Here is a 112,440-nt window from a genome sequence, read left to right as displayed (position 1 = left end):
GTAGACATGTGTACATGTACCCGACTATATGCAAGGCATAGGCAATTATTGGGAAATAGTTTTTGAGAAGGAACCTCTGCCAGTGATGTTCATGTCTTGTTCTCTGTATATTTCAGTGGTGTCTTGAACTTCTCCGATGCTATGAATGAACAAAGGTTTCCCTGCACCTTCCATTACCCCAGAAACGTGCAAAACACTGTGTTAAAAAGAGAATCGTCATTCTGAAGGAAAGACTTTGTAAAGAGTATTTGGTCTGTGATGAATTTGTTTCAGACTGTCCATCCAAGACAGCTTTCCTTCAACCTTGAGGTACTCCAAGATGCAGGCTCAAGTCAGATGTGCTATTATTTCTGGTTTAACCCAAATACTGTCAGTGTAGAAGTATGGTATAGTATAGAAAGGAAAATAATGTTCTTGAAGAAGTTGAAGAAACTTATGAAAGTGATACTTACGTTGTTCCACGTATGCAATATGCCGTCTGATTTAGCACAGTAGCTTACCTGTTCGTTCAGGAATTGTGCTATGTTGTAAATCCCGATGGCACTCACCTTTTGTAAGCTACCCGTTCCACCCCTGCCTCTTTTCCAAGGTGTTCTGCATAAATCTCTGTCAATGTTGTGATTTAACTTAGCTGTTCTGCATCTCCTCTAATAACATGCTGGATCCTATGGATGCAGATGCAAACAGACCTCTGACATAGCTGAAGTCTCACACATTTAAAAGAGGCTGGACATTTGAGCATGTTGTCATCACAGTGTTTGACAGTGTGTGTGTGTGTGTGTGTGTGTGTGTGTGTGTAGGTTTTTGCCTGAATGTTAGTCTCTGTCTAACTCAATGTTTGTTCCATGTGAGCAGGTGACCAATGTGGATCCCCGTCTGTTAGATTTGCTGTTTTTCCGCATGCCAAAAAAAGAATGAGGCTAATTTGCACTCACGTATTAAAAACATAATTTAAATAGTCTCATGTAAATAAATATGTTATGTTTCAGTTGTCCCTGTTCGGTCTTTGAAGCTATCAAAAACTTCAATAAAGTTTAGAAGCAGAACATTTTACATCTTGTCTTTGTCTTTCATTTTCAAATGGTGCCCCTTAAAGAAAAAGAAAATCACCACCATGGCCCTTAGGAGGCTCCGTAGAACGCATGTGGTTTCTTAGGCTGACAATACACCAGTATCAGCACTACTATCATCAAGTAGACACATCTAATTGAATTTTTCATACAACTACACATTACATTTCCTTTTCTCACGATGATGGAACATAATGACCCAGCCATCATTGCAACAGCCTCTTAAGAAGAGAGAGTCAAAGATTTTAGATAGATGGTGCAAGATACGTCATGGCAATGCAATGTCTATTGAAGCAAAAGGGAAAAGGTTCTGGTCTGCATAAAGGGGTGTGTCACAACCCAACATTTGAATTGTCGTTGGTAAAGATCGAATGAGTTGAAATATAAAAGTATATCCAGAGCTCATCTACAGATCAATAAAAGTACATTAAATATTTTCATAACATACATCTTTTTTTTTCTGACTGTATTACATAAATGTCATAGTCTTTTTAGCTTTTGATTCTGATAGACTGATGGAGCAAGATACTTCCAGGAACCCAGATTGCGAAGGGTGGGAGGGGAGCTGACAAAACTAAAGACCACAGAAAGCCACAGCTCATTCACGTCTATGGGCATATGTCAAAATATGAGTTCAACCCGCTACCAGATCCACTACTGACAATCCCTTTATTGCACTGCAACCCAGTGAAGAATCTGCATATCTCCCCCCTTTCAGTGCATGGCTGCCCTACTGAAGGACCACTCATGATAAGCTCCTTTAAAAACTTCAGCTTTGTGAAGAATGCATTATGGAGATGGAGAAAAGTGACAAAGCCGGTAGTTCCATGCCCACCACCCCAGCGAGGATCTCCACCGGCAGTGCTTCATCTGCCTGTCCATCCATGCTTCAAGGTCTTGGGAGCAGAGCCGGTATGTGGACTGTGTGCTGGTCTCCCTCTCCAAGTTAGGAGGGAGAAGGCTGTGCATTTCGATGGAAAAACGATCACTCAGCTACGCACTGGAGTCAGAAGCTCTATTGGAGCTAGGCAGTCCTTCTCCTGGGTCTGCACTGTCTCAGTGGGATCTACCAGAATTGGAGGATGACTATCCCTCTGTCCTGGAGCTGGCCGCAATTCTTTCAGAGGTGACGCTGCCCAAGTCTCCTCGCACAGCCAATGACAGACCCAGACCCAACGCCATCTTACTGAGCCACATTGATGGAGCGACACAGCAGTGATGGACACCACCCGCTCCATGCACATCGTGGCTGCCTGCACTGCCCTCAGTAGAACACCAGTGAGTCGGTGTATGTCCTTCCAGGTGGCTTCCTCCTCTCAACAGGCATGCAAGAGAGAAACCTCCGCCAGCTCATTACCGGTCAAGCAACTAATGTTTAGTGCTGCTGTACTTCGCGAGAACATTTTATCTGCCACTTTTGTCTCTTTCTCGCGCTTGGGCGGGAGGGGTCGCTGGAATCAAAGGGCGCAGTATCTACTGAGGCACACTTCTAATTAGTTCTCCTGGCCAGTCTGCAATGGTTGGCGCCTAGACCAGTACTTGCCCACTAACATCGTGGCTCTGGCCTTTCCTGTGTGGAATCCTGTGCGAAGGCTTCCCTTCCAGCTGCTCGCTTCGTGCCCTGCACAGCCATTGCAGACTGGCCCGAAGAACTCATCAGTGGTCTGCCTTCAGTAGATACTGTGCTCGTCATGCAGTTGAAGCTGGCGGACACGGCCCTTTGATTCCAGCGACCCCATTATCTGGATGGCTGGCTGCTCGTATCCAGCTCCCAAGCCAAGGTTATGTGTCAAGCACAAACTGTGATAAATTGGGAGAAGGTATGGTGGCCCCATTTACGGCGGCAGGCTACTTATGAATGATTCTAGATGCAGTATCGGGTCATGCATGTCTTGCTGACAAAACATGTGTTGACAGCCCAGCGGGTATTGACTATGACAATTATGCCTCTTCTAGGCATGATGACAGCAGTGCATGAGGTGGTGCCACAGAGTGGTTCCGTTGTTGAAGCTGGATCCACAGCGTCAGAAGATTTACATGGTTTACTGGTCTAGATGGATACTTTATTAATCCCAAGGGAAATTTGCAAATCTGCTTATTAGGGGTTCACAGATGCTTTGCTCAAGGGTCAGGGAAAGCTGGTAGGGGGCATGTGGGGACCTCAGCACATCAATGTCTTTTCAGGACCACCCGTGGGACCAAAGTGTGCTCAAGGCCACTCTGCTGTTTAGATGAAAGGGTGCTGAAGGGGACTCCGGCTCACCCCACATCTCTGGTGGATCGACATGTTCCAGGTGGTTAAACCAGGGAGCGAACATCATGTCATGAGAAGGCACCTGAGCAGGGGAATGGTGCCTACTCCCATGTGTCGCACAGCAGGCGTGTGGGTTTGGTTAGGACATCCTGTTGTGGATTTGTTTGCTTTGAAGAAGAATGCCCTGGGCCTTTTCTTATCTTCCATCATGGTAGAGGACAACACTCCTCAGGGCATGGACGCCCTGGCCCAGAGGTATGGCTAGGTCAGCCCTTAATGGCCTGGCTCCTTAAAGGCATCATTTAGAGGAACATGGTTGGTCTTTTCAAGGGGCCAGGGAGACCTCCACCATGTCTTCATATGCTGCATGTTGCTGTAGACAAGAAGCAGTAGTCGGTGGTTAGTCCACATTAAGTGAGTTATCAATGGCTCTAGTACGTTATCAGGAGGCAGCTGGGCATTCTCATCTGGTGCCACCTTAAGGAAATAGCCGAGCAGTTAGAGGGCTGACCCCATACGAAGTATAACGGTAGGCTACTACTGCTAGCAACTAACTCCAGTTATCATATTTGATATGATCTTGACACATTCACATAGACATACATTAAACAGTGGCCTCTCTGGTCTGTTTAAAGGGTGATTTGTGCACGCCCCCCACTCCCCTCGCCCCCACCTCACGATCTGGGTTTCAGGAAGTGGATCGTCATGAAGTATCTTGGTCATCCTATGTACAATTTTTGAGGAAGTCTTGTGTTTGCGGTCCACCAGAACGTCTTCTAAAGCGCTCAACGGGCTCCATCATGTGGTAACAAAATAGCATCTATAAACCTGTTTTGTAAAATCTCTCTTCCATCACACCGATGTGTTATAAGGGTATAGAAATGCAACTTGATCTTTCAATTCAAGCCTATCAACACATTCTTCGTGAATTTCTGACGTTGCACGGTTTTGTTTGGATACTAGGCTACAGCCGTCCTAGGTTTTTGCGAAAAAGCGATGTCATTGCTATTTATGCAATTAAAGATCAATTTGACCAAAAGACAGAGCGACGTAAGAATATAGGATTTCAAGCCTGCCTTTAGGTTTCTAGATAGGTAATAGGCATTTCCAGCATCCATTCCTCGCGCATTTGTCAATTAACTGAATTCCCAATGTTCTGCAAATACCTTATTGTTAATATATTTCACATGAATGAGGCATGGCAATGATTAGTTTTACATTAAACGCAGATAGTCGAAGTTCCTCTGAAATAGTCATTGACTGCTGATAAAGAAATGTGTTGATTTGTCTTCCGCATTTTGCCATCTGAACATTTGCAGGTCAATCTAACATGAATACCGCATCACTACAGTCTGACAGAAGGCAATGAAGTTCTGATGAATCAACCACATAGTCATTCTCCAATAGGAATCAGCTAATGTTGCTATACAGAAGCTTCTAACCCACCTGTCCATATTAAAAACAAACAAATAACACTGTGTTTTACTCCAAAACAGTCGCTAATATTAACAATTTAACGATTTTTTTTTTCCGCAAATCAATGCCAGTTATAAAGGGGCAATACCTTACACGGACATATCCCATTATTTAACTGTCTGTTAGTGTTGCTTTAAATTAATGAATCTACTAAAGAAGACCATTTTATTAATAGCATAATTATCCCCGTTACAGTAATGGTCGATGGCTTCCTTGAATGAAATTGATCTCATAATCTCCAGTGAAAGTCAAACGCTTTCGGTTTGGCAGCTAGATAGCCTACTGTACTTTTTAGGATTTGGCAGAATCTGATAGTGTTATAGCCTGTCGGTTCCTAGCCAATTAGATCTTACCCTGTTAGATGCGGGATTGGACATTTTTGTTTGTCCTTCCCCAATGACCCAACGATCATGTTAGATTACATTCCACCTCCCTACCCCCTCAGCCTACACCAACTTCACAGAAGCCGATGTTAGCGTTACTGTGCGGCTCTGCATGGAAGGCAGATGCAGAAACACTAATTAGGGTTAGTCTAGTTTTGCCCGTGGTATTGTACTAGTCGGATTTCAATCACATGAAATCTACTGGAATTTACACAGGCACCCATACAAGGCTTAGGTACACGAAAGACTTTCCAATCCAAATACCTGCAATTCTGCAGACTGAGTTACATCTGGAAATACTGGTGTCAAGAGGAAGTCAGCTAACGTTAGCTGCCTGTCTTAAATAGGAAGCAAGCTCACAGCCTAAACAGGTAGATGCACATTGACTGGGACAAGTCAGCAACGGATAGTAGGCAAGAAATCTAAACGGAGCTGGCCATATTTTGTGGGATTCTGGACAGCTGTTCAACCACAAATTGTGAGCTCTAGCTTGATTTGGTCTTTGATGAGGCGCTTCAGTAAGGCATATGATGCGTGGTCACCTACATATAGCTAGCTAGCAAGCAAGTAAATGGCAGTTATACTGTAAAGCGTTCGCTATATTAGCTAGCTAACAAGTTAGCTCAGCTGCATCACGTTACCGTCTCTAGGTTGGGGGTGCTGTGGGCTTTTGCAGAAGGCTGCCAGGAGTCAATCTAACCCAACCTTTTTACTCTGTTTTCAGTTTTTGCCAACACGTTTTTGGAAGCTTGCTCCCGGCTGTGTGTAGCAATGCGGAGGGTAACGATGCCGGGGGTTGGCTGGCTGGTGGTTGCAGTTTTGTCTCTCCTGATCGAGCTGTGTTGGACAGAAGGAGGGGGCCCAAGCCTTGCTGAACGGGTAATATGGGCTGTAAATGCCGGCGGGGAGGCTCACGCAGATGCGGATGGCATCCACTACAAGAAAGACCCCTTAGAAGGAAAGGTTGGAAAAGGTAAGTAGTTCGCGTCTGGTACCGAAGTAGGTTATCTTGTTGGAAATGTAAGGCAAGGGTGGCCGTCAACGTTGGCTAGTTTTATCTCCAGCCGGTAAAGCTAGCTAGCATGAGTGAAACCCAAACCAAAATAGGTAGCTATTATTAGCATGTGTAGCTGCTGAATGAATGAATGATTATCCTGTGAACTGTAAATTGGCTTTGGCTTTGTGCATAGTTGTTGATCATGTGCAGATATTGCTGTATTAGCTAGTTGAATTCCAGAATATCTAATGTGTAACGTGATGCAGCTTGACTACAACCCTTCGAACGAAATATCAACAACGTTTTCTGTCGTTAACCCTAGTCCAATCTGAAGAGGCAGAGTAAATAAGTGTCGAAGGTTCCTTTTTCATTGACCGTGGCCCTACATTTTAAAGTCGGTGCTTGAGTGCTTTGTAATTGAAGTTCTTGGTTTAGATAGGTAACTTAGCAAAGCTAGCTAAAAATACAGTGAGTTGGTTTAACTGGTTATTTTAAGTTCACATGCAAATATCAGCCCTTTGGAAAAGGTACAGCATGATAAATAAATTACTTCATCAAAAATCTATGTTATTCCCCGCCTCAGCCTGACCATAAAGCTACAGCGAACCAGTAAATTAGCTAGCTTAAATGGCAAAGGAAGTACACGTGTAACTGACAGCAAGGGCCTGTCACTTCCTCTCTGCGCTAGGTGATAACATGACTTAGGTCAACGCGTGCAAAAGTGAACGCTCTGATGAGTGCAGCTGTTCCCTTAGTGATACGTGTACATATTTTATAAGGTAGTTTGACTATATTGTCATTCATTTTTCCTTTTATGATGGTATAGAAATAGAATGCACAGTGGCACTAGTCCTTTTGCAAAAGTTGTAAGACTTCTTTGAGGTTTGTTGTTGTTCAGAGAGAGATACTGTGAGTGAGCCGTCTGCCTTCTCCTCCTCCCTCTTTTCAGCCTCCGATTATGGAGTGCGTCTCCCTATACTGCGCTCCAATCCAGACGACCAGATTCTTTACCAGACGGAAAGGTACAATGAGGACACATTTGGGTACGAGGTGCCCATTCGCGAGGAGGGAGAGTACATACTGGTGATGAAGTTTGCAGAGGTCTACTTTGCACAGTCACAACAGAAGGTAAGTTCTGAAGGTACTTTACAGTTCTCTCTTAAAGCTTTGCAATTGTGCTTTGTGTCACATTTTCACACACGAAAGAGGCTATGTAACCTCCTAGCCTGCATTCAGAGTCAAATACTTTTGGCCTAGTTGTCTTGTCATGTGACTAGCTCTGGCACTAACCTTCAGATTTGTCCCTGAGAAGAGAATAGAGTCGGCGTTATTAACATCTACTTAAATATAGTCTGAGTGCTACAGTAATTTGGAAATAAGTCAAAGCTGTCAGACATCATGTGTAGGCCTACTCCATATATATAACTTAACTCTGTATGCACAATTCAAGAAAAGGCTTTATTGTCATTGTATTTGCATACAATTAAATTTGAAGTGCTTCTCCTGTTGGTGTGACAAGGAACAACATATAACACAACAACATATAACAACAATATTACAACTTTCTAAAAACAGTACGACTAGCTTAAAAATATTTATATATATATTAAGAGTTCAACAAAGTGCGGTGGTCAAGATTAAAGTACTTCCCCGAGGAACAATACATACATCAACAGTACTTCCCTGAGGTGCTTTACAATACATTCTGAAACAGTTTTGTTTTTACACATACATACATGTCTAAGGTGACTGAGATGGTATGTGTGACTTGTAGTCAAAAAAGTGATTAGTGTTTAGTGTATGTCTGTATTTAGTGTTCTGATGGCCGTCAGGGGTAAAAACCGTTCATGTACATTGTCAGGCTTCCAGTTGTTGGAATGTCTGTTCTGTTCCAGCAGCAGTAATGTTAGTTATATTATTCTTTTTACCATCAGCTTGTTTAATGTAATTCCTGTTCTTCCTCCTTGTGTTCTTTCCTCAGGTGTTTGATGTGCGTCTGAATGGCCATACCGTGGTGAAGGACATGGATATATTTGAGCGTGTTGGGCACAGCACAGCACATGATGAAACTGTGGCCTTCTCCATAAAGAGGGGCAAGCTGAGTGTGCAGAGGGAAGTCTCGACCTTCAACGGCAAGCTCACTGTAGAATTTGTCAAGGTGAGGGAGGATGGCAGTACCTTGTATGCCAAATGTACCATCCTGTTTGTTTTTAATAGTACAAAATGTCAAAACTCACTTCCACTTCAGGTAGTGAGTTGTCAAGGAATGTATTTCTATTACAGTTGTTCACCCAACTTCTTGCACTGTTTTTCCGAACAAAAGTTCTGCTGTACCAAGCTATATTCTGCAGTGAAACTGAAAAGTAGCAGACAAGACAGTGTGATGGGACCTATGCGGACTAATGTTAACTTTTATATAGTGCTGTGAAAATGAACGATTAATCGCAGTTAATCACAGCAAATTGTGCGATTCATTCATTCATTTTTTTTAATCGATTGAAGGCACTTCTTTTGTGTATTTGTTTAGTTGATGATTGTATATAAAATAAGTGCTTTCTGTTAAATTAGTGGGAAGATTTTCTGCTGTCTTAAGATTGATGGATGAAATGATTAGTTAACTGTTCAAGATAAAACTATTCACTGTGCTACAGACCATGGTTATGAACCTAATTTTATTAACCTTCATTTAGCGACCTTTGTATCAAAGTTCATGATCATCATCATCTTCTGACTATTTTGACTGTACTTCTTTAGGGGTACTATGACAACCCAAAGGTGTGTGCACTATATGTGATGAAGGGGACACTAGAAGGTGAGTGAAAATAATTCCTGGTCCTGCATTACTGTGCATATGGTTGACCACATGGAAGATTGCAAAAGTATTGTGGCTTATTTCCTGTCTGATCAGGATTTTATGTATCTTGCTGTATGATGAAATGACTTGTGCAATATCTGTTTTTCATCATTTCATCACAGTTTTCATCTTCTGCTTGTATAAGGGGAACACAGAGTTGTAATTCCACTGAATCTGTTTCTTGTTGACCTTCTTTTTTGGGTTCATTTATGGATCTTTTAAGTTTTGGTGTTTTGCCCAAATGCAGCTTGCCGTTTTTCCTTAATTTTTCACATGTACCATCCTGTATTGTTTTTCTGCGTATTTTGGCACCCTCTTCGCATTGACACTTCCTCTCCTTACCCCTCAGATGTCCCAAAGCTGCAGCCTCACCCTGGCATGCTTGAGAAGAAGGAGACAGAAGAACCGGAAGAGGAAGACCCGGAACTGCCCGAGATCGACGACCCCAAGACCCCCTCTGCCGCCCCCAAAGCCCGCGTGCAGTCGGGCCCACGCACCCCGAACCCTTACGCAGCTGACAACAGCAGCCTCATGTTCCCCATCCTGGTGGCCTTCGGAGTCTTCATCCCCACCCTCTTCTGCCTCTGCCGGCTGTGAGAGAGCCATATACTGTGGGGGGAGGAGGAGAGGAGAGAAACGGGCGGGGCGGGGCAGGGAGTCAGCAGGTGATAGACAGGAGCCTGTGAAGGAGGTAGTGGGGATGAGGGTGGGGGAGGGGGGGAAGAGTCTGCACAGAATGAGAGGAACATGTAGATGAGGGAGGGGAAAAGTGAAAGCTGATCACTAAAAGAAAAGATAAAAGAAATGGGTCTGTGGCTTCAGATATGTCAGTTTTGTTGACTGCAGTCACAGAAGGGCTGAAAATGGAGGGGGTTGGGTTGGGGGTGGGATGGAAGAGCAAGGGGCTTGGGCAAGGCTTAGCTGGCTCTCCACAATCCTGACTCACACACACACAGACACATACTTCAGTGGGACTGCTAGTGGGAACGCTGAGCAGGACACACCAGACTGGACTGATTAGTCAGGGAAACCTAGTTTGTCTGGTCTGACCAGAATCTGCAGGGCTTACACTCGATGGGACCATTTGGCTTTTGTCTACCGCCTCTTCCACTGGCCTGTGTTGCCATTTGTCACTGGTGAGGGAATGGGAGGGTGGCACAAGGCTATTGGTCTTCGGGACTGTCGCTGCAGATCTGCATGCCTCTTTGCAGGCAGGAAAGGTACACACGTCTCCCAAAAACATCTTGTTTTTTAAATTGTGGCAGCGGATTAAGCAGATTGAGAGGGGATGGGAAGATGCTGAGCTCTGAAAGAGCATAGTACTGCTAATGTAATAGCCTTTTTTTTGTGCTTTTTTTTTTTATCAGGGCTGTTGCCATGCCTTTCATTCCATCTTCAGTTTTTGCACGAATTTGTCATTAATCTCTGCGGTTATTTAATGTCACCTCACCATGTCCAAGCTGTAGAGCTGCCTACAGCGTTTATAAAAGCTCTGAACACCTCTTGTGCCAGGATTGATTTGTTGGGTAACGAGAAAAACGGTACTAGTTCATAATTAATTTCAAGCCAAAAGCTGCCAGCTGAACTATCTTTAAGTGTCTTTATATTTGAAGTTTTATTTATAAGGGTAGAACTGTTGCTGGGGGGTCATTATGGTCAGAGTTCCATCAACTCCATCTGCTCACAGCATTTCCAATAATCACAATGAACTTTTGACATTTTCCACCAGGTTGCGTCTTCAATTTAGTATGCGGTTTGCTGAAGGTCCTACAGGTCCCCTTGAGCCAGCACTGAAAGGCGGTGCTTGTTAACTTAGACAGGGTTCATCAATCTTTGACAGGGTTGGTTCAGTCTTATCCCGTTGGTTCTTTTTGTATATCCCTTTAAAAACGATCTGTTGTCCCTCATCTGCTGAGGTTCTCCTGCTCCCTAGTGTATGTGTCTCCTGCTCCCTAGTGTATGCGTCTCCTGCTCCCTAGTGTATGCGTCTCCTGCTCCCTAGTGTGTGTCTCCTGCTCCCTAGTGTATGCGCCTCCTGCTCCCTAGTGTATGCGCCTCCTGCTCCCTAGTGTATGCGACTCCTGCTCCCTAGTGTATGCGTCTCCTGCTCCCTAGTGTATGCGTCTCCTGCTGTCCCCTCTGTTTCCTCCTCTGCAAGATGGCTGGGCAGAATGGATACTGACTTGCCCCTCCACTTTAGAAGACTTGCCCCGTGATGGGGCAGAGAACAACACAGCTGCTCACAGTGATCAAGGGGTGTGTGTGTGTGTGTGTGTGTGTGTGTTTGCTTGCTTGCTCTCATTTTGCCTCATGCCATGCAGCTCTGTCCCAGCCCCAACTGCCTTTACCCACTGTCACTCATTAGAACTTTGACCATTTGGTCAAACACTTCTTCTGTTGTGCTTTTCATCAGATGGCTTTCAGTCTCTAGGACGTGGCCCACAGAATGCAGGGAATGGATCCCTTCCATGTCAGAGGTCACTTGTAATGATTTCAGCATACTGGTTCTTATGGGGTCTCCTCCAACAATGCTTGGAGGCTATTCTGATAAGAAATGTAGGATGCCTGCAGTGACTTGATCACTGAGAGTTTTTTATTTGGACTCTCTCTGATGTTATCTCAGTCATGCGTCCTTCATTTTTTTAAAGTCGTTCCATATTCACTTTGTAACTGCTGTTTTATGCCGTGCTGACAGGTCAGTTTTTCGGTAACCTCTGATGAGTTTAGAGGGAATATTTGATCAGTATGACCACCCTTCACTCTGTAGTCATAGTCTTAAGAACCTACGTCAGAACCAGCAGTCACTTATGTGTGCCCGTCTTTCTATCTATTATTCACAATCAGCTTGATTTGACTCATTTACAAAATATTATTTCCCATCTTCGTACGGTTTAGGACAAGCTGGCTGATCCCTCTGCAAAGTATTGTAACTTACTTTTACCCCCCCCCCCCCTCCCGAACCTCCCTCGACCCCCTAATCCTTACGTTGATGCTGGTGAACTTGAAAACGTCTTTGCTCCCCGAGATCTTAATTGCCTCTCTTATTTCTGGGACCCTTTGCTTTACAGATGAGAGAGTCAGTCTCATTTCTGCAGGTCTAAGTTAGGGGTTATTTTGTTTTTTAACAGTTGTATTTTAACATGCAGCAATCGTTAAAATAAAATGAAAGCACCTTTTTGAAGAAAAAAAAAGATAATTAATTTAAATCAGTACCAAAGTCAGTTGTTTTGTTTGTTATAAATGTTCCTTTTTTTGAGCAAGTAAAAAACTATGTATTACACAGAGCGTGTGTGTGTATATAAGGTACAATATCACACTCACTGAAGTGTGCCAAGCGGTTAATCTTCTTTATGATGTTATTTTAGTGTGGTTCTGGGGTTTGTTTCTGTTTCTTAAATGGATAGCTGGCTTCCTGATGACTAAGTGGCCTTTCTGATTGAGACAGGTGCTAGAACGGAAAGTATAACTATTTCTGGATGAAACAAACGGAGAGACAGACACTCTGACTGATTGTCAGATAGTGAAGACTAAAGCTTGGGTTTGAACATGAGGGTTTACTGCAGCCTTTTTTTATTGTATAACTTAAACAAATGGGGGTTTGTGTTGAATTTAAAAGATTAAGGATTTGTTGCTTATATTTTTCTTCATGTTTGCTCCTCAGGATTCTATTTCCTTTTGAATGATTGTTGTTGTGATTTGTCATTGGTGTGATTTTTCTTTTTCTTTTTTTTTTGCACTGCCTGGTATTTTTTTGAAAGCATATATTTTTCTGTCATTTGTTGTAATTCTATTTTAATTCTGTTGCTTGTCGCCTTGATTTGTTTAATTTTTTTGAATACATGCATACATACTTTACCATTTTGTGGTACTTGATCTTTCTGTCTCTGTTCGACTCTTGGCTGCATGCTTATTCAGTTTGTTTAGTTATTTAAAGTATTCTGAGCGTTATGCAGTTTTGAGTACCCTTTTATTACTTATAAGTAGTTATCAGATGACAACCAAAGACTCACTGGCACCTGGATGGGGATTTTAAATTTTGCATACTGGTTTTCATTGTCTTTCATGTCTTCATTGTTTATGACCTTACAACATGCAGCTCCATTCACAGTTGGAAGTTGTAATTAAGATTAGAAGCCCCACCCCTTTCCTCAGCAAGCTATACTTTTGCATAACGGATGCCTGAACAGGAGGACTGAAAAAGGAATTGCTCACAAGCACTCCCTAGCCCTACCTCCAACACACCCCTCCCCAGCAGCCTGTCCTCCAAAATCTGACAAAAAATAATTACCAGTGAGAACTGCAAATAACTGCTGTTTTTTTTTTAATAAATGTGCTATTTTTATCTAACTTGACTTGAAGGATTATTGTTATTTAAACAATACCCCCCTCCCCCCCCCCCCTCCTTTATGTGGCCATCCCTGTGAGAGACGTCAGAAGATCAATGCTATATGTCATCTATTAGGCTTTCCATTTTTTCCCTTTAGTGTGATGAATTACTTTTTGTGCATGTAACAGTGTGCAAAGTTGCAAAGGCCACAGTACACGCCGGAGGGAGTACACTCTCCCACAGAAACCACAGTTCCCGGCTGCTTTAAACGCATATCGGCTTTTAGACACAACAGCTCTCAAGGAGAATTTATGCTTTAAATTCCTGTCCTTGCGCACAGGGGCGTGCGCCAAACAACATTGCCATTTCCACTGGAGTGTGGTTCGCTTTGGTGACGTTTCAGCTGGTTGCGCACCTCCCAATTTTTCAGTTGTTGTTCGGGCCTGGGACATATGCAACATGGATGAGCAGGAGACATGAGTTGCAGACCCTGCAATGCAGGTGCATAGGGATTGTCAGATGGCACAAAACTGGTGGAGGGCGATCACTGAAAATTGTACAACCAATTTGATAACGTTAGTCTTGCCGGATGAAGACCTGAGGGTCAAAACTTTGCATTTAGGATGTGCAAAAACACAAAGTCTTCCTGATGAAAATTGCTTGAAAAAAAAAGCCATAATGGTAACAGGCTAGTTTTCATGGCGACTAGCAACAAAACACTAACCAGAAGCGTTTAGGGCCCCTCCAGTTTAATCCACAGATGAATATAGGTGATACAGTTTAACTGTCGTGTCATATCCTAATTGGCACATTGCCTCTTATTTTTTCCGCTTCCAGCGTTTAATTCACAAATGAATACTGGTGATACAGTTAACTGTCGTCTATATTTCACTGTGCTCTAATTTGGTGCATTACTTTCAGCGGTGTAGAGGGTCATTTCTTGGTAGCAGCTTTTCTCTTTTAGGAGAAGACTAAGGATCTTTAGGCCCATGTAGTGGGACTTTTTGCTTTCACAGAAGACACAAAGACAGGCAGCAAATACTTTCTTCAAAGATGTTTTATTAAAAATTTGAGTTGGGGTGGGATCGCACATTAGGCAGTCTGAGTCAGAAAAAGGCGGAAGACAACAGATGCTTACATTTGTACTGGGGGCCTGTGAATCAGTGAATATAATGACAACGAGAAATCCCCAGTTGAGAACATGTCAGCATTGACCTTGCACACTTCGGGCAGATTCTAAACAGTGGATGGTGTCTTGAGCCATTTTAAACCCACAAAATGCAAATTTTTATAAATGCTGGGGGTCTGGGGACATGCATATATTTGCGTATGAGGTTCACCTTGTCTTCCGCTACGTTTAGGTTTCATGTGGAGTAGAGGAGGTGACCGACGTCTGTCTCTGCCCACAGCAACTCCACAGTGCCCCACAATGTACCCATGTAAATGTGGTCAGATATGGAACTGCAGGGATTCCCAATAGAAAGACCTTTGGAAGAAATAGATCTGCCCCGTCACTGTTAACGTCATGCTGGGCCCAACCACGTTGCAAAACATAACTTTGTAGCCCCATCTATTTATATGGTCACGCACAACTTCTGGTCACTACAGCAACCTACAACAGACTTTTCTCTGTTCCTCTGACATGGTTTGGTCTATCTTCAAATTTAACTTTGTATTTAAATACTTATGTAACTTTTACTAAATTAAAATGGTCCTCTTTCACCTGTTGAAGCAGTCATCATCATTCATCTGTTTTCTGCTTGGTCCCCGATGGTCACTGCTTGCAGCTATATTTAAACGTAATATTATGATAATGAATACCCCTGTCCTGTTGTAAATGTTAATACTCTACATTTAGTATTGTTTTCAAACATATTCTTGTCTTCAACTAATAATCCTTCATTTTATACATACCAACATATTTCTCAAAACTTTGTAAATAAATGCAGAGTACATTTTATACAAAGAAGCTCATGTTGTTATTATGTACACATGTCAATTTCTCAAAATGCAAAAAAAAATCACAAGAATTTATCCATCATAAAGTCACACTCATTCATATTCACTAGACAAGTTGCAAAACAACAGAATATATCTCAAGTGCACAGCTTTCACATCCACAAACTATAGTTGCTTACATTGGTCTCAGGGTCAGCCCCTCTGAACTATGGTTGAGCCCTGAGAAATACACAAACAAATACTTGGGCCCCCAGCCTAAATGCAAGTGGTCTAGAGCTAGTCTGATCATTATAGACCTGTACTGATTTAAATGTATGTTTTGCACCATATTTGAAGTCCTATTTGTCCTTGAATGTCTAGCATTTGTGTCTCAGTGAAAGGATTACAGCTTATAATTCAGGGGCCCCTGACAGAGTCATTTTAGCCCCACCAGTGAGATTTTCAGATACAAAAAAAAAAAAAAAATGAATACAAGTTAAGTAACCAAGCCAACCTATTGGTTGTGAAAGGTCAAACAGGGTCAGTGGCAAGGCATACTGGGCAAAGAACAAGATGCACATACACAGCAACTGCCTGTCGTGAATCCTGTCTGATGGGCTATACAGTCTTTGTATTTTGTCCAAAATTGTGCTACGTGTCGGTGATCCAAATACATTAATATAGCTTGTTGCATCATGTGTTGATGTGGTGTGAGTCCTGTAGGCAATCTACAGGTAGTCCCTATTAACTATGTCACCTATACACAGAGTGGTTGTGCTATGAGTTGCTTCCTGCTGTGTGGGCGTTGCAGGGCCCAAGAGGCTTTGGTGCCCAGGGGCCCTTGATTCCATAATCTGTCCATTCTCATTATCTGGAGTTGGAGGGCCCAGGAGGCTTTCATGCCCAGGGGCCCTTGATTTCATAAGCCATCTATGCTCATTCTCTCACTTTGTGCCGCAGTCATATTACACACCACAGTGCGGTATGTCTAATTGTCCTCTGGATTAACCCAGCAACAAAACATTGAACGCTGTGGCGCTTCTCAACGTTATGTTTTTTTGCTTAACCAACCTCAAAGATCCAGTAAATTGCCACTACATCACGAAACAAGACGGAGAGGTCATTGCAGCTCATTGCAATTGAATGGCAGGGTAAGCTATGTATGTGTCCCTTGTGTAACCGTAAACTCAGTTTTAAAGGTTCACAGTGTTGCTTGTAGCTTGTTTTAAATCTGTCACCAGTGCACACTTACAGATTAACTGTTTAAAATACGTTTCCATTTGTGGTGATAAAATACACCTCCATTCTATTCTATTCCTAGATTGTCAGAATCCTGTTCTCACATAGGGGCTCTGTTTTACATCACACGGAAAAAAGTATTTAAATGTATATACCGTTGCTTTTGTTTTTGTATATTTACATTTAGTATATATACATGTAATTGTAGCCCAGCCTACCCTCCCCTTCTAAAGGAAATTACAGTAATAGTAAATTATTATAACACACTCCGGCAGATCCTAACACGGGAAAACTAAGATTAAACACTGCAACTAGCTGTCATGTTATGTCACATTCATATAGTCTGTTACTATCGTTTCCTTAGTAGGGCAGTACTTTATGATCTTTATGCTCTTCTCATTTTACATATTCCTGCCACTTCTGTAGCTTTTCCGGGCTTGTCCTCAGCATCCCAAAAATAAATTGGCATACATACTTGTTTAAGAAACCAGAGAACTAACCTTTTTTTCACTGATACGTACCTACTACTAAGCCTGCCGTTTTCATCAGATATGTTGCTGAAGCTTCCTGTCATCTGATTTATGTGGTGACAGGTGGGACGACATGTCCACATAAATCAGCTGACAGGAAGCTTCCGCAGCACCTCTGATGAAGACTGCAGGCTTGGCAGTTGAAAAATGACAGATAAACATCTGCCTTTGTATGAGAATGTACTTTTCATTATGAATTTTAGTGCCCACACTAAAATGAGGTTCATCTGTGCCTGTGTGGAGACAAGGTGTTTTGCTTCATCAGTGATGGGGATGAAGTTACCCTAGGCAGGGGTCTTGCTTACTACTTCCAAGTCCAGGCACAGCTTCACATTGTGGATGCTGAGTATTGCAAATTTGCTGTGTGGAACAGTAATTACATTTTGGTTGAAAGCATTTTGCCTGATTTTTGGGATGATGTGATTCTCAAAGTTGAGTTTTTTTTCAGGAACAGGATAATTATTACAAGAAGGGGTGTTACCGATGCGGGGAACCTTGGAAAGTCCCGGGCCATTGTCCAGCCCCTGCATCTCGCAATCAGTCCCTCAGTCAGCATCAAACTGATGATGGGCGACAGCCAACGTTGACAGCGTATGGCCGCTATCTCAGCACTGGATCCTGAGACCAAGGCGTTTCATTCACAGTGTCCCTAGTAGAGAATCAACCTCATTCAACAGCTTTAAAATAAATATTAAAACAAGGTTAATAAATAACCAAAAATGTGATCATTAGTTGGTAAGCAGTAGAACTTATACATGTATATTGGGATTTTATTTTATTTTATTTTATTTTTTATTTTTTGTCAATGTTATGTTTGATATATATGTTATTGCCTTTTTTAAGTTGTTTAGCCATTTTCACTCTGGCAGGGGGACTGCCAATGGAAACTAGCCTTTTGGCTACATTTGGGTGCATTTACGTTTTAATGTTTATTAATGTACACTGTCCCTCTTCATCAAATAAACAAGCTGAAACTGAAGCCCTGCTTCACCATCCAGAATGGGCTTCTGTATCTGGGCTGGCAGATACTGTACCTGGGAGTCTGTGCTACATCCTGCAGCTGCTGGTGCCTCCCTGGTTTGCGTGCCCGTGTCCTCGAGTTGGGCCACGACTCGGGAGGTGCGGAACATTCCAGCATCAACAGGAAACTTAATCTGCTCTGGTTCTGCTTATATCGGCCAAGCTGTCACCAGGACGTGTAGTTATGCGTCCACCAGTGTGACTCCTACACGGCCAAGAAGGGACTGACTAAGTGCTCCCGCCGCAGTATTACCAGGTGGGGGCGCTTATGGAGCATGTGGCTGTGGATGTCCTGGGCCCCACCACCCACCAAAGGAACCCCTATGTCCTTGTGGCCAATGGCGTATGCAGTGCCTGCCCAAAGTACTGCCACCACTGGTGAGCGTCTGGTCAGTGAGATGTTATGCCGCTTCGGTGTGAGGAGCTGCACACTGACCAAGGACAGAACTTCAAGGCTGGCATGTTCAGCGAGGTCTGTTGGTGGCTGGGTATAAAAAAAACTCCCCCTCCAGCACGGGAAATGGGCTGGATTCATTCTGCAATCTTTGTGAATGGCCGCAGGATGTACATGAGCTGGGCAGACAGGCTCTGACCGAGGCTGGAGCTTGACAGAAGCAGACTTACGACACCAGCTGTTGTGGAGAGGACCTCTTGCCTGGAGGTCAGATATAGGTTTATTGGCCTAAGCACAAAAAGGGAGGTCTAAGATAAAACAAATTATTTAAAATAAATATTGAGTCAAATATTTAAAATATTACTAAAGAGCAAAACAGTGTTAGGGCAGTTGTTGTCATGTAGATGGAACAGTTCAAATATGGGTTTTGTCCTGATGGCCATTAGATCTTCATTGAGGTCTCTGCAGATGATGGTTCGTGAGTGATCAATAACAGCTAAAGAGTCCAGCATGTTATGGTTCTATAATCTGGAAGTCTATTAAGTGTAGTGTAAAGTGTCAGATTAACGTGTTGTTTATTCCTTAGTATGATACTTCATATTGATCAAGGAAATGTCGGTCATAAGTGAAATGCAAGTTGTCTCCTAACAAGAGTATGTGTTTGAAACACGCAGGTGGAAATTACTTTGTGTCTGACAGTGTTGACAAAAAAAGCTAAAAGGTACTTCTTGATAAGAAAACGTTGGGAGGTTGTACCAAAACATATCTCTGCAGATTAGTAGGCTATAAGTTAATTACATTCATGCAATGTAATTTTTCATTACATGAAGTTTTACATGATGTTTTGTCCCATGTCTCAGGAATGACTTTGATATGTATTGTTTGTGTAGTTTTTGTTTCGTATAAGTGTTCCTGACATCAAAACGTTTCATTATTCTTTGTAAGAATGTGTTGATACTTGGCTAAACTACATCATTGGACAATTATAAAAGGCAGGATGAGATCAGCTCCAGAGTGACACTTCTACACTGTTGTGATTCTTGGCTAAACTATGTCGGATGGCCTAAAATAGATCATGTGAAAATTACAAAAGGCATGATGACCTGATGGGATCAAGTCTATGGGGTGGGCGTGACCGACCTCTACACTGTTGTGATGGGGGCTCCAAAGGTTAAGTGCCCCTGACCTCACTTAATCTGATCATGATCAGACCCAAGCTTCAACGTCTCTGATAAAACATCTTTGATCTGAGGAAAAAAATCAGGAAGTACATGCACGTATGAGAGTAACTATGGTAACCAACTTGCACGTTTAGCCAATCACGACCTTGTCTTTTCAGCATAGGTTCTCCATAGAGACGCGCGACGCCATCTTGACTTAAGAAGTTCCATTTTTCATACGCAGCTGGCGCGCGCTCTGCATAGTAAACATCGGCGATATGAGCAGTCAAAGCTCCCGAAATGATTCAGCTGCCACTGTCAACGGCTCGGAAACTACGGTCTCTGGGAGGGATCGAAAGCCAGGTGGAAGTGTTTTAAAAAGGCTGAAATCACGAAAAAATCAGACAGATAGACGGCCTGTTACGGAGGATGAACTACGGGCACTGGGGAAAGACATTACTCCAGACGGTGTCCTCGGGCTTCGCTCTGTCACCCGTGGTAAGTAACTGTTATCTTAAGTTGTGTTACTGCTAGAAAGCTGTTACTATAGTATAGGCACTCACTTAGTTTTACCTGAAGCGCCCCCTTTTAAGTAACCTTAACTGTTAGTGTTTACAATTATCAGAATTCTGGCAATGACGGTAATTATAACGCTCGATAGGCGAAAGTTAGCTATCGATAGTTAGCATAACGTTATTGTTTAATGTTGTTAGCTTGCACTGTAGATAGTGGTACAAATTACCCCATACAAGGATACATATCGAGTCAGCGAAATGTTTTAAAACTCAAGCCACGTTGGCTTGTTTTTGTTTACGTTAATACTTACTTAAAAGCTACTTGCTGTGCCTTCTACTAAGAAAAGATAACCAGGATTGTAATTCGCACAGCACTAGCAAGCCGACACTAATGTAACATTAACCAGGCCCTGTCTTTGTATCTACTTGTATTACTTTTGTAATGTGAATTTACATTGTGAACTCATAACAACCTGGTATCTAGCTTGTAATGTAGTCCTGCTAGATATAATCTATTAGGTCTAATATGATAGCATATACAACTGAACTGCCTGGTCAACGTTACCACAAATGTCTAGTAGTAGATGATTTGCTTGCCTGAGTTTGATCGTCACGGAAACTTTATTACGCATCATTAAAGGATGTTAATGCCAGGGTTGCAATGTGTCGTTGTGTTAATGTAAGGTAGGTACATTTGTTAGTTGTGTTGCCAGCAATGTAGTTAATGTTGGCAAGGCTGGATTACACTATCTTCAGAACCAGGACGAATACCCTCCATCAGTTGTGCAGAGCAGTCTGTGCTTTGTGCCTCGTTTGCTTGATATTTACACCAGGAAGTGCTATACTGCCAAGCTGGTAGCATACATCCGTTCTGGGTTTCTAGTAAGCTTTATTTTATTTTTTGTATGAGTCAAGCATAACTCTTGTTTTTGTTGCTGCCCAACCCTACTTCTCAGACTACCTCTGCAAGCCAGAAGACAACCTCTACAACATTGACTTCATACGCTTCAAGATAAGGGATCTGGAAACCAATACAGTGCTCTTTGAGATTGCCAAACCTCAATCCTGTGGTAGGTAGTGCTTTACATTGATAACATTAAAGTATTAAATGCGTTGGATGTTCCAGATAACATTCAACAAGTACTGAGGTCTCTGAATAAGAGTTACATCACTACTTACCTGGCGAGATTGAGTGTGGTACTTTACTCTGTGATACCATGTGACTTTGGACATCACGGGATACCTCTTCTACTCACACCCATCTCTTCCATCACTCTCTACCGCTTTGACAGACCTTCTGGATGAGGATGATGAAAATGGAGAGGTCGATTCCAGTGCGGGGCGTTTTGTGCGTTATCAGTTCACCCCAGCATTCCTTAGGCTGCGCACTGTTGGAGCCACGTGAGTTTTCAGCACCGTCGTACACAGCATCCAGTCATCTAACTGGAGAAACACCTTTCCACTTGTCTAGTCAGCCTATTTCATTAGTAATTCTCACCTTCATAAAAATCCAAATGCAACCAAGGGCAAGTATAACCGTTTAAACCAGGCTCAATGTGATGTTCATATACGACACATTGAGATGTTATTTGTTCAGTGTAAACATGTAGCATATGGTAACAGTCACTTAAAACAAATTGCCTTATTTAAAGTTTGCTACTCTGCTGTATAGTAACCCTTTGCCCGTGTCGCTTTCTGTTTCTTCCTGTCTTTTCCCCTCCTTAGTGTGGAGTTTACGGTGGGAGACCGGGCAGTGCAAAACTTCCGGATGATTGAGAGACACTATTTCCAGGAACGTCTGCTCAAGAGTTTTGACTTCGACTTCGGATTCTGCATCCCCAGCAGCCGTAACACGTGTGAGCACATCTACGAGTTCCCACAGCTCCCAGAGGACATGAGTGAGTTCAGCTAACACTGTTGCACTAGGGTTTCATAAGCTAACTTCCTCTTTTCTAGTTCTTTTAGTTACCAAACATATTTTGTGTTCTATTTTAATTATTTTACGTTTCTCTGTCACTCCCTGTTTTCTCTCTTCCCTATCTACTTCACTCCTCTTCTTTCCTCCTCTTCTTTCTCCCTCTCTCTCCTGTCTCTCAGTCCGTCAGATGGTTGAGCATCCATATGAGACCAGGTCAGACAGCTTCTACTTTGTGGACAACAAACTCATCATGCACAACAAAGCCGATTACGCCTACAATGGAGGTCAGTAGTGTCTGGAGACTGTGGAGCAGAAAGCATTTGGCGTGCGTGGTGTGGACATCCAGGAGGGCCTGTTCTGCACACACACACACCATCTGCGACACCCCCCACTCCCCAACACCCAGCTCGGATTGGACTCTTGCCTCTGCCCGTTGCTCCTTGACGAGTTACCTTTAGAGGACCAACCTTCTGCCTTTCAAAGATGTTACCCTTATTGTTTTTGTAGCAAGAAAATAACCTCTTCTCTCTGTATTTATGATTCCTACACATGGATGTTTGGTGTCGTCATACACAATTTAAAATGCCCTTTTCCCCTAATTTTTTTTCTGTGTGCAAGCCAGGTTATACCACATTCCAACTTGTGTTTGTGTTTGTGTGTGTGCGGGTCCAGTCTGTATCATGCTTTTACTCTTTGGGATGAGGCTTTGTGCATGACATGACTGCCAGCACGATTCAGTGGTTTTCCCAGTGAAAGAGGGAGGTAGACGAACCCCCCACACCGCAAACCGTAGCAGTCAGATGATTCAAGGAGAGAATATTACACAGAGATAGTTGATGGTTAACCCATAGCATTCTCAGTCTTTTGAAGCAAAGCCTAGTTAGAGTTGAGTGAACTTTTCCCCAGAGGGTACTTAATGGCTCAGTCTGTATCCTGGTCCACTTCCTGAAGCCAGACTACACTCTGAACTTATGCATACCCTGAGAAAGAACCACATCTTTTGTAGAAGAAGAAAAAAACACTACACTTGAAGTCTGGTGTTAAACACGCATCTAAAGGATAGTCTTCATGACAAATGTCAAATGTAATGTGGAGCACTCCTTTATGACTTAAGGACACACGTTTCTAGCTTGTAGTGCAGGTGTGCACTTGTGTGACTCCTGCCATGGGGTTTTTATGGTGTCTTCAACAAACCTGAGGGGCAGCCCTCTCAGAGATCCAGTGGTGCTTAGAAGCCTGAGCTTCATGTTGTCATGGCGCCAGCATCCGTGAGGCCTTTCACTGTCACATCCAAATGTTCAGTAAAAACCTGAATCCACTGTCACCAGCAGAGAGGGAAGACAAGTGTGCAATTTTTGTGTTAGACAGTTGCAACCATGCTAGCTTGGATAAAGGTCACTCCTCTGAGGTTTTTCTTCGTGTGCAGCTCTTGTTGTTGGATGTTGCTATTTATGCAGACTTGCATCAGGAACTTAGCCTGGGTGCCATCCATTTTGTACGCGCTCCACTGATTGTTGCGTTCTCGCTGAAAAAAAACGAGAGAACGCAGCAATCAGTGGAGCGCGTACAAAACGGATGGCACCCAGGCTATCAGGAAGTTTGAGCAAAACAAAACAGGAAACACTCAAGCAATCCTCCTTCATATTTTCTGATATGATTCACATCTCATGGGGTCTTTTTTTCTTGACTTAATGGAACCTGACCACTATACAAAAGTTCTGTAGCAAACTCTGGCCACTACATACATACATATATCGAGTACAGGAATAAACTAAGTGTCCTTCGGATTCACAGGGTGAAAGAAGATCTTGACCTTTGGGAAATATTTTGTGTTGCTGTCTTGCATGTGGAGGGCTTTTTCTGTGCAAGTAATAGTAGAGATCCTAAGTGGAATTGCTGTGGTAAGGCTCTCTACCCATTTCACTGTTGTTTTGTTTGTGTTTTTGTTGTTGTTTCCCAGTTTGTGAGATACCAATACCCATTTGCAGCCCCAGATTCAGTTCATGTATGTGCCCCACTGGGGAAACTACCAACATCAAAGCGGAGGAGCATTTGATGGATTCATGAAGAACTTTAATTTTCCCTCAGTGGCACATTAGAATGCCTATTACACTGGGCCATTACAAGAAAGAGAGTCTCAAGCAGAAGTTAAGTGTGTTCACTAGACACACTTCTTTGCATTTAAGTGGTCATAATCAAGTATACAGGTGATTTTCCCAGTTCAGATGTTGATGCTAAATTGAGAGATATCATTGAGCTTGACCTGCTTTGATGACACCTGTACACAATACATATCAAAGGAGGATCTTTGTGTCCCATGGAGACTGGGCTGCTGTAGCCTTTGACAGTGTGGGGTTAGGGCTGCCACCCGGTGTCCATGTATATGTACTTTCATTTGTAATATATTGTTACATAGTCCATAAATATGAGTCATTTTCCGGGATAAAAGGTGGTGATTGACTGAAGTGTGATACATGTCAGGTAACCCAAGCAATCAGGGGGTGCTAATACTATCCACAAAAACCCTTGACTCTGTTATTGTGTACATATTTTGATGCTGGTTTGTGCATTTGGACAAAATGGCTCCCCCCACCCCGACTGCCTGAATCCCAGATACACTTAAGGGAAGTTGATGTGTGTGCGGTGTGTGAGTGTTACAAGCCAGCTGAACGCCGTGTTTGGTGAGCCACCTCCTGTATGATGACATTTATTCTGCATTAAAAACATTATTTTTTTGGCCCTTGGTAAAATATTTTTACCTTTGTTGTGTGACTGACCTTGTGTGTGGTTGTAATGCTAATAGGAAGGCGATTGATTGATTGATTGTATATGATGGGTGCTGATGAAGGACAGAGTTTCCATCAGGTGACCTGGTACCTGTTGATTCATCACCATCACAAATTAACTGGAACCCTCTTGCCTTTTTTGTCTTATTTCTCTTTGGATATTTACCCGTGATTCTTTCTGACTGAATGAATTTTTTTTGCAACAGCAAACCACCATTATTCTAATGTTTGTTTCGATAAGCCTGTATCAGGACAATTGTTATATTAAGCGTTTGTGCAGTCATTGAGAATGCCCCGGTGTTTTTGGAGTAATTTGACATCTCAGCTCATTCCCTGCTTACCTTCCTGTGTGAGTTTCACCACACAGGTGGAATAAACCAGCAGCACAGAAGCATGCAGATTTTGGTTGGGCAGGATTCTTTGTGCATTCTAATGAGTACCAGTGTTGGTCACCTGTTGTTGGGCCACTCTTGACACTTGTGGAGTGAAAATCCTGTCTTTAGTTTTAGACATTTACATTGAGTTACAGTTTGGGATTTATTTTGCAGCAAAAAAAAAACAACTCTCCCATCATGTCATCTGTCTGCTGATGAGAGTGTACAGGAATGTATGGCGGTCATACCTAAGCCTTAGTTGGTTCTGAACAATGAGTTATGAAGTGTTGGTTATTTTTGATGTCCTGGAGGGGAAATAAATGACTCCTTTCATAATCTTGTTGCATTAGTGTTTCTGTAAGACGTTTTCTTTGTTCATGACACTGGAAACTATTGGATTTCTCTCCAAGTTTGCACCAGACCTTGTTACTGATCGAAAGTTCAATCATCCAAACAACTCAAAACAAGAGTCAATACCAACAGGCAAATGCACTGTTTAGCAAATTTTACTTGGGCGCTACCCACATAATCAGCTGTGCTGCACCCACAAATGCATGATCCTGACAAGTTGGACTTCACCTTATACTGATTAGATTGAATGTACCAAAGCATTTGCAATTTGTTCAAAAGAGGAAGAAATTGCTGTGATGATGTTCACATATGAATAGATGATGTGGAGGGTTAGCAAGTAGTGAACAATTAGTTTAGTTAATTCTTAAGTTATTAATGAGAAATATAAGTGTTATAATGGTAGTATGGGTTGTAAAACTATCAAGTTTGTAACATATGCACCCCTAGATTGTGGTTAAACGGATGTATTAAAATGTAGTCTTATTGGATTATAAATTAAGTTAGATCACATTTCAAAAATGTTAATTTGAATGAAAATATCCAAAGGTTTCACATCGTAACCAATTTCAGATCTGCAAAAATGGAGACCTAAGGATTAAGGAAGTGAGGTCAATTTGAGGGGGAAAAAGTCATGGATCAGGTTAACAATTACATTTACATTAATACTCTCGTTTGCCATCCATCTACATGCAGGCCTAATCCACATAAACAATTATCCACTAATATGTACAGACAGCCAGCTATTACTACTTCAAACTGATGTTGATGAGTTACTGTGACCAAAATGGAGGCTGAATACAGTCATTATTTATTATTATATTTAGTTTCTGTTTATGTGTGGACTGAATATATTTCAGGAATGAGTTATGTTTTTTTTTTTTTTTTGTGCAGTGATTTAGTCCACAGTCCTTTGGTGAACTATAAACTATTACATTTGTCAAAGCTTTGTTTTATGCAAATGTGTGTTAATATACTGCAGTCATCTGTCACACATACAGATGTGTAGTGTCTCAAAAATCTAATCTCCTTTATCGTTTCTGCAGTGAGTTCATAGCCAGTCTGTTGACAGAGGACCACTTCAAATGAACAGTGTGTACTGATTTGCTGAAGGACCCGGTCTCCATCCCCTGTGGACACAGTTACTGCAAACAGTGCATCACCTCATACTGGGCCCAACCTAACCATGCAGGACACTATGCCTGTCCCCAATGCCTAGTCATACAGCTCCCATCCTGCACTTTACACAAACTCAGCCTTAGCAGAAGTGGTCCTGAAGCTCCAGCAGTTCAGTCCTGTTCTACATACTCACTGCTACGCTGGTCCTGGAGATGTGGCCTGTGATTTCTGCACTGGGAGGAAACTCCAAGAGGTGCAATCACAAGACCAGTGGAGGCTGACCCATCTGCAAGAATTTCATTGCACTATGATGCTACCATGCCGAGGGCTGCCAAGAGAACATGTGCCCCGTGCCCTTCGGCCTGATCATCAAGCAGAGGCTGCGTGCACAGGACAGATGACCATGCCAGGGCCAGCACTTCCCCAAGCACGCCCATCCCGAGTGCCCAGCCAGCCTTGCCACAGACGTCTACCAGCCTGAACTACACCAGTGGGACACCAGTCTGGTATTAGAGGAGGTTCTCAAATGCCACAGTAACAGCACTTCACTCATGGATGGTGCCAAGTCTCCCATCACTCCCCCGTTGTCCATAGAGAATGCAGGGAAAGGATCCCTTACGGTCCTTATCCAAATCCTCTGCTCACCAAACTCTCTACAATGAAGCAGCCACTAACAGCTGCATTTATTAAAAATAGAGAATGTTGTTACCACCAGCAATAGGCTGATCTACGTCTTCACATCAACAAAAAAAAGCTGATAGCCCCAGCAGCAAAAGAATGATCGAAACTTAAGCTGGCAAAATTCACCGGTGTCAAATGGCAGCTTTACACTCGGGGGATACAGTAACTCATTGAAATTGAGTGATATTTTATTTCTGCACCCACACCTTTATGTGAAATAATATCACACCATGAAGCATATTATACGCATGATACTCCTGACCACAAATCATCTTCACATGATTGGAGCATCTAGGCTGCTAGAAGACAGGAGATCCACCAATGATGTTTTGTTACAGCAAACGTTTCCAATCATAATGCGCTTTGAATCACTATACCATTGCACCATGAAATATTTTTGTGTATAATTTATGTATACTGAAAACTTTGTATAGAAGTGTAGCCATTATGCTACTTTTGCAAAATGTATCAGTTTTTGTTCAAATAGATCCTTACCCACTGGCACCTACTACTTTCACAAGGCACAGATGACCCTAAATTACTACCCAGGGCCTTGGTTTCTCAGCACCAGTGTCGAGATATGACTGACAAGGAAGTTACGGCCGTGTCGAGGGCTGGTTCAGGGTCATTAAAAAAAAAATGACAATACTCCCTTTGACTGTGTATAATCATCTTTATTCATTCCAACCTTAGGTCAGCTTTTTTATTATTCCTGTGAAGTTGAATTTATAAAGTTTATTTAAATATATAAGTATAAGTTTGTCTTTACACCCAATACATAGCATAGCAAATCAGCGGTCAGCACCTCTCTATGGTTTCTCTCTCCCTCCCTCCCTCCCTCCCTCACACACACAGACACACAGACACAGACACACAGACACACACACACACACACACACACACACACACACACACACAAAGCAATAGTGCTGTGGGGTTGGACAAAGATTACAGGAACCGGAAAACAGGACAGGTCACTGGGAGGATCCACAGGGTAAACTAGTTTGACAGCATTACTAAACTGACCATCTTTGTGTCTTTTATTATTTTCTTAATCCACATAAACCTGAATTGACCATAAACTGTTTTAAATCTGCACAGGATGGATGCACAACTAAAACCAGCCCATCTGATTGGTCCCCCAAGACCAGAACTAATAACCTGGAGTTTGGATGGTTTAGAGGGAGCAACACTGGGCGAGAAGGAAAACATCTATTAAATTAGTTCATGTGCAAAACCAGATTAATCTTGCCTAGTTTTACATTAACGTTTGAGAAACACACTTAACAGCCTACCCATCATGTTATACAGGATAGTGATGAGGTACAGACCATTTCAGAGATAAAAGTTCCAACATTGTTCAACATAAAAGCAATATGCCTCAGGTTAAGATGGCTGCCATAACACTGATCTCAAAGAGCACTAGGAAATCTGCCACCCGTTAGCTTGGCTTGCAGGGGCAACAGGTTTGTTAAGGTGCAACTGACTCCGATTGGGAGAGGGGCCCTGGAAGGTAAATCTACAGCTGGCTGACTGCTACACTTCATCCACCCACCCACTCCAACAATCCACCATTACAGCAACTCTTAAAAACTACATCTCAAAATGAAAAAGATGGCCTTGCGTTAAAAAATCAATCTAAAGAAAACTGCAATAGACATGAGATTGAGAGATGGGGTAAAGTAAGTTCATATTGATCTGGGCATGGGTCAGTCTGCAGTGTATTGTCAACCATGTTGTCAATTTTGATATTCAATACACCATTACACTTTGAATATCTCAATGTTTGGGAGGCTAATGGGCAAAACCAACCGTGGCGAGTGCAGAGGGACACTGCTGTGTTTTGCAGAGCTTTGCACTCGCAGGCCAACATAAACAACTAGAACAGGGACCTACTTACTCTGAGAAATAAAGCTGATTGAGAAAGTGGAGACTGAGAATGAGATACTGCTGAAGGGCACACAGGATACACAACTGGGTGGGGAAAACAAGAGCCATGAAAGGAGGGAGAGTGTGTGTGTGTGCCTGGTGCGACCGCACAAGACTGGTGCCCTCCTGGTACAAATGTGCGTGCGTGTGTATGCTACCTGAGCAGGGCTGCTGCTGAAAGGTGAGGAGGGAGCCAGAAGGAACTCAGGATGGGCAGGAGGGCTGCTGCTGCTGTTGGGGAGAGAACCAAATTCAGGGAATTGCTGCAGGTTCTCTAGGCCAATGTGCACCTCCGGATCTAACGACACAGAACAAAGAGGAACAATAAGCACAATCAGAATACAGAGGAACCACAAACACCACAAGAAAACAGGGGAACCACAAACATCAGAAGACAGAGGAATATTAACCACCATCAGAACGTAGGGGAACCATAGACATCAGTAGAACCCAGAGGAACAAGAGACATCAGAAAACAGACTAACCCTGACCCATAAAAACAGAGGAACCACGCAGACCATAAATACGGTCAGGACTGGCTATCAGAGCACCACTCACTAAAGCACGAGGGGTTAGGAGTGTAAGGAGAGCACAAAGGGTGAAGCTCCATGGCACTTACATTTGCCCTGCTTCCTGAGATGTGAGGAAGTAGGAAAGGGACCTCACCTTTCTGGAGAGGACTGGGGGCTGCAGGGCTCACAGGTCAGATAGGCCAGGTGCCGATGCCGACAGCAGTCTGCCATTTTAACCGCCTGAACTGCATGGCCGTTCGAGTGTTTAACGTACAGTCTGCGATTCTGGCAAAAGGTTATTGATATTTGAACTCAACAACCAATCAAATTACACGCCCTCCTTCCATGCTCCCGAAGCAATGTGTTCATACCTAGAATAGTGTATGTGTTCACAAGGGGTCATGTGGTAGAGGGCTATTACATCCCCTTACATGGTTGGCAGCCACACCAACAAATGGCTGCTCAGGCCCACGCCACATTTCCCAGAATGCTGCACCACTCTCCCGGCTGTAGATGCTCAAGCCACCTGATTCACCCAGGTCAGGAAAAGGGCAGAGTGAAAACAAACACAGGAAGGAGCTAGGCAGACGACCGTGAAACAGATACCGACCCTCAGGAAGGTTACTAAAGTAACAAATTGTTAAGAAGTGTTGGATTTTGTCTCCCCTGGGGAGTTCATGTTGGTATTTGGATTTTTGTGTTAGTTTGAAGAGTTGCCTGCCTAGTGAACGAATTTAAACCTTCTTTTTGAATCTTCCATTTTGACGGTTTTCTCTGTTTATTGCACTGCCCCACCCTCTGGGAACCTGTCATGACGTTACAGTGTGTACATTTCACAATGCGGTTCTGAATTTTCATACTCCTCTGTGAGAGTGTGTGTGTACATGAACGTGTATCTGGATCTCCACCTCTGTTGGTGTTGGTGTGTGTGTGTGTGTGTGTGTGTGTGTGTTTACCTGGCGGTGATGGCAGGGGGGCTGTACAGACAGCGCAAATTCACCGGGTGCAGGAACATCTGTTGCCCATCATCCACTACAGGAACACACACAAATACAGTACATCACATCATACTCGTATACACATACACAAATACAGTATATCACAATAACATAAACACAGACATACACAAATGCAGACATCAGACAGAGAAATAAATAACATTAACACACACATACATCGTCTTAACACACACAACCAAACATTCCGTCCAGAGACCCATATATTTAACATATACAGCTGACTGTGCCGTGCTTGTGATAGTAGTTTGATACGAGTGTGTTTGTGTAATACCCCAGCTGCTAAGACAATCACTGATAAAGGTCAGACGAGGCTCACCCTGGTAAAAGTAGTAGTAGGGCCCAGGCTCTGAGGTCTTCCTGCCTTATTCTGGGGTTCAGCAGGTGACCCCACTAATGCCTGTAGGACCTCTGCGTCAGCCTTCGAGCTAATGGGGGCCTCAGTGGGTTCTTCAGGCACCTCCTCAGCCACCTCCACAAACCTGAGTGGAGGCCCTCTCAGAGATCCAGTGGTGCTTAGAAGCCACCGCGCCTGCCCTTGTCACCCTGTGGCAGAACCTGCAGGAGTACTGTGGGCACGGCGGGGGTGGCACGCACCAGGGGGCGGGCGCTTGTCAGCATCCCTGAGGAATTTCACCTGAATCTACTTGTTCAGTGGAAACCTGAATCCACTGTCTCTAGCAGAGAAGATTTTTGTGTTTGACAGTTGCAACCATACTTGGACAAAAGTCATTAATCAGTTTTTTTTTGTGCAGCTCTTGTTGTTGGATGTCGCTATTTATGCATCTTTGTATTAATATCAGGAACTTGGAGCAAAAAAAAACACATGAAACCCTCCGACCATACCCTCTCATGTTTTTTCGAAATGGTTCAAATCTCATGGGGACTTTTTTTGTTTGATTTAATGAAACCTTACCACTACACAAACGTTATGGAACAAGCTCTGGTTCGTACACATGTTTGACCGCATTTGAACGTTACACTCCTGCCCCGTATTGCACTTACAAGCACGCATGGATTTGCACACCCAAAGAAGCACACAATTGATTGCACGAACTTTTGCAATGTTGGAACCATTTGTTTAAGTGAACTACGTTGGTGCACCAATGGTGTCTTATTGAATAAGGATTAATGGATTACTGACTGGTTGGGAGTTTGTGTCCTCGTCCAGCTGGTCAGTCCGACGCAAAGAAGCGCCGCCGTAAACTTGGAACATCTTTTTTTGGTTCCTTTTTTGGTTCGGTTAATTATACTGGGAGACTCCCTAGAATGGCAGTGGGGACAATGACAATGGTCTGGGCCAGACCACTTCGACAAGGTGTTTTATACATACCTGGGAAATATGATTAATTATTCCCTAGTTATCTTTGTTATTTAGCACACAGAGAAATACCATGTTTATGTTTCAGGGTCTGTCTCGTCATCTGTGTAGTTCGATTTTTGTGTCTACTCCTTTTTTTAGAAATGGTGCTGGCCACCTCTTATAAATGTTCATTGTTCTATCTAGGGGACAGAAGTCTTGTCAGGTATGTGCGTAGACCGTGAACTGCTTATTGTTGTCCTCTGCTTAATGAGGGGCTTAGAGGGGCAGTTTTGTTCTTTAGACAGCTGAATGGAGACTTTCTGTTTTGTTGAAATTCATGAGAATGCCTGGGTGTTTTCGAGTTATTTGACATCTCAGTCCTTGCCTACCTTCCTGTGTGAGTTTCACCACACAGATACAGGTGGAATAAACCAGCAGCACAGAAGCATACATATTTTTGTTGAGTATTTGATGTGCGTTCTAATGAGTACCAGTGTTGTTCACCTGTTGTTGGGCCACGCTTGACACTTGTGGAGTGAAAATCCTGTCTTTTGATTCAGATGTGTAGGTCCTCGAGGGAAAATAAATGGCTTCTATCGTAATCTTGTTGCATTAGTGATTCTGTAAGACGTTTTCTTTGTTCATTACACTTGGAAACGATTGGATTTCTCTCCAACTTTGCACCAGACCTCTCAATATTTTCATTAAAAACATTGTATTTATTAAAAACAGCAATGAATACCTTACATCTAACATATTAATGAACTGATTCATTAAACAGTTCAGAAATACCTTCCTCATTGTGAAGGTATGAGCACTGGTTTGAAAATGCTCTTGATAAAGAAACAGCATTTGAAATCTATGAATTGATGGTGAAAAGGATTTGCATTTAAGCTGATGAATCTACAATGACGAAAAAAATATATCCCTTATTATTTATGAAACAACATGCTGCAGTTACATGAATAGGAACATTTGATGTATTGATAACCAGCAGTCTGTTAATAATAACATGCATGTATGGAAGTTATTGTGTAATGTAGAATCGGTCGACTGATTAATTTACTTCCGCATTTTCCTCACTTCCCTTTAGGAGGCTTAGCACGGGTAAGGACGGATCTAGGTCAGACGCTGGAACGGAAGCCTTTTCATTACAGCTACGATCCGGCGTGCATTTTGTTTGAGACATATTCGCAGCGAACGAGAAGTTAATTCAACAGAAGGTGAGCATATAAGGATTGTTTAGTTCAGAGAAAGGGCGATTACGTAGCCTAAATGATGAATATTTCGAGCTGTAGTTGGACTACTGGCTTCATGGCATGGACTGTTTTGAGTACTAGCTAGCTATGTCCGTGGCCATTGCGTTGTCAGTATGTTGTTGAGGTTGTGTTTTCATGTGTGATCTAACCTACCATAAGATACATTTTTTCCATGAAAATGTTTTTAACAAGCTAAGGGCTTAAACTGTTATCAGGTACATCATTTTATTTATTTGTCCAAGTCTGGTTTCAGTTTAAATTCCCTGAGCCTCGCTTGAGTAAGTCTCCCCTGACGTTCCTTTGTCAAATATTTGTTTTACACAAGGGCGCAATCCCTCACATTAGTTGACTTTTCATAAATTCGATTTGTAATGCTTAGATGTTTACGGTACTGATACATGTCAGCGAAGCCAAATTCTGTATTCCAGTTGGGGAAAGTTTAATGAGGAGCGAATTTAGCTAGCGGCGGCCAATCAGATGGTTTGGTGTTGTCTCTGACGGTTTGAAAATTGCACGACCATGGCGTCTTTGGGTCGTTTAATTAGCTAAAAAAGAAACGATTGGAGTGCGTTGTACGGTTTTTGTTGTTGTTCCTGCCACGTGAGATACTTAATCCTGTGCTTACTTTAACAAAATGACGGATCTGATATAAAAACAAGTCACTGGATAGCCTACTAGCTGGCTAGCTTGCTAACTAGCTCGCTAGTCAAGTCTGTTACGCTATTTCCACTCGCCACGCCACACCACGCCCCGCCCACTCTTTTCTCGTTTCTCTTCTATGGCACGTATCAGTACCGTGTTAACAGCAGTCTCTGATTACAGACAATTTAGGTACAAAGTAAAACATATTTGTTTTTGTCGTTTATGATATTGATGTAGACTATTCAAGAAGGAAATTGATAATATTGTTAAATCTAATTATTGAACACTTACTCATAGTTCTATTGTGTTAGAAAGAAGTCAGACCATTTTGGAGGCAGAAGTGAGCTGCTAAACTCAGTGTATCCACCAGAGTGCTTAAAGGACAGAAAATATTACTAATCTCAAGGTGCACACATGCTATTTTCTAAAATCTTAAAAAAATACATCTGATCAGATTTACTTCTAGAAACACAATGAAGAGAAAGACATCACTCGAACCATCCACTTCAGAGAAAAGGTATAATTACATGATTTGGACTCATCACTTTACCAAATACATTTAATATAAGAAATCTAAATAAAAAAAAATACTGTCTAAAAGAATCTGCTATGACTTTGAAGCTTCTATGATTTCAGTGTCAAGCTGGTAAGGTCAGACTCACCTGCATCCAGCTATGTGTCTCTAAAGACAATGGATCCACCAGCAAACTTCAAAGAAGAATTTGGACTTCATTTAAGGTCTGCTGAGGAATCCTCCACTTCAAGCAGATTGTGATACATTGGACTGATGTGTTCTTAAATTTGAATCAGATTAAATGAGATGAATGATTGAAATTCCAGGGAGAAATTATTTAAAGAAGTGTTTTACAGTAGTAGGAGTTATCCAGGTTAGATTAAAGCAAGCCCCACATTTCACTTTGCACACAAAATAGTTTTTGGTCACAAGTGGTTCCTTTCTGGGGCAGTGTATTCTTTTCCTCAATCGCTATAATTGCACAGTTCTCTCCAATGTAGTCCTATAATCTAGAGAGTATGGAGAGATGACTTTAAACAAGGAGAATATATAGAGGAAGTGTATTGGGGTGAGACGCGGGAGTGATGTACGCGTGGTTGCCTGTATTTTCGCGCTGTGCTTGTTATGTGACGTACTCCCAGGGTTTGTAGGGTGGAAATTCTGTATATTCGGTTTTTAAATTCTAGATTGGTGTTTCCCCCCCTTATGTTAATGTGTAATGTGTATTTTTAGAAAGCGATGTTGAGTCAGTTTAATTTCTACACTTCAGTGGGACTTTCCTTTTGTTTTAGCGTCTTCCTGAGTCAGTTTGATTATCTGCAGATATAAGTCCACTCCAGTTGCAATATTGTATTTGTGATTGAAGGTATGTACTGTGACGGTTAAAGACGTCATGAAAGCAAAGGATATGCCAGATTGTGTGAGATTGATACAGTATGGAGTTCATGAATCCATCAGAGAGTGAATTTGACATGACCTTAGCTGTCTTTGGTTGGATAGGTAGCACATAGTTAGACCAAAACTCCATGATGATGGATCATTTTTGGAAGTATAAGTTTGACCCAGAGAGAAATTGAATATGAGAATCACCTGAAACATCCAACCATCCTATTTTTATTCTATCATTAAGTCATTTCTGATTTGGCAAAGTGATCTCTGACATTCTAAACAAATGTGTGGTTCTGCTATAACAAGCTTTGATGATCATAATTTTTTTTATATTTTGTGATTTTAGAGTAAAGCGGGAGAGATCAGAGTCACCTGCAGGTAGCTGTGTGTCAATAAGGTCAATGGATCTCCAAGGAAAGTTCAAAGAAGAATTCACGCCTGATTCAAGGTGAGCTGAGGAATTATCCACTAATTGATATTTCTATAGGACTGTTTTCAGGTTTAAATCTGAATAAATGAAATAAATGATGGGTAATCAAGGATCATTACTCAACTGGTTAATGCCTCTGCAGAAGAGAGGCCGATGTCTAGGGCAAAATACGGCATTCTTTTCCTCTGTTGCTATAGTTAAACATGCTCATACGCATCATATTTCTCTCCACTGTAGACCTATAATCTAGAGAGTATGGCGAGAGTATTGTAAAGGAGGACAGTATATATGAAGAGTATCAAAACTGCTGTTTTTAGAAGCTTGAACCTACTTGATGAATTTATACATACAATATAAAGGATTTAGTGATATCTAGTGGTGATGCTGCAGATTACAACCAACCGAATACTTGTCCCTTTCCAAGTGTGTAGGAGAAGCTGCAGTGGCCGTCAGGTGCCATAACATCCCTGTTGAGAAACAAATCTTCTTGCTTGCCATAGTTCTTGTGTACTTAGTATTCCTACATATCTAGTGAGAAGGCTGATTTTACCTTCATCCAGAAAATGGTGTCTTCATTGGATAAAGGAATGGAGAAGAATACTCGAAAAATAATGATTACCATTTTGTCATGCCGTAGATGCCCTAGAGACATAGATGCATAGCTAATTCGGGGGGAAAGAAATGGCATAAGCAAATGATAATGTGGGCAACTGCAGACCATTGTACATTCTGATTAGATTGAATGCGCCAAAGCATTTGCAATTTGTTCAAAAGAGGGAGAAATTGCTGTGATGTTCACATGTGAATAGATGATGTGGAGTTTAGTTAATTCCGAAGTTATTAATAAGAAATATAAGTGTTATGATGGTCATAGAATAGGGCCGAACGATTTGGGAAAATAATCGTATTGCGATGATTTAAATACGACCAACATTTAGTGTCAAATATTCTTTCCCACATTTTTATTTAACTGCTCATTACAGAAAAAAGAACAACAAATTGGTGGCTTTGCCACTGTGCATTTAAGTAATTTAAACAAAGTCATTGTAAGTTTAAACACTAGGCATGCACTTTTTAAACACTGTGGAAAATTTAACAACTTAATTTTTTTATTATTATTATTATTTTTTAGACCACATTGTAATGGCTGACGTTGCGGTTAGAAAATTGCGTTTCCCATATTGCGATTTTATCGCAAATGCAATTAATCGTTCAGCCCTAGTTGTAAAACTAACAAGTTTGTACCATATTCGCACCTAGATTGTGGTTAAACATATGTGTTAAGATATAGTCATATTAGATTATGACAGAAGTCTGTAATTGAATGAAACTATCCAAAGCTTTCACATTAAAACCAAAATGTAGACCTAAGGATAAGGGAAGTGAGGTCAATATGAGGACAAGACATTTAACAGGTTATTTACAGCAATACTCTCACTTGTCATCCATCTTTATGCATGCCTTATCCACCTAAACAATTATCCACTAATATATGCAGACATCCAGCTATAATTACTTTAAAACGATATTGATGAGTTACTGTGACCAAAATGGAGGCTGAATACAGTCATTATTTATTATTATTTTTAGTTTCTGTATGTGTGGGTATATATGTTGACTGAATATATTTCAGGAATGAGTAATTGTATTTTTCAGAAAAATATCTTGTGAACTGTGCATTGTAGCACATAACATGCTAAAGGTACGCTATGTGCAGTGATTTAGTCCACAGTTCTTTGGTGAAATATAAACTATTTCATTTCTCAAAGCTTTGTGATATGCAAATGTGTGTTAATATACTGAAGTCATCCGTCACAAATACAAATGTGTAGTGTCTCAGATTTAGATTTGGTGTTTTGACCACATTGGTGTGTAGTAGAAACGGAAAAAGACTAACCATTTGCAGTTAGACGCGAAAATGTAGTGTTGAAAAGGGAAAATAGCGTTTTGAATGCGTTAGAATGGTGCTGTTTTGTGTTCAATATGTCGAGTCCTAGTTTTAGAAAGAAAGTAATACGTAGTGTGTTGTTAATCACCAGTGCTCATTACTCTGATCTAAATCAAATCTCCTTTATCGTTTCTGCAGTGAGTTCATATCCAGTCTGTTGACAGAGGACCTCTTCAGATGTACAGTGTGTACGGATGTGCTGAAGGACCCGGTCTCCATCCCCTGTGGACACAGTTACTGCAAACAGTGCATCACCTCATACTGGGCCCAGCCTAACCATGCAGGACACTATGCCTGTCCCCAATGCCCACAGTCATACAGCTCCCATCCTGCACTTTACACAAACTCAGCCTTAGCGGAAGTGGTCCTGAAGCTCCAGCAGTTCAGTCCTGTTCTACCTGCCCACTGCTACGCTGGTCCTGGAGATGTGGCCTGTGATTTCTGCACTGGGAGGAAACTCAGAGCTGTGAAATCCTGTCTGACCTGCACTGCCTCCTATTGTGAGTCTCATGTCAGGCAGCACTACACAGTTCCAGCCCTGCAGAGACACAGACTGGTGGAACCTGGATACCAAGACAAAAAACTCATGGATCAGTGTGACATTAAAACGGGGGACTTGAAACAGGTCAGGTTTAATCATGACTTATTTTCTCTGTGGCAGCTGTGTTTTTTTGTATGTAGTTATTGTCAGGATGCAGAGTTCAGTCATTGGACAGGTTCGAAATAGGTGTAACTGACCATCTCCTGTTGCTTCATTTTCACAGAATGACCAAAGCCATTGGCAAATGGTAGGAAAGGATGGAAAGCATCTGGACCAGATTACAGCTGTTTTGCAAAACTGTGAGACGCTGAATGCTACACATAGAAATCTGCAGGAGAAGTTGCTGCAGAAGCTCCTGGTGCTTCCACAGAGGCTGCAGGAGCTGCCAGAGTTGCAAGAGATGCAGAAACTTCTTCATCAACAGCAGCAGAAGCTCCAGGAGCTTCGGCAGGAGCAGCTACGGCGGCAGGAGCAGCATCTGCAGGATCAGCATTTGCAGGAGCAGCAGCGGCAAGAGCAGCAGCGGCAGGATCAGCAGCGGCAAGAGCAGCAACTGCAGGAGCAGGAGCAGCAGCGGCAGGAGCAAGAGGTGCAGCGGCAGGAACAGCAGCGTCTGCTGCAGGAGCAGCAGCAGCAGCGCCAGGATCAGCAGCGTCAGCTGCAGGAGCAGCAAGTTGCGGAGCAGCAGCGGCTGCAGGAACAGCTACGGCGGCAGCAGGAGCAGCAGCGGCAGGAGCAGCAACGCCGGCTGGAGCAACATCTGCAGGAGCAGCAGTGGTGGCTGGAGCAGCAGCGGCTGGAGCAGCATCTGCAGCAGCAGCAGCGTCAAGGGCAAGAGCAGGTGCAGGTCCAGGTGCAGCAGCAGCAGCAGCTGCAAGAGCAGCTACGACGCCAGGAGCAGCGGCGTCTGGAGCAGCACCTGCAGGAGCAGCAGTGGTGGCTGGAGCCGCGGCGGCTTGAGCAGCTGCGTTTGGAGCAGCTGCATCGTCAGCGGCAGCAGCAGTTTCTGGAGCAGGTTCTGCAGCGGCAGGAGCAGCAGGAGCGTCAGGAGCTGCTGCAGGACTAGCTGCAGCAGGATGACCAAAACCACAAGCAGATGTTGGAAAAACAGGACAGAGGTGTGAATGGCAACAGCCAGGATGCTGCTATTGTGCAGGAGAGTCCACATCAGGGGATAACAGGGGATAATTGGGTGATATTTCATTTCCACACCCACACCTTTATGCGAAATAATACCACACCATGATGCAAATTATACGCATGATACTTGTTTTGGCTCTGCCAGCGATTTGTTTAATTGTTTTAGTCATGTAAGGACTTTTATTTTGAATTGAGAAACATACAGGAAACTCATTTGTCAGGAATTTGGTCAGTTAGAAAGACAGCATGGGAAGCTCACATGTGCTTCTCGACCACTCCTTTTTGTTAGCACTTTGAAGGCATTCCCTCTAAGTGAAAAATGTTAGTAATTGTTCATGTTTAGTTAGTGCATTTTGACCTGTGAAATGTTAATAATGAAGTTATATTAGTCAATGAATTTTCTGTTGAATACATACATTTCGGTTCACCTAGCTAAAGCAGTTCATCCTTGCTACTTACAGTTACCTGGTAGGCTAAATGCCTCATGCTTGTATCCATCCTCTGCATTTGTACAATTCACATTACCTTGTACTTATTGGTGTATGTATCTGTATTTGTTTCACACCATTCACATGATAAAGCTCAATTTCACCCTCGGCATCCAAGACTTATGGTGTGGTGGTGTTGAACTTGCTGGATATCTGAATGAGGAAACTCAGTGAGGCCAGTACAATAATCACAAATTATACACATGATATTCCTGAACACAAATCATCTGATTGGAACATCTAGGCTGCTAGAGGACGGGAGAAGATGATGCCGTGTTGGAGCATAAGTTTCCGTTCATAAAGCCTTAATGAAGAATATTCTCGTATTTGTTTCTCATCTGACTAATTTCTACACCAATATATTTCTAAATGTAACGATACTGAACCCTGTGTGTGGCAGTGTAGTCATAATGTTACTTCTGCAAATGAACCAGTTTTTGTTCAAATAGATCCTTACCAACTGGCACCATCCACTTTCACAAAGCACTGATGGCCCTAAAATACTATTCTGTGAAGTTAACCTAAAAAAATTAAAGTATATTTAAAGAACCCTGAAAACAAAAATATTATGTATAATTTCCTCTTATGTCAGCTTTACTCTCAATTCTTTTCAAAGCAGATCAGCAGTCGGTACTTCTCTACGGTTTCTCTCTCTCACACACATACACACACAAAGCAATAGTGCTCTGGGGATGGACAAAGACTACATGAACAGGAAAACAGGACAGGTTACTGGGAGGATCCACAGGGTAAACTAGTTTGACAGCATTCAGAAACTGACCATCTTTGTGTCTTATTATTTTCTTAATCCACATCAATCTGAATTGGTCAGAAACTTTTTGTCATCTGCCCATTTTAAGATGGACAACTAAACCCAGCTCATCTGATGTGTCCCCCAATGCCAGGACTAATTATGACTTGGAGTTTGTGTGGTTTTCAGAGGAACACTGAGAAAGAGGGAAAACAGTGATGTTTAAAGCAGAAAAGCATTGCAAAATCAGATTAATCTTGCTTATTTTACACTGTTTAAAACATTAAAGTTTGAGAAACACACTTAACAGCCTACCCATCATGTTGTACGGGACAGTGATGAGGTACAGACCATTTCAGAGATAAATGTTCCAATCTAGTTTATCATAAAAGCAATGTGGCTCAGGTTAAGATGGCTGCCATAACACTGATCTCAAGAAGCACTAGGAAACCTGGCAGCCGTTTGTTTAGGTGCAACTGGCTGGAAGTGAGAGAGGGGTCCTGGAAGGTAAATCTATGGCTGGCTTCTACACTTCACCCACCTTCCCACTCCAACAATCCACCATTACTACCACTCTTAAAAACTTAATTTAAAAAAGATATTGTAAAATAATTGTGGGGCTTACCTGTAAAGCTGTCCAGGGTCTCTATGGAGAGGACTGGAGGCTGCAGGGCTAACTCACAGATGCTGAACTCACAGGTCAGGGGCAGATGGGCCAGGTACCGATCCCGACGGCAGTCTTCATACAAATACACACACACAGGGCAGTCTGCCAATTTACCCGTCTGAACTGCATTGCCATTCTAGTGTTTAACGTACAGTGCGATTCTGGCAAAAGGTTGTTGATTTTGAGCGTAACAACCAATTATATTACACAACCTCCACTGTGAGAGTGTGTGTGGACATGTACGTGTATCTGGATCTCCACCTCTGTTGGCACGCGCGCGCGTGTGTGTGTGTGTGTGTGTGTGTGTGTGTTTTGTGTGTGTTTTGTGTGTGTGTGTGTTTTGTGTGTGTGTGTGTGTGTGTGTGTGTGTGTGTGTGTGTGTTTTGTGTGTGTGTGTGTTTACCTCGGTGACTGCCTGTCCCTCCACCTCTACTACAGTGGCGGTGATGGCAGGGGGGCTGGCCTCCAGCCTGCCATGCTCCCTCCCTTGTGATAGTAGTTTGATGCGATTGTGTTTGTGTTCAGCTGCTCAGATAATCAATGAGAAAGGTCAGATGAGGCTCACCCTGGTAAAAGTAGTAGTAGGGCCCAGGCTCTGAGGTCTGGGGCCTTCCTGCCTCATTCTGGGGAGCTGCAGGTGCCCCCTCTAATGCCTGTGAGGCCTCTGCATCAGCCTTCTGCTTCAGACGGTCCTTCAGGCACCCCCTTAGCAACCTCCACAAACCTGAGTGGCAGCCCTCCCAGATCCAGTGGTGCTTAGAAGTCTGAGCTTCGCGTTGTCATGGCGCCATTATCCGTGAGGACTTTCACCCCTCTAATAAAACCCGGCAGTTTTTGAGAATAGTATAGGACTATAGCACTATAAGTACTATATACTATAACAGAACTGGGGAAATGACCAAGATCAAAGCGGAGGAGCATTTGATGGAATCATGAAGAACTTTTATTTCCCCTCAGTGGCACATTAGAATGCCTATGAGACTGGGCCATTACAAGCAAGAGTGTCGGGCAGTGGGTTCATCTGAAACACATCTTTGCATTTGCGTGGTGTATGTGTGTGTGTGTGTGTGTGTGTGTGTGTGTGTGTGTGTGTGTGTGTGTGTGTGTGTGTGTGTGTGTGTGTGTGTGTGTGTGTGTGTTTGTGTGTGTGAGAGAGACTGTGTGGGTATGTACAATACTTGTGCTCTGAGCAAAGGAAACCATTGAGGTGAGGTCTGTCTCATAAAGTGATCTCCGACAAACATGTACTGCACAGTTATATCGAATTAACCATGCATTCTAATGACACTATTTTGCCCTCTACAAACAAAAACATTTCCAAACTTTTGAGACTATTTATTTTTTAGGGGAGTGGGCTTAGCAGGACTCCAGATGTAATTGCTTTAGTCCAGGGGAGTGGTTTCTTTGATATGTATTTGTATAGGTGACAACTGCTGGCAATATTTCAGTAACTATTTAAATCTTTCATGTGCCTGGTGTTACAATCCACCCTGTGTTATACTCAAGGCCCATGATGGAGCCCATCTTTGACTTGGAAGTCTTGCTTTGGCCTGCAAAAGTGATACCTTCTTTTAGCCACTAGGTGGCGTAGTGAGGAGGATTGAGTGAAGTTATGCTTGTGCTCTCTCATGGGCTCCCCCAGCTGGGAATATAGAAAGCATTATCAATATCAGCGAAGTCTGTTCTCTCTTGATTCTGAACGAGTGATAGATGAGTGCACAAAACTGTGGCCTACCATTGGGGGCACTGTTGAGTCGATCATATCTCCCTCTTCAGCCTTCCTGATTATGTTATCTCTTATTTAATATCTTGTCTACTCCACTCTCACACACACAGATGGTTAGAGGGTGACACAGTCTGAAGTGGAGCAAGAAGGTTAAAGGTAAGCTCCTGATTTAAGGTTGCAGAGAGGTTTAAAAAAAAAAACAGTTCATGTATTGTGATTTAGTTACAAATAATGCTAAAATGTGTTGAAAATGGGCAATCATTAACACCCTCAAGTCAAATGTGTGATAGGTTAGAATTATTAAAACTACAATTATATCTAACTACCCTCCATATAAATATGCATCAAATTTAGTGTTTGTATTGTTTAACTTTCAGGTTAATTAAACATTGAAATTTAAATGGTATTTAGCATGAAAGAAAGATGCATAGAATCTAATTAAGTTAATACAAAGTTGCCCTGGAAAATCTCATATATTTGTATTGTGTATAATCACAAGATACATGAATATATGAGATATATAAAATCCCTGCCATGTAGGCCACATTTTATTGGATGCAAAATATTTTAAGACAATCAAAGTAGTATTTGCTGTCACAGCTTTCAGGACACAGTCATGTTTCTTATTATGACCTGATCTCTGTTAATTTTTTTTGTAATCTTCCATTTACTCTCATACGGTGGTCATATCACAAAATTATCAATCACCAATTTTTGAATGATCTTTTGAATTTGAGTTTTTTACTTATTGTTTTAGTTCATATAACACTTTTTTTTACACAATATTTAACCGTTCTTTTCATAGATTATATTTCAACGTAACACAAGTTATCACAGTGTGGTTTCATCTGTGGCTGGTTAAGTAGGCCAGATGCCCTGGCAGCCTTTTAGTACAAATTGAGTACGTTAAGTCTTGTTCATTTTCCCACGAGAGTTCGATTACAGTATGTAGAGAACAAACACACACACACGGCCACAAACACACACACTATACAGTCAAACAGGTACACAACCACAAATACACACACACAAAGTCACACAGGTACATACACCAACACCAACAATCACCATACAAAACTCTGCAACACACTTACAGACAACAAGTAAATAAGTAAGTAAGTAAATAAATATCTTTCAGTCTTCATATCACAATAAATACATTTTTGACAGAAAATATATCATAGCGATATCAAATGTTAATTTAAGAAACTGATTTCATTTTGGCAGGAAATCCAAACTCAAAATCCTCATTGGTAAAGCATCTTCAGGACCAGCTGTGTTCTTCCTGAAATCGGCAGAGGCACCAGTGACTCTGAGCTCCTGACTGACAAGTAATGGAGGCCATCCTCTGTGCCAGTGTGTTCGTTGGACTGTTTATTTGGCTGTGGGCTGTATATTACCTTTACTCTTACTGGTGTGGTGTTGGCAGATTCTCCACCTTTATCATCTTCCTCCTCATCAGTGACCTCCTTGATCTGGTTGTCACACCATTAATGATCCAGATTATCGATGGGCCACATATTTGTAGGTGGGTCTGCTCCACTCTGTTTTTTGGAACACGGCCCCTTGCCCTTTACCTCCACCAGCTGGTGGCACTAGAGAGCATTCTCCATCTCAGACGCCGCCAGTATTCAGCTCACATTGCCTTTCCTCTCAACTCCATGATTATCTGTCTCTCTGTGTGGGCTACTGTGTCATTTATTATTCGCTGGAGTAATCACATGGAACTTCCATTGTTCAGATTCAGCGTTTATGTAGTCTTGTGTTCACTTGTGGTCGCTCTGGTCATGGCTATTGTCACATGTGTGCTAGCCCTCACTGACCGTCCAATCATCTCTCAGGCCTCCTCACCTCGGCAGGGAAGAAGGGCAGCCATGCTGGTTAGCACGGCATCAATTGTGTCATTTTTGTTTGTTTACCTGCCTGTCATGGTAGTCATGTGCCTGGCAGTCTACCCATCACCCTTCACGTACGATTACCTCTTTTACCCTCTCATATACGGTCACCCATTTTACCGTGTACCAGCGCTTGCTTGGCTGCTGACCACCTCTGCTATGTTTTTAAGGGTGATTACTGACCCGCTGCTGTGTGTGCTGGTCTGCTCACAGATCAGAAGGCAGAGCGCTGCCACCACTGAGGGAGATACGCTAGTTGGGCTCCAGGCTGATCTGGTATCAGATTGATTACTTCTCCTGATTTTAATACTGTTTGTTGAACTGATTATTAGTTTTTACACATAGCTCATTTGTGAAGAAAATAAATACTGATGCTATTTTGTGTATGTATGAATGTTGTCTGAATCAGCATGTCACAAAATGGATGTCCTTTTATACTGCTTGCTTTAACAAGAAGGAACAATGTTCTTTAAGTGTTAAGTGATGTTGAATACATTTTAAAATTGTAGACATTAAAATAAAATGCAATTTTCTTCATTATTCTACTGGTCAAACTTGTCTTAAAGTAAAACAAATAAATAAACTACAAATTTAAAAAGCCTGCTTTATTTTATACATTGTTTATGAAAGAAAACAAAAGAGAGAACAAGAGAGGGAGGAAGTGGCTGGGTCCTCTGAAGTATTAAACTATAATAGTGTTGTGTAGTGCAGTTCTGCTACATTAGGCTATACTGGTAAGACGACCAAAACACCTTCAAGAATTTAAACTTATTTATTAAACCATATTCTTTCCTTTAGTCCATTTAGTGAAAGCTCTGGAGGATGTTAAAGCATATTTACATTGGAGGAATTCAATTACAAGGAATAAACATAGTTCAAGCAAGATAAGACACATTTTTAAAAATACAGCACATTATATACAAAGTCAATTCAATGTGCTTCATATTATCTGCCAGTGTAAAGAGCAAGATTATGAGACTGTCACAGAAATAAATATAGATTATATACTTGAAGTTAGTTTAAATTCCATTCTGAACAGTTTACATGCTGTCATAATGAAAATAAACAATTACAAAACAATTGTACAACTGCTTATTAATTGGTGGAATAGTTTAAGGAGTTACATTTTGAGATAAAGTATTTTTTTCTGAATATACAAAATAAATGCATCCCACATGTTGGTAAAAGGACAAGAACAATTTAATGCAAAAAAGAAACCTAATACAGATGTAAAACATTTTAAGTTGTTATTATGTTTTGTTGCTCACAGTTCAATAAAACCCCTTACATAAAACATTTACGATTTAAGGGAATTGAGACCATTTCTCTGAAACACACACATGCTTCTGTGGCTATTGAAGGCTTCTGTGGCTATTACACAATAGAAAGCATTACAATTTGCAAAACTATTATCAGTTACAGAAACTCTGACTTTCATCATGAATTGCTTTTAATGCAAGAATTAAGTTTTTAAGACTTCTTAAATAAGTTTAAAGAGTTCTGATTCTTTACTGTTCCAAAAAGCCCTTTTCAAAGCCAGTTTGAAATATTCTCTCCTCTCTTTTCTTATCAGTATTTAGCCTTTTCAGTTGTGTTTATATATCTTTGCATGTAGCTGCATGTATCATAACAGTGTGTATGCTTTCAAATAAGTGCTTGTGGATTACATTTTATTGTCATAGATATTTGATTTCATTACTTCCTTTCATTCCATTCTGTTCTTGTTAATTTGATTTATTTATTTCTAGCCTCATGAAAATTGTAAAGATGATGAGATGGAACATTTTAGAGTGTCATAAAGTACATGCTTTCATACAAACGAAGGTGTCAAAGGTTTTTTTTTTTGCTTGTGGCTGGTGCTTTGTGATCTGTTCTCAACAGTGTGGTATGATGAAGTGTTTAGATTCACGGTGTGTGATATGTTGACAGGAAATGTTTGCAAAGTAAGTAAAAACCCTACAGTTCAAACATACACATACACACACACACACACACGCACACGCACACACACACCCATACACATCGAGGGAGCTGAATTGGAGAGAGTCTCCAACTTCAAATTCCTTGGTGTGTACATCAAGGATGACCTAACCTGGTCCATGCAGGCAGGCTCAGCAGTCAAAACTGCACAGAAGCGGCTATATTTCTGGAGGAGACTCAAGAAGTTTGGCATGTCTTCTAAAACACTCACAAACTTTTACAGATGCACCATTGAGAGCATTGAATGCCATCGCTCTCCGGCCCAATGGCTAAAGTCAAGAAGAAGCTTTCTTAGCCATGTCCAGTCCCTAACAAAGTCTCGGGAAGGAACCAGAATCCAACTCTGGATGGAAAAACTTGAGAATGACCCACCTCCAACTGGCATGGGAATACCCCCCACTGAAAACCTACCCCCTGGTGCAGAAGCATCATGGACCCAATGGAAAACACTAAACTGCCTCAGAACAAGAACAGGACGATCCAAAGATCCGGCAGCCATTTCCCCTTCGTGCAAGGCATCTATAGCACTAGATGCCTGAGGAAAGCACAAAAGATTTTGAAGGACCACAGCCGACCAGGCTATGGACTATTCTCATTGCTGCCGTCTGGTATCCGAACACGGACTACCAGACTAACAAACAGCTTTTCCCCCCAAACTGTAAGGCTTCTGAATCAGCAACACTGATCCACTCAACAGTCGCCACCACCACTTACTCCCTGATCCCCCATTCATACAATACACTTCCCACATATACTATATGCACAATTTTTAATTACATTTTTTATATAACCATACTTCACACTTTAAACTGCTGCTAGCCCTACTTATACTTTAAATTGTTGTATGTTATTGTTATTGTTATATGTTATATGTTATATGTCATATGTTATATGTTATATGTTTTATTGTTATAGTGTTACAGAGTTATATTTTGTTCTTTAAATTGCTGTATGTTAATGTTATATGTGTATGTTAAGTGTTATAGAGTTCTATGTTACTTGTTATCTGTATGACATCTACATGATGATGCTGGCCAAGTCCTAAGAATTTTGCTGTGCTGAAGCAATTTGGTGCATGCAACAATAAACATTTTGAATTTGACTTTGACACACACACACACACACACACACACACACACACACACACACACACACACACACACACACACACACACACACACACACACACACACACACACACACACACACACACACACACACACACACACACACACACACACACACACACACACAGTATATGTTAATTCATATAAAACATTTTACAGTAATGTCTTAGGATCCCACAATCAAATGAGTGATTAGTTAGAATTATTAAAAGTACAATTATATCTTAAACTACCCTACAAATAAATATACATAAAAATTTGTGTTTGTATTGTTTATTGTTATGAAATTTAAATTTAAATGGTATTTAGCATGAAAGAAAGATGCTCAAAATCTAATGAAGTTAATTAAAAGTTACCCTGGAAACCTGGAATCTCATATACTTGTATTATGTTTAATCACAAGATAAATGAATGTATGAGATATATATGAAATCCCTGCCATGTAGGCCACATTTAATTGGATGTAAAAGATTTGAAGACAATCAAAGTAGTATTTCCAGTCTCCCCTTTCCTGGACTCATTTGTGTTACTTATTATGACCTGATCTCTGTTTAATTTATTTAAAAAAGTTAAATAAGTTTAGTCTTATACAGTGGTCATATAAAAAAATAAAAATTGCCAATTTTTTATTGAACTTTGGAGTTTGAGTTTTTGATGAATTTGTTTGGAATTTATTTACTTATTTAACAAAAGTGTAATATTTGTTTTACTTAATATAATAACACTTTTTTGTAAGAGAAATTTCATCAGGATGAACTGACAGAACAGACAAAATGTGTCAACAGAAAGACGAAGACGAAGAACACAATATTTAACCGTTCTTTTCAAAGATTATATTTTAAAGTAACAGAAATGTCATTGCAGTGTGGTTTCATCTGTGGCTGGTTAAGTAGGCCAGATGCCCTGGCAGCCTTTTAGTACAAGTTGAGTATGTTAAGTCTTCTTCTTTTTCCCACGAGTGTTCCATCACAGCATGTAGAGAACAAACACACACACACACACACACAACCACAAAAACACACACACACATACAGTCAAGCAGGTACACACAACCACAAAAACACACACACACATAGTCACACAGGTACAAACACCAACACTTACCATACAAAACTCAGAAACACACTTTCAGACAATAAGTAAATAAGGAAGTAAATAAATAGTCTTTCAGTCTTGATATCACAATAAATACATTTTTGACAGCAAATAACTCATGGAGTCATCAAATATTATTTCCCTACGCTTGAAATCTCCGGTTTATGGGCATGGATTATGGACAAGATACATGTCAATGTCGGGAAAAGAAAGTTTGGGCAGATGCTTTGCAAAAACACAGTTAATCGCTAACGGCTAGTAGCATGCTAACATTAGTTAGGTAGCTCAGACACCTCGCAAATACTCTTAGACATATTTTTCAGTTACAATAATGTGGTTTTTAAATTGTACAGTGTCTATTTCTCGGTAACTTTCTAAACATCTAAGCAAAAAAAAGTTAAACTAAAAACTTCTAGGTTCAAATACGATGGTCTACGGTGTTTGGTTGGTTAAACTAAGATAGAAGGTTACTAGGGAAGGTACGCGACTACCTACTCTCCTCGTCCTGATAGGTCAGCTGTCAAAAAGGCGCTTGACGTCACCCGGCGCTTTTCTGAAAAGTTGAGAAAATTGAACTCAAAAAGGCGTTGGAGGTTGCGCTTTTTTAGAAGTTTTTAAAAGGCGGCGCCTTTTTGAAAAGGCGTCCGCTTTTTTGCTTTTTCCCATAGCATGTAAAAAAGGCGCAGAAGGCGGCGTTTTTTTCTAAAAAAAGGAGTCTAGTGTGAACCTAGCCTTAGGGGCCGATCACACAGGACGCGACTTTTATAAGCGCAGTCGCATCGAAAGCGCGTTGGCAAGATGCACCTGGGGAAAAGCGCCTATGCGCCTGTGGAGTGGTGCTTACAGTTAGCTAGCCAGCTAGCCTATTTGTTTTAAAGGCATTTATAAAAGGCATAGTGTAGAGACGGCCAATTGGTTGCTCACGCAGGTCCACGCATGTGTCCACCGTATAGAATTCGAATAATTCTTACATCTGGAGTTGTATAATTCCTCATAGTTATAAACTGCTAAAATGTGCAACTCCGCGCCTTGCGCTTAAAGTTGAGAATATTTTAACTTTTAGGCGCGCCGTTAAACCGCCAGAAAAGCGCAAGGCGCGGCGTTTAAAAGGCGCACATGAAAGGCGCGCCGTACCATAGGAAAACAATGGTTTTGCTAGCGACGCGCTTTTAAAAGTCACGTCCTGTGTGATCGGCCCCTTAGGCTATACTGGTAAGACCTTGAAAAAACCTTCAAGAATTTCACTTATTAAACCATATTCTTTCTTTTAGTCCATTTAGTGAAAGCTCTGGAGGATATTAAAGCATGTTTACATTAGAGGAATAAAATGACAAGGAATGAAACATAGTTCAGGAATGATAAGACAGACTTATATTCATACTGCACATTACATACAAAGGTCACATTACATGCTTCATATTATCTGTTATGCAGTGTAGTGCACTTAACAAAAATACGCTCACACGGTCAGTGTGGGTTTTGATATCATTTTTACTGGGCGACTTCCAACATGTATCTCACAGTGTATTGCCTGTATGCCTAATGCATTCTGGGTAAGGCAGTTAACTTGCACATAACAACACATTATCTGCCAGTGTAAACAGCAAGATTATAAGACAGTCACAGATATAAAAATATATTTTCTACTTGAAGATTGTTGTAATTGCAATCAGAACAGTTGACATGTTGTCATACCCCTACTGAAAATATACATTTACAAAACAATTGTATAACTGCTTATGAATTGGTCAAACTGTTTAAGGAGTTAAATTGTGAGTGAAATTCTGTTGTCATTTTTTCAAAATATATAAAAGCCTTATGAGAATTGTAAGGATGAATAGATTTAACATTTTAGAGTTCCAGAAAGTTCATGCTTTTGTAAAAAAAAACTTGTGTCAAAGGTTTTGTTGTTTTTTTGCTTGTGGCTGGTGCTTGGTGGCAGGGGCATAACTATAGGGGGTGCAGCAGGTGCGGTTGCACCTGGGCCTGAGGGTCTTATGGGAACGTAGCCGGGGGGTTTTCTGCCAAAGAAAAATATCTGTGCAGGGAGGGGGCATGGCGTCGGCGGTTAGTGACAATTTCACAGTATAAAGTGTTGTAGGCTGAATATATCTGCGCAGAATGAGGTGGCATGGTGGCGTGGCGGCAGTTACAAACATGGGGTGCGGGACTGTAAAATGATTGGTAACCACTGCCTTATACCACTGACTAGGGCCTTTCATAATAGCCTGCACCTGGGCCCGTCGTAACTACGTTACTCCACTGCTTTGTGGGCTGGTGCTTGGTGGGCTGTTCTCAACAGTGTGGTCAGGTAAAGCGTCTAGATGCACACACACAATCAACATATACAGTATACATGTATGTAAATACATCTGACCATTTGTAGCAAACTATCTTTTTTGTAGCTGCTTAGGTTATTACATAATCACAAGTTCAGCTATAAGAATAGCAAAGATAGGTTATCAGTCACTGTGATTCCATCAATACCAAGAAACCGCATTTTATTTTAAATAGTTAGTTTAAATTATTTGTACACATACATTTATGTGCTTTTATATTTAATATATAATATATGTGTAACAGCTGGAGTAATCAGGTCTTAGTGGCAGACGTAAGGTATGTCTGTGCCTGTGGTTGGGGCATGGTGGGGTGGCCTCTGGTATCATCAGTGTGGGCAGGTGACCTGTTTTCATTATTGCAAAATATGTTTACAGGGAAAATCTGTCATATGTACAAAAGAAAGTCACACACACACGCACGCACACACACACATGTAAAAAAAATGCTTGATGCTGTTGTCCAATTGCCAACTTAAATCCTGTCTTTGACTTGTTTTTGAACAGGAAAAACCACTGGTGTAAATACTTGGGTCTTTAGATCGAAATACGTATTCACATTAAGACTTGCAAATACACATGATAAAAAAAATAAAACTTTAGGGATTCTAATAGTTAGACCAGTGTTTTTCAACTTTTTTGTGTCAAGGCACACTTAAGACACAGAAAAAATCTCACGGCACACCAACAACTGAAATGATATGAAAATCTAAACCCAAACATCGTTACAGCATGAGCATAATATACTCAAGAAATAAGGGAAACGCGTGTTCTATTTGTTGTATTTTATTAAACTTAACATCATCCTAATGCCAAGATGGCACGGCTTTATGCCCAGGTACAGGTAATTTTGGACCGGCTGCATTACCGCCACACGCCCGTAGAGCAAAAGACATGCAATTAGAACGACAACTGTCATGGTATATGAACATCGTTAAGTAAGGAATAACAGACGACGAGCTGTGCAGTTCTACAAAGTTAATGGACGCTGCGGGGCAAAGAACTCCACGACGCGAAGAACTGCACAGCTCGGAGGCCGTTATCCCGCTTATCTCCCATTTACAACATCCAAAAAACATTTTATTATTATTATTATTATTATTTAGAATTTCCTTTATCTTTAGGAAATTTAAAATGCATAATAACCTGATGAATTCTTGATTTGAAGCCTAGTGCTCCCGTTAGAGAAAGTAGTGCGTGGAACTGGACCTTAAGTTTCCCCGGGCATTGCTGCAAAGTGACACTCATGAGCTCACATCTGTAAACGGACACACGGACACAGGTGTTGTTCATAAGGTTTTACTATTTACAGTTGAACTCCACGTTTCCGTTGATGGTGAAGTTGGACAGAGCAACAGGGAGGTCAAGTTTGATAATTTTGGTCGAAGACTCACAATCGAGCCGGCTAGTTAGCTGTGTGAGCTACTATCTGTTTCGATGGGTTTTTTGTCTTAGCGCTAGCAGCCGCCTATAAATAATATTCGAGACTTTCTGTTAAGACTTACAATACTCTGCAACATTCGTGTAGCACATAAACAACTAACCGAGTCAATTTAGACACATAAAAATTCGTGTAGATAGCTTAATTCACATAAAACATTTCCCACTAACTTCTCCCAACACGCCGCCATCTTTGTTCAAATTATCCTAGCTGTCAAAAAATTAACGTTACGTTGGTTGTCAATGGTAACCATTCAAGAGCATTGATATGGAACGGCGATTTAACTTTTCTACTGGGACTACGTCCAAGGTGTGCGGTTCCACCAACTTAATGTACACCCCATTAGCCAATCAGAAAACAGTATTTCGTTCCAGAGGGAGATAAGCGGTAATACTTTAAAAACAGAACATTGTGCACCCTTCGCGCAGCATAATTTATGGAAACAACTATGCCGCCACACGACAATACATTTATTATGAAGTGACATAGTACTCACTTAATGCGAAATCTGGGCCTGTTTAGATGCACACAAACGTTGTATCCGGGCAGGAATTGATGAGAGGCACACACGTAATTCCTCATCAATACGTCTCGCGATGGTGTTATCTGAGAGGGGAACTTTAGCAATCTCCTTCACTGCATCTGGGACTAGCATGACATTGACAATGGCTTTGCAGGCGGATAATATCAATGATTCCCCCACAGTGTGTGGCTTTTACTTAGCTAGAAGTTCCGCTACTAAATAGCTAGCTTCCAGGGCTCTCTCGGACACCTTTGTGACCTTTGTCATCATAGTGGCCTGTTTGACAGTGCTGTCACGCATACAAACAAAATAGTCAAGGTCCTTGTCTTGGAGCGCAGGGTGTTTAGTTTGCAAGTGGCGTTTTAAGCTTGCTAGGGACACAGGAATTTTGAAGGCCAATTGCTTTTATTTGCAGCTCCAAAAGTAAGGCTACGTTACAGTGTGTCCGAAAAAAGTTGACCCAGAAGACGTCTACGTACAATCAGCTGGCAGCAACGGCGAAATATTTTTTTTTTTTATCAGCTGGCAGCAACGTGGGCGGGTTTTAAATGCGATAAAAACAAAATCCCGGCTTGTCTCCTCGCCGATTTAAACAGCCAACCGAGCAACAACTGTCTGGCATTTTACTAACTTATATTAAAAGAGCTTGAAAGGTGGGGGGTTCCTGTATTCATTTCCGTGTTAAACAGCTGTGGAACGACTTTTTGCCCGCCAGCTGGTCATTCTGACGTCAGCTGAAAACTATCAATATCATTTTAAACTCTCACTAACCGCGCTGCCACGCCCCGGTCATCTGACCGCAAATTTTGCCAATATAATTTTAAACTCTCACTAACCGTGGCTGCCACGCCCCCGTCCCCTGATCGCAAATATTTACATTTCCTTCTTGAGCTCACCATTTTAGCCTTCTTTTGATACAGCTCATCATCTGGATCAGGTGTCGGGATCTTGATTAGGACCGAGTTCAACTACTTTTCTTTTCAAAAATTCTCCATTAGACTTTTTTGCGTGTACTGTACCTATCTCTTAATCTCGCCTCAGCAAATCTGCCTATTAATTACGCTGCGTACCGCCTACCACAGGCAAAGGGGAATATTGAGCCTTCATACCACCAACAGCGCGATGACACACACACAAAAACATCAAGTTGGCTGTTCTCGCACATAGTGATTTTTCTCACCAATGAAGTGACAACATGTAAAATAAAAAAAATGTTTTTTTCATGGCACAGTGGTTGAAAAACAATACTCCAGCAATGTAGACATACTTTCACCACATAAACAGGAAAACAAATTTCACTATGAAGTTAATTCCGCATTAAGATTCAGTAAATAAGTTATTCATCATTTTAGTAGTGTGGTCTTGACCAACCATAACACACATACACATTCTCAAAATGCCTCCCACACACTTATGTCGACACACACTGACACACACATACACAGAAAGAGACACACACACACATAGAAGTGGGATAGCAGGTTCACGTCCGTGAGGGTCGTGTGCGTCTGTAGGGCCAGCGTCACTGCACTTGCCTGCCCCGGGAACACCTGGCTCAGGCTCTCCCTCATCCTGGACGTCTCCTCCGCGCTCCTCTGCTGCTGGGCCTCCGCCTCAGCTCGGCCCCTCGCCCTCCTCTGCCACACCTGTTCCCAGCCTTGGGACTGGCCTGCTGGGGGCTGGAGGTCTGGATGTGCCGACTGGAACTCTGGTGAATCTCTTGTGCCCCCTATTGTCCTTTGTACTGCAGTACCTTAAATAAAGCGCTCTGCTGGGGCAGTCCCCCCACTCGCCCCCCCTTTGCAAAAAAAATATTGTGTGCTCGCAAAACACGCACGCACATGCACACACAAACACCAGTTGGCATATATCAATTTGACCAACAATGTGTTGGATGGACAAGATACATTTTACCTAGCAATCATCATTGTGTATATGTATATGACAAAAATAACAAAGAAAATATTGAAAAATAAAGATTAAATTGTTTTTGAAAACCATGACAGAGACATGTTTGCCATTCCGTGGGCATATATAGCATAAGGTGTCATAAATAATTCAAAACAAACACTTTGACAGTCATATGTTCGAGAAAAGTATAAAAGCAGGGCCGCCTATGTCTACGAACCCTCCATGCTGGCTGCATTGTTTATAGTAATGCCCCTGGCGCACATGCACATTTTCTAACACAGCACAGGCACACCCAATTAAAGCCAACAGCAAATTAACCAAAAACACCTCTTTCAACCACAATTAAGAGATACATAACAGCGACTTCACGCAGAAGCTCTGGCATAGGGGCCCCCTGAGCTCAGCCCGGTAGGCCGTTCAGTAATCTATCCCTGAGGACAACAGAAGGTTCGGAGCATTTATTTAAGTGTGTGTCTGTGTGAGTGTACAATACCTCTGCTGTGAGCGGAGAAAATCGCTGAGGTGAGGTCTGTCGCGGCCCAAAGGGCCGCCTGGAACCATAAAGGGATCCCGGACAAACATGCACTGCACAGTTCTATTGAATTACTCATGCATTCTAATAACACAATTTGCACTCTACAAACAAAAACATTTCCAAACTTGACTGGGCTTAGCAGGACTCCAGATGCTTTTGCTTAAGTCCAGGGGAGTGTTTTCTTTGGTATGTATTTGTATAGGTGACAACTGCTGACAATCATTCAGTAATCATTTAAATGTTTCATGTGCCTGGTGTTCTAATCCACCTTGTGAATGATATACTCAATGCCCATGATGGAGCTCATTTTTGATTTGGAAGTCTTGCTTTGGTCTGCAAAAGTAATACCTTCTTTTAGCCACTAGATGGCGTAGTGAGAAGGAGGGAAATAGGATTGAGTGAAGTTATGCTTTTTTTTTATTTTTTATTATATGATTGTGCTCTCTCATGGGCTCCCCCAACTGGGAAATATAGAAAGCAACATCAATATCACTGAAGTGTGTTTCTTTTGATTCTGTTTGAGCCAGTGTTGAATGAGCACAACACTCTGTCAAAACTGTTGCCACAAAAAAGATGATCAAGTGGTCAGAAACAGATGGATTCACACCTAACACGTCACTTTGGATTTAATAAGGTTACTTCTTCCTACAGCTCTAAATGTCAGTAAAAATTCATGAATGTAAAAGTAAACAACTAATTGAATATATAGATGGATCAATATGAATATATAAATAAAGTCTGGGCCAAGGTGGCCAATTTGCGTGGTGCTCTGTGGTTTCCTGCCCTACCAGTGGGGGCACTGTGGAGTAGATCATATCTCCCTCTTCAGCGTTCCTTATCTGATGTCTTTTCTACTCCACCCTCATACACACGGACGGTTAGAGGGTGACGCAGTCTGAAGAGGTGCAAGAGACTTAAAGGTAAGCTCCTGATTAAAGGTTGCAGAGAGGTGTTTAAAAAGGGAGAAAAATGTGTATGTGTGTGTATTTTCAAACAGTTCATGTTTTGTAACAAAGTGAGTCAGGTAGGCTACTGCTAGAATATGCTGAGAATGGCTATTACAGTATAACGTAACAGCCTAAAATCTTATTGAAATGTGAAATGAGTGATTAGTACGAATTAAAGTGCAATTATACAGCCGCCAAAAAAATTAAGAGACCACTTCAAAATTATCAGTTTCTCTGGTTTTACTATTTATTGGTATGTGTTAAAGTAAAATGAACATTTTCGTTTCATTCTACAACCTACTGACAACATTCCTACCAAATTTCAAATACAATTTTGTCATTTAGAGCATTTATTTGCAGAAAAATGACAATTGGTCAAAATAGCAAAAAAGATGCCGTGTTTTCAGATCTTGAATAATGCAAAGAAAACAAGTTTGTATTCCTTTTTAAACAACACAATACTAATGTTTTCCCTGTGGAAGGTTTCAGAAATCAATATTTGGTGGAATAACCTTGATTTACAATCACAGCTTTCATGTGTCTAGGCATGCTCTCCACCAGTCTTTCACATTGCCGTTGGGTGACTTTATACTACTCCTGGCAGCAGCTCGGCTTTTTTTGATGGCTTTTGACCATCCATCTTCCTCTTGATCATATTCTAGAGGTTTTAAATGGGATTCAGGTCTGGGAATAGGGCTGGCCACACTCTAAAAAGTAATTCAGGGGACCTTTTACCACTACTTAATTAAATGCATGGTTTCAAGGTAAAAATTCGAATTTATCGATTTAGATCAACCTTTTAAGTTGCAAACATTATTTAAATGAGTTGTGTTGACTTAATAATGTTGGTAATTACATCAACTTAATATTATTTGTAATTCAAACTCAAATTTCTGCATTCATTGAATTAAAACTAAATTTAAGTTGTAGTAACTTAATGTAATTGGCTTGAGAACTTAATTTTTCTCCACCTTGAGTTCAGGAGTTCTAGGCTCCTCCTCTACCCAGTTCAAATTCCTGGGCAACTTCAGACAGTTAAGACTGTGTTAGAAGACCTGTAGGCAGAACAAAGTTCTATTACAAAGTGGTATAATATAAATGACATTTTCAAGGCAAGTTTCATTTAATTTACAATTAAACTCTACTTAATCATTCTTATCCACTGCTATGCTAAACTAAAGGGTTGGATGGCCGAAATTCACTGCTAAATATGACTAGCATTAGCTTTGTTTAGCTACAACATTCCATCAAATGTTAGCAAGTGTAGCCTAGCATTTGGATTGTTGATATTTCTGTGATAGAGATTAAAGTAGTAGAGGAAGAGGGTTTCTTTTTTTTTGCATTGTAAATGATTTTCGATTTTGGTTACTATTGTGATACAACCTAAAGTTTGCATTTTTCATGGTCTAAAAGGCTACATACATTAGTTTAGCATATGTTGGCCCATATCTTGGGCAAAATGGTCTGGGGCTGCAAAATGTGTACATTTGAAACCTCTACAAAAACAGGGTTGCTAAAACATTACAGGTTACGCCATGGTCATGGGCAACCTCTGCCATGTCTTTTCCCTTTGCATCGTTGCCTATGTATTTTAGCATTATTTGAAAATTGCACCTTTTTCTGTTAGTAACTGTGCTGTTTGAGTCTTGTTTTTGTATTCATGTTATGTGTTCATGTTCATCCTGGCTGTATATGTTTTTGACGTTTGCCTGTTCCTTGACCTGAGCCTGTTGGATTCCTTTTTTGGATACTTCTGCCATGAACTCTGTTTTGATTCTCGGATTTTTGACCTATGCCTGCCTGTTGACCACGAGACTGCCTTTTCCCTTTGCATCGTTGCCTATGAGTTTGATTAAAATCTTTGAAACTTGAGCTGTGATGTCTGCAAGTGGGTCCTTCACTAATAAGAGTTGTAAAAGTTTGCTAAATGTTAACAAATGTTTTACAAAATAATTTTTAAACTGGAGTTAACAACACACATTTTACACGTTTGGCACTGTGGTTTTAAATACATAAAGGCCTATAACTTTGCTGTGATGGCATAACTAAGTATGCTTACTACTTTACTTAAGGCAATATTGCAAATGTATGTATTTATAATTTGTTGGGCAATTTACATTTGTGTTGTTGTTTTTTCAAGATTTATATATTGAGTGTTCAAGTACTCAACTGCAATTTAATATAGAAAAAGTTAATTGCCTAACAATTTTGTTCTTGAATTAAATAATTTCTTAAAAGCTACATGAACAAAAACATGAAAAAGCGAAAAACAAAATACTGAAAAAAAATCTAATTGGAGCAACTTAATTTTTTACAGTTGCCAACTTAAAAACTTGTGTTCCTGATTATGGTAATTAAGTACATAACGCTTAAAAACTCCTTTTAAATAATGTGGAAAAACTTGTTGGAACAACTTAATTTTTTTGAGTTATCAACTTAAAAACTTTTGTTTATGCTAACAATTATTAAGTTAGTGGTACTTAAAAATTCCCTTGGTTGTAGAGGAAAAGCTAATTCCCCCAACTCAATTTAGATCTTTGGTTGAACTTAATTTCATTAGAAGTTGTCATAACTCAAAAAAGATTGATGCAAACGGTTGCGTTAATTTTCTGCGTTGAGCCAACGCATTTGTTTTTAGGGTCCTGATGTGGTGGTCCTTCAAGCACACCTTAACTGACCTGGATGCGTGGCATGGAGCATTGTTCAACTGGACAAAAACTCTCCACTGAGTTGGAGAACATTGTCAGAGCAAAAGGAAGCAAGTTTTTCTTGCAGGACAACGGTGTACTTCTTTGAGCCCATCTTTGACTTGGAAGTTTTGCTTTGGCCTGCAAAAGTGATACCTTCTTTTAGCCACTAGGTGTCGTAGTGAGAAGGATTGAGTGAAGTTATGCTTGTGCTCTCTCATGGGCTCCGCCAGCTGGGAATATAGAAAGCATTATCAATATCACCGAAGTCTGTTCTCTCTTGATTCTGAACGAGTGATGGATGGACAAAACTGTGGCCTACCATTGGGGGCACTGTTGAGTCGATCATATCTCCTTCTTCAGCCTTCCTGATGATGTTATCTCTTATTTAATAACTTGTGTACCTACTCCACTCTGACACACACAGATGGTTAAAGGGTGACAGTCTGAAGTGGAGCAAGACGGTTAAAGGTAAGCTTCTGATTTAAGGTTGCAGAGAGTTTTTTTAAACAGTTCATGTATAATGATTTAGTTTCAAATAATGCTAACATTTGTTGAAACTGGGCTTTCATTAACACCCTACATTTTTATTGATAAGTCAAATGTGCAATAGGTTAGAATTATTAAAACTACAATTATATCGAACCACCCTACATATAAATATGCATCACATATGCATCAATATCAGTGTTTGTATTGTTTAATTTTCAGGTTAATTAAACATTGAAATTTAAATGGTATTTAGCATGAAAGAAAGATGCATAGAATCTAATGAAGTTAATACAAAGTTACCCTGGAAAATCTCATATATTTGTATTATGTATAATCACAAGATACAGTAATAAATGAAATCCCTGCCATGTAAGCCACATTTAATTGGATGTAAAATATTTTAAGACAATCAAAGTAGTATTTGCTGTCACCGCTTTCCAGGACTCAGTCATGTTTTTTATTATGACCTGATATCTGTTTTTTTTTAATTTTTATATATATATATGGGCCTTTCTACCGAATTGATGCAAAGTCATGTCGGATATATTTTGAATTTTTGTATGTTTTTTTCCCAAAACTTTGACCGTATGTATATTGTACCATATCTAAAGTACACATATCTAGTAAAAGAACTGTCAAGTTTTATATTGTATTTTCAGAATGTGTTGGAATATTTTTCCTCTTCCAAAAATTGTCTCTACCGAAACATCACATTTACTATAGTAAAAAAAGTATTATTATTGACCTGTTCAGATTGTGTTTCCTTCCCTTCTCTGAAGAGTATTTTAAAAAATATTTCTTGAAGATTTTCACAATGAAATCCATAGAAATGAATTTTTTACCAAATTTTCAAGGTAAATTTATCTGTTTCGGTAGTGACAGCACTGTTTCGGTAGTGACTGCACTGTTGGATGGATGTTCATTTCTCTCCCAAAATCATCCAAAAGGTGCTCTGGGCCTCCCTTTAGTCCACACAACACATTTATTTAAAAATTATGGGATTGAACTACTTGCCATTTAATTTTGTCACTACCAAAATCATCTGGTCACTACCATATGTTTCGGTAGTGACTGTTTCGGTAGTGACAATTCTAGCTAACTTTAAGCATAAATAAAGAATTCTAGCAAGCACACGGCTTGCAAACACATCTTTGAAGAGGTGTACACACATACAAACATAAGATTTTCCATGAAACCCCAAAAGGTTTACTTAATTGAAGAAAACATGCGTTTCGGTAGTGACAATTCTTAAGGTTACACGTCGATTTTCAGACTTTGGAACACATTTATATAAAAACTATGGGATTTAGCTACTTACCATTCAACCATGAGGGACAGAGATGCAGTGTCACTGCATGGTCAAAAATGCAGAGTCGTGGCTAAAACACAGGCTCAGCCTATGGACTAAAACTCTTGTGTTTCGGTAGTGACATGAAAACTAGGGACATGATTTTTTGAGTATAGTAAATTGATTTAAAAATTAAACCCACACTAAATCTAAATATTCCAAGTTCTGTTTCATCCCAATCATAAAGATCTTTGAAATTAAATCATTGAAAAAAATAAAAAAAAATTGAAAAGTGTTATTTAAAGGCATTGAAATTTAGATGTCAGGGTTGGGAACAGCTACTTCCCAATAGAAAGTACCCTATAAATGATGATTTTGTATATATTTAGCTTATCACTATCTCATGTAATGCATTGGGTTTATATAGACCATAACATTTTCTAATTTAATATCTATGCCTAAATACCTAATTGTTTTGTAAATAGATTTTATTGTTGAGGGACTGCATATTACACGAATTCGGTAGAATGGCCCATATATATATCTTCCATTTACTCTGTGTGGTCATATCACAAAATTATCAATCGCCAATTTTTGAATGATCTTTTGAATTTGAGTTTTTTACTTATTGTTTTACTTAATATAACACTTTTTTCACACCATTTTTAACCGTTTGACTTCTTAAAGATTATATTTTAAAGTAACAGAAATGTCATCACAATGTGGTTTCATCTGTGGCTGGTTAAGTAGGCCAGATGCCCTGGCAGCCTTTTAGTACAAGCTGAGTACATTAAGTCTTGTTCTTTTTCCCACGAGAGTTCGATCACAGTATGTAGAGAACAAACACACACACACACACACACACACACACACACACACACACACACACAGCCACAAACACGTACACACATACAGTCAAACAGGTACACACAACCAGAAATACACACACACAAAGTCACACAGGTACATACACCAACACCAACACTCACCATACAAAACTCTGAAACACACTTACAGACAACAAGTAAATAAGTAAGTAAGTAAATAAATATCTTTCAGTCTTCATATCACAACAAATACATTTTTGACAGCAAGTATATCATAGCGATATCAAATGTTAATTTAAGAAACTGATTTAATTTTGGCAGGAAATCCAAACTCAAAATCCTCATTGGTAAAGCATCTTCAGGACCAGCTGTGTTCTTCCTGATATCGGCAGAGGCATAAGTGACTCTGAGCTCCTGACTGACAAGTAATGGAGGACATTCTCTGGGCCAGTGTGTTCGTTGGACTGTTTATTTGGCTGTGGGCTGTATATTACCTTTACTCTTACTGGCGTGGTGTTGGCAGAGTCTCCACCTTCATCATCTTCCTTCTCCTCAATGACCTCCTTGATCTGGTTGTCACACCATTAATGATCCAGATTATCGATGGGCCACATATTTTTAGTTGGGTCAGCTCCACTCTGTTTTTTGGAACACGGCCCCTTGCCCTTTACCTCCACCAGCTGGTGGCACTAGAGAGCATTCTCCATCTCAGACGCCGCCAGTATTCAGCTCACATTGCCTTTCCTCTCAACTCGATGATTATCTGTCTCTCTGTGTGGGCTACTGTGTCATTTATTATTCGCTGCAGTAATCACATGGTCTATCCATTGTTCAGATTCAGCGTTTATGTAGTCTTGTGTTCACTTGTGGTCGCTCTGGTCATGGCTATTGTCACATGTGTGCTAGCCCTCACTGACCGTCCAATCATCTCTCAGGCCTCCTCACCTCGGCAGGGAAGAAGGGCAGCCATGCTGGTTACCACGGCATCAATTGTGTCATTTTTGTTTGTTTACCTGCCTGTCATGGTAGTCATGTGCCTGGCAGTCTACACATCACCCTTCACGTACGATTACCCCTTTTACCCTCTCATATACGGTCACCCATTTTACCGTGTACCAGCGCTTGCATGGCTGCTGACCACCTCTGCTATGTTTTTAAGGGTGATTACTGACCCGCTGCTGTGTGTGCTGGTCTGCTCACAGATCAGAAGGCAGAGCGCTGCCACCACTGAGGGAGATACGCTAGTAGGGCTCCAGGCTGATCTGGTATCAGATTGATTACTTCTCCTGATTTTAATACTGTTTGTTGAACTGATTATTAGTTTTTACACATAGCTCATTTGTGAAGAAAATAAATACTGATGCTATTTTGTGTATATATGAATGTTGTCTGAATCAGCATGTCACAAAATGGATGTCCTTTTAGACTGCTTGCTTTAACAAGAAGGAACAACGTTGTTTAAGTGTTAAGTGATGTTGAATACATTTTAAAATTGTAGACATTAAAATAAAATGCAATTTTCTTCATTATTCTACTTGTCAAACTTGTCTAAAAGTAAAACAAATAAATAAACTACAAATTTGAAAAGCCTACTTTATTTTATACATTGTTTATGAAAGAAAACAAAAGAGAGAACAAGCGAGGGAGGCTGGTGGCTGGGTCCTCTGAAGTATTAAACTATAATAGTGTTGTGTAGTGCAGTTCTGCTACATTAGGCTATATACTAAGATGACCAAAACACCTTCAAGAATTTCAACTTAAAAAACCATATTCTTTCCTTTAGTCCATTTAGTGAAAGGTCTGGAGGATGTTAAAGCATATTTACATTGGAGGAATTAAATTACAAGGAAAAAACATAGTTCAAGCAAGATAAGACACATTTATAATTATACAGCACATTATATACAAAGTCAATTCAATGTGCTTCATATTATCTGCCAGTGTAAAGAGCAAGATTATGAGACTGTCACAGAAATAAATATATATTTTATACTTAAAGTTAGTTTAAATTCCATTCTGAACAGTTTACATGTAGTCATAAAGAAAATAAACAATTACAAAACAATTGTATAACTGCTTATTAATTGGTGGAATAGTTTAAGGAGTTACATTTTGAGATAAAGTAAACAAAATAAATGCATCCCATATGTTGGTAAAAGGACAAGAACAATTTAAAACAAAAAAGAAACCTAATACAGATGTAAAAGAATTTTAAGTTGTTATTATGTTTTGTTGCTCACAGTTCAATAAAACCCCTTACATAAAACATTTACAATTTAAGGGAATTGTGACCTTTTCTCGGAAACAGACACATGCTTCAGTGGCTATTGAAGGCCTCTGTGGCTATTACACAATAGAAAGCATTACAATTTGCAAAACTATTATCAGTTACAGAAACTCTGACTTTTATCATGAATTGCTTTTAATGCAAGAATTACGTTTTTAAGACTTCTTAAATAAGTTTAAAGAGTTCTGATTCTTCACTGTTCCAAAAAGCCCTTTTCAAAGCCAGTTTGAAGTATTCTTTCCTCTCTTTGCCTTATCAGTATTTAGCCTTTTCAGTTGTGTTTATATATCTTTGCAGGTAGCTGCATGCATCATAACAGTGTGTATGCTTTCAAAAAAGCGCTTGTGGATTAATATTTTATTGTCATATTTGATTTCATTACTTCCTTTCATCACATTCTGTTCTTGTTGATTTGATTAATTTCCTTCTAGCCTCATGAAAATTGTAAAGATGATTAGATGGAACATTTTAGAGTGTCATAAAGTACATGCTTTCATACAAACGAAGGTGCCAAAGGTTTTTTTTTTTTTGCTTGTGGCTGGTGCTTTGTGATCTGCTCTCAACAGTGTGGTATGATGAAGTATTTAGATGCACGGTGTGTGATATGTTGACAGGAAATGTTTGCAAAGTAAGTAAAAACCCTACAGTTCACACATACACACACACACACACGCACACACGCACACACGCACACACACCCCCATACACATCGAGGGAGCTGAAGTGGAGAGAGTCTCCAACTTCAAATTCCTTGGTGTGTACATCAAGATGACCTAACCTGGTCCATGCAGGCAGGCTCAGCAGTCAAAACTGCACAGAAGCGGCTATATTTCTTGAGGAGACTCAAGAAGTTTGGCATGTCTTCTAAAACACTCACAAACTTTTACAGATGCACCATTGAGAGCATTGAACGCCATCTCCTCCATGGATGTCACCCTCCGGCCCAACGGCTAAAGTCAAGAAGAAGCTTTCTTAGCCATGTCCAGTCCCTAACAAAGTCTCGGGAAGAAACCAGAATCCAACGGATGGAAAAACTTGAGAATGACCCACCTCCAACTGGCATGGGAATACCCCCCACTGAAAACCTACCCCCTGGTGCAGAAGCATCATGGACCCAATGGAAAACACTAAACTGCCTCAGAACAAGAACAGGACGATCCAAAGATGCTCTGGTCAGATGGGGCTACAAGACTGGGAAACTGCCATATAAATATCACGCTTCAGTGAAACGAAAAGAAGAAGAAGACTGCCTGGTATGGTAGCTGCTCCGCTGCCGACTGCAAGGCCCTGCATAGGGTGGTGAAGACAGCGGAGCGTATCACCGGCAGCCATCTCCCCTCCGTGCAAGGCATCTATAGCACTAGATGCCTGAGGAAAGCACAAAAGATCCACAGCAACCCAGGCTATGGACTATTCTCATTGCTGCCGCCTGGTAGACGCTACCGGAGCACCCGAACACGGACTACCAGACTAACAAACAGCTTTTTCCCCAAGACCGTAAGGCTTCTGAATCAGCAACACTGATCCACTAAACAGTCGCAACCACCACTTACTCCCTGATCCCCCATTCATACAATACACTTCCCACATATACAGTATATGCACAATTTTTTTTTTTTTTTTTTTAACTTAATTAAATAACCATACTTCACACTTTAAACTGCTGCTAGCCCTGCTTCTACTTTAAATTGTTGTATGTTATTGTTATTGTTATATGTTATATGTTATATGTTATATGTTATATGTCATATGTCATATGTTATATGTTATATGTTATATGTTATATGTTTTATTGTTATAGTGTGACAGAGTTATATGTTGTTCTTTAAATTGCTGTATGTTAATGTTATATGTGTATGTTAAGTGTTATAGAGTTCTATGTAATTTTTTGGTAAATGTTACTTGTTATCTGTATGACATCTACAGCGTAGATGATGATGCTGGCCAAGTCCTAAGAATTTTGCTGTGCTGAAGCAATTTGGTGCATGCAACAATAAACACTTTGACTTTGACACACACACACACACACACACACACACACACACACACACACACACACACACACACACAAAGTATATGTTAATTTATACAAAACATTTTACAGTAATGTCTGAGGATCCCACAATCAAATGAGTGATTAGTTAGAATTATTAAAAGTACAATTATATCTTAAACTACCCTACAAATAAATATACATCAAAATGTGTGTTTGAATTGTTTAATGTTATGAAATTGAAATGGTATTTAGCATAAGAAAGAAAGAAAGATGCTCAAAATCTAATGAAGTTAATTAAAAGTTACCCTGGAAACCTGGAATCTCATATACTTTTTGTATTATGTATAATCACAAGATAAATGAATATATGAGATATATGAAATCCCTGCCATGTAGTCCACATTTAATTGGATGTAAAAGATTTGAATACAATCAAAGTAGTATTTCCAGTCTCCCCTTTCCTGGACTCATTTGTGTTTCTTATTATAACCTGATCTCTGTTTAATTTATTTTAAAAAAATCTTCCATATAGTCTTATACAGTGGTCATATAAAAAATTAAAAAATGCCAATTTTTGATTGAACTTTGGAGTTTGAGTTTTTGATTAATTTGTTTGGAATTTATTTACTTATTTAACAAAAGTGTAATATTTGTTTTACTTAATATAACACTTTTTTCTAAGAGAAATTTCATCAGGATGAACTGACAGAACAGACATCACAATATTTAACTGTTATTTTCAAAGATTATATTTTAAAGTAACAGAAATGTCATTGCAGTGTGGTTTCATCTGTGGCTAGTTAAGTAGGCCAGATGCCCTGGCAGCCTTTTAGTACAAGTTTAGTATGTTAAGTCTTGTTCTTTTTCCCACGAGAGTTCCATCACAGCATACAGAGAACAAACACATACACACACACAACCACAAAAACACACACACATACAGTCAAACAGGTACACACAACCACAAACACACACACACACACATAGTCACACAGGTACAAACACCAACACTCACCATACAAAACTCAGAAACACACTTACAGACAATAAGTAAATAAGGAAGTAAATAAATAGTCTTTCAGTCTTGATATCACAATAAATACATTTTTGACAGCGAATAACTCATGGAGTCATCAAATATTATTTTAAGGAACTGATTTTATTTTGTCAGGATATCCAAACCCAAAATCCCCATTGGTAAAGCATTTTCAGGACCAGCTGCATTCTTCCCTCAACCAGCAGAGGCACCAGTGACTCTGAGCTCCTGACTAATAATCAATGACAGCACCATGTTTATCATCCTCCGTGCCAGTGTGTTCTTGGAACTGTTTATTTGGCTGTGGGCAATGTTTTACCTTTACTCTTACTGGTGTGGTGTTGGCATAGTCTCCACCTTCATCCTCTTTCTCCTCCTCAGTGACCTCCTTGATCTGAGTGTCACACCATTAATGATCCAGATTAGTTTTTAGTTAAGGGAAATGTACAAAAACATCGAGGCATGTCAGACAACTTAGAAAAGTCTAAAAGGCATTGGACTGTAGAGGGTTAATGTTCCAGAAAATGCTCGTTGGGGAAATAGATCCTGATTTCCTTGGCCCCTAAGGGCTTCTACACTCTGTTTTTTGGGAAACGGCTCCTTGCTCTTTACCTCCACCAGCTGGTGGCGCTAGAGAGCATTCTCCATCTCAGACACCCCCAGTATTCAGCTCGCATTTCCTCTCCTCCCAACTCCATGTTCATCTGTCTCTCTGTGTGGATTAGTGTGGTATTTCTTTGTCACATATGTAGCCCTGAAGTTCCTCCATATTTCAGTTTCAGCGTTTATGTAGTCTTGTGTTTGGTCGCTGTGGTCATAGCTATTGTTACAGATTAGAAGGCAAAGCGTTGCCACCACTGAGAGAGATACGCTAGTTGGGCTCCAGGCTGATCTGGTATCAGATTGATTGCTTCTCCTGATGTTATTGAATACTATTAATTGAACTGATCATTCGTTTTTACTAGAGCTGTGAAAAATAATGCGTTACCGCGTTATGATTAATTTACAGGATTAATGCGTGATTTTTTTTAAACTCATTTAACGCATGTGCCGAATGAGCTTCCAATAAACCCACAATTGACCGTTCGCAAAACTCCTCCCTAGAACGGCCCTCGTCCAATCCTACGTCCATCCACGTGTCACAAAATGGATGCCCTTTTAGACTGCTTGCTTTATAACAAAAAGGAACAACCTTCTTTAAGTGTTAAGTCATATTGAATACAATTTTAAATTGTGGACAGTGGACAACTCATTTAGAAATGTGTGACATTAACATAATATGACATTTTCTTCATTATTCTTTTTCTTTTTCAAGAAAGAAGACAATGTAAAACATTTGTAAAAATAAAACAAATAGAGGGAGAGAGAGAGAGAGAGAGAGAGAGAGAGAAAGAAAAAGAGAGAGAGAGAGAGAGGGCGAGACAGAGAGAGAGAGAGAGAGAGGGAGGAAGTGGCTTGATCCTTTGAAGTGTTCACCTTTAGTAGTGTTGTGTAGCTCAGTTCTGCTGCATTAGGCTATACTGGTAAGACCGTCAAAAAACCTTCAAGAATTTCACTTATTAAACCATATTCTTTCTTTTAGTCCATTTAGTGAAAGCTCTGGAGGATATTAAAGCATGTTTACATTAGAGGAATAAAATGACAAGGAATGAAACATAGTTCAGGAAAGATAAGACAAACTTATATTAATACTGCACATTACATACAAAGGTCATTCAATGTGCTTCATATTATCTGTTATGCAGTGTAGTGCACTTAACAAAAATACGCTCACACGGTCAGTGTGGGTTTTGATATCATTTTTACTGGGCGACTTCCAACATGTATCTCACAGTGTATTGCCCGTATGCCTAATGCATTCTGGGTAAGGCAGTAAACTTGCACAGAACAACAAATTATCTGCCAGTGTAAACAGCAAGTTTATAAGACAGTCACAGATATAAAAATATATTTTCTACTTGAAGATTGTTTTAATTCCAATCAGAACAGTTGACACGTTGTCATACCCCTACTGAAAATATACATTTACAACAACAAATTATCTGCCAGTGTAAACAGCAAGTTTATAAGACAGTCACAGATTTAAAAATATATTTTCTACTTGAAGATTGTTTTAATTCCAATCAGAACAGTTGACATGTTGTCATACCCCTACTGAAAATATACATTTACAAAACAATTGTATAACTGCTTATGAATTGGTCAAACTGTTTAAGGAGTTAAATTGTAAGTGAAATTATGTTGTCATTTTTTCAAAATATATAAAAGCCTCATGAGAATTGTAAGGATGAATAGATTTAACATTTTAGAGTTCCAGAAAGTACATGCTTTTGTCAAAGGTTTTGTTGTTTTTTTGCTTGTGGCTGGTGCTTGGTGGCAGGGGCATAACTATAGGGGGTGCAGCAGGTGTGGTTGCACCTGGGCCTGAGGGTCTTGGGGGAACGTAGCCGGGGGGTTTTCTGCCAAAGAAAAATATCTGTGCAGGGAGGGGGCGGCGGCGCTTAGTGACATACCCTGACAATTTCACAGAATAAAGTGTAGGCTGAATATATCTGAGCAGAATGAGGGGGCATGGTGGCGAGGCGGCAGTTACAAACATGGGGTACGGGACTGTAAAATGATTGGTAACCACTGCCTTACACCACTGACTAGGGCCTGTCATAATAGCCTGCACCTGGGCCCGTCGTAACTACGTTACTCCACTGCTTTGTGGGCTGGTGCTTGGTGGGCTGTTCTCAACAGTGTGGTCAGGTAAAGCGTCTAGATGCACACACACAATCAACATATATAGTATACATGTATGTAAATACATCTGACCATTTGTAGCCAACTATCTTTTTTGTAGCTGCTTAGGTTATTACATAATCACAAGTTCAGCTACATACATTTATGTGCTTTTATATTTAATATATAATATATGTATAACAGCTTGAGTAATCAGGTCTTAGTGGCAGACGTTAGGTGGCTGTGCCTGTGTTTGGTACATGGTGGGGTGGGCTCTGCATCAGTGTGGGCAGGTGAAATTCTGTCATATGTACAAAAGAAAGTCACACACACACACACACATACACACACACACACACACACACACACACACACACACACACACACACACACACACACACACACACAGCTAGACTGTAAGGCTTCTTCTTCAACACTGATCCACTAAACAGTCGCCACCACCACTTACTCCCTGATTCCCCATTCATTCAATACACTTCCCACAATTTTTAATTTCTTTTTTTAACTTAATTAAATAACCATACTTCACACTTTAAACTGCTGCTAGCCCTACTTATTCTTTAAATTGTTGTATGTTATTGTTATTGTTATATGTTATAGTGTTACAGAGATCTATTTCGACCTCACTCAGACCGTCACCACGGTCTACACCTTGAATGATACCTCTTCTCGTTACCTATCTCGAGACCATAATACCAAAAGGGTCATGTGAGTGACCTGGGGCTGACCCCGCAGCATAAAGCACGTCCGGGGACACGCCCCCTTTCTCTTGCCTTTCTCGCCTCATCTCAGACCGGTAAGTGTGTGTTAAGGAAATATCCCTTGGCTGTTTGGACTCCACGAAAGATCAATCCGTTCCTTCGCGGCAGGCGCCTAGTGTCCCTGTGGATTGTGTGGTATCGTATCGTATTGTATTGAATTGAAAGTTGGGCAGTGGGAATTGTTTGTTGACTTCTCTCGTGTCGTCTTGTTAAGTAGTGTATTCGTGCACAGTAAAACTTTGTTTGCTAGCCCGTAGTTGTGCTCAACACTTATTAAGAGCCTGTGTTTTTCGTTTGTTTAAGCGGTGCGTTCGCGCACAGTAATCCTTGCTGTTTGCTAGCGTATTATCGTGCCCACTCGGTGAGCCTGTTTCTTTTGTTTAATTAAGCAGTGCGTTCGCGCACAGTAAGCCTTGCTGTTTGCCAGCGTATTATCGTGCCCACTCGGTGAGCCTGTTTCTTTTGTTTAATTAAGCAGTGCGTTCGCGCACAGTAACCAGTCTGGATTCAAAAGCGGTCACTCCACCGAAACAGCCCTGCTATCTGTGACAGAGGCTTTAAAAACAGCTAGAGCAGCAGCTCAATCCTCAGTTCTTGTCCTGCTTGACCTATCAGCTGCGTTTGATACAGTCAACCACCGCATTCTTCTGTCCATACTAGCAAGTATGGGCATCTCAGGCAAGGCGCACTCCTGGTTTAAATCGTACCTCTCTGGGCGCTCATTCAAGGTGACATGGCAAGGTCATCTATCTGTACCCCACCACCTCACCACTGGGGTGCCCCAGGGGTCTGTAATGGGACCACTTCTCTTTGCCATCTACACCACCTCGCTGGGCCCTATCATCCGCTCGCATGGTTTTTCCTACCACTGTTATGCCGATGATACTCAACTGGTTCTGTCCTTCCCTCCTGAGGACAACACTGTTTCGGCACGGATCTCAGACTGTCTTGCTGATATATCCACATGGATGAAAAACCACCACCTTCAGCTGAACCTGGCCAAAACAGAACTGATGGTCTTCCCAGCCAAACAGTTCATCCACCACAACATCAACATCAAGACTGACTCTTTATCTCTGGCTCCATCCAAAACAGCAAGAAACCTCGGGGTCATTATTGACGACCAACTAACCTTCACAGCCCACATTGCCTCTGTCGCGAGGTCATGCCGCTTTACACTTTACAACATCCGCAAAATCAGGCCGTACCTAACCCAGTATGCCACCCAGCTCCTGGTGCAAACCTTGGTGAGTCCCGCCTCGACTACTGCAACGCCCTCCTAACGGGCCTGCCGGCATGCGTGGTAAAACCAATACAGATGATCCAGAACGCGGCGGCGCGCCTGGTGTTCAACCAACCAAAGAGGGCACATGTCACCCCGCCAGTGGCGGTTCTACATGGAAATACGCCCCGGGCGAGACCATCTCCATCATATCGAAATGTCCATCTCTGTGCTTATTTTGCACTCGACAATCAACACATTTTCCATCCCCCAACACCGTCACTCTACAGAAGTTAAGACTAAACCAATTCACCTTGCCCTTGGTGACACATAATCGTTCAGTATTACCTATTTGTATTAGCCATTTCACACAATTCAGAAAAACAAAAAACGTGCAGGAATTATAGGCCTGTAATTATAATATTATGAATGTGCGTTTTTTGCAAGAAAGTCGAGGTGTGACTGACTTGCGCCCACTAATTGCATTAGAGTATTGCTCTATAGCCTACAGTGGAACCCCCCGTCCCCCCACTTGTCTAATCCAGTTGAGAGTCCCAGAGGTGAACTTTTCCCCCGCGCTCCCTCCCCTTCCCCGTTTTCATACATAGATGCCACCTTCATAGCAAGCAGGGGCGCAAGCAGGAGCGCCTGCAGCCGCAGGGGGTGCCAATTAGCTGCTCGCATCAAATTCAAGTCACTTATGCTTGCCTACAAAGTGCTTACTGGGTCTGCTCCCACCTACCTAAATGCTCTTGTAAGGGCAAATGTTACACCCAGGACGCTGCGCTCATCCAGTGAGCGTCGTCTGGCACTGCCCCCAGCAAGGCAATCCAGACTATTCTCAGTTGTAGTTCCACGTTGGTGGAACGACCTGCCTAGCACTACTAGAGCAGGAGCGTCCCTCCCTACCTTTAAGAAGCTCTTGAAGACCCAACTCTTCAAAGAGCACCTCTCTTCCTAAACTGGCACCTTGGCTCAACCTGCACTTAAGCAGCAACAGGCCAGCACTTCTTTTTTATTCTTTCTCTGTCGTTTTATAAGCAGTATTTATTGTTACAACAGGTTTTTAATGCTCTTAGCTTGATTGTTCTCTCCCTTGTACGTCGCTTTGGACAAAAGCGTCTGCTAAATGACTAAATGTAAATGTAAATGTAAATGCAGTAAGCCTTGCTGCTTGCTAGCTTATTATCGTCATTCTGATGTCAGCTGAAAACTATCAATACAACCCCATGCGCCAGACTCCTCCTCCGTCATACGTTGGATCGTGTCAGTCAGGAGTTATTGAAAAGAAGATACATCTCACTAATGTGGGAGGATGTGTGCCATCGACAGATGCTTGAGGATTCACTGTCCCTTCCTTATGTATGATGAAATAAAAACATATTTGTGAATTATTTGAATAAGTTGTTATTAATTGTTAGCTCAGAGTTGTATGCAAGATGTACTGTATGTTTATAAATGGCAGTGGCACGGCCACCCTGTACCTTTCATGTTGTTAAATGTTAAATTAAATTCAATGTTAAAAATTGTTAAGTTAAATTCATTGTTCAAAAATTTTAGGTTAAATTCAATTTTCAAAAATGTAAATGTTTATGAATATATTAACCTTTGTATTATTTGAATAGCTTAGTATTGAATGCACATTAACAGGGTAGCTATGTTTATATGGCACTAGGCCCAGCATATTATAAACAAAATGTTATGCAATTTATATAGTAGGGGGTCCTTACTCATCTCGCCATCAGTTTGGGGGTCCCTGGCCTGAAAAACGCTGAAGACCCCTGCTCTAATTGGTTCTAGGTATATCCAATTGAGTGAAGAGGCATTTTTTCCCCTGGTTTGGTTGAAACACACCCCATAATCACAGCCCAATGGAGCAGTATTACTAGAATTATGAGTATGACATCGTCAGGCTAGGGGATTTGGGCATCGTGGGCCAAAACAGCTGATGAAGCTGCCCCAATGTCCTCAACTCAACTTTGGGTTTAAAAAGCAGTCCTTAAATTCTAACTGGTTTGGAGGCTTTCCATGGTTAGACGATTCCATATCTAGAGGCAGCTTTTAGTTTTTCATGTAGGATGTTTTATAAAACACATGAAGCATGACACTTTTGTAAATACTGGCCTAACAAGTAAAAAAAAAAAGAAGCTCTGTGTCATTTTAGAGAGCATGAAGCATGAGCATTAGACTCTGATTGTTGGCCTTTGTCTAAAGCCAAGAAAATATAGTTGAAGCCAAAGGCATTAGCATCTATATGGCCATTCCGTGGTCACTCCCCAGTTCTCATGATTTCTCTCAGCATTGACTACTGGACTCTCTTCAGTCTGCAGCTTGTTAACAGTCAGTGCTTCTGAGTTAAGATTGTTTGCGTCTCTCTCAGAGCTCCTCATATCACACTTCTGCACAATATGATACCTTTATGGAATAATTTTAAGTATGGTTAGGTTAACCCTAAGGGTTAAGTGTTGTTTAAATGTACTTATTTTAGTAATTTCAACGTATTTTAAAAAGTACATTCCTTTTTATTACACCATACTTATATACTTTAAATTTATCCATTTTAACACAACTAAGTATATTAAAATACATTGCAAAAACCTTAACATTGGGCTTGAGCATTTTTACAAGAACACCTGATATACTAGAAGTTTTTCCAAAATAACATGTTTAAAATGCATTACGTATATTTCAAATGTAATAAATGCATTAAGAAAAAGCACAGCTTAAGTATATTTCTTTTTCATCTGGGAAGGTGAAGAAGCTATTCAATGGGAAAGGGAGTTGGTGATGTCAAAATATTTACCATGCAAAAGTACTTGGGGGTATATCTTCACACTAGATACTTTAAGTTTTTCCATTTTAACACAACTAAGTATATAAAAATATATTCATACTATATATCTTCACACTAGCACAGTGTGTAGCACATTTCATGTATGCAGCAGCAGCAGGCATTCAAGGAAAACAATAGCGTGATTTAAGTAATACGTCTGTGCCCCCATATAATTTTATGTTTAACAACGCCCCTGCACACACCTATGTGAGTAAGCTTACGCTCCATAAATGTTCATGTAACGAACAATCAAATGTGTCAAATATGATGATCAACATTATAAAAGCATTTTCCTTGCATAAAAGTAAAAAAAAAATGTTAAATGTAATGGGAACATTAGGAAAATGTTTAGGCCTGTTACACTTAAAGACAATAGGTGTCAAGACTTATGACTCTTCAAACTAACATTTCAGAAACACATCAACAACTCCACAAAACCCACAGCTCCAACCACACACAGGAGTACAACTCCAAGCACTACAACAGGAATCACTATAGACACAGGCCCTACACCTGGATCAAGATCTACAAATAGAAATGAATAATGAACAATTTCATCTGATCTAAAAGAAGATACGGTTCCATAGGATATTAATACATGAGAACTGCCATAGGTAGAGGACGCAAACAAGATAAATAGCTGTTCTGAAAATTACCCAGTTTGACGTCTATTTCGTTGTCCAGGCTGAGATGTTTGGCCGTACAGGAGTAATGCTGTTTCTCTCTTAATTCCTCCGCACTGACATCCAGGCTCTTCCTCATCTGGTAGGTTCCATCTAGATTAGGTAGCAGCTCCCCCCCAGTGATCTGGTGGTAAGACACAGGCTGGCCGTCTCTGAGCAGGGTCAGGTTGATGTGACGGGGGTAGAAACCAGTGGCCAGGCAGGTCACTTTGGCCCCTCCGCAGTCTGGGAGTGTCTTCTGGAGGAGCCTGACTCGGGGCTTCACTGCAGAGGATGAAACAGTTGTTAATACAAGTAATCCAACACCAACCAAAAATCTATCACTGATTATCTCATTTAATAAATACAACAGACAACTATCTTACCTTTTCTTATCACATAATTTTCCTTCTTGTGGAGGCAATTCTTCAGGATTTTAATGCAGATTGGGCTGTAGACATTTGCGTACTGCAACTCAACCCAATCTTTTGAGCTAGGGGTCCACTTTTCCTGCCAGAAACCTTCAATCTCAAGAGTCTTCTGTTGCACATTGAATTGCAAAGCTGAGTTATTCACTCCGTTGAGAGCATTGAATACTCTTATTGGACCAGGGGTGTCATTATCAAGTAGCTCACAACTACTCACGCTCTGTAGAGTTTGTACTCCTTTGGCAGAGAAAAAGAAATTAGTAACTCCACTGAAATGGTCATACAATAGCCGCTAGATAACGCAACTGTTGTTGATATTATTAGCAACTTTTGTCAATAGTACCCAATTTTACTTTCAATTAGTTTTCAAAATTAATATTGAATATAAACATAAAGTTGTCTGAAATTGCATTACTAATAGAACCAACAATAGAACAAAATATTTGAAGACAGTTTTGGCCAGGTAAACATCAATATCTGACATCCCTGGGTTATTTAAATGATTTTAGAAATGTAGAAAAGTTAGCCATTTATCTGATGTGATGTCAAACAAAACAAATATGTTGCAGGGGTAACACAAATTAATGATGTCCCCTTTAAAGTAAAACTATTCAAGAAAGACACTTTTTGAGGTATGGTTTTATAGGCAACTAGTTTTGATATCATCCTCAAATTTATTTTGATAGCATATGGTCATGTGACACCCATGTCTTCCCCACTTGCCATCCACAATATGCACTAAATATTTATGTTTTTTCATGGCTGGAACACCTTGCAAAAATGGAAGAAAAGCTTTCACAGCATGACATTGTCAGCTATACTGTCAAAAGACGTCAGTTAGTGTATTGGTACTTGTCATTTTGTCGTTGTGACGACGGAATTGCTTCCTGACGGAAACATAAAGCAAGTACCTGTATGCGGATGACAGTGCTATCGGCTATGCAGCCGAAACATGTGAGGAGATCCAATCTATCCTGGAACCAGACATTTCCACCTAAAGCCTAAAACTGTTTGCTCGATCTACCACCTGACCAACCGCCTTGAAAAAAAAGAGCTGGAAATAAAGATGGAGGGCAAAAGGCTAAGATCCGACCCACAACCTGTATACCTCGGAGTGACACTTGACCGCAGTCTGACGTTTGGTCCCCACCTTAAGAACGAAAACCTCCAAACGTGTCAACATAATCAGGAAGCTCACCGGAGTGAACTGTAGGGCAAACTTCACAACCCTCCGAACCTTGGTACTCGCCCTGGTATATTCGGCTGCTGAATATGCTGCCGCAGTCTGGGCCCACAGCACTCACACCAAGGCTGTTGATGTGGTCCTTAATGATGCTATGCGCCTCATCTCTGGCTCCCTGCAACCCACCCCAAAGGAAATGCTTCCCGTAGTCTCAGGAATCCCATCTGCTGGCATCCGGCGTGACTACCAGGTCCTAAAGCTGGCAGAGAAGGCAGTCAAGGAGAGTAGCCTGGTCCCTCCCGTCCAGGATGACACCATCCCCCAGCGCATACCAAGGCTGCACTTTGCCACCAAAGCTGCAGCACTCCGCAGGCAAGGCCAACTCTCCACCTCTTGGGTGAAGCAGAAATGGCAAGGAGAATGGAGAAGCACCCACACCACTCTGCACACCTTCATCGAGTCCCCATCCACAAAGCAAAGCGGCCACCACCTAAGCCGCAAGGCCTGGAACCGCCTCAACCACCTCCGCACTGGATGCGGAAGGACTCAGTCCTTTCTCAAAATGGTTGGCACCTGTGAAAACGACCTATGTGAGTGTGGTGCCCCACAGACTATCCCGCACCTCCTTCAGGAATGCCCAATATTTAAGCCACCGAATGGGCTAGACCAGGGGTTTCAAACTCAAATACACAGAGGGCCGAAATAAAAAAAATGGGTTTGAGTCGAGGGCTCTCTTCCATAAAGCTTTGATTGGTGAAGAACCAAGGCAACAGTGGTGGTATGCAGAATTTCTCCAATCTCAACTGCTGAAGCTTGAAACTTCTTCAGAGTAGTCATAGGTCTATTGGTGGCCTCTCTTACTAGTCTCCTTCTTGCACGGCCCCTCAATTTGTGAGGACGGCCTGATCTAGGCAGATTTACACATGTGCCACAATCCATCCATTTCTTGATGATGGATTTAACAGAATTCCAGGGGATGTTTAGTGCCTTGGACATTTTTTTGTATCCTTCCCCTGACTTATACTTTTCAACAACCTTTTCTCTGAGTTGCTTAGAGTGATCTTGGGTCTTAATGGTTTAACAATAGCCAGTAATACTGATTACTGACCAGTGAATGGACCTTCCAGACACAGGTGTCGTTATACTACAATCACTTGAGACATATTCACTGCACACTGATCCCCATTTCACAAATTGTGAGACTTCTAGCACCAATTGGCTGGACCTCTGTTGAATTAGGTCAGTCTATATAAAGGGGGTGAATACTTATGCAATCAATTATTTTCCTTACATATTTTTATTTAATTTACATAACTGTGTAGAAATATGTTTTCACTTTGAAGTTAAAGAGGGCTTTTTTGTGATTTTTTTTGTCCAAAAAGCATCCAAGGGGGTGAATACTTATGCAAGGCACTGTATAGCACTCATTGTCTCATACAGCTCACTTACGGTGTGAGTTGAACTCACTCTCATTAATTTTGCCTAGCCTCCTATCTTGATCTAATTATTTGTATTCAGACTTTACATAACTTTCATGTCCAAAAATATAAATTGGCCAGCGATTTAATTTGTTTTTGTTTTTTAAATTAACTAGTGCAGTGCCCCTAGGAATTATGCATTCTGTAGTGTTAGCAGACGTAGGTGTAGCTGTAGGGTAGTGTAATAGCGAGACATACCAACAAATAAAGTTTGAGATTATGTAGTGGATGCAGTTGAATATAGATGACAAAGTTGCTGTCTACACTATAAACTAAATGCCATAAAGAAAGAAATTATTTAAAATGAAGTTATGGTTGAAATAGGATCACTTCTTTATTGTAAGGGTAAGTGTAGGGTAAGAATGGTCATGCAGTTGGACTCAAATGTAGGTTCATTTTATTGAATGTATGTAGCCTACTGTACTGTAAGCTACTGTATGACTTCGATGATGCTAGCTTTGACAGCCCACACTCAGACAGATCGTAATCTAATTATGTCCTTACAATGGGAACACAGTTTAAATACTCTGACTGGAGATGGCGTTACTATCCCCCACCCGAATTCAGTGCAGGACTGGGAGGATAACATAACGACGTGGGCCCAACATAATTTACAGCAAGATTTGCGCGTATTTCGTGGACTCCATAGCAACAGATGGGAAAGCAATGGACAATCTGAAAGCCTCCGAGGCTTATCAAAATATTCATATTGTTTATTAGTATAGCGTATTTTTACAGTATTTCTGCACTTATTTGACTTACAACTTGGCTCATTTCATAAGCATGGTTGAAATGTAACTGTGATTACAGCACTTATTCATGGCATATGCAAAACGCATGCATTTTATACAACTCTCTCTCTGAATTCATAGTTCGCGAGATATTTCTATTTTATCGTTTGCGTTTGGATTACGCGTGGATTACTATTCCCTGTCTGTTAGATGAATGTACAACTCTAGACATTACTTTGAAACTTAATATAAAGAAGCTTATATAAACGAATAGATAAAATCAATCACTGTCTTAAGATTACCTGAGCAAAAGTCTGTATCTGTTCACCAAGAAGAAAAAAAATTGAATGTGGACCTCCTTATCGTATCCAACGCTATTCTGAATTTTGAGTGAAGGCAGGATAGTTTTAATACCGCTAATATTGTTTGTGACGTAATTTGTGACGTAATTTAGGTGCTACGGGAAACGATAACCCATTAGTGCCTACGGGAAACGGTAAAATACAAATATCTCGCAAACTATGATTTCAAAAATCTTCAAAATCAAGGATGCACAGGTTCATGACATGCGTAAGCTACATGCGAAATCTCATAACTAACGTTACTACCGTCAGTGAGATACGCCCTAGACAGACTGACACTCACACACACACAGAGATTCCTGGATTTATAGATAGATGTAGAATGGTCGGAGCAAAGCCTCATGGGAAATGCCTTTATCCAGTGAATGAAAGAGGACTACATTCTACCATAGTGGCGGAGAAAATGTCCTTTGTTAAGTCAAACGATGCAAAATGAACGTGTTATTATTGCATTTTTAGCGAGAAATCAATGTTTAATTTGAGCCATATAACAGAAAAACAGTATTTCAGGAGGCAGAAAACAAGGGATTACGAAGATTTTGACGAGACTCCAGTCAAACTCAATGGGGAGAATTGCCTCTAAAAATATCTTTCGTGAAGTCAAACGGTGTAAAATAAACGTCTTATAATTGCATTTCTAGTGAGAAATCAATGTCTAAATTTTACAATATAGCAGAAAAACAGTATTTCATGAAGCAGAAAATACGTAATTACAAACATTTTGGTACCATTGATTTAATAGGAAGCGCTCAATCCAATATGGCGGACACAGACGGATTGAGCGCTTCAGAGTTCAGAGTTTTGTATATACTGTATATTCAGACTTTGTTTTGTATATATATTCAGACTTTGTTTTGTATATATTCAGACTTTTGAATATATATTCAGACTTTTATATACATATTCAGACTTTTGTGTATATATTCAGACTTTTGTATATATATATTCAGACTTTTGTATATATATTCAGACTTTTGTATACAGTAAATATTCAGAGTTTTGTATATATATTCAGAGTTTTGTATATATATTCAGACTTTTATATATATATTATGGCATGCCGTTCAGGAAATTAACATTTGAATATATATATACAAAAGTCTGAATATATATACAAAACTCTGAATATATATACAAAAGTCTGAATATATATACAAAAGTCTGGATATATATATACAAAAGTCTGAATATATATACAAAACTCTGAATATATATACAGAAGTCTGAATATATATACAAAAGTCTGATTAAATATACAAAACTTTGAATATATATATACAAAAGTCTGAATATATATACAAAACTCTGAATATATATACAAAACTCTGAATATATATACAAAAGTCTGAATATATATACAAAACGAAGTCTGAATATATATATACAAAACAAAGTCTGAATATATATACAAAACGAGGTCTGAATATATATACAAAACTCTGAACTCTGAAGCGCTCAATCCGTCTTTGTCCGCCATATTGGATTGAGCGCTTCCTATTAAATCAATGGTACCAAAATGTTTGTGATTACGTATTTTCTGCTTCATGAAACTCTGTTTTTCTGTTATTTTGTTCAATTTTGACATTGATTTCTCACTAGAAATGCAATAATAACACGTTTATTTTACACCGTTTGACTTCACGAAGGATATTTTTAGAGGCAGGTTCCCCATTGATTTGACTGGGGTCTTGTCAAAACCTTCGTAATTCCTTGTTTTCTGCTTCATGAAATACTGTTTTTCTGTTCATATGGTAGGGTGACCAGACGTGCTCTTTTTCGGGCATGCCCTCTTTTTGAGACCTAAAAATTGCGTCCGGCAGGGATTCCCAAATCGTCCGGGATTTTGCCTCGTCGGGTGCTTCACAAAATGTCATGTCTGCGAGTATGTAAGAGGAAATATTAGGAAAGACACTCGCGACCAATGGTTAGTTGTATTACGTTATAATGTACAGAAGTACCTTATGGTATTTATACCCTTGGAATGGCCAACCTATCTAGGTCATGGTGAGCATTATTTTGTAGAAGAGAAATGGTCAGTAGCAATCTATAACACAATTATATGCTTATCCTACATAAACTATGGAAACTATTAAAAAAAAACCTATTCAATTCAATGAATAATGTCTTATTTTCATTGGTATATGCAATGAGGATTTCTGGGTAATCATTTTTTGTCCAATGTCAAGTCCCTATTTGATCATGTGACGAGAGGATACGATGTAGGCTATCCCATTTAAACGTAAAAATGTCCTTCGTTAAGTCAAACGATGCAAAATGAACGTGTTATTATTATTGCATTTTTAGCGAGAAATCAATGTTTAATCAATTTTAGCCATATAACAGAAAAACAGTATTTCATGAAGCAGAAGACAAGGAAGAACGAAGGTTTTGACAAGACCCCAGTCAAGTGAATGGAGAAATTGCCTCTAAAAATATCCTGGGTGAAGTCAAACGGTGTAAAATAAACGTGTTATTATTGCATTTCAAGTGAGAAATCAATGTCAAAATTGAACAATATAACAGAAATACAGTATTTCATGAAGCAGAAAATACGTAATTATAAACATTTTGGTACCATTGATTTAATAGGAAACGCTCAATCCAATATGGCGGACAAAGACCGATTGAGCGCTTCAGAGTTCAGAGTTTTGTATATATATTCAGACTTCGTTTTGTATATATATTCAGACTTCGTTTTGTATATATATTCAGACTTTTGTATATATATTCAGAGTTTTGTATATATATTCAGAGTTTTGTATATATATTCAGACTTTTGTATATATATATTCAGAGTTTTGTATATATATTCAGACTTTTGTATATATATTCAGAGTTTTGTATATATATTCAGACTTTTGTATATATATATCCAGTCTTTTGTATATATATTCAGAGTTTTGTATATATATTCAGACTTTTGTATATATATTCAGAGTTTTGTATATATATTCAGACTTTTGTATATATATATCCAGTCTTTTGTATATATATTCAGAGTTTTGTAAATATATTCAGACTTTTGTATATATATTCAGACTTTTGTATATATATTCAGAGTTTTGTATATATATATTCAAATGTTAATTTCCTGAACGGCATGCCATAATATATATATATATATATATATATATTCAAATGTTAATTTCCTGAACGGCATGCCATAATATAAATATATACAGTGCCACTTGAAAGTATGTGAACCCCTTGAGCACTAAGAGTTTTCTGTTGTTTTACCATGATTTTTCATTTTTTTTCATCACCAATTTTCCATAGATGAAATGTCAGGTTTATGTTTATCATTTGCATGTACTTGTTTGGAGGGAATTGTTTGTGTAGCCAAAAAACTACATGAAACATGGAATTAGTCAATTTCAAAAGTAAGTGAACCCCCAGCTGAATTGGTAAAGTCAAGCAGGTAACAGATTCCGTTAAACTTATTTGGGTGCTTAATTAGTTAATTAAGCAAACCCATCAACTGAGACATCCTTAGGGAAAGGTTTGGGCAACACAGATTAAAAGAGAGAGGAAACCAACCAAGCTAATGTAGTGCCAAGGTGTACCCACACAGATCAACAATGCCGAGAGGAAACGAGATATCCAAGAACATCAGGAAGAAGGTACTGGCAGCCCATCAGTCTTGGCAAAGCTATAAGACCATCTCCAAAAGATTCCAGCTCCATCCATCCCTCCAAGACAAATAATTTAGAAATGGAGGGCATTCAAAATGACCGCATCTCTGCCTTGAGGTGGACGCCAATCAAGACCATCACCAAGAAGCACCAGAAGAAGAATAAATCAGGTAAAAGTCAACCCACACAATACCTCTAAAGAGTTTCGGACCTCTCTGGCAGCATCTGGGGTAAATGTTAATGGGTCTACAATCAGACGAAAATTGTTGGTTTTGATCGTGACCAAATCATTCTATAGGACTCATCTGTCCAAAGAAGGGACTTCTAGAAGGCCTTTGGTTTATCCAAGTGCTCTCTGGCAAAGTTGAAACGGGCAGTTTTGTTCATTCTTGAGAGCAGAGGCTTCCTTCTAGCAACCCGATCATGAATGTCATGTCTATTCAATTTCCGTCTGATTTTACTACACAATACTAGTGTTAAAGTAAAATGTACATTTTAGTTTTATTCTATAACCTACTGGCAACATTCCTACCAAATTTCAAATAAAAATATTGTCATTTAGATCATTTATTTGCAGAAAAATGACAATTGGTCAAAATAGCAAAAATGATGCAGTGTCTTCAGATCTCGAATAATGCAAAGAAAACAAGCTCATATTCATTTTTAAACTACACAATACTAATGCTTTAACTTAGGAAGAGTTCAGAAATCAATATTTGGTGGAATAACCTTGATTTAAAATCACAACTTTCATGTGTCTTGGCATGCTCTCCACCAGTCTTTCACATTGCCGTTGGGTGACTTTATGCTACTCCTGGCGCAAGAATTCAAGCAGCTCGGCTTCTTTTCATGGCTTGTGACCATCCATCTTCCTCTTGATCACATTTCAGAGGTTTTTTATGGGATTCAGGTCTCGAAATTGGGCTGGCCATGACAGGGTCCTGATCTGGTGGTACTCCATCCACACCTTTACTGGCCTGGCTGTGTGGCATGGAGCATTGCCCTGCTGGAAAAAACATTTCTCAGAGTTGGGGAACATTGTCAGAGCAAAAGGAAGCAAGTTTTTCTTCCGGGACAACGTTGTACTTTGCCTGGCTGAGGTTTGTAAAAGACCATAAGGATTGAAAAAGCGGACTGGAGGTTCTTCTAAGTTCGTCTTCTCTGATGAGTCCGATTTCACAGTAGGTGCAAGACTCTCTGGCTTGTAGGCCTCTCCAGGTCTCCGTCTAACCATCAGACGACCATGTGTTGGGCAAAGCTGAAAATTGGACTCATCAGAGAAGACGAACTAGAAGACCCTCCAGTCCGCTTTTTTCAATCCTTATGGTCTTTTACAAACCTCAGCCAGGCAAAGTAAGACTTTGTCCCGGAAGAAAAACTTGCTTCCTTTAGCTCTGACAATGTTCCCCAACTCTGAGAAATGTTTTTTCCAGCAGGGCAATGCTCCATGCCACACAGCCAGGCCAGTAAAGGTGTGGATGGAGTACCACCAGATCAGGACCCTGTCATGGCCAGCCCAATTTCGAGACCTGAATCCCATAAAAAACCTCTGAAATGTGATCAAGAGGAAGATGGATGGTCACAAGCCATGAAAAGAAGCCGAGCTGCTTGAATTCTTGCGCCAGGAGTAGCATAAAGTCACCCAACGGCAATGTGAAAGACTGGTGGAGAGCATGCCAAGACACATGAAAGTTGTGATTTTAAATCAAGGTTATTCCACCAAATATTGATTTCTGAACTCTTCCTAAGTGTAAGCATTAGTATTGTGTAGTTTAAAAATGAATATGAGCTTGTTTTCTTTGCATTATTCGAGGTCTGAAGACACTGCATCTTTTTTGCTATTTTGACCAATTGTCATTTTTCTGCAAATAAATTATCTAAATGACAATATTTTTATTGGAAATTTGGTAGGATTGTTGCCAGTAGGTTATAGAATAAAACAAAAATGAACATTTTACTTTAACACATACCAATAAATAGTAAAACCAGAGAAACTGATAATTTTGAAGTGGTCTCTTAATTTTTTCCGCGGCTGTATATATTTACATACAATATATACAGCAACAACACACAGCATAACAGAATATATATATATATATATACTTATATACAATATATACAACAACAGTACACAGAATAATAAATACAGAAATACATGAGATGTTATGTGTGACTTGCAGTCAATAAAGTGAAAGTTTAGTGCATGACTGTATTTAACGTTCTGATTGCCGTAGGGAAAAAACTGTTCTTAAGACATGTGGTCCTTGCTCTAAAGGATCTGTACCGTCTGCCTGAGGGTAGGAGAGTAAACAGGTGGTGGCCTGGGTGAGAGGAGTCTTTTAGGATGTTATTGGCCCTGCTAAGGTAGCGGGAGCGGGCAATGGATTCCAGGGAGGGCAGGGAGCAGCCAGTGATCTTTTTTGCTGTGTTGATGACCCTTTGGAGGGCTCTTTTGTCTGCTGCAGTGCAACCGGAGTACCACGCCGAGATGCAGTACGTCAGTACACTTTCGATAGTGGTGCGGTAGAAGGCCACCATCAGTATCACTCCAGGTTGTTTTGAGTACTCTCAGGAAGTGTAGTCGCTGCTGTGCTTTTTTAACTGTCACTGAGGTGTTGGCAGACCATGAGAGGTCATCTGTCAGGAGGGCTCCTAAGAACTTGAAGGAGTGGACCTTCTCCACACAGTCCCCGTTGATGTAGAGTAGGGCCGGATCTGCACTTTGCCTCCTGTAGTCTAGAATGAATTATTTCGTTTTTGTGGTGTTCAGTGAAAGATTGTTGTCTGAGCACCACACTGTCAGTTTCTGTACCTCATCTCTGTACGCTGATTCGTTATCTTCTGTTATGAGCCTGATCACGGTGGTGTCTTCAGCAAATTTAATGATGGTGTTGGTGGGATGGGTTGGAGTACAGTCATGAGTGTACAAGGAGTACAGTAGTGGGCTCAGTACACAGCCTTGTGGAGAGCCAGTGCTAAGCGTGATGGTGGAGGAGAGGTGGGGGCCGAGTTTTACAGTTTGTGGGCGGTTTATGAGGAAGTCTTTTATCCAGGTGCAGATGGAGGGGGAGAGGCCTAGTGCAGTTAATTTGCTTACAGCTCACTCACATTGATGCGTTGGAATGCGTTGATGCGTCAGGGTTAACGCATCCCCATTCACTTTGAATGGGATGACGTCATCCTTTGCCGAACTGAATTGTGGCTCCGTTTGGTTCGCGTGTGTTGCGTTTCCTGCTTTGCTTGCGGCAAGAGTTGAAGAATGTTCAACTTTTCGAGAGGCAATGCATGCGTCAGCCAATCATATTGCCTTTCATGCATAACTGACAGCACAGGCGGTAGCCAATCATATCCCGTATATGCTCACGTCTACCGAGCGGCAAGCTCCAAAAAAAAAGATGACCAAACTCCGTAGATGGTCGTATTTGTACCTACAAGTTGGTTGTTTGACTTTTTTTTGGTTAGATTTTTTTTTAAGTTACCGATAAATAGACACTGTACAATGTAAAAACCCCTTTATGAAAACGTCTCATAGGATTTGCGAGGTGTCTGAGCACCCTATCTAATGATAGCATGCTACTACTCACAGGGTAAAAGCTTGCTCGTGACGTGATTGGTTTGTTGACCTGTCAATCTCACTATAAAGTCTCCGGTATTAACAGAACCCCACGCGCCAGACTCCTCCTCCGCCTTCCGTTGGATCCACGCATTCCAACGCATCAATGTGAGTGAGCTGTTACTAGTATGACAGGGATGATAGTATTAAAAGCTGTAGTCAATGAATAACATTCTTATATAGGTTCCACGGAGTTCCAGGTGGCTCAGTGCAGAGTGGAGGGCTACATCTATGGCATCTTACGTGGACCTGTTTGCTATGTAAGCAAACTGATGCGGGTCGAATGTGAGGGGAAGGGTTAATTTGATGTGGCGAGAAACCAGTTTCTCAAAGCACTTTATTATTACAGGTGTAAGTGCAATCGGTCTATAGTCATTTAGGCTGTTGATGGCTGGTTTCTTAGGGACGGGGATGATGATAGCTGATTTTAGGCAGGGTGGGATGGTGGCTAGAGTAAGCGAAAGGTTGAAGATCTTCCTTTGCCAGTGAGGCATCAGCGTGGACAGTGCTGGTGTTGTTGTTTTTGTAGTTGGTGATGTTTTGAATTCCCTGCCACACTCTCTTTGGATTGTTATTAGTGAGATGGTCTTCAATTTTCTCCTTGTAAGCCCTCTTGGCATCTTTGATGCCTCTCTTCAGGTTGGCTCTAGCAGTACAGTACAAAACCTTGTCACCTGATCTGAAGGCGGAGTTCCGCTCCTGGAGTAGGGACTTGACCTTGCTTGTCATCCAGGGTTTCTGGTTAGGGTACACCCGAATCCTTTTGATCGCAGTTACAGTGTCTGTACAATGGTTGATGTAGGACAGTACAGTTCCTGTATATTCCTCCAGGTCCTGTTGTTCGAATATTTCCCAAACAGTCTGTTCAAAGCAATCCTGCAGTTGAGAGCCTGTTGGTGTTTACTTACGGTAGCGTACAGCTGAGTGAGTGCTGCGCTAACGTTAGCATCCGGTGGTATGTAAACAGCTGTTACTATGACAACAGTTAGCTCCCGTGGCAAGTAGTAGGGTCTACACATAGCATTGATAGCATTTCTAAGTCAGGGGAGCAGTGACTGTCTATGATGTTGCTGTTGTTACACCAATCATTGTGTACATAAATGCAAAGTCCCCCTCCTCTGCTCTTACCCGAGTCCATGTTTCTGTCCTGCCTATGGATGTCAGGGATTAAAGTGTGAAGCCAGGTTTCAGTTATAATCATCACGCAACAATCCCGAATTAAATGGTTTTCTGTGACCTGTAGCTCCAACTCATCCATCTTATGGATGATAGATCTAGCATTAGACAGAAAGATGCTCGGAAGCGGTGGTTTATGGGGCTGTTTACGTAGCCTTGAAAGCAGACCTGCCCAGCATCCTCATTTTTGCTTCCTGTCCCTACGCCGTCTACGTCGCTTGCTAGGTCCGCCAACAATCCACGGAGACCCTGGTAATCTTGCAATGTCCTCCGGTATTTTGTGGGTGCACTGAAAATTCCGTGTTACAGATAGCTTGTGCTGCCATCCATAGTCAATTAAGTCCTGGCGGCTATATACGTAATTATCTTCACAAATATTGACTAACAAACAAAAAAACTAATACAAAAAACATAAAAACAAACATACGTGCCGCCATCACCATGACAACATGTAGAGTTGACGTTAACGCAATCACCAGCCCCGTCGGCCATCTTGTGTTTATTTGAGGAATCGCATTTGAGGAGATTCCGGCAGAGTTACGACTGCTATTTCGCATTCTGAAAGTCTTCTGCAGTTCAGAAGATATCCCAGATGACAAAACTATCGAGAATGGCAAATGTTTTCCTAAATCCACTGAAGTGGAGTTCAGAAGAAATTCCTGCTTAAATTCTTATCAACTGCGTTCGAGAAGGAGGCCCATTGTTATTGTTTAAATGCTTTGGCAACATTGTATAATTTCCAGGGTTTAAGAATATCAGCCTTTGGACTAAAAAGTACTTACTCTGAGTTTATTGATGAGCTCAAGGGGAGTGAACCCATGTCCCTTGTAGAAATTATTAATCTCGCCATGTACACATCTATATTGTTATAAACAGTTTATGCATTAATGCCACCAATAGCATATTCTTTATAATCGTGTTCTTTTAAACATCTCGCTGTAGGTGATGGCGGGCAGAACAACAATATAGCAGCACACACATTGAATCAGGTTCAGTGATTGAGCGAACGTGAACCAATATATATATTTCTCCACTTCGCTGAACCTTCATTTTCTCTTCCTAAATAAATACCACGGAAAATGCGCAAAAACACCGTGCGTTAATGTGCGACAGCAGTTTAAGCAGCGGTCGCAGTGTTAGTAAATCAGGCCCTATATAGGGCGGAGTAAACACAGATTGCCAAGCGCGATCTGGTTTGATAAATACCACGGGAAATGTGCAAAAACACAGTGCGTTAATGTGCGAACGCAGATAAAGCAGCGGTCGCATGTTAGTAAATCAGGCCCTGAGTTCAGTATTTAGTAATAAAAAGCCATAACAAATATTACGCACTTCCGTGATTTGTTACAATACATTTGTAATAACATTTTAGACTCACTTTTAGAAGACTAAGAAAACATTATGTGCAGGCGATTGGGAAGATGACATGGAGGGGTATGTGTGTCCAAAGAACACTCTATAGCCTGCACAGTCTCCACGGAGATCAACCGGTTTGTTTGTCCATAAACAGTTGAACAGGGGGGGGCGTGGCCGGAGCGTAGTTCAGCACAGGCCTGACATTTTCTCAGTGATTTTGTTCTTCAATTAATGTTTGTTCATCGTTGCGATCGTTTTTGTGTTAGAAATGCAGTCTTATAAGGCAAAATAACGTTTGAAAGTCGCAATTCTGTTTTCGTGGGAAAAAGAGGAGTGAAGGTCGCCTAGAGCGCCAAATGTGCTAGGGCCGCCCCTGACTCCACGTCTGCCTAGCCTTCCAGAAGTCATACAAATTAGGAGTTGGTTGCCACTGCAAGTTATCCTTTACCTCAGTCAGGTGACAGAGGTGAGCTGACTGTGTGAATCAGTGGACTTTCACCGCGCGAAACAGCAGATTCGCTGATCAGGACTGAATGAGTGGATTAGGCCACTTCCTCCACAATGCGCAAAACATGGCAGACTTGCAACACAGGTCGCTCTTTCTTAAATAGTCAGACTCGTGGATTGATTTTAGTGTAACACATTTTTATGTAGCAAGCTCAATATAATGCTAACTGATCAATAACAATTTGAACTAATGTTACAGCCTAATAGCTCATGTTTAAGATTTTTTTTTTACATTTCTAATTTATTATTTCTAGTTGGAGATAGTGGGCTCGTGTTTCACTGGTTGGATTTCTACACTCTTGGTGATACTGACCCAAAGGAGTTCAATTACATTTTAACCCAGATCTGTTTCATGAGTTTGCCATCTCTACAACACAAAGCAGAGAACCTGGTCACCCTACAATTAACCCCATTACTGTACATACGCAATAACCAGTTATACCGTAGTGCTGAATAAATGGCTCATGAGGAGGCAGCACACACTTACCATGTGTATTGTTGAACTTGTGTTTATAGAAAAAGGCTTTCATGAATCTACGTATGTCTCCAAATATAAGGCTTGCATCCCTTTGCTCTTCATCTTCATGTTCCGACGTATACTGTCTGTAAATCAGGTTCTCCGCATTTTAATCATAGTAGGCCATCTGGATGTCATCCAGCATCACCACCGCACTGAACTCTGGAAACGGGGTGTCTCCAACAATCATTGTTGAAAGAGTCCAAAGAGAATTAGAGCCTGTGAAAATAAGTATGCACATGAATATATTGTCTATGCCCTGTAAAAACCAGTGAGATATGATTTCCATAAAACCTGACACCTCCATGATAATACATGTCATGATAATGTAGGCCTACTCTGTGCACTGATGAATAGATCCTGATCTTGTAGGAAACATATTGAATATTGACCACTTAACTAAGCATATTCATTACCCGTTGACAATGTTGGAGTTCCTGGTACACCATTTTGAAGTATTAAATTCATTAACAACACAGATGTAAGATGGACGCCTAGCTGAGGGGCAGAACAAAGGGATGAATTGAAAATAGCTTTGTGGGGCGGAGGCAGGGTGTTTAGCCTAGGTCAAAGATGGAGTATAAGACAGACACAACAGCAGGAACACCAGCACTCTGATGGTTATGAGGGCTGGGGTGCTAAACTAAATAAACTGATTAATGGACTGTCAGTCTTTTTCATTTTTGGCAACAATGTTAACAGGTTGGTGCCTGTGCCAGTGCCCGTGCGAGCTGTGCGTCTCAGGGGCGTGCAGCCTATTTTCCATGTGCGAGGTAATCATCAGAAAAGTGGTTCTCAGAAAAAATAGACAGTAAATAGATGTTTTAATAGTCATATTTACAACATGCCAGTAACAATATATCAACTGGCACCTTTCACTGCAGTTTCGATATTTTGGTTGTGTCATAGACATACAATTATGTTACAAGTATATTATTTTTGAACCATTTTAGCAATTGTGTGTTATGAAAGGAGAAAGAAGAGGCTACGACTGTACTACTATGTAGGAACCCAATGTAGGCTGTTATGACATTATATTGATAAGTCTTTCTGTCTTGCTCTGAACAAGGGTAAACACAAATCATGTGACTGATTTCTGATTCACCGCCACCGCACTGCCGTACACTTACTCTACCCCATTCCCTATTGTACCATTTATATACATAATACATTATTGCCACCACTGAAATGTTTCTCTGTCCCTACATCCCTTACCACTGTAACAGTAACTGTTAGTGCCATTTTCATATTGTTGTTCAGATTTAGATTCATATTTAGTGATTGTTAATTATAGTGATAGCATATTTGTATTTATAGTTCGCATTTCATTTTAAAATATGTTTTAGTGCTAATACATTGCATTGCTTTGAATAACCAGAGGTGAGCTGTGACATAGCGAGCTCGCGCATTAATGTATCAACTGTCTGTTTTGATGTATCAACTGTCACATTTGTTGCACTGGTCAGAATTCAGTAAAAGACGGAGCAAACTCAGTTTTTCTACCGTTGTTGAAACACATTACATGTGTAGACTCGTTTTCTTTCCGTCTGAGAGTGGTAATCAAAGAATATGTTAAGAACTATCTACTGATAGAAAAAAGGGAACTTTTAGCCAATACAGTAACCTTATGAGCACAGTGCAAACCCACTAAACTGGTCTTGCCTGTATCATGTATTTACCACCGGATGTCTGTATATATATTACGTACATCTACCAAATGCTAGCTGTGTACAACCCCTGTTGTTTCCCTTCGCCTTCTGCCACACAACCCTCCCCCTCCACCTTTCCTATCTCCACACGGCTGACCTCAAGCAGATGGGTCCCCTCTTATGTGCCGTGGTTCTGCTTAAGGTTTCTTCCTGACTAACAGGGAGTTTTTTCTTGCCCCTGTTGCCATTGTGCTTGCACTAAGGGAGTTCAGGCTCTGGGCTCTGTAAAGCGCCTAGAGAGATTTTAATTGTTATGACGCTATATATAGTATCAGTCAAAAGTTTGGACACATCTTCTCATTCAATGGTTTTTATTTATTTAAAAAAATTCTACGTTGCAGATTTATATTGAAGACATCCAAACTATGAAGGAACACATATGGAGTTGTGTGGTAAACAAAAAAAAATGTTTTATATTTTAGATTCTTTAAAGTAGCCACCTTTTGCTTTGATGACAATTTTGCACACTTGGCATTCTTTCAACCAGCTTCACGAGGTAGTCACCTGGAATGGTTTTTAATTAACAGGAGTGCCTTGTAAACAGTTCATTTGTTGAACTTGCCTTCTAAATGAGTTTGAGACCATCAGTTGTGTTGTGCAGAGGTAGGGGTTGGTGCACAGTTCTAAACAGTGAATAGGCCTTTTCAACTACGTATTATGTTATATATTACATATTATGGCAAGAACCACTCAACTAAGTGAAGAGAAACAACAGTCCATCATTACTTTAAGACAGGAAGGTCAGTCAATCCGGAACATTTCAAGAACTTTGAATTTATCCTCAAGTGCAGTAGCGAAAACCATCAATCGCTCTAATGAAAATGTCTCTCATGAGGACCGCCCCAGAACAGGAAGACAAAGAGCTACCTCTGCTGCCGAGGATAAGTTCATTAGCGTTACCAGCCTCAGAAACCACAATTTACAGTTTTTCTCAATCGTTTTGCCGACTTTTTTCATTCACTGTTTACGTTTTCAAAACAGCTCACACACAGCCCGTAACAGAAGCTGAAATGACCAAAACACTGTATGATGTTTGCAGAATGACACTACATTCTCAAAAACTTATCACACACCCATCAAAACCAAACATTTCCTTCAAAACCTACAATTTGGGCTCAATTGAAAATGTATGTTTTCTCATTTATTTAACAACGGATAGCAAAACTCAAAATACAGCTTTCAATATCAACCTCTAAAACCATCACTTCAACTTTTGTGCAACACCCTCACAGTATTGACTATTTTACCACTGACAACGTACTACAACTTGGGATTTGTACTGAGCACTCTTACTTAGGGAATATACTGTCAGAAAGTATTTGAAATCTGAAAATTTGTATACAGAAAAATATTGTAGTTCTATTTTTGTATTGCTGAATACTGTAAAAAGTTTTGTAAACAAGGTCCTGAACAACACCATTGATTTACTTTTGTTCTGTGTACAAAATGGCAAAGATTGTGTCAAAAAAAGATTTACTGTATTGCAGTAATTTTTTACAGTAACATTTTCCACAAAGAAAGAAATCAAAATGACAGGCTGCAATTTGCAAAAAAAAGTCAAATATCAAACAAAAAGATCCATAAAGCAAATGAAAAGCCTGTAAATATTGCATTTTTAGGGATTGTCTAGGTGGGCCTGACGATCAGGCCACATGTTTTCATCCACATCACAATTACTGTAACATGGTCAATTACGGTTGCCCTAATTTCATTTGAGCACCTTCTAGGAGCATGTCCCCTCACAGGGGCCCCTCTACCTCGACCACGACCACGACCACGACCTCGACCTCTTCCTTGTCCTTGTCCTTGTCCCCGTCCTCGTCCTCGTCCTTGATCCATGGTTGCTTTCAACTTCAATCTATTGACCTCTTTTATAGGTTGAGAACAACTTGATATGTTGTGCACAGAGAGTTTACACAGGTGCTGACGATATTTAGAATTGAGAGGGTAGTTTCAATTGGCCGCTACTAAGTGTCTTCAATGTGTTGACATGGTTATTCAATTAGGTTTGAGAAGTGTTTAAACTGTTTTGAAACTGTTTTTGAAACTGTTTTGAAAAGTGTGTTGAAACTCAAAGAAATTTGCGTGAAAGCAATGAGAAATGGTAAACCCATTTGCCAGAGAAGACTCTTGCTGTCACTGTGCAAAGAAGATGTGAGCATTAGATGAAGTTGACCCATGATTCGCTAAATGCCAGAAAACGATTGGGAAAAACTGTAACAGCACAATTTAACAGCACCTCAGATAAGAGCCCACATAAATGCTAAAAGAGGTGAGCGGATGGTTTCTACATGTGTTGTTCCCACCGTGAAGCATGGAGGAGGAGGTGTGTGGGGGTGCTTTGCTGGTGACACTGTTTTGTGATGTTTTCAAAATTTAAGGCATACTAAACCAGCTTGGCTACCACAGCATTCTGCAGCCACATGCCATCCCATCTGGTTTCCGCTAAGTGGGACCAGCATTTGTATTTCAACAGGACAATGACCCCAAACACATCTCCAGGCTATGTAAGGGTTATTTGACCAAAAAGGAGAGTGATGGAGTGCTTCTAAAACGATCTAAGAATCTAAAATTTGTTTGTTGAGCATGTTTCAGTTTGCCACATAATTCCATATGTGTTCCTTCATAGTTTGGATGTCTTCAATATTAATCTACAAAGTAGAAAAACATAAAAAATGAATGAAAAGCATTGAATGAGAAGGTGTGTCCAAACTTTTGACTGGTACTGTAAATACAATTGAAATTAATTGAATTGAATTGAATTGGTCCCAACTGGGCAACATCCTGGTCTTCACTCCTCAGACCACTCATCAACGATGGATGGTACCAAACTGATTGTGTATTGAAGGCCATTATCAAGGGTATGATTATGGTTATGGTATTTAGCACACACTTCTGTCCAGAGCGACTTATGATGATAATGAGATGAACTATGATCAATATACTTGTTAGTTTGGGAAGGGAATAAATGTTCCCCTGGTGCAGATTTTTGCCTTTACTGTGATCAGTGTTCTCTAATCCATCAAAATAGATGTGCATATTTTGGATTATTTAAATAAACTCATTGCCATCTCATAGCTGTTTAGTTAAACTTCATCAAATATAATAACAAGTATAATGTCAGCAAAGCATTAATGTTCCATGACTAGAGATGATAGAGAGAAGCCCTCAAACATACTTGTGCCAGTACGTCAGTTGTGGTGGAAATCTACTTGAACAAGTGTTAACGTTTATTACCAACTTAGTGGGGACCCAGCTCTCAGGCAGGGTGTGTGCCAGAATAAAAGACACGCATATTATTCACTTTACAGACAGAGAACTTACAGAGAGAGAAATCTTGACCCAGACAGAGAGGAAAAGGGAGGGGAAACCTTATCTTTACCTTACCTCAACTGCAGAATGTTCCAGCAAATAATTAAATATCAAAACAGTAAGAATGCTGGTAAACAAAGTAGAACTCATAGAAAGTTGGTCTGCACATTTAACTCTCTTTAATCAGTCAAGAACACGTCAGTTGTCAAAAAAGTGTAATAGAGCCTGGTATGTTATTATAAAGAGCTTAATACTTAAATATAGATATTTATAGTGGGCCTTGTAGAAGACTGTTTTTAGTTTCACTACCTGTCCTACCAAAGAGTTTTAGTCAATCCAGCTGCTTCCTGGAAAAAGACTATGGTACCAAAGTCATTCACAACATTTTAATGTACCCATTGTGAATAAACTGAATTAATTGTACCTTACCTGTTTTTTCGGAGCTTGATATATCAAATAACAAGCAAAATAACATCAGCTTCTTCATGGTTTTGCTGTTCTAATCCAAACATATATGGAAAAACATAAGTGACTGGGCACAAAGATGTACTGTAAAACCATGCCTGTCAACATTTGGATTATGAATACAAGATTTGTCTTTTTCAAACCACTCCCATTGGAATTGTAAAACGGCAGAATAAAACGCAGTCAAAAGTCTGCAACTTTTGAACTATAAACTATTATTATGCTATAAAACGTTTCCAGGGTCCATCCCAAAGGGTCAAAGTCGTATGTAAGTATTCCGTGTTCCTACACTATGGTTAATGTTTACCAGATGAATGGAATGGCAGTGGTAGAAATTACTTGCCCTTACTTGAGCAGATTTATTGGATGGGCGAAGTTTCAGTGGGCAGATGAAAAGTTCACATTGAAGAATTATCACAATGAGATCATACTCACAGTTTAGTTGGCCTATTTTGAGTGTGTGTGATGGGGAATGGTAGCCTGACGATGTCATACTCATAATTCTAGTCAGAATATGAGTCTGAGTCTGCTCCATTGAGTTGTGATTATGGGGCGTGTTTCAACGAACCAGGAAAGAAAATGCCTCTTCGCTCAATTGGATACCTAGAACTAATCAGAGCAACGTACTATGACCATCTGATACATTAAACTTTTACCGGATCCCGTAGGAAGGACGGCAAAACATCTTTACGATCTACAAATGCCTTGATGCGTTTCTTTGTTCCTCTTTACAGTATTTCTCTGTTCCTAAAACACATTTTTTCAAAGCATGCCTCGGTTTCTCTTAGCTCTAAACACAAATCCCAAAACCACTCACACAAAATGCAAAACCCTTTATATCTCTTGCAAAATGACACTTTGGTTTCAAAACACTATTATATCACCTCAAAAGGGCATTTTGTTTTCAAACAACAAACACAGACCATTATTTGAGTAGACATTCTAAGCATTGATTGAACACTGATGTGCTCAATGGAAAACACTACTATGAAATGGGAAAACACTAGTATGAAGGTCTTATCAGGAGTATTATGCCTTTTCATCTCCAGTGTTACTGTACGCTTTCTTCTGTTGTAAAATATTGTAACTGTATAATGTTTTAACTCAAAAATGAAAGAAAAATGTAAAATGATAAAAGGACAAAAAAAACTAGACTGCATCCTGTTCTTGCTCAAGACAATATCGACAATTGTTGTGTTGTGAAACATCTGAAAATACAGTTTGATTTGAACATTTGATTGGATTACAGTACAGTAATGTTTCTGTGCTGATAGGACGTAATCAGTTGTGGAAACGTATATGACTTACTTGCACATAGTCATATCATACTGTAATTGTTTGACTCTATCAGAGTTTTTGTCAAAAGGCACCCTGTACACCTGCTTCATTCTCGAGATGTTCTGCCTTAGAACATGGTCCACTGTGGCTAGGCTCTTTGTATTGATGTTTAGGAATATGTCTTGGTCATCAATGGTTGCACTTTGTATTTGTTTACGTATACTGTAATTTTACAAATACAGTACAATGTAAAATATTCTACAGTAAAATACAAGAATACTATGCTCCTGATACAGTAAGGCATTCAAACTAGTGTTTTACTGTCATACGTAGTAGTGTTTCTTACCCATTCTCTCTTCTGAATGTCCGGAGAATCGGTGCAACTGAGAAGCGGCTTATGTTTGGTTGAACCCTCTAGCCAGCCTTGCCAGCCTCCTGCATGGTCAAACCCATGTTGACCACATGGTTGAACACATTGGCCTGAATCTCATCAGAGATACAGTAATGGCTCTCTGTCTTGCTCTTCCTCTTCATCATTTTCCTCCTCCTCCTCCTCTTACTCTCACTCCTCTGCCCCTCTGATCACCACTCACTTCAATGTTGCCATAAATTGTTCTCCAAACTAGGAGCTAAAGTTTTGATTTCAAATTGCACAACAGCTTTGGAAATGGAAGTTTTGTCATTTGATTAGCAGTGTTTTCTGTTTGAACACAATGAGGTTTTGGCATTGATGAAGCATGTAAAGTAGAGAGGATGGTGTTTAGTGTTTTGAAGAAAATGTGGTTAACAATTGAAAACTGTGTCTAAAGCAGAGAATTGTGTGTTGTGGTTTGAAGAAAGTGCGGTTAACAATCGAAATCTGTGTTTAAAGCAGAGAATTGTGCTTAAAGTTTAGCAGAATTGGTTTAGGGAGTTGGCACTTGGGTTTAGTGTTCAGAGAAACCGAGGCATGTTTTGAAAAAATGTGTTTTAGGAACAGAGAAATACTGTAAAAGTTAAGGGGCTGTCGAGGTCTTCTAAAACCGACTCAATTGTGAGTTGTTATATATTTGAGTTAAAACATGATACAGTTAGAATATTTTACAACAGGAGAAAGCATACAGTAACACTGGAGATGAAAAGGCATAATACCCCTGATAAGTTGTCTGGGAATTCCCTGCCCCTTCACTGCATTGTATTTGCTCAGTTAGTCTGGCAAACTACTCATCAGCGATCCACTTCACTCACGTAATTGGACACGCCTTTAACCAATCAGACCAACGATACTATACAACGATACAACGATCGGTAATAAAGCCAACACATATTTTTTCTGTATGAATTGTTCCAGGGCAAGTTTCTGTTCTGTTTTCAAAGAAAACTTGCCTTATCGAAGTTTTGCGGTGCTTCGACGGCCACCATGTCCAATGTTTAAAAACTCTCCGTGCAGTAGATTTTGTAACGTAGCCGTAGTAAGTTTAAATCCACCAATGGCGCGCCAGGTAGCCAAAAGACAGTTTGTGATTGGCTCCAAGGATTCTGGAAATCTTGAAATGAACGGCTATCCAAAGTTGGCCAGATCCAGTGCAGAGGCAAAATCAATTTGGCCGGAAGAAGTCGGGCGGCACTTCCCAGACTACCTGATAAGGCCTTCATACTAGTGTTTTCCCATTTCATAGTAGTGTTTTCCATTGAGCACATCAGTGTTCAATCAATGCTTAGAATGTCTACTCAAATAATGGTCTGTGTTTGTTGTTTGAAAACAAAATGCCCTTTTGAGGTGACATAATAGTGTTTTGAAACCAAAGTGGCCTTTTGCAGGAGATATAAAGGGTTTTGCATTTTGTGTGAGTGGTTTTGGGATTTGTGTTTAGAGCTAAGATAAACCGAGGCATGCTTTGAAAAAATTAGTTTTAGGAACAGAGAAAAACTGTAGTACACACAATAAAGCATTTGCTGCACACTACCAAGTGAAAACACAATCATCGAAACACACCATATGAATGACAATGACTCATTGAGCCAATTCTCCTTTTGTAAAATGTATCAGTGTAGGCCTACATTTTTCATAATCAAACATAAAACAGCAATACCATTGTTCTCACAAACCATATTTACAATTTCAGTCTCCTGTTCCACCAAACACTAGATTGTATTGACATAATGTTGTATACAAAATACTTACAGTTTTTCTCAATTGCTTACACACATTTTTTGAAAGCATGCCTCGTTTTCTCAAAACTCTAAACACAAATCCCAAAACAACTAACAAAAAAAGCAAAACCCTTTATATCTCCTGGAAAATGCTATACTTTGCTTTAAAAAAATATTGAAAGTGTGTGTTCTTCCTCCACAGTGTGGTTCTCTTACAGTCCTGCAAAATACAAATACTGTGAGCACACTATATTCTATTGATATGCAGTATTACAGTACACAAGGCAAACAGATTTCATACTTGTTTTCCATCCTGAAGGTTCTAATGAAAAACTACCACACTACCACAGCAGCCCAAATCTCATTAGAGATGACCATTCTCCTTTTTCTTTCTCCTCCTCTCCTACTTCACCCTCATTCTCTTCCTCCTCCTTGTCCTCCTCTTCTCTCTGTCCTCCTACTCCTCAACCTCCTACTCCTCCTCCTTCTTGTCCTCCTCTTCCTCCTCCTGTCACTCTTACCCATCTCCTTCTCTGGTTGTCGATCTTTTCAAAGTTTTCAATAGTTTACCAAACAAAACAGAGGCTCAAGACACTTTTATGGTGCAGTCCTCACTGCAAATTGGTCAAAAGACCTGAAAGTTTAGAGATTTAACTATTTGTGTCTTGCAGGTTGATGCTTTGAGATTTTACTTGAGAAGTGTGTGCAACAACAGAACTTTGTGTACAGTGTTTTGACAACAACGTGATGTGTAATTGACATTAGAGTGTTCACAAGGAAAATCAGAGTCTAATGCAGATAAGGCAGTCTTGAATATTGCCCACTTGGGCCGAGCGATTGATACATGACGTAAAGGTTGTGCAGATTGTGCCGAATTTTCGCTTTTTAGGTCTTAACAATAGTGAAAAACTGTAATCAATGCATGAGAGAGCAATGGATTCGATCATTAGACCTCCTTCCTTTAGTCAAAATGTAAACATGACCCACATGTAGGCTGCCACACCCTCTGTCACTGTCAGAAACGCTAAAGAAGATAAAAACCAGTTGGGTGCAGCATGCCACTGTGATTACTCAGCTTTGATTTTGAAAGTTGTTATCGTGAATAGGGTTATACCAGCACAGTGTCATACTACCAGCAGCATTCCTCCTATGGCATTTACCAGGTTCAGGTGTGGACTTCACCAGTAAAATGAAAGTGAAAGTGACTCTATGACAGAGGTGGTGTAGAGACACACACACTCTGAAATCCACCTCTGCATTTGACCCATCCAGGGAAGTGACACGTACACACAGTGAAGTGAAGTAACACTAACCCGGAGCAGTGAGCTGCCTTTGGCGGCGCCCGGGGAGCAGTGATCGGGGTTAGGTGCCTTGCTCAAGGGCACTTCAGCCGTGGATGTGGGCATGGGAGAGCAGTGGTCTACTTAAGGGCTTTAGGGCTTTACTGTAGGCAAAGGAAGATGTTTGCCTTTGTTGTGTAGGATGGAAATTATTGATTGATTTATTGATTGATTGTATATTATGGCTGCTGATGAAGGACAGAATCCCCGTCATGTGACCTGGTACCTGTTCATTCATCATCATCACTCGTGAACTGGAACCCTCTTCCCTTTTTCGACTTGTTTCTCTTTGGATATTTACCCCTGTTGTTATTTTAGACTGAATTAATTTCCTTTGCAACAGCAAACTACCATTATTGATACATGTTTATTTTGATAAGCCTGTGTCAGGACAATTGTTATGTAAAATGTTTGGCAGTGAGAGAAGAACACTTTCAGTACTCTCTAAATTCATGAGAATGCCTGGGAGTTATTTGACATCTCACTCTCTGCCTATTGAGTTACAGTTTTGGTTTTATTTTGCAGCAAAAAAAAAAAAAAACTCTCCCAACATGTCGGCTGTCTGCTTGTGTGAGTGTACAGGAATGGCGGTCATGCATATGCCTTTGGTTGGTCCTGGATAATGAGTTATAAAGTGTTATTTTTTATGTCCTTGACGGAAAATAAACTATTCCTTTTGTAATGTCGTTGCAGTAGTGTTTCTCTCTGTAAGACGTTTTCTTTCTTCATGACACTGGGAACGATTCGATTTCTCTCCAACTTTTCAGCAGACCTCTCAATCTTTTTATTAAAAACATTGTATTAATTAAAAAAAGCATTGAATACCTTACATCTAATAACTTAATGAATTGGTTCGTTGAACAGTTCAGTTTATCCCTCATTGTTTACTATCCAACATGCTGAAATTATATGAATTTTATGAATATCTTTTGATAATCAGCAGTCAGTAAATAGTAACATTAATGTGTGAAAGTTATTGTGTAACCTGTAGCCTATTGTGTACGAATTTACTTCCGCATTTTCCCACTTACCTCTACGAGGTTAACCAGGTAAGGGTGAATCTAGACCGAAATTAAGTTTGAGACAATATATTTGCAGCGAAAGAGAAGCTGATTTAACAGTAGTTGAGAATATCCGCATTGATTAGATCAGAGAGAGAGGGATTAAGGATGACGATTTAGGTTTGTAGTAGGGCTACTGGCTTCAGGGCATGGACTGTTTAGGCTACTATATTGCTGATACCATTGCGTATTCCATATGTTGTTGGGATTGTGTTTTCATGTGTGATCGAACCTACCATAATATGCTTTTCCATAAATATGTTTTTAATAAGGTAGGTGCTTGAACTGTAATCAAGTAAATAATTGTAGTATTGGTATTTTTGGTGGTATTTTTGGTCTGGCCCCAGTTCCATTCGTTGAGCCTCGTTTGAGTTTGTCTGCCCTGACTTTCCTTTGTCAATTATTTATTTCATGTGCACGATACGTTAGAATCAAAGAACACAAGGAGGCAGTCCCTCACATTAGTTGACTTTTAGTCCGTAATTTATCATCTTTGCCCACCCCAAGACAGTTTGATTACCTGCGGATTTAAGTTCACTCTAGTTGCAATATTGAAGAAGGTATGTAGCTACTGTGAGGGTTAAAGACTTCATGAAAGCCAAGGACACGCCTGCTTTTGTGAGATCGCTACAGTATGGAATTCCTGACGCCCAGAGGGTGAAGTTTTCATGATCTCAGCTGTCTTATGGTAGTAAGCTCACGAGTGTTCCAGAACTCCGTAATGATGCTTTAATAATTTTTGGAAGTATTAGTTGTTTTGTTCTCTTCAATAAAGAACTGTTTTTTTTTATATATATTATTTGTATTTCCATGACGGGAATCACAATACAACCATGTTGTTTGTTAGATCCACATGTTGTTCTACTACCTCTCTAAACATAGTAGGCTACTAGCTATTCTATTCTATCTAAATAACACTACTGACACCTAGTGGTCTGAGGTGGATTACTGCAAATCACGACATTAGTTTGACCCAGTGAGAACTTGAATATATCAAGTTATAACTGATTTTACAAGTTTTGATGATCATTATTTTTAATATTTTGTGATTTTAGAGTGAAGCGATCAATGGATCCACCAGGAAACCCGATAGGAAAATTCACACCTGATTCAAGGTGAGCTGAGGAAAAATTCACTAAATGCAGATTTTTAACATTGGACTGATGAGACCTGTTTACATTTTGATTGAAGTTTAAACCTGAATGGAAAAGATAAATAATGGTAAATCATGGTTCATAACGCAACTGGTTGATGCCTCTGTAGAAGAGATGCAGATTTGTAGGGAACAATACGGTATTCTTTTCCTCTTTTGCTATGGTTAAACATGCTCATATGCGTGCATTTTTCTCTCCATTGTAGACCTATAACCTATAGAGTATGGAGAGAGTATTGTAAGGGAGAAGTCATGAGAGCCAAGGATATGCCTGAATTTGTGAGATCGCTACAGTATGGAGTTCCCGAAGCCCTTAAAGGGTGAAGTTGACATGAACTGAGCTGTCTTTGGGTAGTTAACTCAGTAGTGTTGGGTCAAAACTCCATGATAATGCTGTAAACCTTTTCGGAAGATAAGTTTGACCCTGAACTTGAATATATCCATAAGAATTATATGGAACATCACCTGAAACATCCAACCATTCTAATTTAATTATGAAGTCATTTCTGGTATAGAAAATCTTTGGTATTCTAAACAAATGTGTGGATCTGCTAAAACAAGCTTTTATGATCATTATTTTTCATATATTTTGTGACTTTAGAGTGAAGCGGGAGAGATCAGAGTCACCTGCACCCAGCTGTGTGTCTTTAAAGTCCATGGATCCACCAGGAAACTTAAAAGGAGAATTCACACCTGAGTCAAGGTGAGCTGAGGAATTATTCAATGAATTATTTCCATGATAAGACTGAGGAGACCTGTTTTCAGGGTTATGCCTCTGTAGAAGAGATGCAGATGTCTAGGGCAAAATAGTTAGCTATAGAAACATGGCAGACTCTGTGGGAGAGGACCTGTTCCCTAATACAAAGGGCTCATTCTAAGCTGTTGAAAATACAACAGTTCTTAGTTACAGGTGATTTATAGACTAATAAAAAACAGAATTGTGAATATTGTATTGTATCCTACACCTCTAAGTACCACGACAAAAGCTGCAGGTTTAAACATATTTTCACAAACTCCTCAAGCACAAATATATTTACAGTCAGTATTTAATCATTTTGGAAGTATAAATTTGATTACTGGATATTTATAAGTGAAAATTGATATTTAAAAAGGTGTGGTTCTGCTATAACAAGCTTTAATGATAATTTCTTTTCGTATTTTTTTATTTTAGAGTTAAGCATGAGGGATCAGAGTCACCTGCACCCAGCTGTGTTTCTTTGAGGTCAACAGATCCACCACTTAACTTCAAAGAAGAATTTATACCTGATTCAATGTGAGATTCTTTTATTGAGACAGGAATGTGGTTGATGAGAATTGTTATCACAAATTCTACCTGACATCTACAAGTTAATTTAGTTGTTGTACAACAGTGCCTACAGTTTTCTCAGCTGCTTTGGCACCTTTTTAAAACAATAAGTGCTTTCCTCAAAATAATTCATACTCCACATTTGTGCTTTCGCTCACACAGATTGATCTCCTTTCTGGATTTTTTTCTCGTCTTCAAAGAATTGAATGTTTTTTTTTTAGGATGTTTTAATCCCTTATTTTAGGCAATTATTTTTGTTGAAAATTAATTTTCTTTGACATTAAAGAAAGTTTGCTTCTGCTATAACAAGCTTTGATGATAATTATGTTTTAATATTTTGTGATTTTAGAGTGAAGCAGGAGAGATCAGACTCACCTGCACCCAGCTGTGTGTCTTTAAGGTCGATGCTTACACCAATAAACTTGAAAGAAGAATTCACACCTGATTCAAGGTGAGCTCAGCAGTTATTTTATGGATACTGGAACATGGTTTATGAGAATTGCTGTTATACATTTCAACAAGTCAATTTCACTAGATTTTAAAACGGTGCTTACAGTTTTCTCAGCAGCTTTGGCACATTTCCTGAAACATTTTGAACATTTTTAAAACAATTAGTGCTTCCTCAAAATAATTCATACTCCACATTTGTGCTTTTACTCACACTGATTGATCTCCGTACTGCATTTTCTCTCGTCTTCAAATAATTGAATGCTATTTTGTAGGAAGTTGATTGGTATTGTAGAAAATCACTTGAAAGAGACTAGACAGTGCATTCAAGACCTGTTGGTTGTGATGGAACTGGAATTATTGTTATTATTATAGGTAAACATGTACTGCTCTGTATCTACAACTCACTCTAAATGTGTACTACGTCTGTCTCTCACTGAGATCCAATGCAAATGACATGTGACCCTCCCCCCCTCTTCCTGCTAGAGGCCTTGTGTCCTGGCATCCCCATCCCCCCATAGGTGATCCTCTCACTTAATTCCCCCCCCCCCCACCCCTTCTCTCACCTAAAAGGGTGTGGCCCTTCCCCTCTCCCTTTGTACTGTAACCTGAATTGTATAAAATGTGATAGCATACTGCTATCAGGTTAGACTTTCCTGAACCAACTACCAAGAGGGGTCTCCATGCAGAAATACAACCTCCAGAAAACTGAACCTCCGGTCCATTCTTCAACTTTAGCGTGCTTATTAATATTCAATTAGTTGGAAAAAGGGTAACATCTTCTTGCTTGCCACAGCTCTTGTGAACCAAGTTTCTAAAAACGCAGACGCTTCAAAAATGCCTTGGCAAAGTGCACCAGGCAAAACAGCCGCAGGCGCAATCAAATGGGCCGAGTGTGACCTCGATGAGCTGTGCACCTCCGTGCCTTGCACTGAAAAGTTGAGAATATGTATACTTTTGAGCGCGCCTAAAACAAACGCTAGAAAAATGCAACTCGCGGAGCATAAAAGCCGCACACGAAAAGCCTCTGTACCATAGACGATGGGACATACAATGGAACCGGAAATATTGCTATTCTGTTGTTGTAAGACATTAACTAAGTGTAGCCTTCTTTGCATCTGTAACTCATTCTTGGATGTGTATTTTAGGGTCATCAGTGCTTTGTGAAAGTGATGGGTGCTAGTGGGTAAGAATCTATTTGAACAAAAGTGAAGTGAAGTGAAGTGAAGTGAAATAATTCAATATTTCCTCACTGAGACCTGAACAAATGGCATGTGAACCCCTCCCCCCCAGACTCCTTCCTGCTATCACCCTCTGTACCCTGCGTAAAATGCCTGGGCCGAGGGTGACAGTGATGAGCAGAGCGCCTCTGTGCCTTGCGCTGAAAAGTTAAAAATATTTCAACTTTTAATATCAGGGTTGTATTTACACTGAATTTAAGTAGTTTTCTGTATTTTATTACCAGTGCTGTCAATCTTTCGCTTGAGTAACTTAAACATTTGTCTCTTAATATAATTTTTTATGATCTGCCTGATATGCCTATTTATAGATTCCATATTGTGTTTAAAACATTCCAATCCTAAATTGTATTATATTGTCCTCAACTAAAAATCAGTTCTTTGTAGAAACTTGAAACATTGCCGCGGTCCAGTGGTTGAGAAACATTGTTTTACACCACATTGATGTGTAGTAACAATTGAAAAATAGATTCAAAATGTGGTTTTGAAAAGGAAAAAATGGCGTTGTGAAAAAAGGGTTTTGCATTTTGCATTAGATGTGGGGTGTTTTGGATTTTGTGTGTGGTCTTGTGTTTTGTGTGTCGAGTAATGCAGGGTGTGTTGTAAATCACCAGTGCTCATTACTCTGATCTAACTCAAATCTCCTTTATCGTTTCTGCAGTGAGTTCATAGCCAGTCTGTTGACAGAGGACCACTTCAGATGTACAGTGTGTACTGATGTGCTGAAGGACCCGGTCTCCATCTTCTGTGGACACAGTTACTGCAAACAGTGCATCACCTCATACTGGGCCCAGCCTAACCATGCAGGACACTATGCCTGTCCCCAATGCTCACAGTCAAACAGCTCCCATCCTGCACTTTACACAAACTCAGCCTTAGCAGAAGTTGTCCTGAAGCTCCAACAGTTCAGTCCTGTTCTACCTGCTCACTGCTACGCTGGTCCTGGAGATGTGTCCTGCGATTTCTGCACTGGGAGGAAACTCAGAGCTGTGAAATCCTGTCTGACCTGCACTGCCTCCTATTGTGAGTCTCATGTCAGGCACCACTACACAGTTCCAGCCCTGCAGAGACACACATTGGTGGAACCTGGACACCAAGACAAAAAACTCCTGGAGCAGTGTGGCATTCAAACGGAAGACTTAAAACAGGTCGGGTATAATCATGAATTATTGACTGTGTGGCAGCTGTGTTTCATAATCAGTTAGTGTCAGTCTGTAAGGATGGCCTAGGCTTGCCCCCTCAGCAGAGTTCAGTCATTGGACTGGTTTGAAATTGGTGTAACTAACCACATCTCATGATGTTCATTTTCACAGAATGACCAAAGCCATGAACACATAGCAGGAAAGCATGGCAATCATGTTGACCAGTTTACAGCTGTTTTGCAAAACTGTGACGTGCTGCTGAATGCTACACACAATCTTCAGGAGAAGTTGCAGCAGAAGCTACTGGTGCTTCCACAGAGGCTGCAGGAGCTTCCAGAGTTGCAAGAGATGCAGAAACTTCTTCAAGAACAGCAGCAGGAGCTGCAGAGGCTTCGGCAGGAGCTGCCGCGGCAGAGGTATCTGCTAGAGTTGCAAGAGACGCAGAAACATCTTCAACAACAGCAGCAGCAGAATCAGCAGGAACAGCAGCTGGAGGAGCGGGAGGGGAAGCTGCAGGAAAAGCTACGGCAGCAACGGCAGCAACGGCAGCAGGAGCGCCTACCGCTGCGGCAGCGGAATCTGCAGGAGCTGCGGCGGCAGCGGCAGAGAGAGCTGCAGGAACGGCAGTTGGAGCTGCAGGTACAGGAGCGGCAGCAGCAGGAGCTGCAGCAGGAGCGGGAGTTGCGGGAGCAGCAGTTGCAGGAGCTGCAGCTGCAGGAACAGCAGCAGGACTAGCTGCGGTAGGATGACCAAAAACAACAAACAGATGTTGGAAAAACAGGACAGAGGTGTGAATGGCCAGGATGCTGCTATTGTGCAGGAGAGTCCACATCAGGAGATAACAGGGGATAATTGGGTGATATTTCATTTCCACACCCACACACCTTTATGTGTTGTTAAAGCATAAGTTTCCATTCATTTCCGTTGATTTGCTAGTTTTTGGTTTTTATTTCATCTATTGAAATAACAATTTTGAAATGAATTGGTGTATTATTAGTGTATACTGAATACTGTGTATGGCAGTGTAGTCATAATATTACTTCTGCAAATGTATCAGTTTTTGTTCAAATAGATCCTTACCCACTAGCACCCATCACTTTCACAAAGCACTGATGACACTAAAATACTACCAGGTACTCGGTTTCTCAGCACCAGATTTTTCTATTCCGTGAAATTAACCTAAAAAATGTAAGTACATTTAAAGAACCCTCAAAACTAAAATATATTGTATAATTTCCTCGTATGGCATAGTAGATCAGCAGTCAGCACTTCTCAATGGTTTCCCTCTATGGAGAGAGATATGTCTCAAAAGTATTTGTAAATGCAAGTACCATGATCTACAAATGTTTCACGATTTACAAATGTGTTTTGCAATCCACAAAAACTAAATTCTTACTCGTGATTTGTAAGTTTGCATTTACATAAATGTGCTATGATTTGTACACATAGATGTCCATTCGTAAATATATCGTTTGTAATTTCTTAAAATACTTAACATTTCGTGTGTGCATTTCTCATGGTCTGTCATTTGTAAATCTACAATTCGCTTGTGAAGTGTTGAAACTGAATTTGTGGATCGCCCAATACACGCGTGCAATCCATGGGTGGGTTTTCTCTGCTGACATTAAATGCCTCATGCTTGTATCCATCCTCTGCATTTGTACACATGACCTTGCTTGTACTTATTGGTGTATGTATCTGAATTAGTTTCACACCATTCACATGATAAAGCTCAATTTCACCCTTAGCATCCAAGACTTATTGTGTGATGGTGTTGAACTTGCTGGATATCTGAATGAGGAAACTCAGTGAGGCCAATACAATACTCCTGATGATGGGAGATGATGCTTTGTGAGAGCTCAATTTTCCGTCATAAAGCCTGCTTAAAGGATATTTTCATTTTTGTTTCTCTCATCATCCGACTAAATTTGTCTTCAAATAGATCCTTACCCACTTTCACCTACCACCATCACAAAGCACTGATTGTACCTACCACTTTCACAAAGCACTGATGATGTTACCTACCACTTTCACAAAGCATCAATGACCCTAGCATACTACCCAGGGCCTCGGTTTCTCAGCACCAGTGTGGAGAGTTACGGCCGTGCCGAGGGCTGGTTACGAGGTCATTACAAAAAAATGACAATACTCCCTTTGGCTGTGTATAATAATCTTTATTCATTCCAACCTTAGGTCAGTTTAAGCTTCTTTTTTGTATTCCTGTGAAGTCGACCCTTAAAAATGAAAGTATATTTAAAGAACCCTCAAAACAAAAATATTCTGTATAATTTCCTCTTACGTTTGTCTTTACACTCAATACTTAGCACAGCAGATCAGCACTTCTCTATGGTTTCTCTTTCTCTGACACACACACACACACACACACACACACACACACACACACACACACACACACACACAGAGCAATAGTGATGTAGGGTTTGGACGAGGATTACAGGAACCGGACCCCAGGCCAGGTCACTAGGAGGATCCACAGGGTAAACTAGTTTTACTTAGAGTGGTCATTTGAATGACAGCATCTGTTGTATTTGTTATTTTCTTAATCCTCATCAATCTGAATTGGCCATAAACCCTTTTACATTTGCAGATGGATGCACCATTAAAACCAGCTCATCTGATGGGTCCCCTTAGACCAGACTAATTATGACCTGGAGTTTGGATGCTTTACAGAGAGGAACACTGGGCGAGAAGGAAAACACCTGTATTGAAGTAGTTGGTGTGAAAAGCATTGAAAAACCAGATTAATCTTGCTTAATTTTACTCAGTTTAAAACATTAACGTTTGAGAAACACACTTAACAGCCTACCCATCATGTTGTACAGGATAGTGATGAGGTACAGACCATTTCAGAGATGAATGTTCCAATCTAGTTTATCATAAAAGCAATATCGCTCAGGTTAAGATGGCTGCAATTAACACTATGACCTCAAAAAGCTCTAGAAAATCTGCCAGCTTCTTACTTGGCTTGCAGGGGCAACAGGTTTGTTAAGGTGCAACTGACTCGAAGTGGGAGAGGGGTCCTGGAAGGTAAATCTACAGCTGGCCGACTGCTACACTTCACCCACCTACCCACTCCAACAATCCACCATTACTCTTAAAAACTACATCTCAAAATAAAAAACATGGCCTCTTATTTAAAAAAAAAAAAAGAATGCGTGAGAAGTCCATCAGATTGTGGGATGGGGTGACGTGAGTTCATATTCATCTGGGCATGGGCCAGTCTGCAGTGTAAGGTCAACCATGTCGTCAATGTTGATATTCAATACACCATTCCACTTTGAATATCTCAATGGTTTGGGAGACTAATGGAGGCTAATGGGCAAGACCAACTGTGGCCAGTGCAGAAGGGCAATGCTGTGTTTCATAGGCCTTCGCACTCGCAAGCCACTCTTAACATAAGCAGCTAGAACAGGGACTAACTTACTCTGAGAACTAAAGCTGATTGAGAAAGTGGAGAATGAGAATGAGATACTGCTGAAGGGCACACAGGATACACAACTGGGTGGGGAAAACATGAGTCGAGGGAGTGTGTGTGTGTGTGTGTGTGTGTGTGTGTGTGTGTGTGTGCGCGCGCCGTCTTCTACTTGTTGTGAACCATAGAGGTGCTGAACAGAAGCTTCTGCTTTTTCTTTTTCTTCTTTCCCCCTTTCTCTTCTGAAAAACAGAGCAACCACAGACAGAGACACAGAGTTAGTCAGTAAGTGAAGGTGTGGCTTTGACTGGATGGATCCAGAGACTAACATCTAAAACTGGCCATAGGTGAACCACATCAAAAACGATCAGGATGAATTTAAATTACACAAACTGTAAACTCACAGGAGAAAAGTCAGAAGAACTGTGTTACAAACACACAAACAATAAGGCACATACGCACACATGCATGCACTAACACACAGACACGTGTGCAAACGCACATGCACACGCACACACACACACACCTGGCATGGGAGCAGGCTGAGGGGTGGCCGTGGGCCCGTGGTCCAGCTGCATCAGGGCCTTCTCAAAGGCCTGGCTGAAGGAGTTCTGGAAGCTGGGGACAGGAACCCGGTCTGAGCCGTCACTCTCCCCATCACTGTCTGCCACTGGGGGAGCCAGCAGCATGTCTGCTAACAGACCAAAACAGACAGAGAGGAGAGGAGAGGAGGGAGGAGAGGAGAGGAGAGGAGAGGAGAGAGGGATGAAAGGAAAAGACAGTAGGAGGAAAAAACAAGCAAGGAGTTAGATTCAGCCATCAAGATCATTTCCAGGAAATTCTACAATTATTTCCATACTGCCGGTCACCATCACTGAGGGACTGACCTCCAAATGTAAGTTGAATTATTTGAGGTGTAACACCATCCTTACACACATAGAAATGAGGAGAGTAGAGTGGGGGTGTGTGAATCTTACCTTTCATTGGGGTAATCCTAGGCCCAACATCAGCCCTGGATCTGCCGTCTCGGAGCATCTGTATGGCAGCAGAAGAAAAGCCAGTTAGCGGATTTACATTTCCATAGACGACTACTGTGCATTAGGTAATGTCATGAATCAATGTTACGGACAAGCTTTAATGCATTTTAAGGTGACAGAATATCACTACATGCATGTTAGTATATGTGTATCAAATCTGTAGAGGTATATTTCGTGTAGGGCAAAATAGACCTCTGTGTGTGTGTGTGTGTGTTTGTGTGTGTGTGTGTGTATGTACCTTGGCGAAGGACATGCAGTGGGAGTCCTCCTCCATACTGCCCACGCTCAGAACAGGACTGTGTCCACCCAGACTGGGGAACATCAATCCATCTGCAGCAGCAGCAGCAGCAGCACACGAGGGACGAGGGGACAAGAGGGAATTAAATGACTGCTCATAATGACAAAGTTGTATCACCAAGTAGAATACATGCATATTTTAATACTACACTAATATTGTTTTTGTATGGGGTATTGTGTGCACATTACAACTGTATTTTAGTGTGTGTAGTGTGTGTGTGTGTGTGTGTGTGTGTGTTACCTGAGGCAGGGCTGCAGCTGAGAGGTGAGGAGGGAGCCAGAAGGAACTCAGGGTGGGCAGGAGGGCAGCTATCGCTGTTGGGGGGAGAACCAAATGCAGGGA

At 40.6% G+C, this 112,440-nt stretch overlaps 4 protein-coding genes and 1 pseudogene across 7 annotated transcripts in view; 3 read left to right on the top strand and 2 right to left on the bottom strand.

Moving 5' to 3' along the window:
• Nucleotides 1-5,399: 5,399 nt before the first annotated feature.
• On the top strand, nt 5,400-9,631 carry mlec (malectin; the record flags this gene model as incomplete). 2 transcript variants are annotated; one of them, XM_080852258.1, is made up of 6 exons in its annotated part: nt 5,400-5,554; nt 5,908-6,156; nt 7,130-7,308; nt 8,162-8,338; nt 8,935-8,992; nt 9,384-9,631. In XM_080852258.1, the coding sequence occupies exons 2-6, from the start codon at nt 5,955-5,957 to the stop codon at nt 9,629-9,631; spliced, it is 864 nt and encodes a 287-aa protein (XP_080708384.1). In that variant the 5' UTR covers nt 5,400-5,554; nt 5,908-5,954. The 2 variants fall into 2 exon arrangements, with proteins under 2 accessions (XP_080708384.1, XP_080708385.1); XM_080852259.1 differs by lacking the exon at nt 5,400-5,554 and adding an exon at nt 5,560-5,661.
• A 10,247-nt stretch (nt 9,632-19,878) lies between these two features.
• unc119b (unc-119 lipid binding chaperone B) lies at nt 19,879-23,512 on the top strand. Its single transcript, XM_080853103.1, has 5 exons — nt 19,879-20,140; nt 21,114-21,227; nt 21,450-21,558; nt 21,883-22,055; nt 22,255-23,512. The coding sequence occupies exons 1-5, from the start codon at nt 19,921-19,923 to the stop codon at nt 22,365-22,367; spliced, it is 729 nt and encodes a 242-aa protein (XP_080709229.1). The 5' UTR covers nt 19,879-19,920; the 3' UTR covers nt 22,368-23,512.
• A 9,733-nt stretch (nt 23,513-33,245) lies between these two features.
• LOC308376113 (uncharacterized protein) lies at nt 33,246-40,098 on the top strand. Its single transcript, XM_080852377.1, has 6 exons — nt 33,246-33,366; nt 34,499-34,561; nt 34,681-34,782; nt 35,793-35,894; nt 37,963-38,449; nt 38,589-40,098. The coding sequence occupies exons 2-6, from the start codon at nt 34,518-34,520 to the stop codon at nt 39,429-39,431; spliced, it is 1,578 nt and encodes a 525-aa protein (XP_080708503.1). The 5' UTR covers nt 33,246-33,366; nt 34,499-34,517; the 3' UTR covers nt 39,432-40,098.
• An 831-nt stretch (nt 40,099-40,929) lies between these two features.
• On the bottom strand, nt 40,930-94,294 carry LOC308376283 (annotated as a pseudogene). The gene is made up of 13 exons: nt 94,213-94,294; nt 90,717-90,965; nt 76,150-76,428; nt 75,758-76,048; nt 75,544-75,626; nt 67,872-67,934; nt 62,728-62,790; nt 55,939-55,996; nt 54,998-55,278; nt 44,550-44,612; nt 41,977-42,175; nt 41,370-41,483; nt 40,930-40,940 (listed from the first exon to the last, which is right to left on the bottom strand). The product of its transcript is annotated as an uncharacterized misc_RNA (transcript).
• Nucleotides 94,295-109,483: 15,189 nt separating this feature from the next.
• Nucleotides 109,484-112,440, bottom strand: part of rnf10 (ring finger protein 10) — an 11,155-nt gene continuing 8,198 nt past the window's right edge. Inside the window, exons 13-17 of one of the 2 annotated variants that reach the window (XM_080852350.1) lie at nt 112,339-112,440; nt 112,039-112,130; nt 111,741-111,798; nt 111,290-111,457; nt 109,484-111,005 (exon numbers count right to left, since the gene is read on the bottom strand). The exon at nt 112,339-112,440 is cut by the window's right edge and continues 39 nt beyond it. In XM_080852350.1, the coding sequence (XP_080708476.1) occupies nt 110,932-111,005; nt 111,290-111,457; nt 111,741-111,798; nt 112,039-112,130; nt 112,339-112,440 (494 nt within the window). In that variant the 3' untranslated portion in view covers nt 109,484-110,931. The remainder of the gene's footprint in view (nt 111,006-111,289; nt 111,458-111,740; nt 111,799-112,038; nt 112,131-112,338) is intronic. The other variant, XM_080852351.1, reaches the window with a different exon arrangement.

This window comes from Sprattus sprattus (genome assembly GCF_963457725.1).
Source record: "Sprattus sprattus genome assembly, chromosome: 15".
Taxonomy (NCBI): domain Eukaryota; kingdom Metazoa; phylum Chordata; class Actinopteri; order Clupeiformes; family Clupeidae; genus Sprattus; species Sprattus sprattus.
This window is presented reverse-complemented; position numbering and strand designations above follow the sequence as displayed.

Coding starts and splice junctions, on each gene's coding strand:
- unc119b (XM_080853103.1), top strand. CDS start 19,921: ATGAGCAGTCAAAGCTCCCGAAATGATTCAGCTGCCACTGTCAACGGC. Junction 21,228..21,449: donor TGCCAAACCTCAATCCTGTG/GTAGGTAGTGCT, acceptor CCGCTTTGACAG/ACCTTCTGGATGAGGATGAT. Junction 22,056..22,254: donor ACAGCTCCCAGAGGACATGA/GTGAGTTCAGCT, acceptor CCTGTCTCTCAG/TCCGTCAGATGGTTGAGCAT.
- LOC308376113 (XM_080852377.1), top strand. CDS start 34,518: ATGAAGAGAAAGACATCACTCGAACCATCCACTTCAGAGAAAAG. Junction 34,562..34,680: donor CCATCCACTTCAGAGAAAAG/GTATAATTACAT, acceptor CTATGATTTCAG/TGTCAAGCTGGTAAGGTCAG. Junction 38,450..38,588: donor AAACGGGGGACTTGAAACAG/GTCAGGTTTAAT, acceptor TCATTTTCACAG/AATGACCAAAGCCATTGGCA.